Source organism: Canis lupus, chromosome 1 (genome assembly GCF_048164855.1).
Source record: "Canis lupus baileyi chromosome 1, mCanLup2.hap1, whole genome shotgun sequence".
In the NCBI taxonomy this organism is placed as follows: domain Eukaryota; kingdom Metazoa; phylum Chordata; class Mammalia; order Carnivora; family Canidae; genus Canis; species Canis lupus.
In genome coordinates this window covers 1518655-1640550 of record NC_132838.1, presented here as the reverse complement: position 1 = coordinate 1640550, position 121896 = coordinate 1518655, and the positions used below count along the sequence as shown (strand labels likewise).

The 121896-nt window shown below is 55.1% G+C and overlaps 2 protein-coding genes and 1 long non-coding RNA gene across 7 annotated transcripts in view; all 3 read left to right on the top strand.

Moving 5' to 3' along the window:
- Positions 1–296: 296 nt before the first annotated feature.
- Positions 297–5671, top strand: LOC140627794 (uncharacterized). Its single transcript, XR_012026389.1, has 4 exons — positions 297–1179; positions 1298–1420; positions 1876–2129; positions 3353–5671. It is a non-coding gene; the product is annotated as an uncharacterized lncRNA (long non-coding RNA).
- A 16153-nt stretch (positions 5672–21824) lies between these two features.
- CTDP1 (CTD phosphatase subunit 1) lies at positions 21825–80992 on the top strand. 5 transcript variants are annotated; one of them, XM_072816204.1, is made up of 13 exons: positions 21825–21847; positions 32224–32307; positions 32933–33026; positions 34730–34858; positions 37045–37195; positions 39124–39214; positions 41378–41544; positions 42303–43277; positions 45008–45149; positions 45668–45871; positions 55115–55274; positions 66317–66474; positions 74860–75425. In XM_072816204.1, the coding sequence occupies exons 2-13, from the start codon at positions 32267–32269 to the stop codon at positions 74999–75001; spliced, it is 2454 nt and encodes an 817-aa protein (XP_072672305.1). In that variant the 5' UTR covers positions 21825–21847; positions 32224–32266; the 3' UTR covers positions 75002–75425. The 5 variants fall into 5 exon arrangements, 4 of the variants coding, with proteins under 4 accessions (XP_072672305.1, XP_072672223.1, XP_072672158.1 ...); XM_072816122.1 differs by lacking the exons at positions 21825–21847; positions 74860–75425 and adding exons at positions 22069–22388; positions 80517–80992; XM_072816057.1 differs by lacking the exon at positions 21825–21847 and adding an exon at positions 22069–22388.
- A 27534-nt stretch (positions 80993–108526) lies between these two features.
- KCNG2 (potassium voltage-gated channel modifier subfamily G member 2) overlaps positions 108527–121896 on the top strand; it is a 56038-nt gene continuing 42668 nt past the window's right edge. The window contains 2 exon segments of the mRNA XM_072815052.1: positions 108527–109567; positions 121352–121719. The gene's annotated coding sequence lies outside the window, so the exon portion shown is untranslated.

Genomic DNA, 121896 nt, shown 5'->3' with positions numbered 1-121896 from the left:
TGAGAGCGTGTGCAGGCCCTGCACACACCCCCACACACGCATGCCCTCACCTTCATGGCTGTGTCGTGGCCTCCATGGCACCTACTCTCCTTGTGAGCATGGATTTGGGTGGCTGCATGACTCCGCTGGGGGAGGTTAATGCCGTGTGACTCAAACTGCAGAGGACGCTGCATGTTTCTGCCCTGTGAGCCTCCCCTCACCTCCCAGGACAAGTCCCAGCAGCAGGATTTATGACAGCACACAAGTGCATTCAGGGTCATAACCCATGGGGCATGGTGGAGGGGCCCACGGGGGATGGCACACGTCACTGGGTGGGGGCATCACTGTTGCAGTAACAAGCAGCCCCCCGTGGGTCCCCCAGGCTGCATGCTGATGCTCCCCTGAAAGGGCCCGGGCAGGCCACAGGACTCCTGGACAAACATGCACCGTAGGCCAAAGTTCCAGGACTCAGGAAGGGACAGACACCCAAAGCATCTGCCCCTCGAACCGGGGCCACTATAGGGCCTGGGGCCGCCCCTGGGTGTCTGTGTTCTCGATGGAGAAAGCACGCTGCGCTCTGCTGGATGGTGCCTTGCTGTCGTGTTCATCCCTGTGTCCACGTGAACACCTGCCCTACCCTGCAACCTCTCGGGCCCTCAGACATGCCGCAAACACAGCTCCTCCCATGTCCTTCGATACAGTTGCACACCCCATGTACCCAGGCCCCACAAAGCACAGGGCGCGGCACCTCCAAGCCAGATGCAGATGGACGGTGGTCAGGGCTGGGAGCTGGGGACAAAAAGAGGATGAAAGGATACTGGTGGTGGAGATGGCTTGGTAACACCTTCCATCAGGATCCGCTGTATCGTTGGGCCCCCAAGGTAAATCCTCTCAAAACACAGACAGGAGGTGCCTCCTCCTCAAGCTCAGGGGCACATGGTCAAGTCCTCCTTCCTGTTGGGGCTAGGAGCGCCACGCTAAGGCCTCCCACCAACTTCTGTTCTTGTGTAAGTTCATTCTAACCTGATCTGTCCTTCTCCACGTGCATCTTGGTGTTGTTCGCTTTCACCCTGTTCGGTGCCGGTGAGCCATGAACCTTGAAAACAAAACAAACAGTGCATGTGACAGCCAGCCCCCAACCCTGGCAGGTCCTCCCAGAGCCAGGCCTCGCCTTCTGGAACTTGCCGCCATGGCCAGCAGGTGGGGGAGGCCTGCATGAGGCAGGTGGGCAGGTGGGTGGGCAAGCATCTCCTGCACCCCAGGCCCTGGGTGCGAGTGGCCGGCCAGTCTGTGGATACTCCTCTCTTGTGTCCGCCAGGTTCCCAGAGCTGTCTGTGCTGTGCGCATCACTCCCAGAATCACAGTGGACTTTCCTCCGTCTAAAGTACGAGTCGCCCTGCAGCGGGGTGGCCAACTGTGACAGCAGTAGTCTGCGTTGAAGGTAAGTTGCATTCAATGTCGGGTAAATTACACTTGTATTTTCAAATTTTTCTTAAAACCAGCATGACATCAAAATAGTTGTTATAAACTTCTAGGAAACATCAAACAATATCTGAAACAAAAAGGCATAAGTTCAAGAGAAATACATGAGATTTCTGCCACTAAAAAGATGGCACAATCTAAATAAGATGCAGAAGTGGGACAGAGGTGAATGCAGAGTGTTTGCCAAGGGTTTGGGCACATTCTGCCGGGGCCTCCAAGGGCAGCAGATACCGGGATGTGGATTGTTTGAAAACACCAAACAATCCTCCGAGGGCACAAGGCCTGGCCTTCCTGCACAAAACTCCACCACGAGGGACAGAGATGCAGGTGCTCCATTTCAGTGTCTATGAAATGCAAAACAATGTCACCCCAGATGCTGATGGATTTTCACTGTGTCTGCCCATCTGTCACTAGGAAGGGTCAGGTCCCTGGAGCAGTGTTTGCTGCGTGCCCACAGACACCAGGCTTCCAGGAAAACCAAGGGGCACCCACCGCCCACCTGTGTACAGTTCAGGGATGGACAGGGCTCAGCACCGAGCTCACTCCCAAGGACACCAGAGCAGAAGGGCCTGGAACTTGGCAGCGTTTGGCCTGCAGAGACAGTCAGCTGGGAACCTGAGGTCAGAGGAGGTGGCAGGAGAGGACGGCACAGACCATCAGGCAGAGGTGTGAGTGGCCGGGCAGGACCTGGGGCAGACAGGGGGGCGGAGGACTGGGGTGGGGGTCTTAGAGGAGGACTGAGGGTGGGTGGGAGCCACAGAGCAGGGAGCGCCTGCAGTCACGTGGAGACCAGGGCTCCTCCTCCACCATGTCATCCGGGCGCACAGTGTGAGGCAGCTGCTGCTCCAAGTGGGAGACATACCCTAACCCATCCTGGCCATCGGCATTGGGATGTGGGGGATGCAGGTGGGGTGAGCGGGAGCAGACCCTCGAGCTTGGCCCTGCTACCTGCCTGGATCTCAGCCCCAGCTTGACCCCAGTGTCTCCCCAGCCGCATCAGGACCTGATCATCTCACACACTCATATTCACTCCATGTGCACATGCAGCTCAAAACCCCTCCCGTGAAGGGGCGGCAGTGGGGAGAGAACACTCGAGACCATAAGCAAAGGATGAAAACAGGACCGAGGTGGGGATACGGTGACTTGGCTGTGGGTCCTCAGGGGGCTGACTAGCTTTGGGGGTGGGGGGCGCCCTCCAGCCAAAGCACCAGAAATCTTGGGTCAGCCGGCAGATCCCAGCACATGAGGCTGCCCGCGGACTGTGGCACATGGTTCCCAGGACGGCAGCCCCAGGGGCACATCCCGCTGCTCCCCTGCAGGTGCAGAGAGAAGGGACGGTGTCCTGCACGCTGCGGGGCCATGCCTGCTTTCAGGACAGACCAGCGCGCAGCACCCCGAGAGCAACCTCCCCATATTGCAGCTTTGTCATGCTGTTCAATAACAGGCCTGTGTTCAATAACCAAATGGGAGCCCAGACCCTGACGGCTCGGAAGGGCTTCTGCCCGGGTGTGAATTTGCTGACAAAGAGACACACGGCCTCCCCAGTGAGTTCCCCCAGAGGAGGAGGGGCACTGCGCACGGTACCCCCCTGCGCAGGGCGCTCCAGCGGATGCCACTCTGTAACCCAGGCCTGAGGTCACAGTGGGGCAGGGGTCACAGCAGCTCGGGGGCAGTCACGCCACAGTGGGGGGGGGTGTCTCATCACAGTGGAGGTTGCATAGGAGCAGGGGTCACACCACAGCAGGGATCACAGCAGAGCGGGGGTTCATGCTATGGGGGAGGTCACAGCAGAGCTGGGGTCACAGCAGAGCAGAGGTCACACCACAGTGAGGGTCATGCCGGGACCTGGCATCCCGCGGCCTCACGGCGGTGCTTTCCGACTGCCATCCAGGAAGGTTCCAGGCGAGCTGCTGAAGGGACAGCTTCAGACTGGAGACAGCGCTGCAGGTCTGACCTTCTGTGGAATGGTGCCGGTGCACTTAATCCCCTAGGAACCTGGACAGAAGAGCCCCAGAGTCGGCCTTGCTGTGGGCAGAGGAGGGGACCCGAGCCTGGGGTGTCCCCCCATAAGAATGACTGTCTGGAAAAGCCAAGGGAGGGGCTGGGCCTGGCGGCTCCTCAAGCCCCCCTGGTGGGGGGAGCCACCAGCACGAGCTCCGTTTTGGGCCAGGGGCCAGACGCAGGCCCACCAGCTTCTAGAACCTTCTGTCCTCACAAGCCCATGGGATCCAGGGAATGGCCCCTGGCCGGCAGTGGGTGGGCTGGGCCACGTGGCCAAGAGCTGCTCTCATCCTGGCAGGAGCAACGTGGGCTCCAGTGGCTGTGATGTCACCAGACACCAGCAAGGTTGTTCGGGGGGCCCTGAAGGCAGCAGAGGAGCCCAGCTCCCATCCCCCATTGGACCTCATAGTCCAAAGTCTGGGGCAAGACCCCGCCAGCTCCATCCTGACACACCAGTGCCTTTCAAGGCTCTGAAATGTGGCAGCTTCCAGGCTTTTCTGGCAATGTTTCTGGGGCTGTGGTTCCGTGGGGCCTGGCAGCCCTGCTCCTCTCAGGACAGAATCCCAAGTGAGCCTACAGGGGTGCAACTAGAAGTGTCTCCACCAGAGTTGTCACCAAACTTACTGAAAGTGTGAGCCTGTCTCAGAACGAGTAAGTCCAGCCGGGCTGTGCTCTTGTCGACGGGAGTCTGCGCCAAGGCAAACTTCGCCAGCGTTTGAACTCTGTAAACATGTAGCGCCAACCTCAGATCTTTCAGAAGTTAGAGGCTTCAGTGGAAGTTCTTGGGCCGTCACATTTCTTGAGAAGTTTGGGGCAAGAAAAGAGCATCTGTGTCACTTGAACACAAGGCCCCTGGCCCTGCTCTGCGTCTCCAGGCCACTTGCCCCAGGCACCCCAGCCTTGAACCCCTGATGTGGCCACGAGAGATCGCCCCACAAGGTGGAGAGGGTCTGGGCGCCCCCGCCGCCTCCCCGGGGCAGCCGTCTTGTCTGGACCGCCTCGGAGGTCTGCCGGCAGGAGGCTGGGTCAGCCCGACGACAGGTATCCATGCAGGGGCTCCTGGCCACCCAGACGCTTTTCCACTGGGCGTCTGGGTAGGACGGAAAGTGTGTTGAACCATTAGGGCAGGTTTTACTGGACTTGCAAAGAAGAGTGACATCCACTCAAAATACACCATAAATCCCTTTCACGGGATGGAATGTGTCAGCCTCACTGCCTTGGCATAAAGGACAGGAGGGACCGCAGCGTAAGCAGCCCCAGGAAGCACGTCTGAGGACAGGTGCAGGACGCGCGACGCCACTCGGGGGACCCCACAGCATCCCCCGCCCAGGAGGGCCCCCTGCACCACTCCGCCAGGGGCTTCAGCTCCGTGCTTCCTCAAGCACCGGCTCCGCTTGCTGATTCTCACAAGCCGCCTTCCGTCCCCACTGCGACTCTGGATCACTCCTTTCTATTTAAAACAGGTTGTGTCGTGAGTGTGCAGCATCACAGTCCTTCCGGAGAAACGGGGGCCCCAGAGGCCCCCACACGATCTTGCGTCCTGGGCCCTGGCTCCCCTTGCTTCACAAGCTGCCGTGGTGGCAAGACAGCCAGGGCTGCCAGCGAGGCATCTGTGCAGGGCAAGTGTGCCCGCACTCCCGGGCTGCTTCCCCACGTGTGTCAGATTACTAGCAAAACACACGTAGCATATATAAGCTACCGTCACGATGGCATTCAAACAGTTCACCACGTTCAAAACGCCCAACCCCCATACCCAACACCGTCCCCCACACCCGTCCCACCTGTCCCCAATACCTGTCCCTGACACCATCCCCATAGGCTTCACCTGCAACGGAGCCCCCACTCCACCACCCCCCGCGCCCACCATCTGCTTTCTGTCTCCATGATCAATGGCTCTAGGGACATCCTATGAGTGGACTCACAGCACATTGGCCCTTTCGTGTCGGGCTCACCTCGCTCGGCACAGCGTCGTCCAGGATCACCTGTGTCGTCACAGGTGCCACAGTCTCCCTCCCCCTTCCTGCAGAATGATGTTCCACTGTGTGCTTGGACTACTCTATGCCCATCCATCCACCTGGGCCACGGGCACCTTTGCAAAAACCGCTGTTCTGAATGTGGGGCACATGTATGTTTTTGAGGCTCTGCTTTCAATTCTTTGAGGGATGTACTCAGTCTTCACTGTACTTTAATATATGATTTCGTATTTCTGTAAGCCGCTTTTATACAGGTTGGAAAATATAAGTCATTTATTAATTGAAATATATTAACTGTGTGGGGGGGAGGAAAGAGAGGAGGGGGAGGGAAACAGGAGGTTGAGGAGGGATGAGGAGGCGGGAGGGGGAGGCTTTGGAAGGCCTGGCCACCCCCATCCCCCACTGGTTCCAGTGTCCCCAGGGAGACGATCTGCTGTGGGCCCTTCCCGCAGGAGTCACTCCCCGTGACCCACATCCATGTTCCCCAGTGTCTCTGATGCCACCGGGCTCTGATGTCCAGGCATCTCATCAGTAATAAGTGCTCATAACCCCCAGCTGCTATGGAGATGGATGCACGGTAGGCTCCTTGGGGCTGGGCACAGGGCCTCCATCACGGCGCAGCTCCTTTGTCTCCCTGTGCCCCCAGCTCCATGCTCCAGCCCCTACCCTTTGGTTTGGGTGATTTGGTCACTCCTGGTCTCTGTGACTGCAATCAGACCCCAGGGTCCTCACCCACAGGCCTCCCCACCCCGCCCACCCCGAGAAACCAGGATGCTCAGGAGTCACCTCTAAATTGGACATCTCAAGGTGCCAGGGACACAGGTCGTAATCCATGGGTGGTGGGCGTGGAGCCCAATAATAGCAGGAGTGGGCCCACCGAGGTCCACGCAGGTGGCCCCAGCTGCACCCCTGCACCCGGGCTCCTGCTCCCCTGCACCTGGGTTCACAGGTGTTCAGCCTCCTCCCTGCACCCGGGCTCTAGGCAACCAGGCTGCTTCTGGTCCCTTAGACCTCTCAGGTGTAATCTGGCCATTCCTAAACCTCTTCCCCCCTGGCATGGTGACAGCACACCTCTCATTCAAGCCTGATCCCTCTCTTTTCCTGATTAGTAAACTGAGTTTTGCCATTTTTATTCCGAGGATGCTATAAATACAAAGAATTACATTTCATCCTGCACACATAATTTTCAAAGGTCCAATTGTGCCCCCGTGTGGTGACAGAAAAGACTGCCAAGCGGAGAAAGCCACAGGGAGAGTCTAACTTGCTTGCCCAGGGTCTTCAACACTACTTGCAGCAATTGCAAATAATCAAGGACGACGGCAGTGCCACACCAGCCTCTGTGCGAAGCCTCATCATATTGTCTTGTTCATTCTGTAAGGCCAGATACTATGTTTATTATCTGATTTATCTATTTATTTATTTCCTCAACAAATATTTCTTTTTTAAAAAAGATTTATTTATTTATTTATTCACGAGAGAGACAGACTGAGAGAGAGAGGCAGAGACACAGGCAGAGAGAGAAGCAGGCTCCCCGAGGGGAGCCTGATGCAGGACTTGATCTCAGATCCTAGGATCACAACCTGAGCCAAAAGGCAGGCACCCAACCACAGAGCCACCGAGGCGCCCCTCCACAAATATTTCTTAATGCATTTTATATAACCCTGGAGCATTTTAAGCAGTTGCTTCATAGTAGGAAATAAGACCCATTTTATGCAAGAGGAGTCTACAAAACCACAATCTTTCCTCCCTCCCAAAGCCAATTAATTACTTGGTATCTGAATTCCCCAAAATTGCAACACTTCATGATATGGAGAAATCGACAATGTCTTGGGTTTCTTCATTCTAATTGTTTTCCCCATGAAAAAGCTAGCAGTCATCCTGGCAGGTTAAGGGCATGTATGCTACGGGCAAGCCCCTGTGCTTCTGGATGCTGACTACTCTGCAAAAGTATAACAGACCAAGAGAGTTCTGGAGTTAGAGGCCAGAATCCAGACGCCACCACTCCAGTACCCAGTGTAGCTACAGCCGAATGAATGTCAGTCTCCTCACCCAGAAAATGAGAATAGGAACATGCCTTAGCTCACAGGATTGCCTCTAGGGTGGAATCAGGTACTGAGCTGAGGGCCCAGGAAGCACCGGCAGTGGGAGGTGAGGGCTCGCCACGGGGAAGACAGGACGGGACCAGAAAGAGCTTGGACTCACAGACTAATGGTTATTTCCAAACATCTGATTTTCAGGTTTCCAAACTGTTGGCTAAGTTCCACTAATCACTCTCTGCCCCCAGAGCCTCCTCATTCCTCTCCCCACCTCACATTGCACGCAGGGTGACAGGCTAGTAACTCCAAGCACGCACCCCAGGCCTCTAATTGTGTAAAGGGCCAGCTTCCTGATTGCATTAACAGCATGAGGAATTTCCAAATTACCAAGGGCCTTCTCCCCCGGCACAGCTACTCGACAACATGATATAAATCAGAGGCCTTGCTTCAGAGGCCGGGGAGAAGAGTGAAGGACTTGGAAGCCGATCAGCAGGTGGAGGACCCCAAACCAGGTGAGGAGACGTGGAGCTTCCCATTCTCACTGTGGTGAAGGGGCTTGTACCAAAGCCTCCCACGATCGTTTCTTCAGCACCGTCCCCAAACCTCAGATGCCTGAGCACCCCCACATGGCAGCCGGCATGCCCCTGTGTCACTGGTGCTATCAGGTACTTAATATATTTATTTAAAGTCATATTTACTTAATCATCTGGTTCACTTAGCCTTGTCCTAAGTAAGGAGGGTGGGAGGAACGTCCCCCCTGGCGGTGGCCACCTCCTATCACACTGGGAAGTGGCTGCGGTGCTGGCCTCGGGGAGCCTTCCTCGGGATGAACCCTCCTGGACTCTGAATATCCATACCCCACTGTGCTGCACCCCGCAAAGGGGTGAACTACACGCAGAAGCTCTATAGGAGGAGCTTTTGCAGGAGGATTCAGCAGCACGGAGAACCAGCCCCATCTTCTGTGACAGTAAATCACCTGTGGCGCCACCGTAGGGTCCCTGTCTGTGCTTTGTCTTGGTGACGTTACTTTCTATCCCAGCCACCGGCAGTCTTCAAAACAGAAATGGAATTTTTACTTGTGTGTTTGGAAACCACATCTATGGCTCCTATGAAACAAATTTCCCCAGGATTCTTTTATCTGACAGGCTAGAAAGTCATTTCTTTTTAAGGCTGTTTCTCCCTAAAACGTGCTTCCAAGCCGCAATTACACAGATCTGAGATGTGCAGCTATGCCTTTGCTGTGGCCTCACAGTGGAGCCTGTGGGTGTGGTTAAATTATGATTTTTATTCTAAGGGGAGGCTAAGAAACATCTGCTGCCTGATGGAAACCATGTGTTATTACAAGACACTACGTCAGGCGTTTTAACATGACATATTCCTTACAATTGCACTTACTAAACAGAACACCATTACAGAATTCCCACTAATGTTCTCATCACACACCAACTCAACAGCCTTCCCCTGCAACTCACAGGGGATTGATCAGTGCAATTATTTTGTAAAGGTCTTTGTCAGTGGATTCAAAATAACCAGAAATAGTAATTATTATTATTTAGGATTCAAGTGTTAATTTTCCAGCTGAGATGCAGCCTCAGCCTTCCACAGCTACAGGTGTGGATAAAGTGGAAAATAAAGCCGTGTGCACGGCACGTCTTCTGGGGGAGCACACCAGAGTCTCCCTTTGTCCTGTGAGCGGGGTGCTGCTCCTGCGGACGTGCATCAGAAACACGGCCCCGAGATCCGTAGGGAACCTTCCGCCACCAAGGCCCAGGTCTTCAAGGCCCAGTTCACCTTCCTCAGCTGTAAACCTCAGACAGCCAGGTCGCTCATGGGGCAGACAGGAGTGTCAGCACCCACAGCCCCGGGACGGCCCTCAGGCTTCCCCACCCAAGCCGCCGAGCTCCACGTCTGAGGTCCGAGCGGGGCACACAGGAAACCAAGCAGGTCTGGGCCAGCTGTCTGGCCACAGGCCCTCAGGGCCACATGGGGCGGCGAGGCCGGAGAAGCTAGCACCCCAAGCTCGGCCTGTCCGGGGCCCACTCAGACATGCAGGCAGCCCGAAACGGCAGCGGCAGTGCTAGGATCTGGATGTCCTGAGCTGGACCGGCCAGGACAAAACAGAGGAGGACTAGGAAAACCAGGGACGGAAGGGGGGGGGGGCCTCTCCTGCCGCGGGACACTGAGGGCCGTACAGGACTGTTAGGGACAGCACTGTGCCAACGAGGATGGAATGCCCACGTCCCCAGAAAGACAAGTGAGCAGAACAAAATCTACATCTTCTGTGTCTCTGTGGAGCCTCGCAGTCCTCCTGGAAACCCAGAGCCTCAGAGGACCCTGCAGGAATCACCCTGACGCCAAAGCCAAACAGAACATTACAGGAAAACTTCACACCAGTGTCTCATGAACACGGACACAAAACCCTTAACAAAACATCAGCAAACTGTATCTAAAGGCATTTAAAGGATTAAAGGAGTGCCTGGTGGCTCCATCGGTTGGGCATCCAACTCTTGACTTTGGTCATGATCTCAGGGTTGTGGGGTTGAGCCCTGCATCGGGCTCCCCGTTCAGAGGGGGTCTGCTTCTCCCTCTCCCCCTGACACTCTGCACTTTCTCTCTACATAAAGAAATAAATCTTTTTAAAAAATCTTTGAAATGATTATAAACCATGACTGATCAGAATTTATCCCAGGAGTGTAGATTGAATCCGAAAATAGGTCCATCAATAGCTGTGGGAAAATATTATTGACAAAATCAAATGTCTACTCAAAAAAATTTTTTGACATTTTATTTATCTGCCAGAGAGAGGGAGAGGGAGAGAGAAAGAGCACGCACAGGCAGGGGGAGTGGCAATCTCCCCACTAAGAAGGGAGCCCAATGCAAGGATTCGATCCCAGGACCCCAGGATCATGACCAGGGCTGAAGGCAGACACTCCACCCACTGAGCCACCAGGGTGCCCCTAATCATAGCAGTTTTTGAAGAAAGACTTGAGTTCTTTCCCTCCTTAAACTGTGAACAAGGAAAGAGCATCTGTTCTCACCACTTCTACTGAGCTCCTAGTCTGCACAATGACTACCTCCCCTCAAAGAAAAGAGGGGAATGAGAGAAAGGAGAAGAAATGAAAGCCATAAATACTGAAAAGAACAATAAAACATTTATGGATGACCTGATCATGTTTATAGAATATTCTAAGAATTCTACAAAAGAACAAAACACACAAACCAAAAAGAACTACCAGAACTAATAAGCAAGATTATCTCATCAAGATTGTGGATTACAGGATGATCATGCAAAAGAATCAATCCTATTTTCACATAGTATCAACAACCTGAAAATTAAGAAAACAATTCCATTACCATAGCATCAAAAAAAATAAAATACCTTACATTAAATGTTAACAAAAGAAGTGCAAGATTTGTTCACGTAAAACTACAGAACATCGCTGAGGGGAATTATAGAAGATTTAAATAAGAAACATTCCATGTTCGTAGATGGAAAGAGTCAGTATTGTTTAACTTTCAGCTCCATGCAATCACTACCAAAATCCCAGCATGTTTTTGCAGAAATTGACAGAGCAATCCTATTATTTTTATGGACGAAAAGGACCCAGAATAGTGAAAACAATTCTGAAAGAGAACAAAGTCAGAGAATTTACACCATCGGTTTTCAAGCTCACGCTACAGCTGCCGCAATCAAGATCAGCTGGTGTCGGCATAAGGACAGACATAAAAATCGGTGGCGTAGAACTTGAAATTACAGGACATTCATGGTCTACGTGGCAAAATGTAACACAGAACAACATTCTAAAGAGCCGCTGGAGAGAGATTTCTTTCTATTAAGGACCCTCTCAGCCCTATAGTACCTTCCATGTCTATCTCGTGCTAGATTCGAAGCAGGGCATGAACGGACAGCGGCCACCCCCCATCCTCTGTTTCGAATTACACTAAGATGCTCATCCTGGGACCTGTTTTTTTTTTTTTTTTTTTTTTTTTAATAAACTCTCTCCTGTGGCTGTTATGGAAACTTGGTAGTCATGAGGGGAGAAGCAAATTAGAAGGTAATTTGTACATAAATTACATGTGGAATTTATACAGGAAGACTATGTCCTCTAACACAACATTTAACATTTTTTATTATGAAAGTTTTCAAAACATATGCAAAGATCTTGATGTTGCTCTTACTAGTCCCTAAGTATCAGCAGAGAACCTTCTTCACGCCAGCTGCATCTGCCATTCCTTGTGCTGGATTCTGTAGAAATAAATCCCAGGTGCCATATCATTTCATCTCTAGGTATGCCAGCCTATGTCTCTAAGTGATAAGGATTTTTTTTAAACAAATCATCAAGTAAATCAGCATTAAGCTCCCATAGGAATTATTTTAATAGGGACACCTGGGTGGCTCAGAGGTTGAGCGTCCACCTTTGGCTTGGGGCATGATCCCAGGGTCCTGGGATCAAGTCCCACATCGGCCTCCTGCAGGGAGCCTGCTTCTCCCTCTACCTGTATCTCTGCCTCTCTCTCTGTGTCTCTCATGAATAAATAAAATATTTTTTAAATGAATTATTTTAATAAACAGGAAAAAAAATCCACACATGGACTATCCACATTCAGTCTATAAAGTCTAGAGTTCTTTTTGAAAAGCCTTTTTTACACTCATCTCATGATGTAAAGTCAAATGAGTGCTATGCTTATCTTCCCAAAAATATATCCTTTTCCCATATGCGATGGTGACCAACCTGTTGCCATTGCCAGGGCAGAGTAAACCCACTGGGCTGCAGGGGGTACATTGGGGCTGTCGGTGTGCTCACCCTATGCGGCACTCGGGGGCTCTAGGGTAACCACTGCGGAGCTGGGAACACTGAGGCTGCCTGCAGGCTCTTGGCCTAGGAGAAAGGCTTACTACCCAGATCTGAACCTGATAAAGCAGGGTTTCAAATGAAAACTTGGGGCTTGGGGAATCAGATTCATTCTAAAGTATGTTTTATTCACACCTGACTTGAAATAATAATTTTAAAAGTTAAGCCTAAGCCATAGGGGCAGTGCAAGCCCCCAGAGCTACATCTCCCTGCCGTGAGGAACACACCTGGGGGGAATCTGAGACCAACCAGGCTCTCTCATCCCCTGGGCTGTCACCAGATCATAATCCATAGATGCTCCTGCGGAACTAACCCCAGACTTTACAGCATCTCCCTCTGCTGGGAAGTATGAACAACAAGGACAAAGAGCAGGAAGCGTTGGGGCCTATTTGCTGCCGCAGTTACCTGGTCGCTCCCAGAAAGGAGCTGCCTGATGCAGTCTGGACTTCCACAGGCCCCGAGCGTGGGTCCTGATGCAGACGCTCCCTTCCCGTCAGCTTGTGGGGCTATGATTGACAGTCGAAAGGCAGGTGTGCTAGCCCCTGCCCAGACTGGCATGCACACACCAGCCGCTTTCACCAGCAGCACCTGCCTTCTCCCAGGGGCCACCAGGGCCATTTCCCATCTCCCGGCTATCTGTCCCCTTCCACAATTCACACAGTGTGTACTAGTGGTTCCCTTAAAAAAGAAACAACAACAAAAAAACACAAAACATAAAGGTAGCATGTTCCTTTTAGCCAAAATGCATCTCTTTTCATTGTCCCTCTCTTCTGGAAGAGCCATTCTAGTGGCAGTGCTGGGCAGCCAAGCCCAGGGGAGCGTCGGGGTGCAGCCGGAGGCCAGGATGGTCCCAGGGCCCACGCAGTGGATGAGGGGCATGTCTAACTGACTTGTATCTTATGTGGTGAAGCGCGAGTGTCGTCAAGTTAACCCATCACACAGGATCATCCCATACCCAGGTGCCTCATCTGTCTGCAGGCTGCTTACCTCCCAGAGCCCCAGTCTCCAAGTGGCTGAAAACTCTTCTGTGACAGCGTCTCTCCTTCCCACGCGGGCGCATTCCTGTCTCCACCTTTCACTCAGCCCTTCATTCAAATAGAAGGGACTGGGAGCTGACGGCTCCTCCTGGGCCACAAATGGCCACAACAGGCCAAAAAATAGGCGGGGGAGTTCCCTGTTGGTCTCTCTGATCCAGTTAAACACAAAGAAAGAAAAATCAGAAAGGAGACTTCTACTCCAGGCAGGAGGGCCATGGAGACACTATGAAGGGCCGTCACACTACAAAACAATTAGATTCTAAGACTTGATTTTCATGCCAGAACTGGGTTTAAAAGTAGCAGGGGCATCCTGAAGATTCCCAAGCCAGGGAGACCCTCCTGAACTGGATCCAGGGCAGGGAAGGAGAGTGGGAAAATACAAAGAGTGGGGTGCCCTCAGGGAACCTGCCGGAATCAGGATGGCTTGGGGTTGTGGAGGTGGGGAGGGTCAGCAGCACAGGTGACTCCAGACCCCTGCCCACAAGGATGTGGTAGTGCCCACCGCAGGCCCTCTGGCTCTGGCCATAGTGATCACCATGTTCCCACAGATGACTGTCAACTGAACACAAGCTCACAAACAGCACCAACCAGGAGAGGAAACCATGTATATGAACTGAGTCAGTAGGAATAACAAACAAAACAGACAAACCCACAATCATATCAATTGTTCAAAGGATCAGACTCAGAATCTTAAAAATTAGGTGTAAACTATTAAGGGAAAAAGACAGAATTACCAAAATAAATGAGCAAGTAAAAGCAGACAATAAATGAACATACATATTTGAAAAATATCCAAATACAGCTTTCATTAGTGAAGACTATGATTTTTGAAGCCTCAAAAGATGAGTTAGCAGATTACACACGGACGAAGGGAGGCTAATAAACTGGAGGCACATCAGAAAAAAATGCACCTAGTGCTGAACAGAGACATGGGAAGAAGGAAAATGTAACAAAGATTGAACAGGTGTTACAGCACAAGAAGGCTTAACAAATACTGATCCATTCAGACTTCCATACAACTAGAAGGGAAGAAGTATTTAAAGACATAATGCGTGAGAACTTCAAGAACCAATGAAAGTCATGAATCTAAAATACATCCTAAACAGAATAAAGGAAAAGAAACTCACCCCTACACTGATGGCAATGAAATGAGAGAACATCAACGACAAAGAGAAGACAGGTCACCTACAAAGTCACAAGGACCAGACTGACAGGCTTTCAACAAAGCAGGGAAACCAGAATCCAACGGGAAACGTCTTCTAACAAAACAGATCTCTGCTGCCTGATGGCTCTATGCTGGCCAATGCTAGCCTTCCTCAACAAGAGCAAAATAAGACGTTCTCAGATAAACAGTTTCCCTCCACCATAACCTTGGAACCTCCAAGAGAGTGAGCACCAATGCATGAGCAGGCTGCTGATGGGGCGCATGTACATCCACGTGTCATAAGTAAGTGATGTTACACGAACGTTTTAGATATATGATAGCTAGCCCTTATTTCAACAGTAAGTTTCTTCTCATTGGAATGTTTCTCTTCCTAAAAATTAGTTGTTATTTAAAAAAAAGGAAGACATGAAATATAAGAAAAAATGGTGAGCAAATAAACTGATAAATATACATCAAATAAAAGCAAACATTGTCAACAAATAGTAAGAGTACCTAATTTGGGGATGTAAAAATGCAGAACCAAAATACTGGACAATTTCAGCATGTAAGTCTAGAGAAGTGCCAAGGTATGTATAAGTCCTTTAAGATCTATATATTGTTTGCAAAGAAATCGGAATATTAACTTTACATTAAGTTAGGAATTTCAATGGTGATAAGCAAAAGAATAAAAATGGAGTAAGAAAAAATAAAATAAACAGAAAAGCAGATGTCAATATATCAAATATATCACCAAAGGGGGAGAAGAGATAATAAAGGAGAAAATACACCCCTAGAAACATGAGGTTAAGGGACGCTTGGATGGCTCAGCGGTTAAGCTCTGCTTTCAGCTCAGGGCGTGATCCTGGAGTTCAGGGATACAGTCCCACATGAGACTCCCTGAGGGGAGTCTGCTTCTCCCTCTCCCTCTGCCTATGTCTCTGCCTCTCTCTGTGTGTGTCTGTCATGAATAAATAAATAAAATCTTAAAAAAAAGAAACATGAGGTAAATATGAACGTCTTGGACTTGCAGCTGATAGTGTGAGAATAAACCATAGAAGTCTAGCTACATGTTGTTTATAGCATAAATATCTAAATGTAAGGTACACAAACATTAAAAGTAAAAATGAAGAATATACCAGGCAAATATTTATTAAAAGAGAGTTATGATAGTCATGTTACTTCAGACAAAAACATTTTAAAGGATAAGCATTGTTCAGGGTACAGAGAGAGGGTTCCACACAATGAAAAAGGTTCAACTGATGAAGGATATAAAAATTCTAAATTTGTATTCTTTTAATAACAGCCTCTCACACACAGACACACACACACACACAAATGCATGCACACATACACAAACCTGCACACAAACGTGTACACACATACACAAACACACACATGCACACACACACCGTTAATAAAACTACAGGGAGAGATTGGCAAATTCACAACCATAGAAGAGATTTCAACTTCTCTCTCAACCATTGCTTGGTCAAACAAAAAAATATGTAAACTTAGAAGATTTGAATGACACGTTAGCTTTATTGATTGGGTAGATGTAGAATCCTGAATCAAATACGGGAAAAATACACATTCTTTTGAAGCACATATTAACCTGATCCTGGAATTATGCCAATTGCATTAAATTTCAAAAAAATTATAACATTCAGATTATGTTATCTGACTATAATGCTATTAATTTAGAAATCAACCATAAAATGATGGGAGAAAAATCCCCATGCATGTGGACATTTTTAAATACACTTCTCAATAACTGATTTGTCAAAGAAAAAGATCATGGTGGGGACGCCTACAGGGCTCAGCAGTTGAATGTCTGCCTTTGGCTCAGGTCATGATCCCAGGGTCCCAGAATTGAGTCCCACATCAGGCTTCCTGCATGGAGCCTGCTTCTCCCTCTCCCTGTGTCTCTGCCTCTCTCTCTGTGTCTCTCATGAATAAATAAATAAAATCTTTAAAAAAAACCATGGTGAATACAAAAGAATAACTGCATGATTGACAGTAGGAAGATTGCATATCAAAACGTGAAATGAAGCAGAAGTAATGCTTGAAAGGACATTTATGTCATTGAAGTTTTCCTCAAAAAGGAAATTAAATGAATGAATGAATTCATTAAATTAATGAATTCACCTAAATTAATGAATTTAATATAAAAAACTTTTTGAAAGATTAACAAGTTTAACATCAGCTCACAAAAATCTATTGCATTTTTATATGCCAGCAACAATCAACTAGAAAAGGTTGGAGTGTTTTCTTTTAAAGTATCATGTAAAAACAGAAGTGTCAGCAAAAAAATAAACTAGGAATAGATCTAACAAAAAATGTGCAAGTCCTAAATGGAGAAAATCATTAAAATCTTATTAGCAGACATTAAAGAGAACCTAAATAAACAGACTGATATACTGAGTTTATGGACGAGACAAACCAAGTCACAAAAATGTCACTTCTCTCTTAATTGATTTACAGACTCCAAACAGGTCAGATCAAAACTCTAACAAGTTTTATCAATAAAACTGACACACTAATTTTAAAATTCATGAAAAAACAAAGGCCAAAATATCCACAAAACATGTGAAGAAACTTCCCAGATACCATGACTTATTGTGAAGCTATAGAAGTTCAAGGATAGAGCAGAACAGAAAGTCCAAAATAGGCTTGTGCATCTCTAGAGACTTACTGAATTCCAGAGAGGCGTCACAGATCAATGAAAACAGGATAAGCTCTTCCATACACAGGGCTGGAACTGGCTACCCCCGTGGGAAAGACATCTGATCACTGCCTTACACCATATACAAAACATCCATTTCATATTATTTAAAGTCTTAGCTGTGAAAGGCAAAGATTTACAGATTTTAAGAAGTAAAAAAGGGAAGCTATCTTTATAATCCCAGATTAGGCAATGCATTCCTAAAATGAAGAACTGTTCATCAAAAGATTTCATACAGATAATGAAAAGGACAAGGCAAAAATTGATAGATGATGTGGGTAACATATAAACACAGGTAATCAGAAGCCATGAGGAGCTTCTACAAATCAATAAGAAGACAACCCAATAGAAAAATGAGCCATCAACATGAACAGGTAAGTCAGAGAAGATAAAGCATGAAGGGCAAGAAAACAATAGGAACAATGATTTGGGCAGATGGCCATTGGGAGACCACAGATCTTCACCCAGACCTGCAGAGCCACCCAGGGTGCAGTGGAAGTACAAAGTGAGACGGCCATGTGGGAAAGTGGTTTGGTGTTGCCCAGTAAACCCGCACTTGCTGACCCTGGGACAGAGCAGCTCCACCCTCAGACTCTAGCTCAGGGGCACCAGGACACGTGCAGCACTTTTCGTAAGAATCCCAAACCACCCAAAGGTCCATCTGCAAGAGAAGGTTAAATACATCTTGTCAGCTTCCCACATGAGCTATTAAATAGAAGTCATAATGAACAATAAACCCATAAAGTAATATGAATTCTGGATACATAGTGATGAACGAAAAGGCCATTCAGAGACCACAAACTCCCCATATATGTGTGATGCGCTTTTATAAACCTCAAAAGCAAGCATAGCCACACAGTACGTTTGAGCATCCCTCCACATGCATGCAGCAAAGCCCCCATGGAGGCAGCAGAGCACATGCCAAGTTGAGGGGATTAAGGGGGTGGGACGGCAATGGAGAGCGCAGGCAGTCCTAACAGCACTGGTAATGCTGGAGATTGCAGGGTGGCCGATGGGCTCGTTTTAGGGTTAAACACAGATCTCACTGTCTGCTTAATTTAGATAATTTTTAATGGGAGGAGTGAACAGAGAAAGAGAGATCCCACTAAAGGCTGTTAAAGGTTACCCCTGGGTACAAACGAATCCGTGAGGCTCACCTGTGCTTGCCCCCCCGCCCCCCCCCCACGCTGCCCATTAACCCCAACTCCCTCTGCAAACCCTGCTCAGGCCCCATCCCACTCCCCCCATGGCCACACCTGGCCTGGTTTCTTGTGAACTCTCCTCGGCCTGTGCCACCACTGGCTGCCCTGCCGGCGCCCCCTTCTCTGCCTGCACCCCCTTCCTCGGCGCCCGCTAGGCCACCCTGCTGTCCCTAGAGCCCACATGCCAGCCCTGCCCCCCCACCTACTGGCGGCTCGCCCCTGCACCCTGGCAGCTCCCATCTGGCACGCTCTCGGCGGGGGAGGGGGGACACTCCTGGGGGACATGCTCCCAGGGAACCCACCGGATCTGCACGCACCTCTCCGCCTCCCTTCTGGGGGCGGCTGTGACTCCTCATCTCACTAACCTGCCCAGCAAGTGACACACTGCTGGTTGTAGCTCAGACACTTCAACAACCACTGCCATCCATAGGGACGCCCTGGGGCTGGGGCTCTCTCTGCAGGCCCCCCACCCCCACCCCCACCCCCACCCCCACCCCTCAGCTGCCAGCACTGCCTGAGCACAGACCGGAGCACAGGCCAGAGAAGCTGAGACATTTGCCCAAAGGTGCGTGGTAACTACCCACTGCCTGCAAGGGTGGCTCTCCCACCCAGCAAGTAAGCTCGGGCCACTCCAAAACCAACAAAGTCAGGGTTCTTAAGCATCCTAGCCCTGCTCCCTTCTTGCCATACAGGACTCCATCACGGGATCCCCCAGAGCCCCCATCCAGGGTCCTTGTGGGGGATGCCCGTTCCCCTTCTGCCACGATCCTGTTCCCGGTCCTCCCCAGGAAGGGTGAGGCAGGTAGAGAGCAGCCCCTGCTCCTGCCCCAAGAGCTTGGGGGACGTGGACAACTGCAAACACCAGACCGCTCTGGACAATAGGGGGCTGAAAAACAGAAAATCCCAGGGGGTGGAGCTGGTCCTCAGCAAACCGCCCTCTGTGGCCCCTCGGGTCCCTGAGGCAGCTAATGAATCGGGAAGCCTGAGCTTAGGGCAAGGGTGGAGAAACCCCGGTGAAGACACTCGGTGGGGGGGGGGGGGGGGGGAGGATGGAAACAGAGAAGCCAGAATGCAGGCTGGCTCTCTTGGGACGCCTGCCTCACGCCCCCCAGGAGGCCCGCACATCCTAGGGGCGAGGCCAGGCCTGGGAGACAAGCTTCCTGGAGCAACAAGGGCCTACATGGGAAGTCTTCCTTCAACAGGCTTGAAAGCAGACACAGACTGAGCCACACTCCCCACTGCCCTGCACCCGCTTCAGTTCTTGGTGGACTGGAGGCCACCAGCCCCTCCCCCACATGCCTACAGAAGGTAGACTGGGCTGTTGGGGCTGCAGACGTCCACATGTGGCGCTAGGAGCTCCCAGGACAGCCCATACGGGCTGCACGTGGTGCCTCTGAGAAGTCCACGGAGGGCACCAGGCCTGCAGACCACATGGGAGGGAGCGAGGGGGAAGAGTGAATCCTGAGGTCCCCCTGGGACACAAGCTGCAGGAGTGCAGAAGACTCTTTGGAACCTCCTGAGACTTCTGGGGCTGTTTGGGGTGAGACTGGGAGAGGGTGCACCAGCCAGAGCCTGAAAAAGCAGGTTCCCATGACAGCTGGAGTGGCCTGAGGATGGTGAGGGGCTCAAGGGTCACCTCCTCTCATCAGAAGAGGATTCGGGAATCAGAAAACCATGAAGGTGGCACTGCCACCAGGGAGCTAAAGTGGAGCTTGCAAGGGGCTCTTCTCCTGCAGACTAGGGTTGGGAAGAGCCAGCAGCCCCTCCTCACCATGATATGGAAAATGTGTTGCTCTAAGGTCAGGATCAAAATCCTGTGAATAGGAAATACTCTTGGCACGCGGCTACCCGGTGTGAATTCCAGAAAAACGGCACTTGTCTTAGGGCAGCACACCTGCTGCCCAGGCAAGCGGAGGAAAACAGCCACACACTCCCTCCACGGCCTCCCTCAACACCTGGCCGTGCGGGAGGACTCAGGGCTGGAAGGAAGCTTCCAGAGACCACCGGAGGGTCATCGGTGGGGACCAGGGACAAAGAACTTGTGCTCTGGAAGGCCCCTCGGAGTAATATTTGGAGAAAGTGAGGCTCCTTCTATTTGCCTGTTAGAGGCCTACTCGTGTTTTGTTTCTTCCTCAATTTCTGTATTTTTGTTTTTCCAGGAATTTATCCATTTCACTTAAGTCACCTCATCTGTTGGTACGCAGTTGTCCACCTTATTCCGTCATCATCATCTTTATCTCTCTAAGTCATTCCTGACATCACCAAAGTTTCCCTCCCTTTCCCCTGGTCAATCCCCTCAAAGTCTGGCCATTTGTCCGCCTTTCCACCAACTGGCTGCCGGTTTTGCAGGGTCTCTCCGCCGCCTCCGGCGCGCTCCACTTCGGCTGCAGTCGGTGCTTCCCGCCCCTGCCCGTGTGTAGTTTGCTCTTCCGATTCCTGACGGTCCCACTAGGTTCCAAGGGTCGCCTGGACACCGCCCATCCTGCGGGGGGGGGGGGCTGGTGCGTGTTCTCAGCCCGAAGCCGCTGCTTCCTCCAGCTTCCTTCCCTGTTGGCTCAGCGGACGTCCACGCTCCGCGGGCAATGGGGGGGATGGGGGGGAGGATGGCCGGCGGTACAACGGGGACGGCGGGGAGGCGAGCCGGGACAGCGAGGGGAGGGGGAGGGGGCCGGGGGACAATGGGGGGACAGCGGGGGGGCAGACAGCGGGGGGGCCGGGGGACACGGGGGGGGGTGGCCGGGAGGCAGCGGGGGACAGAGGGCGGGGGGGAGCCGGGGGACACAAGGTGAGGCGTCAGCAGGAAGGCAGCCGGGCACGGCCGCGGACCCGAGCGGTCACCGCCGCGGCGGCCGGCAGGACGAGGGCTGGCACCCCGCGGGCACAGGTCACGGCCCCGCAGGCCCGACTTCGCTCGCGGGGGGTCACCACGACACCCAGTCGCTGAGCGAGGCCCGGAGGCTGCGGGGGCCAGGGAAGCCTGACCCTCCGCCCGCGCCCTCCTGCCCCAGCGGCCCAGCGCCCTCTGACCCCGCACTGCGCACGGCACGCCGGGACTGTGGCGCTCCGACGCTCGCGCTGTCTGCCGGGACTCGTAGTCTCTTCGCAATGGGCCTCGGCGCGTGACTACGCTGCGGACGGCGGCCCGCGCGGCATGCCGGGACTCCTGGTTTAACGACCCCCCGGGCTTTGGTGCACCAAGGGACTCGTGGGACAGGGGCGCGCGGCCTGCCGGGAAGTCGCAGTGCATGCCGGGGTTTCTGGGCGGCGGCGCGCGCTGCACGCCGGGACCGCAGCCCCTCGCCGTCGGCGTCCCCGGGGCCCATGGGGCGTGGCCACAGTGTTCCCGTCCGGGCGGCCCCACGCGCTCGTTCCCAGGGCGCTCCGGGCACCCGCGGCCGGCGCCGCGTCTCCCGCGTGGGTGTGTGTTTACACGCGGGCCCAGCGACGCACACGCGCGGCGTCACGCGACGTCAGACGCTGTCCCGGAAGTCGGCGCGGGCCGGGCGGCGGGTGGAAGCCGGTGCCGGAGCGCGAATTGCCGGGCGGTCGTCTTCGCCTCCTGGGCCGGGGCCGCCGTCCCGCCCGCCCGCGATGGGCGCCGGGCCCTGAGCGCCCAGTCCGCCGACCTTCCCGCAGCGACCCCGCCCGGCCGCGATGGAGGCGCCGCCCGCGGGCCGCGTTCCCGCCGAGGGCGCCCCGCCGGCGGCCGTGGCCGAGGTGCGCTGCCCGGGCCCCGGGCCGCTGCGCCTGCTCGAGTGGAGGGTTGCGGCGGGCGCGGCCGTGCGCATCGGCTCGGTGTTGGCGGTGTGTGAGGCCGCCGCCTCCGCGCAGCCCGCGGGGTCCGCCCCTGCCCGCGCCGGCTCCGGGGGCTGCGTGCGCGCCGAGCGCAGGCTGAGGTCGGAGCGTGCCGGTGTGGTGCGGGAGCTGTGCGCGCAGCCGGGCCAGGTGGTGGTCCCCGGGTGAGTGGGGCTCGGGGCTGGGGTCCTGGGCCGGGGCGAGCTGGGGAAGCCCGGCCCGCAGTCGGCACGGGAGACGTCGGCGGCCTTCAGTTGGGTTCCCCGTCGCCGAGATCAGGCGCCGCCCGCGGGGGTCCCGCAGGGGCTTCCCCTGGGGCTTGGCGTCCGACAGTCCTTTGCTCTGGCCTCCGCCCCTCCCGCTTGGCTGGCACTGGCTGCGGCATCTGCTCCGCCTCACGCCCCGCCAGACCTCCCCAGGAGCCTTGTCCTGTGTCCACCTCGCCCCAGCGTTGTTTGCAGAGGGCACCGCGGTCGTGGGCCTGGGGGTCAGGGGCGCAGGCTGCCGGGTGAATGCAGGCACTCTCCGCTGAGCTGTGGCTGGCGTCCTCGGAAGGGAGAGGCTGGTTGGGCCGTGCTGGGGGCGCGCTGGGGCGCGCTGGGGCACGCTGCCGTCACTGCTTGGAGGTCAGAGTCTTCTGACCATCCCGGGCTGGAAAAGCCATGAGCCCACCGTTGTGGAGGGAAGCCCAGTGCTGGTGTCGCTGTGTAGGAGATTCCTGAACTGAAGGGCTCTTTCTCCAGTGACCCAGATGAGGCCAGGAGCGCCCGGACTAGTCAGAGACCAGTTGCAGCTGGTTAGTGAGAAAGTCCCCGTGCGGTGCTTTGATCGCGGCCGCAGAACTAGCAAATCAGAGTAACCCTGTACTTAGCCTCACCCGTCAACCACGTACCTCCTCCAAGAACAAGTTCTCTGTGCTGAGAAGTTTTCTTTTTTTTTCCGTGTTTATGGTGTTTGAGGTTTAGGGGGTCTCTCTGCTGTGGTTCCTCCTGGGCCTGCGATGATCGGGTTCTCCTGGAGTGCGGGTGTGGGTGGATGCAGGGAAAGCACCGAGCAGCCAGGCTTGCCTGGCCGGAGCTGTCCTTGTCCCCACCACCACAGCATCAGCAGGATTGCTCCTGACACATCCACGGTTATCCTCAGGCTGCAAACAGTTAGTTCTGGGAACTGCTTCTGGTTGTGGTTGACTATTCTGATCTGTAACAGGATTGTATGTTTTTGTATCTGTGCTCAGGTAGAGGTAGGAACCGCACCCTTGTCCTGGGACCAGGATAGGGTGGGCAGGGTGGGCAGGCACTAGGGTCCCAGGGGTGTTGACACGTCCAGCACCTTGCCTTGCTGAGCTTCTCAGCAGCATCCTCCTCCATGCTGCTCTGTCCTTGGGCCGAGTCTCATCCAGAGAGTCCTGGGGTGGGGAAGTAGACAGAACGTCTTCATAATTTCCACCCGGAAAAACAGAGTTGAAAATATTCTGGCAAGGCACAATCTGTCAAACTGAACCTGTTAATTATCACTTTATCTAATGATGTCTTTCCTTCTCACCTGTGTGCTTTCCTGTCTGTTGTCATTCAGTGGGAGATGGTGCAGTCCCCAAAGGAAGATCCATGAAATAACCTGGGAACAAGTGTGGTGGTGGGTAAGGACCAACGGGGGTAGGGGCAGGTGTGCGTGGTGTCCACCCAGCTCCCTGGGCCCCCTGGTCTGTCCACAGAAGAATGTCTCCATCAGCCAGGATCTGGGCTGAGTGCTGCCGGGCAGGGTGACGGTACCAGGCTTGCTTCATAGGCTTGAGGATGAAAGATCAGAGAAACTCCTAGGGAACACTGAGAGTCCAGCCAAGATTGTAAAGTAGAGTTAGGTTATATAGGGTTTAAAATTCTGAGTGCAGTCCACTTAGCGCCCCGAAGTGCTCATCTACAGAGGTCTTGCCTTTGGAAGTAAGGAAGTTACTTTTCCATCCTGGTATTGACATCTCTGATGAGCTAGCTAGAACATTCTTTCAGTTAAATGATCTTATCCTTCCCTGTTGACATCTGCACTATTTAAAAGATTACTCAGTTAAAAACTCTTTATGTTTAAAATTGGGAGAATTGTCACTTTATTTAATTGAACCCACTAAACAATCTGTACTTCAGATGAATTTGTGTGGGTTTTTTTTTTTCCAGTTTTCACTTAACTACAAAACTATTGGCCTTTTAACCAACTTTATTTGATATACATGCATGGTTTATTTTTATTGCAGTTCTTTGGATTTTTAGGTATCTTTTAAATAAAGACGTTTGAAGCAAATGGGTTTTGAAGCATGATCGGTCTTAAAACTGATGGGTAGGCTTTAAGAGGTTATAGCATGTGTTACCATATTTATTTCCATTTTCATGTTTAAAGTTAATTTCAAAGCATATAATATGAAATCAAATATCTGGTTACAGAAGAATGGAAATCTCTAATTTCATGTGTTTTTTTTTTTGAACTGCATGAATACTGATAGTAAAGCCAAAAATGATAACAAATAATGTAATAATATATCAGTTATCTCAGAAAAAGTGCTTTTTTTTTTTTTATTTTGAAGAGTGAGAATCTAGACAAATCAGTTTCAAAGTATTTGTGTGGTATCTCAAAAATATATAATTTCTAAAGGTTGTAAGTAGATCTTACAAACTTCTTAGCACTTTATATTTACAAAATTCCTTAGAACTTCAAGAACTTGAGCTAAACGTTGACCTATTTAGTCTTTGTATTTTGAAGAAATTTAGAAGACATTCATGGCTTTATGGTGATGCTGTGGATTATGGGTGCTGGCTTCCTCCTGTCCTCACCGGTCTCTCATGCTGGTGGTGAGTCGGCGGGGGTGATGGAGTTCAGTGTGCTGTGTGCGATGGCTGGTGCGTCCGTGCCCTGCGGTGCTTTCATCGGAGTGTGGTGGGGGGTTGGAGAGCGGCTACTGCTTTTTAAGGCTGGAAGCATTTAAAATTGCAGGGGTGCATCCTGGAGATGATGTTGAAATTCTGAGGCCGTGAGTCCTCCCCTGCCTGTGTAACCCAGCAGTGCAGGGGAGCCTTGGTGCCCCTTGCTTTTGAGACTTGGTAGGAAAATAGAGTTTTGTCAGAGAAGTCTTAGTAGGCCACACTGGCCATACATCGAGTTTTAAGAGAATTCTGTAAAGAATTGCTTTGTGGAATCTCAGTAGCTAAGTCTGGAGATTTTTTTCTGATAATGGGAATGGGTGTTGCCCACTGTTTTTAATTTAGTTTCTTCCGATGATTTGGTTTTGTCTCTTACAAGCACACTCAATCACCAGGCCAGGGGTGGCCGACGTCGTCTCAAGTGCCCTGTCCTGGCTCTGAATGTGCCCAGCTTGAATGGCTGGGATGGTGCTTCAGTCACCACCGCTGCCCTGTGGCCTGTCGCTGGCCCATCACTCAGTCAGAGCAAGTGTACGTTTTCCCTTTTTTGTGAACATAATTCCAGGGCTAGAGAAAAGTTGCAGGAGTAGTACCAAGAGTCCTCATTTTCCTTCCTAGGGTTGAGGAGTAAGCTGCAGATGTGATGTATTTTATCCCTAAAGCTTTCAGTTTCCTAAAAAATATTGTCTTAACCTAACCATCATATGATGATCAGAATCTGAAATAAGGTCCATGCAGGGCTATTTTCTGCTCGTTAGATTTCCCTCTAACGAGCCACTCTTGTCCGAGGAAGCACAGGAAACCCCAGATGTGTGTTAGGGTCATCGTCAGAGCTCCTGGGTCTCTAGTGTCAGGTGGCCCCTCCTCTTCAATCTCATCATCAGCTGGTGGCTCTGCAGACTGGCTGGCCACCCACTCACGTCGTGCTGTGTGCTGAGGCAGGACTTGCTGGGGCCGTGTGTGTCCTGAGTGGGCCACTCAGGCAGCAGGTGTCCCCAGTTTGTCCTGTTCTGCTTTGTCAAGGTGGTGGCTGTCATGAAAAGGTACTAATTTTCCTGTTGTTATTGTGGAGTATCTTGTGAGGGGTACTTTCTTCCTCAGTAAATATCTTTAATTCTCTCATCCAATGGCATCTTGATGATTCTTGTCTGAATCTCCTGTATTTTAATCAGGATCATCCAGTGGTGACTTTCTCCAGTCTGTCACTGCTTTTCCTTTTTTTTTTTTTTTTTTTTTTTAATTTTTATTTATTTATGATAGTCACACAGAGAGAGAGAGAGAGAGAGAGAGAGGCAGAGACAGAAGCAGGCTCCATGCACCAGGAGCCCGACATGGGATTCGATTCCAGGTCTCCAGGATCGCGCCCTGGGCCAAAGGCAAGCGCCAAACTGCTGCACCACCCAGGGATCCCTGTCACTGCTTTTCCATTTCTGGGTTGGTTTTCTGCTGTAAGAACAATGAATTGAACCATGTGGACTCTTGGGGTCCTGTTGTTTGTACTGTTGTTTGTCCTGATGCTCCCGATGTCCCAGGTTTGGCCTGGAACTGACCCCGCAGGCAAGACCCCATCAGTCTGAGATCGTGGCCGTGTTTTCCAACATGAATGGTATTGGGGCTCCTGCTCCTCAGCTCTGGAATCCTCCATTTCTCCAAGAAGTCCTGCTTCCTTCTCATAGAGAAGGCCCTTGAGGAAACAAATCTGGGTGCACGAAATACATTTTCCCCAGTGCCCTCATACTGAGCTGTGTGTGTAGAGTGGGGGGACGTCCTTGAGCTCTCCTAACCCACCAGGAGGAGGGAGGGGTCTGACCCGACATTTAGCAGCGCAGAATGCAGGGCACCCAGCTTCCTGAGGCTCTGCTGTGCCTGGTACACCCATGCCCTCTGGCCTTCCCGTCACAGCAGACACAAGCTGATGCGCACAAAAGATTCGAGAGAGCTTGAGATGTGTGTATTTAGGGGGAAATAACTGTTTCAGAAATTGCATTTCATGATTTTTCTGTCGGTTTTTTTCAAGGACAAACCAGGAAAGTTAACATTTATTGGTGACTGACTTGAAGTTCTGGGGCTGGCTCCTGGGCCGAAGTGTTTTCTCTAGAGTGCCACTCCCCTCACGGGGTCGCAGTAGTGGCTATTTGTGGGGTAGAGGGGTAGAAACACTAGGATCACTCCCTGCCTTTCATCCTTGTCTTGTGTCAGTATCTGCAGAGTTGAAATCATCTTATGCTGAAAAGGGACGTTACTATTATTTTTTTAAAATACTCTTTCCCTGGGATGCCCAGGTGGCTCCGCAGTTGAACACCTGCTTTTGGCTCAGGGCATGATCCCGGGGTCCTGGGATCGAGTCCCGCAATCCAGCTCTCTGAGGAGAGCCTGGCAGGTGTGGCCTTAACCCTGATGGATCCAGTTCTGATATGATGCTGTTTGGCTTGGGGGCCACTTTGCTAGATGTAGCACGTTGCATCTTCTGACTTGGGTACTCTGAGGAAGTTGCCTGCATTTTGTCTTGCATCGGACGACTTGCTTGCCACCTCCTGTCTCCCTACAGCCTTCCTGGTGGGCTCCCCCACCTGGACCCGGCTCACCACCACATCCATGAACTGCGACAAGCACTGCCAGGGTGAATTCAACTGGAGACCTTGTGTTTAAGTTAAGCAAATACAAAGATCCTCTTAATGTTCATAAATACGGGGTTTTGGACTCTTAACACTACAGTTGACTCATATGTCAAGGAGGGTAGACATCAGAATTTTGAAATGAAGGCTTTTTATAAGGGATTACATTCGTTTGTGAGTTATCTGCATCTCTTACACGAGTCACATGGTGATGACACGCATGTGGTGTCACCATGGAGGGGTTCCTAGTAGAAGCTCACTTCATGTGCTAGTCATTGCTCAACATGAAATATTCCTTCAGATCTTTGGGTGATTGGACTTGACCCGAGTATCTCTTGAGAGTGGGGGCCTCCATGCGCCTGTCTCCCGGCCGCCCTCTGACTGTTTTCCTCCTGGGGATAGAGCTCTGCATCGTCCAGGACAGGCTTACAGGATGACACCCCCAATCTGTTTGTCATCTGAACAAGACAGGCAGAATAGAACCCTTTGACCCTGGCATGGAAAGTTACGGGACCTTCAATGTGACCCGTAGGTGAAGGACTTTTAGTGAAAGGTGCATATTCAGGCCACTTGCAGGGGCACGTGGAGTGGTTAGCACATGTGCCCCCACCTCGTATTCCTGCCTGACTACCCGCCTCTCTGGTTGCCTACTGGCGGCAGACTCTGCCTGGGACTCAGAAACCGGGCCACTGCCTCCCCACTCCTGTCAAGGATGCTGTGTCTGCTGGATCTTCAAGGTACAGCAGTGGAGGGTATGCTGTGTGTCACCCAGAGCAGTGGGAGCTGAGGGAACTTTGGGAGGAGGTGCAGCTCTGGGTTTGGGTCCAGACAGAAGGATGAGGCGGAGGTGGTTGAGTAGCAGGCTGGTCTGAGCAGAGGAAGCCCCTGTGTTGAGGGGAGAATCCAGCAGCACTTGGGAGCACTTGGCCAAGCCTGTGGGTCCCAGTGGCCGTGGAGTGGCACAGGGAGGAGCCAGGTCTGCAGGGTGACAAGAAGGCAGGCTGGCATGCCACCAGCTGTCAGACTGTCTTAGCCCAGGTTGCCCTACATGGGTGACCCCACAGCGCTCTGCTGACTGGATGGTGCTGAGGACGCAGCACTGAGCTGCAGCACCGTGCCCAGGGTGCCCCCTGTGCCTCGCTGTGCTGCGCTGCCACGTGGCCCTTGGAACGGTCACCAATAGCTCTTCATCACCAAGTCTGTTGGCGTTGGCCTCGTTGGCTGGTCATCGGCCGGTGTAGATGTGCATTTTAAGTTCATAGTTGAGTGAGTTTTGACATGTGTGCCTGAAAACCACCACCCTGCCTGGGGTTGAATCCACTCGGGATTCTCCTGGGAGCACTTACACTGACATTCCTTTTCTTTCTCAAAATGTTTGTTCCCTGGCATCTGTTGTCCTGACTCCCAGCCTTTGTGAGCAGTGTTTTTATTTCCGTTTTTAGTTGATGTTCTTTTTCCTGCCTATCTCTTCACTGTTGGGGTTCCCCTCAGGCCTGCCTTCTGTTTCTATGAGGTGGTTACATCCTGGCCTGGGACCCACAGTCCATCACACCTGTACTCCCGCCCTGGCCATGTCCAGGCATGCATGGTGGCTGGTGGTGCCTCTACTGCCCTTGCTCTGTCTTCCCGGCCGACTCACTGGTCCTTTTTGTCCCTGGTCCCTGGCAGGTTTCTTCCAGAAACATCCCAGAATGTCCACCACAGCCCCATGTCTCTGGGTTCACACTTCTCCCCGCATTTCCTGCCCGTGCTGCTGAATATAGAGCTTGTCTGGTCAGCCTGCTCTTAGCACCCTTGCAACACCACCTGCGGGTTCTTGGTGCTACATTCAGGGTTCCCAACTGTTAACCTCATAGCTGCTGCTTTCACCTTGCTCTTCACTTGGGACATCTGAAGCCTGCTGCCCCTCACCTGTGCAGCTTGGTCTCACCTGCCCTACCCTTGGCCTGCTTCCTGTCACCTTGTGGGGGGCCGTCCCAGAAGATTCCTTCTGCTAAAGGACATTAATCCTCTAGAATTTGTCACACCCACCCACTTGAGGTTCCCCTTGAATCATGGTGACTTGGGTAAGACAAAGATTTCTCAAGGACCCAGAACATCTGATAAATTGGACTTGATCAAAATTTAAAATCTAATTTTCAAAAAACACTTAAGAAAATGAAAAAGCTGACTACAGAATGGAAACACCTACCTCACAAAGCATTTCAAGGTATTATTGGTTGAGCTAGAGACACCAAACACATCTTCAGGTTAATGTTTCAGGAGAGATTGGTGAAATCCTCCTGGTCAGGTGTTGACATTCCTGAAAACATATTCCCCAGCTCATAAGTTTTACTATAGAAATGAGTAAAGTGGGATGACTGGGTGGCTCAGTGGTTGAGTGCCTCCCTTCAGCCCAGGGCATGATCCCGGGGTCCTAGGATGGAGTCCCGTGTCGGGCCCCTGCATGGAGCCTGCTTCTCCCTCTGCCTATGTCTCTGCCTCTTTCTGTGTTTCTCATGAATAAACAAAGTCTAAAAAAATAAAGACACAAAGTGACACAGAATTTTAAACTGAAGACTGGTAAAAGAAGACTCAGCATTCCAGGGGGCAAACAGCAGACTTTTGCCAGGTTCCAGAAGGCCTGACAAACCCTTCAGTAAACCCATTAGCCAACAATTGATACACACTTTTGACTTTTGGGAAAGTGCAGGTCTGTCCTCTTGCCAGCTCTGCTCGGATCCTGTCAGTTGCCTTCCTGGCATGTTGCTTCTCCTCCTGCTTGCAGGAGAGCAGGACAGGCAAGGGTGGGGCCCCAGCAAGATGCAGTCTAATTGCAGGTTGCTGGCAAGGTGGGCTGCTCTGTGGGCAGCTCCACGGGAGAGTGTGACCCTCATGTGGCAGGAGCACGGCCAGGTATCCGAGCGAGGGCTGATTTGGAGGTACCTGCCATAACAGCCATGATGCAAGAGTCCTGGACCCTGGCTGCCACTTGATGTGGGTGGTGTGGGGTCAGAATAAAGGGTGAAGGGGCTGTCATGCAAGGATGTGTGTGGGGCTGGGGATGGTTGGGTGAGGTGCTGCAGAGCCAGCCAAGTGCAGAAAGCCAACCGGGCCGTTGTGTCAAAGCCAGACCCAAGTGCCAGCTCCAGCAGCAGCAGCAGCAGCACAGAACCTGGTGGTGGAGGATTGACAAGATGCAGGGTGCCCAGACTGGAGGGACAGTAAGCCGGGGTGGCGGGGGAGATGATGGGGACTACCCTTCGGCACACAGATCCTCCGTTTCAGGCGGGCAGCAACCTGGAGCGTGAGGATGTCTTTGACCGGGCTCCACACAGATGGGGAAGCTTTGTGTGGAGCGGTGTGGTCCCCTGCAGGACTTGGTTGAAGATGGGAACATGGGGCAGATTTTAGGTAGAGGTTTAAATGGTGCTGAAGCTGAGCGAGCACAACCAGGAAGGGGCTAGAGTGGCAGAGCACATCCCTAAAGAGCGCCAGCACCTGCCACCTACCAGCACTGTGGTTTGGGGTCAAGCATGGGCTGTGAACACAGGGTAGCAAGTCTGGGCCCAGCCATTGGAGTACTGAATGCCTGGTTGTGAGTGTCCAAGATGGGAAGGGAGTAAAGGGGCCCTTGGTACGGGGTACCCATTTGGTACCTCTGTTAGCCCTTGGAAGTCCTTTGTGGTCCAGAGCTCTGAGGCAGTGTGGCTGAGGAAGGAAAAGTGTGTGGCCATCCATTCTGTGCATGGCACTCAGTGGTCAGCCAACTCTCGGGCCTCAGGGTGTCCGTGTGCTCTGTGGCCTTTGTGAGGATGCACCCAGCAAGGCCCTACTTCGCAGACACTGGCCTGACGGGTGCTCTCGGGCCCAGGTCTAGATGAGGCTCAGTGGGATCCGCAGACCCCCATGGCACTGAGTTACAGGGCCCTGGAACTCTGACCACTCAGCCTTTAGTTTTGTATGCCACTTGCCCTACTTGGGACCAGGGTTTGATACAAGCATGCAAAGGAAATTGCCATTTCTGTGTTGGTAAAAACCAGAAATATAATTATAGTTCTATCAGAAAAATGTCTGTGACTCATAGCTTCTCTGTGGACTGGGGACGCTACATGGGAGACAACATTTATCAGTGTTATCCCAGGTTGCTCCTTGCTGTATTAACAGCAGCTTCTGTGTTTATAATTTATCGGAAGTGTTAGAGTGGGGCTCATGAGCATCCCAAGTCCCCTCTCCTGCCAGGACGTCCCTGGTTCCTCCAGCTGCAGCATATGTGGTTCTGTTGTGTTTGCATGAGAGAGATGCGTGGGTGAGAAGCCCCTCTGCTTCACAGCCAGGGGCAGGGCCCTGCTGGGCAGTGCCACCTGCCGGGAGGGAGCTAGAAGTCACTGGGAGAACCAATGTGGGACCTGGAGGTCTATATGCCCCCTGGGGTTATGTGGAATCCAGGGGTTGTACTTCTCTCCTTCCCTAATATGGGACCATTTTCATCTCTATTCTAGGGCGGTTCTGGTACGGTTGGAAGGATGTAGCCACCCGGTTGTCATGAAAGGCCTGTGTGCTGAGTGCGGCCAGGACCTAACCCAGTAAGTACTGGCCCCTCGGGCTGGAGGGCGGGGCCTCTGGGCATTTGAGATGGGGTGACCTACGGGTTCCAGGAGCCTCCACCTCTGATGGCACCCTCCTTATCTGGCGACTTAGGTCCATCTCCCAGGGAGGTGTTCTTTCTGGTTTTGTTTCCCTAAGTTCCGAAGGCACTGGAGAGGTCTGATACTCACCCCCGTGTGGTCGGTTTGCTCTCCTTTCAGCCAGGCAAACGGCACATCTGTGATCAGCCCACGCCTCACTGCTCCCGGGTCCCCTTCAGGTCCCCCCACCTCGTTCCTGGGCTCCTTTTCCACCTGTGGCAGGCGGTCACCCTCGGTAGACTTGCTGAGCAGCATGGACTGTCCTGTTTTGGGGGCTTTCATGTTTTGGGGCCTCTGTTTCAGTGCGGCCATCACAGTTCATTTCCAGGAGATGTCTGTGAGAACTTTCCCATCTGTTCTCAGACGTCAGCCGTTTCAGCAGCTGTGGGCAGAATGAAACTGCACTGTGCTGGCCGTGAACTTCCCCTGCGTGTCAATTAAAATCGTGCCCTCGACGTCCTGTGTGCGTTCTGGGTATAGTTCTTCAGTGTGTTCATCTCCGTGTGCCTTCTCCTGCCCGCAGGCTGCAGAGTAAGAACGGGCAGCAGCAGGTCCCTCTGTCCACAGCCACTGTGTCCATGGTGCACAGCGTCCCGGAGCTGATGGTGAGCTCTGAGGTAAGTCCTGCCTCTGGCAGAGGCTAAGTGTCAGAACATTTCCTGGGAATAGCAAGGAGCATCCGTGGGCCTCTCACTACACAGAGGCTGACTGAGGAAGGTACCAGGTCTGTCGCTGTGATGGTTTCTGGGATAGCCACTGCTGAGACAGGTGGTCTGTGTGCACTGGGTGGCCCACCTGCAGTTTCTATCTTTGCCAAAGGGTTCTGCCCACTAGGGAGGTGCCGGCCCCAAGGGGTGTTGTGGCCGTGTGGTCTCCCTGGCGCAGAACGGGAGGCTGATGGACGGGAAGGCATTGTGCATGCTGCCGTGTGAAGAAGAGTGTTAGGGTGGGGGGCAGGCAGTAGCAGGTGGTGAGAAGTACTTGCAGCAGGCAGTGCTGGCGGAGTGGACGTGGTGTAGAAGGAAAAGACATGCGCTGTGCGCATCCTCATGGAAAGGCTTGGCAGGGCAGTGCTTCTCTGGGGTGGGGCAGATGTATGTACTTGGAACCCTGTTTACTTCTCCCCCGTGTCCAGGGTCTCGTGGGCAGTGCTGGTCAGAGGCATCCTGACACCTTGTATTCAGGGGCCGGGTGAGGGAGGGGTGTGAGGACGGAGCTTCTCCTGTGATGGGGAGGCAGGGCAAGCACCTGTTATTGTAAGTGGGTGAGACAGTTTCAGCGTTAGTTTTACCAGATTTGTGCTCTTGAATGATACATACCGGCTCTATTTTTTGTGGGAAAGACATGTCAGATACAGGATTCTGGCTTTCCTGAATTTTAAGCCAAATGTAAGTATTTAAGAGTGTATGGGGGATCCCTGGGTGGCTGATCGGTTTAACGCCTGCCTTTGGCCCAGGGTGCAATCCTGGAGTCCCGGGATCGAGTCCCGCATCAGGCTTCCTGCATGGAGCCTGCTTCTCCCTCCTCCTGTGTCTCTGCCTCTCTCTCTCTTTCTCTATGTCTATCATAAATCTTTTTAAAAATTTTTAAAAATTAAAAAACCGTGTGAGTGAGTGAGACAGACAGAACTGAGAAGTCAGATAAAAAGAGAAGAAAGTGTCCCCCATTGTTGCTGCCATGACAGATTATCGCTGGCCTGTGTGCACAGCCCTCCCAGGGCTGGACGTTGCAGTCCTATGGCTGGCTGATCAGGACCAGGGGTTTGTCTATAAAAATAGGAACTGAGCCAAGGAGGCATAAGCAATGCGCAGCCCAAGGCCCCTTCCCGGAGGAGGCTCTGTGCTGGCCCCGCGCTGGCCCCAGACGCCACTGCGTGCCCGCCATCTCCAGGAACCCCCTGGGTCTGTCCCACGGGGGGTGGTGCCTCCAAGCATGGCGAGAGGTGTGCCACACCCCTGCCACCTGCCTGTTGCTCCTCAGTTGGCTGCCCTCCTCCCTCCATTTTACAGCTCGTGGCATCCCATCAAACCTTTATGGACACAGCTTTCTTTTCATCTCCTTTTTCATGAGTTAACATGTTACGTTATAGAATTAGATCACAAATCATGTCTTCAGTAGTTGGGACCAAACAGAAGCAGCTTGGGTGGCCATGGAGCAGGCCGTGTGGCTCCCTGTGCTGTGTGAGCGCGGTGGGGCTGCTGGCGTGGTGCGGAGGGCAGTGGCCAACACCTCAACTGCGTTTGTTTGACGAACAAAATTGGATTTGGTTTTGGGTCCAGATATACTCACGTCAGAATCTTCCTTTTTATTTTAACTTCAGCAAGCTGAGCAGCTGGGAAGGGAAGACCAGCAGCGTCTACATCGAAACAGAAAGCTGGTGCTCATGGTGGACTTGGACCAGACGCTGATCCACACGACCGAGCAGCACTGCCAGCAGATGTCGAACAAAGTGAGCGCTTCCTGGGCTGGGCTGGTGAGGAGGGGCCGGAGCCCAAGGCCCATGTGTCTGGGGTGGTTTCCCCAAGCTGGGTCTCACTGGGAGGCATCAAAGCATGCTCTCGCCTCCTGGCTCCCTTTAGGGTTCAGGACCTGGAAGCCTTGAGGCCCAGCGGCAGGCAGTGGTGTTGGCAGCCAAGGAGACACAGTCTGGGTGGGGACAAGGAGCTGGCATTAGGAACCTCTAGGAATCTCTGAAGCATTGAGGGTAGGGGTACAGGTGGGTCCTGGATCTGGACTCAAGAGAGGGCAAATGAAGGCTGGGGTTCTCCAGGGAAATGAAGTTTTCAGAGAAAAGTAAAGGGTCGAGAATGGACCCTTATCTCAGTTAAAACTGTTGCCACGTCCCACCTCTTTGTATGACATGGACCCTGAGAAGCCAGATTTCTTCAGGCACCTTCAGGAGGCATGTAATAGTGCCCATTGACACATGGCTCTCTGAAGGCTGGACTGGCCGATCCTGTCATGGACTAATGAGGCCTTGCCAACACGGGAGCCCTCGGTTTGTAGAATTCTTAGCTGTTGGGCCATCGATGCGTAGACTGTGTCAGAGGTCAGGTTGTCAGCATCTGCGGTTAGCGGTTCTTAACTATGGCAGAGCCTGTAGGAAGGCCTCTGAGGAGAGTGCCAAGGCCAGGCCCGTGGCTGGGGACATAGGAACAGGAGAGGTTTGGGCCCAGCATCTGGTGGAAGCGGTGTGTCTCAGGGTTGTGTTACTAACATGGCCTGCAGGAAGTTTGGCTTCGTAAAGAGCCTCGGCAGTGCAGCATCCATGTGGACCCTCTCCCTCAGTCCCGCAGGCACTGGGGGTCTCCTCCCTCACCGCACACTGCAGGCGGCAGGGGCTCCTCTCAGAGCTGCAGAGTGCCATGGATTCATTCTCGCTGAGGTTTAGTCCTGTCTCCCTAAAAGCTGTGTGCGCTGTTTGTCATATCGGGAGATCATGTGTGGGAGCGACAGGAGGTCATTTCATTCCTAACAGCTGTTCTGCTTCCTGAGTGTCTGAGAGTCAGGGGGACTCTGTGTAAAGAGATACTTGCCGCACGTATGTGGCCATGTGTCTATTTCACAACTGGCTGGGGTTTTTGTTGTGCCTTTGAAGTTGGCACTTTTAATTAGTTTCATTAACATTTGGACTGGTTGTGACGTGCCTGTTTCCTCAGCTTGTGTGATCTACAAGCTGAAGACCCCCGCCCCCGCCCCCGCCTGTGTGGACAGGCCTCAGCTTCAGCTGGCCATGGTGGGTTCCATTCTCCCCTCTGCTCACGGCTCACCCGCAGGCCTGGCTCCCATTGGGCTCCCACTGGCACTCAGGTGCTCACCCACCTGCCAGTGACATCTAGAAAGATGCATTTAACTCCCAACTTTAGAGATCCAGACTTGTGTTTGTAAGGATGTTTCTGTTGCACCTGTGGAATAGGGGAATGTGATTCTAGAATTCTACACTAACAGATGTTTTAACATATGCTGCCAGGTTTGACTAGAGTAGGGCTATTAAAAAGTTAATTAGGACCAAGGTCACTTACTTTATTTTTTTTTTTTTTGGTTCAGAGTGTTTTTACCAAGGAAATTAATGTTAAACAGGATTAAGAAGATCAAAGTTTAGCTTCCTTAGGAAAGTAAACTAATTCATGTATTAATCGCATCTTAGCAGGTTGGTATTACTAATGTTCCGTGTCTACTTATGGGGCTTTCGAATACTACGTCAGCTTTGGTGCTGTGTTTGTAAGTTAACCTGCATCTTGAAACAGTCAGTGATCTAGACTAAGTTGCGTGGTTTGTCCCTTCAGTGGGTCTCACCTGCTGTGGCTCTGCTACTCCACAGGGGTTAGTGTTTGAGGAACCGGAGACACGCATGTCTTCACTCAGGGACACTTGCTTTATCCCTTATAGAAAAAGGCCACAGACAAAATAGCACAAAGATCTGGTGACATCGCTGCAGCCTGTGATAATGGGGTCCCTTAGTTGTCCCGAACCAACTAAGGTGGTACAGTCCTCGTAGGTGGTTTCTGGGGTGTTGGTTATGTGAAAGTCCCATGGGTGGGAGGCCGCCCTGACGGTAATTACCGTGGGGGGCACTGTCTGGAGGGGTCTTGTGGGGGGCTCCTGCCTTCTCACCAGACATGTGTGTCCTTCCAGGGCATCTTCCACTTCCAGCTGGGCCGGGGCGAGCCAATGCTGCACACCCGCGTGCGTCCCCACTGCAGGGAGTTCCTGGAGAAGATTGCCAGGCTGTACGAGCTTCATGTCTTCACCTTTGGGAGCCGGCTGTATGCCCACACCATTGCAGGTGGGTGGTCCTGTCCTTAGTCACCCGTCCTCAGTCGTGAGTTAACTGCACGTTGTCCATATGGGTTTGGGTTATTTCTTTCTTTTGGTGACACCCTTAAAGATGGAGGGGAAAATCCAGCTCTGCCAAAGTTGACTCCGTCTCAGAGCGAGCTATTGCTTCCCCAGATGGGTGGGCCACTTGGGCTCTGGTGAGGAGCACACTGCAAGCCCGTTTGAAAGTTGCTCAGGACAGCAAGTAGGCAGAAGAATAGAAACTGGCTCTCTGAGCTTAAAGTTTTTTTATTAATTGGTTTGGAAGTGCCCCTGGAGCCACATTGCTAGTGTCCGTCCTTAACCCCTCAAGTGCAGGCAGCACACATCTCGTTTGTGAGTGAATAATGTGATGGCTCTGGGCTGGCCACACTGGTGTGGCGTGTGTGCACAGGCCTTCCTGGGCCACAAGGCATTGCACACTGCGGCGGCTCCACCCAGGGACCGCCGCTGGGCTCTGGTCCACTCTATCTGTGGACGTTGGTGCCTGCATTACAGTGTGGTCCCGGCACCTCCTTCTTTCTTACGGGGTGGCCAGATTAAGTACTTCTAAGTAGAAGTGTTTTTGCAGGTTAGTCCTGACGTTTGTCAATGGAAACGTTCTTTTGAATCCCCATTTAACATGTAACCTTTGTAGGAAATTTTAATCCTGAGCAAGACACCCGTGCGTCAAGGTTCCCTTGTTGTGTAACTGAAGTCACTGTATTTGCCTTTGTCGAGCGGCTGCTGGGAATGTGATTTGAACATGGTGTCACCACTCCATGGAACTCGTGTGCACCCTTTGGGCTTTGCCTCCTGGCCGCCGGGTGACTTGGGCCTTCGCCTCCAGAGCCGTGGCGTCTCTGAATCTCGGTCAACAGGGCCTACAGGGTAGTGAAGATACCACTGATTCTGATAGGAGGGCCAGGGTGGGGTGCCCCTGGAGGTTGAGAGGACATTCCCAGGGGCCCTTGGGCGGTCTGCCTCCTCCCCCTTTCAGGCTGTGCTTTGTACCTTAGGATCCTCATGTCCCTACATTGTCCAGACACATGGCAGGCCAGGGGTCCCACAGCCACCAGGTGGCCGCCTCCAGCGTTGGCCACAGCGTCGCACATAGTAGATTTGGGAGGAAGCCGATGGCCCCCAGGACAAGTGCCCCACGGGGCTGTGAGTTGGGTGGGCCTTCAGAGGGCAGGTCACTGACAGGAGAATTGAGCTTGGTGCCAGGGGTGGATGTGATTGTTGACAGGGCAGCTGGAGGCCCTGCCATGGTTTCTACAGATTCCTCTTTCTGTCCACTTTGTTTTGAAAGTTGTCATTTTCACAGAACGTGTATTTTTAGTATAAGTTTTGATAGTCCTATTTTTGTTAGAACGATGAAGAGCCTGGGGTGCTTTTCGTTTATTTTATTGTAGAGACAATTCTGTGAGTGAGCTTCAGGTTTAGCTGCCCAGTGGCATCAGCGTCAGTATGGGATCCGTGTGTTTATTTAGGGGAACGTATGTTGGGAATATTTCCCCTCAGAGTGCGTGTTCTCTGTTAGCACCTGCTGATGATGGGGGTTGGGGGCCCCACAGATGTGAACACCAGAGGTGGCCCTGGAGGAGGGGGACGGGAGGCTTCCCTGCTCAGCGTGCCACCTGACAGCCGTGCGTTCACAGAGCCAACAGGACGAACCATAAAAAGATCTCCAGGGAACATGGTAAACATGTCTGTGAGGGAGACAGGCTGCCCAGGTGCCTGGTGCAGACAGCCAAAGGCATAGGGAAGCTGCATGCACTGGCAACCAGAGCCCCTCATGGAACATGCTGGGCAGAAATCATGTGCTTATGTGTCCATTGCCCAAGACTGCAAGCTCCCTGGGGGAAAATATCAGCTGGTCATATGTCTCACCATTGTTCTGTTTTCTTTTCAAAGGCTTTTTAGACCCTGAAAAGAAGCTTTTTTCTCATCGAATATTATCAAGGGACGAATGTATTGACCCGTTTTCTAAAACCGGGAACCTCAGGTACGTACTTGGCTGTGTTCATTGAGGCAGAAAGTGCATCAGGCTGGCAATCCAGTAATTCTGTTTACTTTTTTTTTTTTTTAAGATCTTATTCATGAGAGACATAGGGAGAGGGAGAAGCAGGCTCCCTATGGGGGGAGCCTGGTGGGGGACTTGATCCTAGGACCCCGGGGTGACACCCTGAGCCAAAGGCAAACGCTCAACCACTGAGCCCCCCAGGCATCCCCTTCTGTGTTTATTCTTCCTGCTTCTGGCTTTATCTTCACAGCGCTCAGAAACCCTCCTGTCTTGTCGCCCAGCCTCTTCCCCTTCAGATCCCCAAGCATCCAGGCAGCGGTGGGCTCCCCCAGGGTCTGAGGAAGGGGTGCTGAGATCAGGGCTGGGGCAGGGCAGAGTGGGAGGTGACGAGCAAAGGGACCCAGAGCTCCTCCAAGAGCTTGGTGCTGGTGTCTCATGGTTGTTTCCCTAGGAGTGTGCATGCACTAATCCTACTGGCTCACTCCCAGATCTGTCACCATCCCATCTGCCCCTGATTACATTCCTGTCCAGCACCCGCTGCCCCTGCCTGCCCTGCTTTCACAGTAGGGTGCTCCCACCCCCAATCCACAGGCTCTTGTACATGTTTGGAAATTTCTTCACTCTGTGCAAGGAACTTTCCCATTTCTACCCAGAAAGGTAGTCAGTCCATCCATCTCCCCACACACACTCCCTCCCTCCCGTAGGGTACACTTGTTTTCATGCACGTTGGTCCCTGAGGATATTTGGGCAGTTACACTGGGGCCCTGGCTTTGGCTGGTGTTGGTCGTCCTTGTCCAGCGTTTCCTGTTTCAGATTTAGGATGTGGGCACACAAGGCCGTAGGAACCCAGAGGAGAACGTGAAAGTACTTGCTTCAGAAACCAACCTCGTGTGTCCTAGTTACTGTCACGGTGATCAGTGATGAAGACAGATCCATCTAGTGATAGATTCAGGGAGAAGCTACCTACCCCCCAGTGAGAACGCCAGAGGGGAGCGGCCTGTTCCCCGGCAGGCACAGGTGATATGGCTTGTATAGGTACAGGCAATGGGGCTCTTCCTAGTTTTTATCTCCCTCATCTGGAGTCAATATGCCAGAAAGTTTCGACTGTGCAAGTTATTTTAGCTGCCTTTTATTTACCTGTGGGAAACAGACTCAGGAGATACTAATTTTGGACACATGAACATGTTTTCCTGGGTAGTTGGAGCCATTAGCGACTAGGGGACTCAGCAGGGGCCGGCAGTCCTCCCAGGGTTATTTCCAGATCCAAGAAGAAATCGGTTTTGTTTTTTTTGTTTTTTGTTTTTTTTTTAATTTTTATTTATTTATGATAGTCACAGAGAGAGAAAGAGAGAGAGGCAGAGACATAGGCAGAGGGAGAAGCAGGCTCCATGCACCGGGAGCCCGATGTGGGATTCGATCCCGGGTCTCCAGGATCGCGCCCTGGGCCAAAGGCAGGCGCCAAACCGCTGCGCCACCCAGGGATCCCAAGAAATCGGTTTTGAATTTTGAATGCTACCAGCCTGTCTGAATCCCAGAATTGTAGATAGAAATAGAATTTACAAGCCTGTGTGCGGGTAACAGAGCGTGCCTGCGTCTGTCCCATGGCGAACCCTCGCTAATGTTTCTGCTGACTCTGTATATTCTAATAGCATTCTTGGACTTGAGAGCACGTAGGTGCACTGCAGGAAACCATGGTTTATTTCTCACGGTGGAGATATATGGTCATGTCTCTTCCCCCCCATTACCTGAAAACCCTCAGCTGTGAAGCAGAAGTCTGCAGACTGGCTCACAGGCTTGTCACCTGTATTTGTAAATGTCCTGGGACACGACCATTTGTGTGCCAGCTTCCCAGAACGTGGACACAGCCCCCACACTCTAAACTCCACACTGTGGCTCCATAAGGAACATGTGCTGGTTCCTGCCTTAAGGAGTATCAGAGACAGTGGAGAAAGCTGAGTTATTTTAACATTGCTTTGTCTGGAAACTTTGAGAGTTTAAATATGAGCTAAACAAAGTCCCTCGGTGTCATTCCCATCTGTTTCTGTCTAATCCATAATCTGCTTGCTGCCTGGAAAAGATTGTCATGACTTCTAACAGATTATTTTCTTGCAAAATATGCTAGTTCGGGTATGTTTTTACTTCTAGAAATCTCTTTCCCTGTGGAGACTCAATGGTCTGCATCATTGATGATCGAGAAGATGTCTGGAAGTTTGCCCCCAATCTGATCACCGTGAAGAAATACGTCTACTTCCAGGGCATAGGAGACATCAACGCTCCCTCTGGGTCTCGGGAGTCCCAGGCAAGAAGGAAAGGTGGGTGAAGGCCTATTGCCCAGCAGCCCCTGTTGGCAGCTGCCATCAAAGGCTCACTTTGTTTCTGTTCCTTTGTATTTCAGTACTTACAGAGCTGCCTGTCTGTGTTCATGATAAAATAACGAAAAGCACAACGTTTGGTTCTCACTTGGGGTTTTCTTTTTAAATAGTATTGATCTAAGTGTTTTCCCAATTGAATAAAGATGAAAGAATTAGCTTAATTCATTATATTTGAATCCTCCCTGTCATACTGGTTTCTCTTAAAAGATAAGCAGGACATTGGGAATTTGGCCATCGTGATCCTTGGAAAGCGTGAGCTGTGGGGTGGAGCAGCTCCAGCAAGCTGGTGGTTGGCACTGTGCGTTGGCCCAGAGCCTACAGGGAGCCACACAGCTTAACCTATTGGACAAGTGTGAAGCCAGAGTCTGTCTGAAGAAAATGTAAAGTTTTGGTGTGAAGTGTTTCTGATGATCTTTAGTTTGTAGACACGATGTTTGAAGCCTACAGTGACTGCTGTAGTCACGAGGCCTCCCGCAGGGTGTCCACCCACAGCATGGGAGCCTAGAGCGTCCTGTACACATTTTAACCAGTTGTGAAAACCAAAACAGAGTGACCATCTGTGGCCAGAAACCTAAACATTTGCCTTCACAGCTGCAGTTTGCTGAGCCCAGGTCTAGAGACAAACACAGGGGATGGGAGAAGGGGGTTCATGTTGGATGTTATGTAACAGTCACCCTTTGTTTTGTGCACACCTGCAGTAAATCAGTCTTCAAGAGGTGCTGATGGCCCAGAACAAGCTCCGTCCATCAGGGAGATCGAGGAAGGACGGCAGGTTTCTGGGGTTGAGCAAAGTAATGGCCTTGGGAAGCCCATGAGGGAGCTCAATGGGGGCGCCTCTCCACGAGGGGACTGGCCCCTGCCTGGGCAGGAGGAGGAGAGAGGAGCCCGGCCCACCACCCGTGGCCCCTTGGCTGATGGCAAGGGGCCCCCCGCCTGTGCTCAGCAGCATGGTCGGACATTGCCGGAAAAGCGACCTGCTCAGGGCACGGCCAGTGGTGACCTGGACTTTGACCTCTCCAGCGACAGCGAATCAGACGCCCAGTCATCTGATGGTGAAAGCGGGGAGGGGAAAAGCCTGGAAAGGCCTCAAGGAGCACGAGATGCAGGAAAGGCGGCACAGCGGGGCGGCCCCTCTGGCCCAGGAGGGGAGAGGCCCACAGGAGTGAGTCCATGTGCAGAGTCAGCCCCAGATGCGCAGGAGGAGGGCGAGCGGGATGGCCTATGTGGGCTGGCCGGTGGCTCCGCGGACAGGAAGGAAGCCGAGACGGAGTCGCAGAACAGCGAGCAGTCGGGCATCACGGCGGGCGAGTCTCTGGACCAGAGCGTGGAGGAAGAGGAAGATGACGAGGACGACGGGGACGAGGACGACCACCTGGTCTACCTGGAGGAGATCCTTGCCCGAGTGCATTCCGACTACTATGCCAAATATGACCGGTACCTCCGTGGGGACAGCCAGGAAGCCCCCGACATAAGGAAGATCGTCCCAGAGCTCAAGAGCAGAGTGCTGGCAGACGTTGCCATAATATTTAGTGGGCTACACCCAACAAATTTTCCGATCGAGAAGACACGGGAGCATTACCATGCCACGGCCCTTGGAGCCAAGATCCTCACTCAGCTAGTGCTGGACCCCGACAACCCCGACAGGGCCACCCACCTGATCGCGGCACGTGCAGGTAAGTGCACCGGTGCCCCCACTCTCCTTCTTGCCTAGGTGGGGAGGACACAGAGAAGACCTCCCGGCAGGGTGGATCTGCACCACCTGACACGGCGGCTCTGAGAGGGCATGGCTACTTGTTCCACTTTTGCAGTTTTCATAAGCATCATCCTTGTGAGCGTCCCCTCATGATTATATGTTGGTGACGTTGTGACTTCTGTGTCTGTCTGTGTGGGGGTCTGTGTGGGCAAGTGCTGGGCGGGTGCTGTCCATGGGCATCACTCAGCATGGGCGCGGCACCTTTGGGTTTGTTAATGTGCTGCTGCCATGTGCTCTGTGTCGTCAGTCTCCTCTGCCTGGAGTCGGAGGTGCACATGGTTGGGTGCAGAGCAGGGTGGGGAGTTCGTGTTGGAGCCCAGATACCCAGGAGGTTGTCAGCTGAGCCTCTGACTTGGGGGCTGAGCATGAAGGTTCCAGCTGGAACCAGATACGTCCTAAATGGTTGAAGCTATGAAAGTAAGACTGAAGTCATTGCAGGAAAGCCCCTCCCCCCCCCCCGAAATCTTGGAATTTCAGCCAAGAAAACAGCCCCCTAGGAACTGGCAGATCGGGAACAAACACTTAAGACAGTATTGCTAGGAAAACAAAAAACTAAGCAATTACTGTTTTTAAGTGGTCCTCACAAGCAGTGGTGCGGTGTTTCCTAGACACAGCCCGTCCCTGGCTGCTCCCGGCCCTGCTCCTCCCAGGCATGCACCTGCCGAGCCAGGCCTTCCAGGACACTGCCTCCTCACCCTGATCCCACGTGTATCACGTCCCACGTGCCTTTTGCATAAAGGAACAAATAGAAGCTTCATGTTGGTGTGAAATGTGGGCAGACTCTCACTGGAAGACAGATGCAAGCTTGTGGCAACACTCAGGCAATTCCACATGTGCTGAGCCTGGGGCACAGGGAAGGAGTGGCCAGGCTCACCCTTCTACCTGTGGCTTTGGACCCCGGCCTGGGTGCCCAGCCCCTTGTCCTCCCCTCTGCCCAGTCCCACCACTGACAGTGCCAGTAGCTGGCCTGACCTTTGCCCCCCTGCTCACAGCACAGTGCAGTCTACACTTGCAGTAGGTGGGACAGGGGTCCTCACCAGCTGTTAAAGAGTCTTCCCAAGGACATAGACATGTGCACACCAGGGGCACACCCAGGCCTCACTCCCATCCTCTGCTCGGCCTGCTTATAGCCCAGCCTGAGGGTGCCTCCTGCCTGGGCTCCACTGTGGCCACCGTCCTTTCAGGAGTCAGCTGGCTGTAACAGTGTGGTAACCAGGTGACCTTGGCAGATGGGGCTAGGTGGGGCCCTGAGCATCCAGCAGAGAAACCAAGACAGGATGCACCGGGAGAGGCACCTGTGCAGCATTCTGAGCCCACAGCAGTGACGGAGCCTTTGCACATGCTGAGCATGTGGTCATGGGGAAGACGTCCCAAGCAGTTGTTTGCAGGGCACAGGCCATGGGAATTGCCCACAGAAATGGACGGGCGACTGCTGGTTGGTGTGCTGTGGTTGTCAGATCCCTGCCCTCCCTGTGGCCTTCCATCAGATCTCGACCCCGCCGCCCCCCCCCCCCCCCCCCCCCCCCCCCGCCCCATGACACCATGAAGTCTCCAGTTTCAGGCAGGGAGGGTTCAGAGCCCGACTCAACAGTTCACAGCTGCCACATGCCTGTGGCCCAGGCTGGAGTGATGGAGGTCATTTCTCTGCAGGCACAGAGAAGGTGCGCCAGGCCCAGGAGTGTGGGCAGCTGCATGTGGTCAACCCCGACTGGCTATGGAGCTGCCTGGAGCGCTGGGACAGGGTGGAGGAGCAGCTCTTCCCTCTCAGGGACGACTATGGCCGAGCGCAGAGGTGAGCACCTCGCCTGCTACCTGCCTTCCCATTACCATGGCTACTCCCACCCCCAGACTGTCCCAAAACGTCACCCCCATCTCAGTTGCTTTTTTTCCCAGTTATGCCAAATGGGCTTAGCAGCAAGGCTTGGCTTGCCTGCATTTCCTTCCTGGCCTAGAGCAGCATCAGGAACGATGTTGAGGCTTTGTGGGGTGCTGGTGGCCGGGAGACAGTGACCAGAGCGAGGGGTGCTCAGAGCCTAAGAGGTCAAGGTGGAGCTATGGGAAAGGCCCGCTCTGTGTGTTTGCGGGGAGAGCTGCCTGTTTTTTCGGGAACAGCTTCAGAAAACTCTTCCTGTTATCAGAGTTCGGACCTTGTATTCAGGGTTAAGATTCCGAAGCAGAGAGGCAGTGATCGCAGACTCGGGCTGAGGTTCCAGGATGGGCATGCAGCAGTCTGCTCTCTTGATCTGCAGCCCTTCAGCTGGGCCTGAGCCTGTTCCACACTTTCTCACAGCTCTTGTTCTGGTCCCACAGAGAAGACGGCCCAGCAGCCTTTCCTGACAGGCAGGGTGCACTTCCCACTGCCTTGTTCCACCCGACGCCCGTCCACCCCAGGACCCAACCAGGGCCGGAAGTTCGCATCTATGACGCCAATACGGGCAAGCTCATCCGGAAAGGTGCTGTGGGCCCTGGGCCCCCTGGCTCCCTGGCGGTGCACACGGAGCACTCCTCCTTCAGGTACATGCGCCTGCGAGTTGTCATGCAGCAGAGGGGTGCCCACGAGCGCTTCACGCTGCCATGGTCACTGAGAGCAGACCAGAGGCTATGATGGTGGGACATGAAGTTGGGGCTGGCCTTACCCACTTAGGTGTCGGGCCTCTTGCACATTCTGTGCTGTCTTGGTCCCCAACACTGGAACAGGTAGGGCTGGGCTCCAGCCTGAGAGATGTTCTGCATGTGCCAGGCATGCTCACGTGCTCATACTTACCCATTGCTGTCTCTGAGGAGGCACTTGGTGTGTAGATGGGTGCACACACACCCCAGGAAGAGGAGGAGCCAGCTGGGCCACTCCTGGCACCCCGTCCACTTCTGGCCCAGATCAGACTGAGGGAGGGCCTGGCAGTGGCTGCTTGGAAACAGGAACATGAGAGAGAGAGAGCCCTCGCTGGGTCAGTCCTGCCTTCTACCCTCTTACTCTAAAGACGTGTAGACGTTTATTACAGGACACGTTCTCTATGTTATGAATGTTCATTTTTATTGCTGAAATGTTGTGTAAGATGGTGAGCTTACCCCAGTTCTGAGCACACTGTGTTTAAAGGGAGCCCGTGGATGGGCAGGGTGGCAAAGTGCTGCCCCAGGGACCCACAGGGACATGCGCATCTCCAGGCTCTGGGGAGTGAGGTGTTGGACCAGGTCAATGGAGGCAGCAGGCCAAGGGAGCCACTCCCATGAGGTCTGGGTGGGCACTGGGCCCAAGTGGAGGCAAGGTCACAATTAATGGAGGTTGTAGAGGTGATTCTGACAAAGTATGTGTCAGGGGCTGTTACACAGGTATCTGGCACCAATTCGCCGGAGGCTGCCACGGCAGTGTGAGGAACCTATAGCCCTGGAGCTGTTGGGGATGGACAGCTGGCTTCTCTGGGCTCTTGGTGGCCAGGGCAGCATGAGGGGAGCCTCGCCCCAACCCAGCACCTGGGATGCTATCCAGATAGAGGCAGATGTGAACAGATGCTCCGGGGGAGAGAGCTGGGCAGGAACGGGGAGGCCAGAACAGCTGGCAGACCGCTCCTAGGCAGTGACCTCAGTGCTGACCGTCAGGCACAGGACATGGGCACTCAGTCTGCTTGAGTGTAGATGTTTGCCTACCCCCTTGACCTATGCCCCTCAGAGCGCACCCCTGAAGTGTGGCTGTGGCACATGGCACACCTTTTATTGGACTCGTTCTCCTAGGCCCGGCTTGGGTGGAGTGAAGCCAGGCTGGGGCTTGGGACAGAGTCCCAGAGAAGTGGGCAGGGCCTTTCGAGTAACTGCTCAATGATGTGGGACAGGCAAATGGGGGAGAGGTAGAGGGTTTCAGCAGAGGCTTGTAGCCTCAACAGAAGCATGTTCCAGAACTGAAAAATCCCAATCTAAGATTAACTGGAAGACAGTAGAAAATGTGCAGACGGGCAGCCCGGTTGGCTCAGTGGTTTAGTGCAGCCTTCAGCCCGGGGCATGATCCTGGAGACCTGGGATCGAGTCCCACATCGGGCTCCCTGCATGGAGTCTGCTTCTTCTTCCTTTGCCTGTGTCTCTGCCTGTCTCTCTCTCTCTCTCTATCATGAATAAATAAATAAAATCTTTAAAAAAAAAAAACCGTGCAGTCTGGAAACAGAAATGAGGAGGAGCTGGGACCGGTACGCAGTCCCAGGGCGGGGGCAGATCAATGTGGGTACTTCATCTCTGGAATTTCTCCAAAACAGAAACAGATCCTCAGGTCCCATAACCTGTGATACAGGCTGGATAGTAGAAAACTAGGTGAGCGCATGGTAGTTAGGTTTTTAAAAAAACAAGGAGAAGGGGCATCTAACTGGCTCAGTAGAACATGCAACTCGATCTCAGATTATGAATTTGATCTTGATGTTGAGTGCAGAGATGACCTAAAAACAACTAAAGAATTAAAAAAAAGAGAGAGAAAACCTGTTTTGTACATATAGCGTGAGAATATACATTTTATGTTATTAACTGGTAATATTAATGCTGATGTTAACAAAGCACAATTACAATACTTTTAGGTATTAGATGCTACTATGTGATACAAGCCAAGTTTATATCTCAAATGTATTTACACGTAGCAGAAGGATGATAGCAGGTTGTTTTAATTGCTAGAAGTACAGCAGGGTTATGACCTTTGAAGAGGGCACAATCACCTGAGTAAGAAAGAGTAGGCTGTTGAGACCTCTCAGGCCGTGGACAGAGGTGAACATTAAGAGGCAGCAGCAGGTGCCATGTGGACGGCGTGCGTGCACGGGAAGGTGGGCAGTGTCTGGGTCCCCTGGCAGGATGTGAGCCATGGAGGAGGTGGAGGGGGTGATGGCGACAAGAGGGAAGAGGGTCACCGCAGGCCAGGTGAGAGTTGACTTCTCAGGTGCTGGCAGGTGCACGGGGACAGCTGCTTGAGAAAGCCCTTGTAGCTACAGACGGTTCAGGCCAGGGTGCGCAGAGATGAGGTGCTGAGCCAGGCAGAGGCTGGGAGTATGGCTTGCCGTTCCCGTGGTGCTGGTGAAGTGGGCCACGTGTCCCTCCTGCTGGAAGAGCTGGTTTGTGCAGCTTGTCCTATGCTGAGCCTAGGCAAGCTCGGCTCCATTGGTGGTGTCCTGGGCGGAGCCTCTGTGACACTGACGGGGGATGACACTGCCGGGGGATGACACTGCCGGGGGATGGGCTGGTGGGAGCCCTGGTGGCCTGCAGGGATGCTGCCCGGTTCCTCCTGAGTCGTGGCTCCTGCTTGTACAAGACGCTCGTGGGATGCTGGGAAGAGGTGCTGTTGTGGGCGGGAGGTGGACATCTGGACCCCTGGCTTGAGGGGTGCTGTGGTGACCTCCTTCCTCACTTCATGGTTCTTGTGGAGAAGTGTTTATACAGTTGGGGTGAGGGGAGCATCCCAAGGAGGGTCCCCTGGTTTCTTGTTGTCTCACATGGACAGCGCTGTGACCCTCTATGTGGGGGTCCCCAAGGCCAGGCTCAGCCAAGGCAGCCGAGCCATGAAGGGTAGCAAGGGGTGCTATGCTGTCCCTGCACCCTGGGTGGATGGATGGTGGCCCCAGGTCAGGTTTAGGGGGACCATGGACTGTGGGACAGGGGTCGGGGGCTGCAGTGAATCTGGGGCTTCTGACTCAGGTACTGGGTCTGATGGCCCAGCCATCCTCCGTAAGTCATCGTGGGGCAGACAGCCCTCCCTCATGTCTGTGCTCATCGACTAGAGTTGGCAGCCCACCCAAGGCCACCGTGCCATGCTCATGGCCCAGACAGCCTGAGAGGGAAGCGGTGCTGCGGTTTATGACATGGGCTTCCGTCACGGGGACTAGATCCTCCTCTGTGAGGCTCTGTGCTGCTGTCGTGACCATCATGTGGTTCGGATTCTCTCTGTGCGTGAAGCTGTGCGTTAAAACCCCAGCATGCTCAGAGCACTAAAGTCAGCTTACAGTCACCTTATGTCACCGAAAGCCATCACAAAATCAGTGCTGTGCAGACGTTTATGTGAGCGATTCCTGCTTTTGAGAATCTGCTTTTTTTACTACTGAAAGTTAGATCACCAATCTTTGAGTTAATTCTCTTAAGCATAAAGAACAAACATCTGGAATGTTTAGAACTTGGGTTCAAAGATGCTCCAGGCTTGCCTGGAGTAAGTGGCAGTAGGTCAGGAGTTTGTACAGTGCGGAGGGGAGTAGTAGTCTGGAAACACTTGCAGTGGTAGGCTCCCTGGAACACAGCTGAGTGCTGCCCTTACATAGAACACTCACAGCAGATTACCACCTCTTTGCTCAGAAATGTGTATGATTATTGTGAATAGTGGCACGGCGGCTTGAGAAAACAGAATAACAAGCTTTTCAGCTCCGTCTTTTTGGAGGAAATCACACACTTGCATGGTAGTTTATTTGGAGGTGGCTCTGATGCAATTTTTGTTGTTTGTTTGTTTGTTTGTTTGTTTGTTGTGAGTTTAGAAGTATGATTTCCACCAAAATACTCATTGACTTGTTGCCAGGCTGCATAGGCATACAGAGGATGTTAGCACCGTCGATGAACTCAGGCTAGTGGTTATCCCGTCAGGGCCATCTGAGGCTCATTCCAAATAACCCGCCACTGTGATGGTAGGCGTCATCTCCTTCCTGACTTGTGTGTAGGAAACTCTCTGTTCTAAAACTAGCGAAAGAAATGACCCATGTATGCAAAAGGGGCGGCCCCTGTCCCCGCAGCAGTCCAGGACTGAGAGAAAAGAGGACAGGGCCTGGGGCACACTCTTATGGGTGCCTGAATAGGCGGAAAGACCCCCTGCAATTCATCATTGCGGCAGAGTAAGGGCCCCCTTTCTGTTTGGAGCGAGAGCTCCTATTTATTTGATTTCATGTTGTACCCTGCACCCGTGTCCCTAATCCACCTGTCCACATGCCGCCACCCAGGCACCTCCAGGCCACCTCTGTTTGCACCATCAGCCCTCACAGATGTGAGGTGTCCACACTGGTATGTCCTGGGAACCGCAGGCTGCAAGGTCTGTGCCAGCTGCCCCTCGAGGCTCTGGTCCCCCTGCTCCTGCATGCCGAGGGCTGCAGTAAGTAGAGCCTGGCGGTGCTGGCACAGCCCCATTCTGACCCCGGAACCCTGGGTAGGCCCCATTGTGACAGGGTGCCTGGGGCAGAGAGCACTGATGCCCTTCGTGTGCTTGTCTGACTTAAGAGGCCCAGAGAACCGTGAGTGTCTGTCTTTCTGACTTTGGTGTTTCTCGTTCTGGGCGGGGGTGCTGGCTCCCTGGGGGCTGTCCCGGTGCTTGCACGAGGGCACTTCTCTGTGAGAGAAGGAAGAGAGGGGAACCACACACCTCACCCACTTGGGGGGTAAAGCTGGGAGGGACAGGACCAGGCCCAAACCTCGGGCTTCACCATGCAGTGACCTCAGGATGGTCCTGGTCCTGGTCCTGGTCCTGGTCCTGGTCCTGGTCCTGGTCCGGGGGTGGGCAGTGGAGCATCCAGGACCCCGGGGAGGCACAGGAACTCACCACACTGTCAGCCTGAGCTTGCTTCCCCGCAAGGACAGAGTTCAGGATTCTGATTCTTTACCTCATGGTTACTATATGCCATTAGCTGTGAATGTTTGTGCGTTTTTTTAATTACGAGTTCTATTTTGAGGTTGCAGGCAGATGTGAGCAGTCGGAGAGAGATCCCGTGTGCCCTTCCCCCAGGTTGCTGGGCCATAGCAGTGTGCAGACCTGCAGGCCAGCCTCCCCACCAGGGGTTCGGGGACACAGAATCACCCCCTCCTGGCCCCTCCTGGCCTTCGGTCAGTGCCCTGCTCACAGGCTTTTGTAGTCCGTGGCCGCCACTCAGCCCACTGCTGGCCCTCTGTCTGCAGTTCCACCTCCCACGGCCGAGCAGCGTTGTGCCAGGGGAACCCCCAGAGGACACCTGGGTGTGGCCTGCCATGGGCCAACACAGACATAGGCCTGCCGCTGCGTGCACTTGTGCAGTCCAGTGCCCAGTGGTGGGACCACTGTATGCAGGGTGTGGGCCTGATTTTGTAACAGACCCCCTTTCTCTGCACCCCCGCAGCGAAGTGTCTTGCGTATCTCTGCCGTTTCCAAGCTGGATGGTTGGTGGAGTTTGACGTTTTTTATGTAGGTGCTGTTTCTTTGTGGATGGTGTGGCTGGAAGGTACTTTCTTATTCTGTAGCTTTCCATCATCATTACAGAGTTGGGCAAAGCAAAAGTGTTTGATTTTGATGAATTAGGTTCTGCTTAGCAGTTTCGTTGAATACGCATTTGGCGTCAAGTCTGAAGTCTTTGTGTGCTCCTAGATCCTAGCGGTTTCCTCTCATGTCTTGTTCTAAAAGCTTCATAGCTTTTACATTTTATATTTAAGGCCATGATCCATTCTGAGTTTTCACACAAGGTGTGAGAGTTTTGGGTTGGAGGTGGGTTCTGCCCCACCCTGTTTGCTGAAAAGGCATCTCGGTCCATCACTTCGGTGCCCGAGTCAGGTGTCACGGGTACGTACATCTGTGCGGGTCAGTTCTGGGTTCCCGTCTGTTCCCTTGATCTAAAAACATTTTTGTCTTTTCTTGATTTTAAGGTGAAAACATTGCATTTTTCACTTTCAATAGGATGTTGGCTCTAGGTTTTCTCTTGATGCTCTTTACCAAGTTGGAGGAGTTTCCCCCTCTTCCTGATTTTTGGGAAGTTTGTATCCTGACTGGGTATTAAATTTCTCAGATGCTTTATCTGTTAGTGATATCAGTTGGTGTTTCCTCTTTGGCCTGTCACTGGAATTTTACTTCTCTTGTAGGTCAAGGAACCTTTTTCTCACAGTTTTCAAGGCTTTTGTCTTTGTCTTGAAGAATAAACTTGATGACGTGTCCTAGCGTGGGTTTGGGGGTATATCATTTTTGGTTTCACCCAACATTTTGAATCAGAAAGTTGAATGTCTTTCACCACATTTAGGACATTTGTAGCCCTAGTTCTGTGAGGACTTTTCCTGTTTCTCCTCCTGGGATCGGGGACGCAAATATCGAATCCTGTCCTCTCATGTGTTCAGAAAGCACGTGCTTCTTCCCTTTCCAGTCTCCCTTTTCCCCGTTGTTCAGGTGGAGCAATTCTTGTCACGCCCCACGTTCTCTGTCCTCTCCATTATGAAGTTGAGCCCATCCCACCTGTTTTTTTCAAATTGAGGCTATGAAAATGTTTTCCGTTCTGAAGCTTCTGCTTGGCTCTTCGTAGCTTCTGTTTCTTCTTCTTCTCCTTTTTTTTTTTTTTTTTTTTTAAGATTTTATTTATTCGTTCATGAGAGAGACAGAGACATAGGCAGAGGGAGAAGCAGGCTCCAATGCAGGGAGCCCAATGCAGGACTTGATCCTGGGACCCCAGGATCATGCCCCGGGCAGAAGGCAGGTACTAAACTGCCAAGCCACCCAGGGATCCCCAATAGCTTCTGCTTTTTCACTGGGTTTTCTTACCTATGTCACATGTGCTTGCAGTCCTTGTGTAGGCATGCTTCACCATCGCGTTGGATCCCAGAGTGGCCATTCCCCACCGCCCTTCTCATTTAGCCGGGGGCCTTCCTGGTTTTCGGTAGGACGCGTGATTTTCCATTGAAGCCCGACGTCTTCACATCACATGGTGAGAGTCGGGGCCTTATTCCCACCGGGTGCTGGGCTTCTCTGAGGTGGACACACCGTGGCCCATTCGCGCACGGGGAGATGTCCACGTCTACACTCAGCCTCCGTTGGCACCTGTATGGGTGTCACTGCTGCTGCCAGGCCGTGGGGGCTCCGGCTGCCCCCCGGGGTCACCGCCGACGTGGGGGAGGGATGTCCATGTTACCACGGGGTGAAGGTGAACATCTGACTCACACCTCCCAGCCTGTAGCGGGGCCTCATTACTGCAGGTGAGGTGCTTGTCTGGGCCCCACCTGCCATGGTCTCCCAAGGACTCTGCCTGGGGGACATAGCTTGTGGTGGTGGCCTACAGCAGAGCACTGACTGGAGAGAGCAGGCTGCCCTTGGGGCTCCATGTCTGCCTGTTAGTGTTCTGTGTTACCCACTCCTCTTCCTGCCCTCCCTCTTCTGTCAGTCCTCTGTGTTTCTCTGGGTCTCAGAGTGAGCCCCCAAGGCCCCCCTGCCTGCCTGGGATGGTTGTCAACTTTGGGATTCAGAGTAGACAGTGAATCTCTTTGTGGTTTACTTCCTCTTGGAGGGATGGTCCCGTTTGGAGGAGCTGCGCAAGCAGCCTGGTGTCGGGGCAGGGGCTCTTGCCCTGGGGGTTTGCTGCCCCAGAGTCCCCCTGCCGAATGCGGGAACTGGGAGCCGAACCATCTGGGACCTCCGTCATGCCATTCACAGTAACAATAAGCTGTTATGTGTTAACACAGTAACACAGCTTTAATGAAATAGCTTGTTTGCCAAGTGGACAAGCAGTCAAGGAGAAGAGCGGCTTGTTCTGCGATTGTGGCTCTGGCTGCTGCCTCTGCCCCTTGGTGGAAACAAGAAGAAATTCTGTGGCCTCCAGTGTGCTGTGTCATTGGTGAAGGGACATAGGGGCCCTCGATATGGTGGCTGATGCAGCGTTCTGTGAGATGAAGCCGCCCCTAGGGGTTCCCTGTCCACACGTTTCAGGTTGTGGTTAGAACTGAGCCCACTTTTCTGAAGGAAGACTGACATCCTTGTTCTTCAGGAACCTGCTGTTTTCCCACATCGGGGCCGCCGGTCAGCGGGTGTAGTGGTGTCCCTGCGGAGCACAGGGTGCTGGTCCCTCACAGATGTCAGGGAAGGTGTCACTTTGACAGAGGGTACACAGCTGCTAGCACGGCTGCTGCTCTTCACTTTTGGAGTTTGGACATAAAACCCCCATGTTTTCTCAGAATCCTGAGGTTTTCGTGCATCAGCATCCATGTCTCAGGGAGGGTGCTAGTGGCCGGCCACGACCGTGGGGCCAGAGGTGTGGGGCAGACTCCGAGCCCAGCAAGCCACTGCGGGGGACAGCTGCTCGGGGTGGACGCAGAGGCCATGTGCGTGGAGGGCGCCCCGCCTGGGACAGGCCCCAGGGCAGAGCACTATGATAACGCTCGCCGGTTTGTCGTGTTAATGTTTGACCATTTCCCAGAACTGTGCGCATGCCATCCCGAGAGGTACCCCCTGCCTCCGGTGGACAGCTGGCTGGCTTCAGCCCTGGGCACCTTCTCTTGGTTCCGCAGAGCACAGACAGAAAGGTTTGTTGGCCTTGTTTTACAAGTCTTACAGCTTTCGGGATGCCCGGGTAGTTCAGCAGTGAAGTGTCTGCCTTTGGCTCGGGGCGTGATCCCGAAGTTCCAGGATGGAGTCCCACGTCAGGCTCCCTACATGGGGCCTGCTTCTCCCTCTGCCTGTGTCTCTGCATCCCTCTGTCTCTCTTTCTGTCTCTCATGTTATTCAAGAATATTCATAAATAAAATCTTTAAAAAAGTCTTACGGCTTTCTAGGAAATTGTTCGTTAGCGCTTCACTTTTTGCCCTTGGTTATAAAACTAAGGGACCCAGTGCAGCGGTGCTATGCCAGCAGGAGAAGGTAGGTGTTCGCTTCCAGGGGCAAGGTTGCGGCGATGCCAAGCCTCTGCTCTGAGCAGGCGCGTGTGCTGCTGTCGACCACGGTGGCTCCTATAACTAAAATGCTGTGTTTGTGTATGTTTGTGTGCCTGCTCCAAGAGTCAGGAGTCCATCAAAGTGACTTTCCTCATGTGGGACCTATGACGTTCATTTCAGAGTGGTTCAGCCGCCGCGGCAGATGCTTGCGCAAGAGCTGCCAGATAGCCGACCTGGAGAGCAGCCCGGCCCCAGTGGACGGAAGCGACAGCCCAGCATGTCAGAGACAATGCCGCTGTACACGCTGTGTAAGGAGGACTTAGAGAGTATGGACAAAGAGGTGAGGCCCGCGGGCGCCAGCGCGCCGGGGGCAGGGCGGCGACCGTACTCACGCACCGCCCTTGGTGTCCCAGGGACGCTTCCACCAAGACATGCGGCGGCCTTGAGTGATGCGTCGGGGCATCGGCAGCGCTGGAAAGCCCAACCGCGACTCGCCAGTGGGGCCGACGGCCAAGACCTCGTCTCCGTCATTGGCGAGGGTCCGGCCTCGGGCGGGTGGGGCCAGGGCTGCCGGCGGCCTGTGCTGCCCAGTGGGACACCCTCAACGGCCGCCCACCCAAGTCACGGCCGGCAGCCCACTGTAGGATCTTAGCTCCTCCACTAAATAGTTTTAGGGCTCATCAGTGGGGTTTTGTTTCTTCATATGCTTAGTGGTGAGAATAAGGATAATGAGGCCCTGGATTTTCTTTGAGAACCAAATCACACAGAGCTGCAGATATTTTTGTAAGTCAGCCTGTTGTCTGTCTCCGAGTCACCTTCAGAGATGACAGCAGCTCACATGTTAGCCTGTCCCAAGTCCCTCATGCCCTGCCTAGGTCAGCGCCCCTGACAAAGAGGTCCTCCCTGTGGGGCTCTCCGTTGGTTCACCGGGGGTTAGTGCAGAAAACCACCTCATGCATCCAAGCGAATATGGCACCTCCTGGGCACTCCCAGCCAGCCTCTGCCTGGGACAGAAGCTGTGCACTGGCTGGTGCCATGGCGGCCTTGCTTTCTGCTCCAGCACCACGCTCCATGTCCACCGCCACCGCTGGGAGGACGCATACAGAGCAGAACACGTTGCGGTCTATTTTCAGCAGCAGCAGGAAAACGTCAGTGGTTATCCTCAGCACAAACTTAACCAGCAAGATGCGCATTGACCTTATGACAGTCAAACCCTGTTTGCAGATGGGCTTGGGTTCCTTTCTGTGCCATTTTTTTAACATCTCGCAAGTATGTGTGCTGGTTTTTGTTTCATAAAAATGTTTTCTCCAAAAACATTTCCACAGGGCTACTTCTTTCTGTCTGAGGAAGTGGCTGGCCCCACAGGGCCCAGGGAGGAGGGCTGCCTGCACCTGCCTCCCTGCCCTCCTGCCCATCTTGCAGACACACATTCCAGTGTGTCAGGTGGCAACCCTGATTTTGTTACTTGTTCCACGTCAGAGGGTTTTGGAATCTGTGAACTAAAAGCATTAAATGCAACTTTTCATCACTCTGAGGAATAAAAATAAGCCTTCAAGCCTTCCATCTGGCTCCTCGACCACAAGAGGTATGGAAGGCCAGAGCAGCCTTAGACTGTGGATCTGGCGAGCGCTGTGCTGTGCTGTCAGTGGTGCAAGAATAGAGGTCCGGGTCCTGTCAGCCCTACCAGGGAGGCCACTGACACTGGTGTCCTGGCCAGTGGCAGCAGCCGCCAACCCTCCACCCCAGCCCCTCCTCCTAGATTCCTGGTTCTTGGGAAGCATGGTGGGCCACAGACTACAGGGTTTAAAATTGGAAGCTGAGAGGCAGGGACGCAAACACGCATGGCCTCACACATGTATTGTGGTGTCCCTCCCATCTGCAGTTCTGTTTGGAGCAGAAAGGGTCCCCAGGAGCTACGGCAAGTGGCCGAGACTGGACAAACAGTCCATCTTCCTAAGAACTTAGTAACACCTGGCAGTGCTGTGCACTTGGCTGCTAGGTGCGGATCACCTGGAGGCGCAGCAGTGGTGGGTGGTCTCAGAGGAGCTTCGTGTCAGGTTACATGGGGACGACCTGGACAGAGCGTGTCCTGACAGGAGGAACACCCAGGTGTCAGAAGATGCCATGGACCATGCCCACATGCCCAGAGAGGTTGTTAGAGCACCGTGGTCCAGGTGGCAAGAGATGCTTCTCGTCCCTGCGGAGTGCTGGAGAGCAGACACACAGCCTCTATGACACTGGTCTGGGGCCCCTGCCCTGTGAGCTTGAAGAAGTGACGCAGTCTTGCATCCACTTTGCTGTCTCACGAGGTGTGCCACACTCACACAGCTCTGGACCAGGAGCAGAATCCTAAAAGGAGGGAGTAGGACAATCATGCTCCACATGCAACATTCAGAGAGCGCCCCAGTCTGCAGGGCGGTGACCCTGAGGTCGTTCACCAGAGCAGAAGGAAAGGAGGGTGAGGCTCATAGGAAATTTTGGAACCTTGGAAAAGAATCCCAGGAAGTGTCCAAAACCTGGAGCGCGCTGCGATAGAAAGGGGCCATGGTGCACTGGTGACATGTCGGACTGCTCATTTTCTGGTGGCTCATGTCCCTTGGTGGCTATTTGGGTGGATTGCTTTTCCAGAGTCCTGGATTCTGTAGATGTGTACACATTGCAGACTTAAGGGGCCACTTTTCTGCATTCATTTGTTGGATTTATCAAGAACATTTAATTGGATAACAAAATGTTTTCTGTATGAGCTCCTTCAGTGGTGGATCTGCCAAAAACATCTATTTCAAATGCAGTTAAGTTCTAGGAGTTGGAAATCTACCTCAGGACACCCAGCATGATTCGGGACACAGCAGGGGCTCTCTTTCAGCACAGTAATGAGGGGTCCTGGGAATAGGATGGAGCAACATGAGCTCCTGACCTATGTTACTAAGGAGGTCCCCATGCTGCCCCATGCTTCCCTGTGCCATGTGCTCCCCTGTCCCCCCCCCCATGCTCCCCTGTGCTCCCTTGTGCTGTGTCCTGACATCCCCCCGTGCTCCCCTGTGCCATGTCCTCCGTCCCCCCCATACTCCCCCGTGCTCTCCTGTGCTGTTCTGATGTCCCCCTCTGTGCTCCTCTGTGCCGTGTCCTGATGTCCCCCCCCATGCTCCCCTGTGCTGTGTACCCCATCTCCCTCGTGCTCCCCTGTGCTGTGTCCTGATGTCCCCCAGTGCTCCCCTTGCTGTGTTCTGATGTCCCCCTGTGCTCCCCTGTGCCGTGTCCCCCGTCCCCCCTGTGCTCCCCTGTGTCGTGTTCTGACTTATGGTCCCCCATGGCCCCTGGACAATCACTCCATACCTACCGTAGTTGGAATTTTTCAATCTGCCTCCTCCGGCTGCAGTCAGCATTGACAGGTACTCCACAGCTGGGGTGTCCAGAGCATGTCTGTCAGAGGCCCTTTGTCTGGGCCCAGACACCTCTCCTAGCCCCCAGCAGATAGCCCCCACCCCACAGCCCCCACCCTACACCCCCCCTTCATTTCTGTCCCTCCTTTGTTCAGCTGCCAGGGTTCTCTAAACACAGCTCAGCTCGTGTCACTGGAGGCACCGCTCACTGGTGACAGGTACCCTAGGGGCTGTGTGGCCTGCCTTAGCCTATTGTCTTTGTGCCCCAGGCATTGCAGATCCACATCCACCAAACTAGGGTCCAAGACAGAGAGCCCGCCCACCACCACAGTCCCTGTGCATGGCTCCATTCTGCGGGCTTGGCTAACTGCGGCCAGCCATGCCTTGGGGTCAGGTCCCTTGCAGTCAGAAGGTCAGTGGCAGCCTGACAGTGAATCACATGCCCACATCGTTGGCCCCTTCGTGTCCCTGTAGGAGGAGGAGGAGCCAGGCCACGTGGTGAGATGTGGTACGATGCTCTGAGAGCGGCCATGTCCACACATGTTAATGGCACGTCGTTGGGGTCGCTCTGTTTCAGCACCAGTTACTGGTAACCTTTCCCCAGATGCACATGGATAAGGTTCAGGCGTCCCCAGGGCTTTGGCCATGTGCCCCACGGATAAGGGAGGGACTGCTATGTACGCACGTCTGCTGTGATTATTTGTTTAATCACGTCAGTGCCAGATGGTTGTACTTCACGTACCATGGCTCACACGCAGGTGAGCGCCGTGACCTCAGCATCTGCCATGGTTCAGACAGAAGTGATGGGGGCGCCAGCCCATATGTTCACACCGTGGGCAGCAGGTTCCATTTCCACCATCATGTGCGAGATGGGAAGCCTTATTTTGTTGTATGGACGCTTCAGTTCTGTTGAATTGATAGGTTTGTTTCTGATGAGTAAGCGCTATCTGTAAGCATGGTGAGCTCACCCCTGGTTTCCTGCCTCCCTGGGGTGATACCTTTCTTGGGAGGAAGTGGGGCCTCAGGCAGGGGTGCTGCTGTCTGGAGACTCACAGGTGATCCCGTATGAGCTAACCAGAGCACCTCAGGGAGCCACATGGCCCCGAGAGTCTATCCACATGAACAGTCTCATTCAGAGTACTGGCTCTGGAAGGGTCCGCCTGGGGCTGGGAAGCCGCCAGGACTGATTTCAGCCTGGTACCACACCCTACCATGTGCACCCTCCCATGTGCTGCATTCAGTGTAGGACTCCTGCATTGGGAGCATCTTCGCAGAGCTGCTTCTCCTGGCCCTGACGGCAGGTCTACCCCATCTGGCAGCAAACACTGTTTTGCAATTATATTCAGAATAAAACAGGCACATTTTCTATTGGCTTCAAGATGTTGAGACAAAGCAAGTATATTCCAGAAGCTACCATGGACCCAGCTTTGGGGACAGTGGGTAGCACAGGTGTGGCTGCAGCACTGTTTGAGTTCGTGCTTCTGGGTCAGGGTTGTTTGTTACTGTTCAAAACACGTTCATAATGTTTTGCCCAAATTATGGTTCTTAGGGTTAATAGAGTCTTCGACCCTGTGTGATTCTTCACCAGGTGTCACCTCCCAGAGGTGGTGGGTTTTATTGTTAACACCACAGTGTTTTCATGGATCAGGGTTATTCACGTGTGTTTACTTTTTAGGCAAAACACAAGAAAAGCACAGAGTGGAGTACTCACTGTGTTTGTTCCGAGACTGCTGAGCAGTTTTTGTGGTGAGATGTGTGGGCTGTGGTTCTCCCTTTCATGTTAAAGCCGACAACAATCTGTTCTGAAAGTGAAAAGGTTAATATCGTATAAAAACAGAGTGTGTGCCTGGACTCAGTAAGTGGAGTGTTAGCGTAAGTAATCCAGAGACCCAGCAAGCCGTTCGCCTCACATGTGTTGATATGCAGGGAAACATCACAGTTGGGAGAAAAGCAAAGCAGCGCCAACCTGCGTGCCGCCCGGGGGCTCCCCCCACAGCCTCCCCGAGCCTGCAGCTAAAGCCCTCAGGATGGGAAAAGCACGGCCGCAGGGGCACCTGGCTGGCTCAGTCCATAGAGCACATGACTCTTGACCTCAGGGTCATGAGTTCGAACCCCATGTTGGACCTATAGCTTACTTAAAAAAAAAAAAAAAAAAGAGAGAGAATTTCAGAAAGAACCAACGAGCAGACAGGTCCCTGAAATTTCAGTCAGTGTGGGTGTGGCAGGGACGGCAGAATGTGCATGGTGGTGGGTTTCCTGGCCCTTCTCCTGCACCCAGTTCTGGGCCTCACGGAGGTGGGGACGTCTCTTGCCAGCTCTGCTCTGGGCCAGCCCCTGTCGTGAAGCTGTGTAGCCACTGTGGGCAGGCACCCAAGACATGGAGGCTCTGCGGGCAGGAGCCTGCGGCCCAGAGAGGACGGAGGTCCCTTTCTCTGCCTCTCTGCCTCAGTACCGTGCAGCAGCTCAGGGAGCACCCCAATTCTGTGCAGGGGCTGACTCAAGCCTCAGGCTTACTCCATAAACAAACGTGGAACAGATGGCACCATGGCGCTGCACACAGTGAAGCAGAGTGTGGTCTTACCCGCCCGTCCCAAGCCAGGCTGGCCGCCTGCTGAAACAAACACCCGCGTTCTCCAGAGGTTCTGAGAGGGTGTGACATGGGAACTGTCCAGGCCCGATCTGACCACCCTTGACGGCAGGGTTCTGAGACCAGCGCTGCAGGAGCAGCCACAGCCAGTGGCTGTGCTCCCTGGGCAGAGAGAACTGCATGTGATGAGGCACAAGCAGCGGGAATTTCGGAACTGAGACAGACACGCTCACCCAAGTCGCTGACAATCGCCCGACACGCCCCTGCTGAAGTGGAGGCTGCAGAAACCACCCTGAGGACGTGCAGGACGTCCAGCTCAGGATCCAAGCTTCGACGTGTGTGTCGTTGGCATCCCCAGACAGGGGCAGGACATCGCCATGGGGCAGAGACTTGGACGAATGACGACTGGAAACCACTAGAACTTGGTCACAGGCATAAATTTACAGGTTTCTGATGCTACAGACCTGTCTGGCCAGTCGTAGAATTTCAGGAAAGCAGCGTGACCTTGTCTACACTCCATGTGTCCTCCTAGCTCCCTTTTCCCCACGACTACAGCAAGCCTTGGAGAGCGGGCTTGGGTCTGAAGAAGGCCCTGAGCAGCAGGGGCTCTCGTGTGCATGTCCAGAGAGCAGATCTCCGGTCAGGGCCACACGGACAGGGCGCACGGTGTAATTCAGTTTCCATTGCCATGGGGATGCCCAGAAGAAGCGGCTGGAAGATGGCTGAGATGCGGCCATGCCACAGAGTCTCATCCTTGGTGTCGTGAGCGTGTTTGATGAGCAGGAGGTCCTTTCAAAGGCTTTCATGGCTCTCATGGCAGGCTGAATATTTTCCTCTGTGCCCTCAGCCCTCTAGGCTGTGGGGCTGTGCCATCTCCTGTGTGTGCAGCTTAAGCAGCCTCATGGTCCTGCCAAGTGGACTAATCAGGCACCGACATTGGGCAGGGACCCGTGGATCAGCCACAGATACATGACATTCAGGGATTTACGTGGGTCAGCAGGCTTCCCAGGGAACCATCAAGGGAATTCCTATGTGTCTCAATTTGGTGTTGTGTTGGATTCTAGGAAGCATGCAGTTCTGTGGTTAATCATGGATTTTCCAGCTATTTTGAGATAATTCATATGTATTGGCCTGTAGAAAGAAACCCCTTGAGGTTGAAGATAATACATGCAAACAGCATTTTAACAGTAGGAACATGAGATAGGGACACATGTCCTAATTTCTCCTGTTCTAGAGCACCAGTCCTGCGGGCTCAGCCAGGCCAGTGAATGCAGGAGGCCAAAGGAACCGTGGCGATCCAGCCACCTTCCTGCAGCGAGGGCCACCTGCGCAGGTATCCGAGCGTCCTCTCCCAGCCTGCAGGCTTCCAGGCCAATGGCAGCACAGACAGCGGGCAGGCTTTTCCTCAGTCTTATCTCTGTCAAGTTTACAGGTCCGGGTAGACCGGGCAGCACTGCCTCCATCCCTTTGTTCTGTGTCCTCCTTGGAGAAAGGAATCTTTAATGCATCTAAACACAACTCCCATTTTATCAAGAGAGGAGGTTGCCTGCTAAAGACCGTGACTGGGAAGTCTGCTTGTCTAACCGATGAGGGCCTTGCACTCCTGTATCTGGTGTCACCCTCCATGACTTCAAGTGATTTGTGTGCACGTGTGTCTCATGACCATCCCACGTCCCCAAGATGTAGGGTTGTCTACACCTGACCTCAGCCAGGTTCATTTCTGCCAGGCCTGAGGAGACTACCCCAAGTGTAAGGCCCCCTCTCTGTGGGGTCTTCCCCAAGAGCACCTGGCTGGCGGGTGAGGCAGATGGGGATCCTGCACCTGTTCCCAGCAGGGCTGGGCTGCACACCCCAGGCCGGGGGGGGGCGGGGGGGGGAGGATCTGTTTCTTCTCTTTCTGGGCCCCCTCGGCTGCCTTGTGTCTCCGCAGACAGAGGCTGTGAGGAGTCAGGGATTCTCGTGCTCCTGCGTCTTCAAGTGAGTTGATGGGAACGTTTCCCGGTGCTTTCACTGTGATCCACGTTGGCCCTTTGAGAGGTTTCAGGGGTTAGTTTCATATAAAATGAATTTTGTTTTTCTGTTCACGTACTTTTAGATTCTTATTCTAAAATTTTTACCCTAGTATCTTTTAAATAGTATTTACAGAGTAAATAATTCATTTTAGATTACTGTTTTTCAAAAAGCCCAGTTACCTTTTTGTAAAGAAAAGCTCTGGAGAGATGTCTTTTTTTTCCTGAAACAGTTCCTTTTATGTGAGTAAAGCAGAATGAGGAAGACTAAATTTAAGTGTAATTTAGATACAGCCAGATTTTTATGTGCATCCACAATGTTGGTTTGGCTGTGCAAAATGTTTCTCTGAATCTTGCACACAGCTGGCAGAGTGAACATACACGTGAATTAGTGATCTGCCAGCTGGAAGAGCACCTGGGCTGGTCAGGGGCACAGCTGACACAGCGGGTCACTTCGTGGTCTCCAAGAGGCTGTGACTGTGGACTTTGGTGGTCACATTTAAAATAACTGATTTTTTAAATTCTTTTTTTTCCTCTTGAAAAGGTATGGTGCAGAGTTAAAGGCCTGAAGTATTTTCAGAGGAAAGTTTAATAGAATATTCTAATAGGTTTGCTCATCAGTGTAGAGTAAATACAGCTGGTTGAATATAGCAGTGAAGTGTGAACGTGGTAGCTTCATAGAATTAACTGCATGATTTCTACTAAATGCCTTTTAGCTTAGGAGCAAACCCTGTGTGTTACGTTTAAAGACTTTATGGTGATCTGATGATTATTGCTCTGCTGGCTTACCCGTTGCTGCACGGTTCCCATATTCTCACATGCTTGGGAGTGACTGATGGTCTCAGGTCAAAGGTGCTCTGCTTGGGGCCCCCCTTTATCCACCAGAGGCTTTGTAACTAGATGTCCCTGCCCCAGACCGCACCTGGGGGCTGGCAGGGCAGGAGGGCACATGCTCAGCCCTTCCTAGGGACAGGCTGTGGCTGGCCAGCCTCGCTGGGAGGCTCCTTGAGGGGCACCACCTAGTTGTCCCTGGAAAAAAGTCAGTTTTTATGAGTTAAATATATCTGACCACCTTTCTTCCTTTGTGCATTTTGTGGAATACACTGGAAACCTGGTCTTTCTGAATTGATGGATTTTTTTTTTCAACTTAACATTTAAGGAGCCATAACATTCTGTGGTTCCAAGTTCAGAAAGCCTGAAAGCCGCTATGAGCATACCCTCAGGCTCCTCCCCTCACTGCGGCTGAGCCTCAGCTTCCCTGCAGCACGTGGCCTGGCAGTGGGGGGCGGTGCCCTGGTACCTGGGGGCTCTGGTCTTAGGTAGACCTGCTGAGAAGTGGATCAGTTCTGTAGCCTCATCTGTTCTTACCCAGATGTGCAGGTCACACCAAGCAGCTCTGACACTGCCTGGACCCACACACCCACCCTTGCCAGATGCCATTCACAAGTGGGGCATCCCAGGCCATCACCCCGTGTCTGATTAGCCAGCTGGGATCAGGGTTCTCACAACCCCGAGGGGGCTCCATCACTTGCGAGGGCAGCTCCCCGACGTCAGGACTCACTCACATCTGGTGGCTTATTAAGTCCTGAAGAACAGGACACCGAGTAGATGAAAAGCCGCCCAGGGTGAGGTCCGTGGGCTTCCGAGCGCAGAACCTGCTGTCCCCGTGGAGTGGGGGTGGGCCGCCCTGCCAGTCGTAGGTGGATGTGATCAACCCGGAAGCTCCCCGAGCCCCGTACTTTTGGGATTCTGAGCAGATGGGTCATTGCCTCCATCTCCAGCCCCTCCCCTGTGGGGAGGACGGGGACTCCGGGCTTCTCCTGGCTGCTCTGGTGACCAACGCCGTCCAGACGCCCACCTAGAGTTGCCTCATTAGAAAAAAAGATGCCACCTCAGCCAGGAGCTCCTGAGGGCTGCGGGACTCTGCCAGACACTGGGGACAGAGACCAATAAAATAAAAGAAATGCTTTGCATTTCTTTAGCAGTTTTACAGATCAGATAAACTTGTTAAATAATGATTCACTGTGAGATCATAAAAATTATGTTGACTTATGGAATTTTTGACATCAGTTTGGTGTTTCTGGATATATATTTTGGGGGGAAAACACGTTCAGTTCTGAAGCATGGTGCCTAGGACTCACTGATGCACATGTGAGTGTGGTCATCTTTGCATTCCACTGTGCACCTTTTTTAATAAGCTGATGTTATCATCCTGGAACGTTCTGGCACTTCTCAGGCAGTCATATGCTCAGGGATATTATGGGGGTGTTGAAGCAGAGCTTCTGAGCCTGGGAGTTCCCCCTGAACTTCTGCCCTCCAGGCTTGGCCACAGTGACCACACCCACAAAAGGCTGCCCTGTGCTGCCGGACCCCCAGCCACACGCAGCAGGGGATTTTGCCATTTTTTTCATCACATACTAAGAACAGAGAAAAATAGCTGTTTCACTTGTGCCAGGAGAGCATCACTTCTTGAGAAAACAGCATTGTTCCAAAAATGTAATTGGAGGTGCTAGAAATCCAGACCGAGTGGCAAACGTTTCTGTCGCACAGTGGGTGACCTCCCACTTCTTACGTTCTCCTTTTCACCTGATCTGTGTCGTGATCCAGGGTCTTTGTTAGAAGACCAGGATGAGTTTGAGGTCATGTGGAAGGCACGCCCCCCGCCCCCCAAATCAAACATGGCTCCTTCTGACTGAAGGGGTGTCAGGAGGCAGCTTTCATCCCCCTTACCTGGGCAGCTGAGTTGCGCTGCTGGGAGAGCCTGGGAGCCTCCCATGCTCCGTGTCCCATGCTCCGCGTCCCTGGGGCCCTTGCTATAGGGGAGCAGGGAGGGCCGATTCTAGTGCCCATGGCTGTTAGTTCCCATCACCCTCATGTGGCATGTCCATAAGTGGTTCAACCTGAGGCCTCTGGGAGCGAACACACTGCCTGGACACAGCTGGGACTCCACCCTGAGGCTCCAGAGCACCTCCTAGAACGCACACGTTCTGTGCAGCTCGTTGATCATGAGCACTCTAATAGAATGCTCTGATTTTCACCATTAAGTTCACTAGTGCGGTAGCAAGAAAATCCCCATTAGAATTGTGCTGCTGAGAAGTGACTGGCCAGCCCTCCGCGTGACCTGCCCCTGGGATCCAGGAGGACCTGGTGAAGCCACACGGTCTCGTGGTAGCAGGTGGAGGGAGCAGCCCGGAGCCTGGACCTTCTTGGCTCGCCCTCACCCTCCCTGTGCACCTGCTCTGTGCCCCTTGGAGCCAGCTGCCGGGGCCAGGCAGCCGTGGACCCGGGACCCACGCGCCTGTGGTTGAGCCTGGGCAGGAGGTCATGCACGTTGGTGTAGGGGCCAGGTCCTGGGACTTGTCTGGGAGGTAGATGTGTTCACACGCTGACTCTCCTCCTCTGCCAGGTGGATGACATCCTAGGAGAGGGCAGTGACGACAGCGACAATGAGAAGAGGAGACCAGAGGAGGAGCGGAAGGAGCGGCCCCCACCCCGGGAGCCCCAGGCCACACCCGAGGCCACACCAAGCAGCGAGAGGACCAGGGCAGGCAGCCGGGGGCCCAGGTAAGGGGGAGGGGCAGGGGGGGACGTCTGCAGGTGTGTCACAGAGCAGACCCTTCAGACTAGCATTCTCAGAAGGTTTCACTTATGGTGACGTGAACTTTTATCACGTTTGTGATTTCAGTTATTCCTCGTGGAGATTTTTCTGCCCCTGGGCAAGCACTTTGTGTGTAGTGGGGTTAGTACAGACCCCAGGACGGTGCATGGCTGGCACAGCATGGCACAGCCCCTGCCCCAGCTGGTCTTCTCTCAACTTCCCCTTCTGCCATGGAGCATAGTGGGGCTGCCTCAGGGCTCGCTGCAGGTCAGTGGATCAGGGCCGGCATACATGTGTGCCCTGCATGTGCTCTGCCGGAACTGGGCTCTCCCTGTGTGGGGGTGCTTCTCTATATCCACTCGTCAGCTCTCAGCCCGTCTGGTCCAACCCTGGGATGTTCTGACAGGAGGAAACAGTTCAGAAGAGCTTAGCTTGCTTGAGCAGCCCTGTTACAAACAGGATTGGGCCGGGATCAGAGCAACCAGTGGAGAGAGGGCGGAGGTTCCTGGTTCCTGTTAAGTTTTACTCTGAGAGGGGATGCCATGTGCCACCGAGCCGCAGAGCAGGAAGATGTCAGCCAGTCACAGGGCGCTTGTTGACTTGCCAGTCCCGCGGCGGAACTTTCCAGAGCACAGCGGTGCTCTTCACGGTGGTGAAGTGCTGTCCAGTTATTTTAGGAGCTAATTGGCTGAGCTCTGTACCAGGGGAGGGTGAGCTGGCACGATCATTGCACTGGGTTGTCTTCAGCCCTGTGCGGGGGTCCCACCAGGGTCCCTGACGAGCTGGTGGGGCAGCACTGGCCAGCGCCCATGACGCGTGACATCTTCTCACTGATGTATAACACACTCAGCTTCCGGTCTCGTGTTCTCTGCCAAGTAAAAGATTCCGAGCAGTTTTCACTAAGACTCAGAAAGGCCTGGTAGGAGCCCACTGGGAGTGTCCTCTCCTTGTGGAGACATGGCTGTGGGCGTGCAGCCAGCTGAGGCTTGGTGTGCACCGAGCCCAAGAGGGCACGTCGTGTCTCTTCATTTTCACCGGGTCGTGTCCCAGAGAAAACAGGCCCCAGGGTTTTGCTCATGAAGAACATTCGCTCTGATGAGGATCGGTGCCTGCCTTCTAGACTAGAAGCAGCCGCATGCTTGGTCCCGAGGGAACAGGTTTCCTGCGTCTCCATGCTCAGCCATGCGTGGGACAGAAAGCCCAGCCACCCACTTGGGAGTACCCGGTCTTGGGAAGCATCTAAACAAAAGGTACCCACCCAGCAACAAGAAACTTGAAGTCCTCCAACATGTGGCCTGGGGGTCACGTTTGGTGGGGGCCGGGCCCTCGACAGTCGCCTCCTGAGTGTCCCGAGGCCAGAGGCTAAGGCATCAGCTCAGACTCAGCTGGCCGTGTGGGATGCGCTCTTACCTCCTCAGAGCTGGCTTCCGCTTGTCCCCAAAGCAGGGACTCTGTCCGTGCTCCTCCCTGCCTGCTAACCCCTGCTGGCCTGAAACTCCCCCCATGGGGCTGTGTCAGGAGCACCAGGGTTTCTCGGTGTGCCACATGGCTCTGAGCCCTACCACAGCAGAGTCAGGTGCACTGGCTCCCCGGCTGCTATCGCGGATGACAAGTTTGTGGCCCTTGTTTCTTTCTCTACCAGGGAAGTTGGGAGACGTGCTTCTCTGTGTGTATTTCACCCTTGTTTATGGATCGTAGGTGGAAGTGAGTGGTGATGGGAATGCGGGGCTGGCTTCCACAAGAGCGTCTGGGTGGCAGCACCTCTTGCTGAGTCCATTCAGCCAAGCTGCTCTGTGGGATCTTGAGGTCCCTTGAACTAGAGAGTGAGTTGTAATGGAAGGAGGGAGGCAATAATTTATCTGTGGTTCGTTCTTTTTTTTCAAATAACAAACATCAAATGCCTGTTTTACAGCACTTTCATTCCTCGACATAGGGATAAAGAAGTTAAGTATGTGTTTGAAAAGCATTTGCTCAAACCAGTTGTCTTCAAGATGTTAAAACATCACGCAGACACGTCATCATCACCACCGTTTGCAGGTGGCGAGGCGGCTGGCGTGGACAGTGTCCCCAGGGTCTCACATCAGGACCATCTGTAACCAACGTTTGCTCTCTGCTTACATTTGGGTGGGAAGCAGGGCACTGTGGGAGTCAGGGTAAGGCTCTGTTCAAACTGGAGTCTGAACAAGTGAAAATGACAGTGTTTCTACTACAAAACCATTCATTAACTCATTAACTGCCAAAAATACAGCGTCATAGTTGGTAACATTGAAGAAATCTGCCTGTAAAGGTTAATAACTGACATGCATCCAGGGTCCTGCCACCTGGCCACCTGGCCCCCTCCCTCTGTCCGCAGAGCAGCAGGTGGCCAGCCTGTGCTGCAGATGCGCGGACAGCTGGGGGGCTCTCCTTCCAGAAGGCTCCGGCAGTCCCACGGCAGCAGGTACACTGGCTGCACAAACAGTGTACCTGCACAGGCTGCACTAGCAGTGCTTTTTGGTGTTGGGTGATGAACTGCACTAGGGAGATGTGTTGTTCACTGGAAACAGTGGAGGAACAATTGAAATCTGTACTGGTTGAGAATGAGCCTTGCACAATGGTTGCAAGCCCAGAAAACGGCTCAGGTGGCCGGGGTGGACATTGGGACATTGTTGTGACCCCAGTACATCCTTTCCTGTGGAAGCCGGCAGGAGCATCTCTGCTCACGTGGGCAGTAGGACATTCACGTGCTTCATGCCCTGTGGCAGCTGCGTGGTGTGCGTCTGTACCAGGGGTCAGGGCCTTGTCTCCTGTTTCAGACCCCTGTGTGCGGGGGTCATGCTCTTGTGCACATGCATCACTCAGAATTCTGAAAGGTCAGAGGTACTTATGGTGCCAGCCTGACACTGGGTGGTCATGTGGCTCCAGGGAGGGTGGTAGAGGTGTCGCTCCGTGAATGCAAGTGGCAGTGCTTGTTTCTTTTTTTTTTTTAATAATATATATATATTTTTTTTTTTTTAAGATTTTATTTATGTATTCATGAGAGACACAGAGAGAGAGAGAGATGCATAGACACAGGCAGAGGGAAAAGCAGGCTCCACGCAGAGAGCCCGACGTGGGACTCGATCCCGGGTCTCCAGGATCACACTCTGGGCTGCAAGCGGCGCTAAACTGCTGCGCCACCAGGGCTGCCCCAGCAGTGCTTGTTTCTTACAGCACGGTGTCTGGTGATCACTTCTCACCAACACAACATGTAAACAGTAGCGGCACCATGGTTCCATCTTACTGTCCTTTTCTCTTAGGGCTGTGCTCAGGCTGGACCCTCAGAGGCTTCCCCCTAAGGAAAGTGACTTTGCCAGAACAGCCAAGCTGGTCATTAGGCACACAGCAGCTGCCCTGGCCACAGAGAGGCCTGACCCAGCTGCTGCAGCACAGGAACCACAAGGCCTGATTCCACACAATGGAAAAGAGGCGGTGGGAGAAGTCGCTGGTGTGCACGGCCCAACCTTGGAGCCCACAGAGCGACTCCCACATGACCTCCAGAGGTGCACAACCACCGCAGGTGCGCTCCTGGGACCGAAGGACCGTGCAGGGAAATGAGAGCAAGTAGATGGACGATGCTGCGAAATGCAGCAGGGGCCCAAGGGTCAATGGGAACCACAGAAGAAAGAATTAGCAGTGTGGCATGTGTGCTCAGAGACATGGGGCCATGGTAAGCTCTCCCACACGCCCACAGCAGGAGCAGAGGAGCACGAAGGCAGAAGGGCAGGAAACCTCCACCTGGATGGAAGGCATTCCCACACGCCTAGAAAGCTCGACTCCATGCAGGGTCAGCCAGAGATCCACACCCAGACACGTTGTGGTAACAGTGCTGAAAGCTGGAGACCACACACATGGACAGCCGAGAGCACCTGCAGGACTGGCAGCCAGCTTCCCGTCAGAGACACAGCACATTCAGTATTGGAGAGGACCCCACAACCAGACAAAACTCCATCAAAAGTGATGGTGTGATGAGGATGTTCCCAGCTGGGATCGTCTCTGAAGAGAATTGGTTGCAAGCCAGCTTGCCTCACGAGAAAGACCGAAAGGAGCTGTCGTGCCGGGAAGCCAGGGACCTAGACAGAGCAGCATCCACACAAACACCTTGAGCACCGTGCGGGGATCAGGGAATCATCAGGCAGCTTGAATTTATACTTTTCTTCTTTCTTCATGTCATCGACACAAGGAGCAGTTGTGGACGGTGCTGTGTATGGAGTTGTCAGTGGGGCCTGTGGTGGAGAGCCGGAGTGTTCACTAGTGACCACACACAGGCCATAGGATCAAGATGCTTGTAAGAAACAGGAAGTTAGAGGGTTTGCTTGATGTGGTGTAAGTGTGTGTGTGTTTTCTTTCTTTCAGCTTCTGTATAAGCTGTAAAACGACGTACAGGGTACGGGTTCTAACAGTGTGTAGCACACGTAAACACCCCAGGAATGACAGAAAGGGCGGCCCTGAGCTAAGGGCTGTGTCCGTGCCCATATCTGACCTCCTGAGACACGGATCAGCTTGCCATCCATCCTGACGATGTGACGTGGGGTAGCAGCGCAGGGACGGCTGCTGTCCTGCCATGTTATGGGAGACAGGCTTGCTGCCAAAAGAGGGCAGCAAAGATGAACGGGCTCAGAGCTTCACAACCCTGCAGCACAACCAGTGTGAGTGGGCAGTGATAGAGACCAGCTGTCCGGCTCGCCTCTGTGCTCCATGTGGTGAACAGTGCTGATGGAGCGAGTGGCTCAGCAGCACGTGGAAGCCGCATCGATCGTGGCAAGGCCAAGAGGCAGGAGACGGACAAACAGCCTCTGGGTCCTCCCACAAGCCTGTGGGACATGCCGGTGCCAGGAGTCATGTGAAAATGCAGCGTGCCCATAGGGCCCGATACCACCGTTAAGAGGAGTTGCACCATAGGACCCGTCCTCCTGGTCCCGAACAGTGCAACCCCCGCCTCGGGGTGGTGGTCGTGGGGTGCCCGCGCTGTGCCGATAGTGGTGCCTGTGAGGCCAGACCCTCGGGAGGCAGGGTGCGGAGGTGAAGGAGGTGCAGCAGCCTCCTGGTCTCCCCTGCGAGGGCATTAGGAGTTGTCTGGGGACGTCACTGTCAGGCTTTTCAGAAACTTGCAGCCACTGTGGTCCACATGGTTTGGTTTTGGCAAATGTCCTAGCCCAACGCCTACACATTACTGTGAACCGCGTGTCGCTTGGTTCCCACAGATGCCCCTGCAGACCTTACGGCCTGCTCAGGCTTTCCGGCCAGGATGTTCTTCAGACGGTGGGGGTTCCCTCAGTTCTTTGAAGATTTGTGTCCATGGTTTTAGTGGCATAAACTTGCATCTGTGGAGAAGAGCCTCTGACCAACTGTCAGGCCAGGCAGTCAGAAGCCATGAGCACACTCCACGGCGTGACCTGAGGAGGCACGTGGACACCCAACAGCACACGCTGCCATGGCCCCAACCTCACACTCACCTTGTGTGCTGTGCGGGATTGTAGCAAAATCACTGAATCAAGTCAAGTACTTTATTTTTTTAATACTTGCCCATGTCCCAGAGAGAATGGTGTGGATGTTGTTCCGGGTCCTTCTGTGACCTGGGTACACAGGCCAGCAGTCCCCGCCCCAACCAGTGTCACGGGTGCACTCCTGCTGGAGCAGTGCTGTGTGACACGTTCTCCGCGGAGACAGTTGCCTGCACACGGCTTGGGACTCTGCTCTGCTGCGACCCCTTTCTTGGAGGCCCCTGCAGTGTCTACTTGGTGAGCCTGGCTCCGCAGACCAGTTTCCTTTTCAGCCCAAGTGTGAGTGCAACACACCTGCAGGCCAACAGGAGGGTCCTGGTGACAGGGAGCAAGGAGCTGCCTGAGGCCAGGGCCCTTGGTCTGTATGGCCCATGGCCGGCTGCCTTCTCCACGGCCACTGCAATGCCCCGCACAGACCACAGCATGCAGCACGGTTTGGCTGCTGCCCCATAGTTGGTGTCAGGTGACCATATGGCCTGGGCAGGTTCCCTGTGGTCCTGCCTGAGTCGCTGGCTGCTCCTGATGTCCATCCTCCTGGATCCTCGTGGTCAGAAGACGCCCACCGTGCTCACGTGTACCCATGCTTACTTCACACTGGGCACGTGTTGGAGAAGGCAGCTAGCTGCCTCAGTGAGCCTTGTACATAGCTGTTTTGTAGCACACAGGCCTGGCCGTCCCACACACACGCACACGCCTACACGAGACAGGTGTGCTTGTTGCAATAGTGACCTCGTCAAGTGCAGCACTGCAGCTTCTTTCTGCCAAAATAAACCAAACTGCTAACCAGCACATTGAGGAATACCTGCTGCATGGGTACTGCTTGATGGTCATTGGTCAGATGCCAGTGACAGGAACCATCACATGCGTAACGGGCAGCAAGCCTGAGGCTCCAGAGTGTTCCCTTGCATCAGTGGTTCAGGACAGGACCATCAGGGAGGAGACATACATGTGTTGATGCTGTTCATGTTCCTGCTGGAGTCCACGCTGAGCATCGGATGATTTTCCAAGCTTTAGGTTTTCTCCAGGTTCCATCCATTAGCATTTCTGTGCATCTGTGCAGTTGGTTTTAACAAGAAAATACAAATGCTGTGTGTCGCACTCTTTTGTCGTTCACCGGCATTTATTAATAGTCATGACCAGCAGACTTGTTTCCAATTTCTGAAATAATTTTTTTAAAGGGAGACGGAGGGACACCTGGGTGGCTTAGTGGTTGAGCGTCTGCCTTTGGCCCAGAGTCCTGGGATTGAGTCCTGTATCAGATCAGGCTCCCCGCAGGGAGCCTGCTTCTCTCTCTGCCTGTGTCTTTGTCTCTTTCTCTGTATATTTCTCATGAATAAATAAATAAAATCCTTAAAAATAGTAATAATAAAAAAATAATAAGATAAAGCCTGGCCTAAATGCACAGCACTGGACAAAGTGCTCTCAGGGGTCCAGGAAGAGGGCAGGTCTCCCCAGCATTTGGCCCACAGTGGAGGCTGGGGTATGACAGGGCCCCCCAGGGCTGCTGCTCCTAGAGTGCCCCTCTGAGACTCCAAACCGGCCCCTTTAGCCTCATCTGCTGGCAGTATTGTTTTTTTTTTTTTTTTTTTTTTTTTTTATTTATTTATGATAGTCACAGAGAGAGAGAGAGAGGCGCAGAGACACAGGCAGAGGGAGAAGCAGGCTCCATGCACCGGGAGCCCGACGTGGGATTCGATCCTGGGTCTCCAGGATCGCGCCCTGGGCCAAAGGCAGGCGCCAAACCGCTGCGCCACCCAGGGATCCCAGTATTGTTTTTTTTAAGTAAATAGTGTGCTTTCCTAATAGCGTCCAGGGTTTCAGATTTCTGGTACGGCCTAGCTGATGTACACCAGCGTATACCATGCGTGTGCTGCTGTGGTGTGTATATGTGTGTGTGCACATGGTTGTTCAGGGGCTGAGCCTTGAGGGCAGTCCCTGCCTTGTCCCATGAGGCTTGTCGGGGTCGTGTCCAGGTGACCCAGGGCAGGCATGGGACCAGGCCTGTTCCCAAGCTGTGTCCATGTCCTCAGCTCAGTGTTGCTGCTCCCAGCTGGTGGGGTGAGGTGTGGCTGCACTAGCTGACTACCCCCACCCTGCAGAGCTGCGGAAATGCCCACATTCTGGGCCCTGTGCTTATGCTGTCCCCAGGTGGGAGGTGCCCAGTGCGGCGGAGCCTTGGAGTGGAGCGCAGGTGTCAGGTGCTGGCATGCACTTCAGTTTGTTGTCGGGGTGATTGGTTTTGACAGCCGCCTCATGGGGGGTTGGGGGTTGAGGCAGTGGACCATGCGATGGCCCCACCTGACTGCCTGGGGTGTGCCTGTACGTCCGTGTATGGAGGTGGCGGGGCTAGCACTGACACACCTGTCCTCCTGGTGCATTGTGTGCTCATTCGTGTTTGGTCTTGCTGGAGCCCTGGAAGGAAGGCTGGTCACGGCGGCTCCCGGGTGGTGGGATGGGCCCAGACAGCAAGCCTGCCCTCCGTCCTCCTGCCGTCCTCAGTCACACCTGCCACACTCAGGGCCCGGCCCTTGTCGTCTCCCTGCATTCTCCAGGGCTACAGGTGGGCTGTCACTGCTGGGACGCCCTTGAGCACGGGGAGCAGACAGAGCTTGTGCCGCGCTCCAGGTGTCCAAGCGCCACATCCACAGAGGACATGGCGCGCTGCGTGTGTATGTGCGTGTCCCTAGGTCCACGTGGGGTGCCAGCGTGTGGGTGCATGCGTGCCTGTGCGTGCATGTCGGGGCACGTGGATGCTGATGCTGGGGCGCGTGCCCGTGTGCATCAGCATCCTCCAGCACAAGCATCTGACAGCCTGCGTCTGTCTTGCAGAGGCCACAAGCGGAAGCTGCCCGAGGAGGACGCCGGCAGCGCATCCAGCGGGGAGTCCAGCGGGGAGGACGAGGAGGGCAGCAGCTCAGAGGCAGACGAGATGGCCGCAGCGCTTGAGGCAGAGCTCAACGACCTCATGTGACCTGTGGGGCAGGGCGCAGGGCAGACACCGCTCTATCCCTGGGGGGCTCCAGGCCGCATGGGCCCTCGCCTGAGGTTTCCTTTTCTCCGGGAAGACATGTATATTTGCAGAGCTCCACATACAGAAACAATAATTTTGCAGAAATAGGTGTTTTTAGAGGTTTTACTACAGAAGGTCTACTTTTCTAAGGGACAGTGTCCTGGGAGGTGGTGTGCCAAAGATGCCGCAGTGGCCCACACAGCCTGGTATGCAGTGGGCAGGCAGGACATGGGGCGGCAGCCAGAGCTGCCCCTGTGGGCCAGGCAGCGGGCGGGTGCACGGGGCCCTCCTCCTCCAGGACACAGATGTAAAGTTTTGTATATCTATTTCGCATTTGACCCACCAAGCGGATTTCTCTTTCGTTTAATAAAACTCCTTTTTGTAAGCTGGTTCCCTGGCGTGCTGTGCAGCAGGAGCACATCACGGGGAGCAGATAACCTAGCTCACCCGTCTAAAGCGTGCCATGGCTGGCTGCTCATTGTCACACTACCGTGGGGAGGCCTTCAGAAGCGTGTCCCAGAGTGTGAAGAACAACGGAGGATTCTGTTCCCATGGTGATCAGGTTACGGGCACCGGACCCCAGATGACCCAGGACACAAGGCAGCTCCGACCCTGGCGACAAGCTGGAGAACAGGATTTGTCGTCCGCTGTATCCCCCAGACAGCTAGACGGCACATCGTCCCTGTCACTGGGGTCCCGGGTCTGACCCGCAGGCCCACCAGGTTCATGCAGCTCCAGTGAGAGCGGGTCCAGGGCCCCTGTGCTCTGGTTCCCTATTTCAAGCACGTGGTGCTTCAGATGTGGCTCCTGCAGAGCCAGGGTGGTTTTGGTGGGAGAGTGGGCTGTTGCTGCAGGGCAGGGCCACCCCGGGGTAACACTGACTGGGAAAAACAGCCAACTCTGGCTGGGAAAAACAGATGCCAAATCATCTGTGCGACTGTCCCAAACGACGTCTCAGTAGGAAGTTTTAACAGCCTCAAACTCACTTCCCTGAACATCAGGTTTGAGAAGTCTAGTCCATAGGAGGGCCATAAGGAAATCCACGATCAGAGTTTGAAGAGAGAACTGAAAGTCCACACAAAATCTTTGCACAAACAGGTAATAAATTTTAGACCATTTATTTAGAGACATTGGAAAATCTGTAACTGGAAATTTAATGAAATTTTTCTTTCTTCCTTGGGAAATAGGATGTTGGAGTGGATCTCCTGTCCTGTCAGAGTTTTTCGTGTTTTCAAAACATGACCCTACCCGGTCTCAGGCCCTGTGTCCTCGGGGGCGTGGGGTCAGGGCCGGGGGGCTGCGGCCGCGTCCAGGGGGTCTCCACACGCCATGGATGTCACCTAGTTGCACACGTGAAGGGTGGGCTCCGTGCTAGGGGAATCCTATCTCTGCAGAACGGTTGGTTTAAAATGAAATTCGGCCCTGCCATCTGTGCCCGCCATGTGCTGCCCTCTGTGCTCACCTACTCACCTGCAGCCTCGTCTGAAGTGCAGCTTTTCTGTGTTGAAAGGACCACCAGGAGGGAAAGTCCCCAGGCTGCTGACCTCACTGTAGCTTAACATTAGTCTAATTGTGACCTTTTAACACATAGAAATCAAAGATGAAGAGAAATGGCTAGAATCCTGCCACCAAGTTGAATCACGTTGTTTCACTGTGCTGTTTTAGTCTGTGTGTATTATTAAATAGACGGTTTTAGAGCAGGATTGGGAAGGTACAGGCTTCCCATAGTCTACCGCCGACCCATGACCTGTGTCCCCCAGCAGAGGCTTGTGTGTGTCACCATGACGAGCCTACCCTGGCACATCCGTGGTGTGCATCAGGGTGACTCGGTGGTGTGCATCCTGTGGTCCAGACATGAAATGTCACAAATCCACCATTGGGGCAGCATATAGAGTCGAGTCGCTGCCCTAAAAATCCTCGGTGCTGCCTGTTGCAGGCTGCGATGCAGCTGGACCCACAGCCTGCGGCCCCTTCACATAAGGACATGCCCACCAGGTGCCTCTGTCTTCCTCAATATCCAGCACACAAAACCCAGTCTGCAAAATTCCTTAAGACAAACTGCCTGGTTTCTTCAAAATAATCTAAGGAAGAAAACAGAACCGAGGGAAACCTAGTGGTTAACTCCCAGGCCGTGGCTTATTCAGGCGGCAAATCCCATGAGCTGGAAGCAAGACGGGCAGTGCGCCGTGGGTACCCACGGGGTGTACCACGTGTTCTAGATGACCTTCTTTAAGAGTTCCGTTTGTTAGGAAACACACTGAAATACAGTGTGTCTGAGACTGGCATCAAGACGACGATGAGGGAGGCAGATGGAGGGATGGAGCTCCTGGTGACAACAGCACCCCAGGTCAGTGGTGCCAGGCGGGAGCGCCACTTCCTGAGGGACAGACAGCACGGACCAAGGCCTGCTCTGTGCAGTGCCGCTGCGCCCGGCAGGGCCAAGCACACACACGGCTTCAGGCACATCCCTGCTGTCTTTCTAAATCGGATTCGGGTTCATCTGTAGCAAATATAAGAAGGGACCGGTGCCAGTTTTCGGTGCTCACAAGACTTGCCCCCATTTGGCTCTACACTGAGACCCTCTTGCCTTTATTAACAACCTTGTGCCTCTTACACGTCTGAGGAAAACCAGATAGTGTGTTTTCTGAGCCCCCACAAATGAGAGAACTGGCTTCTCGCTGTTGTGTCCCAGGAAGGCCCCTGAGGTTAGATCTTCGCTGGCCTGTGTCCCCATGGGAACCTATGGGCTTGGTCCCACCCCTGAGATGCCGACCCACATTGAAGGTCCCAGCTCTTTCCTCCAGAATGCTTTTAAAATTTTTATCTTTATAATTGTTTTATTTCAGGATTTCTTTGGATAGTATGTCTTTCTGGACATTTTTTGTATAGGAACCAGTCTGCAGGCAGGAATGCTTTTTTAGTTTAAACTGTCTTTGTTGCTTTCTGCCTGCTTACTCTGTGTTTTTTGGAAAAACTTTCTCTTTCCTGTCACTTGTCATTCCTTTGTCCTCTGTCCTGAATTTTGGTGGAACTTCTCCAGTTAGCGTCCATGCGGTCTCCAGTCCAATCCTCAAGAGGCGCAGCGCCTTACTCCTCCTGCCATGTCATCCTGGAGGCGGGAGAGCTTCCCTGCAGCATTGCCTCATTGCACCTGTTTCTTGTCACATCCACCTGGCGACCCGCACCTGACCACCTCCAGAACCTTCCACCCCATGTCCTATGCTGTTGCTTCCTCCTAGAGCACCTGGTTCTTCCGAAGTTTTCTTCAAGTTCTTGTGTTTTATAATTTTGTAAAAGATAGTTTCTCTTACTCTGTTTTTCAAAGACATTAGGGTTTCTAAGAATGCATTCATTCTCAGAGGAAGACAGATCTGTCTGTCCTCAGAGCACAGTGGTTCAAGATGGTATCACTATCCTGTGTTGGCAGCAAAAGCAGCCCAGCCCCCTGACCTGCGGGCTCAGGGCTCGGGCTTCCTCCTCTCTGCTCTCTGAGCAGGCTTCTTCCCTGCTTGGGGCCTGTGCACATGCCCTTTGCTCTGCCTGACATGCCTGCCCATCTCCTGTGGTGCTTGGCACGGCCCTGGCCTTGGAGGGACTGCCCCATGTCCCCACGTTGTCCGTGTCCTCGCTCCACCTGCTGTGTTCTTGGCTGGCTGAGCCCCGTGAGCAGGAGTGCTGTTTGCTGGGCCATTGTAGCTCCTGCACTCCACACACAACCTGGCTCCTAATAGAATCAGTGGAGTAAAGGAAGGAAGGGCTCCTTTCCCAATGTTTGCGGTCACGTCACGTGGTTGGACATCGCGTCCTTCAGTTCACTTCTGTTCGGCGCCCCGGTGCCCTGTCGCCGGTGGGCAGGGAGCGGGGTGTGGCTGACTCCTGTGCCTTGGTCTCCTTAACCCCTGTGGGCTGAGAGCAGGTTGGGGAAAAGAAAACTTCTACCTGAGAAGTTTTAGAAACCTTTTAAAAGATACTTTCTTTAATTTAGTGTGGAACATAGTGATACATACAGAAGAGTGTTTATGAAATGTGTGTGCTCTTTAAAGAGAAAGTAGACAAAATAGGTCAGTTGGGCAAGAACGAGAAAAGGCATCCAGACGGGGAAGACGGTGTCCGCGGGCGACGCTTGGCAGGTAGAACACCCACAGAAACCCTCAGGAAGAGCGCCCTCCAAGGCTGCAGGGGCGGGATCCATGGTAAAGCAACTATTGTATTTCTGTAACTAGCAACGAGTGACCCAAAATGAAATTGAGAAAATAAATCCACCTACAATTACGCCGAAAAGAATAGGAAGGCACGTGCACACCGTGCACTGAAAGCCTCGCTGGGACATAAGAGTGGAGGTGTCTGTTCCTGAGCCAGAGCACAGGCTGTTGTGCTGCTGACACCCCCGGCTGCTATGTGGCTCCCACACCACCCGCCGGGGTCCCAGCACCTTGTGTGCAGACCCGTAAGCTGCTGTGGAAACATGAGCAACCCCCGTTGGTCCAGTTGATCCCAAGGAGCAGGAGTGGACTCGGCAGATTCACGCTCTGGCCTCAGAGCCATGGTGACGACAGTGTGGCTGCGTGCGGGGGCTGCAGTGGGACTCCCCCACACCATGCGCAGCATGAATGGAGAGAACAAAAAGCCTACATGGAAAAGCCAAAGCAGGGACGCCCCTGGAGGAAACATCTTTGTGGATCTCATGCTGTATCACTGATTCCTTGGGCACATCGATCAACGCCCCCACACGGGCAGGTCACAGACTTCATTGCAGCTACAACCTGGGCACTTCAACTGGTGCAGTCAGGAGAGTGAGGACCCACAGGAACCACATCTGGTAAGACCGGTGTCTGGAATGTGGAAGGACTCCATAAGACAACCACAACCCCTGTTGTCAAAGGGACCAGAGATGGGAGCTGATGGCTCTGCAGGGATATACTTGTGTCCAAGCCCAGCGTAGCCTCCCGCATGCAAGCTGGGCCACGTGGTAGTAAAGTAGGTCCATTAGGGTTGTGTTCTCGTTGATTTAAAGTACTTGGATTCTATATTTTTTAATAATCTAATGAGCTCCTGGGTGGCTCAGTCGGTAACGCATCTGCCTTCAGCTCGGGTCCTGGGATCGAGTCCTGCATCCCACTTCCTGCCCTGTCTCTGTTCTTCCCCCAGCTGCTTGTTCACTCTTCCTTTCTCAAGTAAATCAAAAGAGAATCTTTAGTAAAAATACCACTAGTATAACAAAAAGACAACAACGTGTTGGTGCTGTGAACAGACCCCTTACAGCAAATACATGTGTATAGCGTGTCACATGTGTGCGTACAAATACATACTGTTGGTTCTGTGTCTGATTTTGAAGTGTAAGAGGGGAATCGTCTTCCTCGCATAGCATATTACACATTTGGCGTCTGTCTGTGTCAGGGCAGGTAGCTCGCAGGCACGTGTCCTCGGTTCTCCTGTTAGGGGAACATTCCAAACCGTGTGTCTGTTCTCTTCATAGGTGCTGCTTCCAGCTCCTGATGCGGTTGGGCTGCACGGGATGATCTGTGTCCTCAGTCACCTCACCAGGGTTGGTCTTTAGTGAATGTCCTAGACAGAGCTGCCACTTCCCACACCCCTCACAGGCCAGCAGGGCCATGTCTGTGGACAGAACCTTCCAGGAGCCCTGCAGGCCACCAGCCTTCCCTGACCGTCTCCAGGACCTGAGTCCCGCACTCAATGGACTGAACTTTCAAATCCTGCCCTGTCCTCGTGCATGTGGATGACCAGTCATGGTCCCAAGACAGGAAGATACTCTCCTTCCCTGCGGGCCATTCCTAGATAAGGTGTGGACCCCCAGAGTGCGGGCTGGGTGCAGTGCACACACTCTGGCCACCTCCCTGCAAGACTTGGGCACCTGCCTGGTCAGGCGGCGTTTTCTCCACCTCGGGCAACATGTGCATACAGCAGGGGCTCAGTAAAGGCTGGAGAAGATTCGAGCTGAGTTGCTGAGCCACGGCCCTCACCCCACAGGGTTACGTGTGTTGGGCTCTGGCCCCCAATGCGTCCTGGGGCTGCGGGTCTGTCACAGATCGCAGGGCTCTCGGGATGACCAGCAGCCGCAGCCCCACGACCCTGCTGTGAGCTAGCAGGGGAGCCCCCAGCCCCCAGCACCAGCCCTGTTGGCACAGCTGCTGCTGCCCCGTGATGCAACATCAGGCTCACAGGCCAGCTGTCTCCCTGTCTCTCCCGCTCCGTGGCCCGAAAAACAAACACACCTCACCTCCTGTGTGCCTCGTCCAGGCTCACCTCCTACCACAGAGCCCTCCATGTGGACAGGCTGGCCTATGGGTGTCCCAGAGCACTGCACAGCACCAGCCCCCTACACGGGCCGCTCAGCCCAGGGACCCTCCCCCACAAGTGGTTCAGCACCGGGCCCCCCACACACACACGGGCCCCCAGCACTGGGGATCCCCCCACGTGGGCCCCTCAGCACCCAGGACTACCCCCCCACATGGCCCCCAGCACCAAGGACCCCCCTGATGTGGGCCCCTCAACAGCCGGGACCCCCCACGCAGGCCACCAGCACCGAGGACCACCCCCATGCAACCCCTCAGCACCCAGGACTCCCCCACCCCCACCCACGCGGTCCCTCAGCACCCAGGACCCCCCCATGTGGCCCCTCACATGGCTCCCCAGCACTGGGGACCCCCCCATGCAGACCCCTCAGTACCAAGGATCCCCTGCCCCCTCCCCACCCCAAGTCCTATGGAGGGTGGTTTCCAGGCAGCCTTTTCCGTGTCCTTCCCGGGCCCCAGGAGGATTCCCCTCCTAACCGGGCCGCGGACGCCCAGAGTCAACACCTTGTTGCCTTCAGATGCTTTTAGGAAACGTCTTGTGGGGGCTCCACACCACCCAAGAGCAGTTCCCAGCCCGCCCCACACTGGCCCGTGGGATCTTAACCTCAAGGTCTCCCTGTGGGGGAGGGCCATCTCTCTGTCCCCCAGGTCTGTCCCGAGCAAGCAGGAGCTGACCAGCCGGGTCCCTCGTCCCAGTGCCCTTGGGGGGCAGGGGCGGCAACATGCTCCCAGCCCTGCCTGAGGGGACCCCAGCACCCTGGGCTGAGCGCTCATGCAGGGTCGCCCGAGCTTTGGGGCTGTGGGTGCCCTGCCCCAGGGTCAGAGCTGCGCAGTGGAGAAGAGGTCAGCCCCCGGCTCACCTCCCGCAACACGGAGCCCGTTCCCTGCACCATTAGTGCCTTGTGTGTCCTCGTCAGGAAAACGGGAGGACGGAGAACGCACGAGAGCCGGGAGGTGTTCGAGTGCTCATCAGTCTGTGCCCCTGGAGCCCCAAGACGGGAGATGGGGCCACGGCCCATGCCTCTGACAGGCCCAGAAACACCCTGCTCCGCTTCAGGCCATTGGTACTAAAATGGTGGATGGGGGCGCCTGGGGGGTGGGCCTCAGGGGTGTACGTCTGCCTCGTCTGCCTCGGCTCAGGTAGTGACCCCGGGGCCCCAAGACTGATGCCCTGCAGGAGGCTCCCCGCGGGGAGCCTGCTTCTCCCTCTGCCTGTGTCTCTGTCTCTCTCTGTGTCTCACAAGAATAAATAAGTCTTTTAAAAAATAAAATGGTGGAGGGAGGGAGTGCAGGCAGCTGGCTGGGGCCTCCAGCGCTCACCAAGAGGGCCTGGCTAAGGACTAGCTGAGCCCGAGTCGGGCACCTCGCACCCGCAGGCCTGGCGGAGCCGCCACGGGGGCTGTGGCCACAGGCCCACTGTCCTCAGGAGTTGCCCTGGGGCCCCCCGGCCCCCTCTTGCCGTTGCTGGATGGACACACCCGGACTACGGCCCCCCGGCCTTCCGTGGCCCGAGGCATCGGCAGGGAGGCCTGCACATGGGAGAGACCAGGCCGCCCTGCCCCACCTTGCGTCACCCAGCCCCACGCCCCGTGGCCTCCCCGACCATCTCAGGCCCCACACCCAGCGGCCTCCCCCGGGAGTCGGGGCAGCTCCGTCCCAGCGGAGCTGGGCTGACAGGCCTCATAACGGGGAGCACAGCGGGGCAGGAGGGTCCAGGGGCGCAGCAGGAGGGGCAGGCACCACCGTAGGCCCCCTGGGCCCCGCCCACAGAACCGGCCTGCACATCCAGGTGGCAGGACGTGGCAATCAGGGCCACAGACTGCCCCCCTCAGCGGAAGGAAGCTACCCTGCCACCCACCGTCCCTGCCCATTCAGCCCCCGGGTGCTAGGCCCGAGCTGTGTCGGAGCAGAGCCCCGCTCAGCGGGTGCCCCTCGATGCTCCAGGGCAAGAGGCCCTGTGCTCTCCCCATGTCAGCTTGCACGCGTCACATGCACCTGGGGGCAGCCGTTCCCCTGCAGCCCTGCACTGCGCACAATCCCGTGGCCGCAAGCCTCAGGTGCCTGCCACGGCCAGAGGTCCGGCCCCGCTGGGCGGCCCCACAGCACCTCCACCTGGCGTGGCCCGTGAGGAAGGTGTGCAGAGAGTGTCCTGACTGATGCAGGACACACCGTCAACACTCAGCACCTGTACTTAGTGCACGTGACCCTACACACACAGCCCGACATGCACACAACCTGGCCGATGACCTGAGACACGGTTTCCCCTCGTACTCCCCTCGCCGCTGTTCAGCTGTGGCCACAGCCCCGTACCGACCCGAAGGCTCTGTGGCTCCTGCGCTCTGCCCACCGCCTGAGTCGATGAGGCACGTTCCCCACGTCCAGGAAGGTCACAGGAAAGGCAGGGGCACAGCAGAACGTCAGGGCCGCTGTTCCAGGCAATTGCATTCCAGGAAAGTCCATGGATTTCAGACTCGAACCTCAGGAAGGGATGTCCTGGTGGCTGAGCTGCTGCAGTGGAGCCTCAGGCTCAAGGTTGGGACTAACTGGGGGTCGCACCACATGGGAGGAGGGCTGGGGAAGCCCCTGCCCCAGGGCCACCCTGATGGGCCCAATCAGCCCTGGGGACTCGGAGGCCCCGACCCACACCCGCTGCTCGGCCTGCAGGAGACGGACAGGGTGTCTGCTGCCCCCAAGCCCTGGGGACACCCTGGCCTCCAGGGGTCATGTCCAGTCCAGACCAGGCGGCCGGGTCTGTGGGGAGGAGCCAGCACCGTCCTGGCCCACGAGCCCTGGCCGGGCGCTAGGCAGAGGCAGGTGGGGTCTAGGCACATTCTTGGGGTGGGGTGGGCCGAGGGTCTGCCTCCCCACTGCCCAGCCCGCTGCCCGCAGGTGTCCTCTCCACTGAAAAGGGAAGTGAGAATCTCAGCCACACGGTGTCATCCCCAGGGCAGCGGCCTGAGACCCAGCAACCCTGCCCAGCCACCCTGACTGAGCTGGCCCAGCCCTCTGGGCAGCCGTGGGGACACCCAGCAGGCCCCACAGGGATGGCTCTTGGGAGGGGAAGGAGCCCCTGGAAACAGTGAGCGGTGAGCGCCGCTTCAGAAACCATGAGTGCACTGCAGGGTGCCTTCCAGACATTCTTCACGCAGGGCACTGGGCTGACAGCTCCTGCGCTCCGGAGGGTGGGGGCGTGGAGCTCGGCTGCCCTGCGGGGAAGTCCACTGGGCAAGACCCTGGTGGTCAGCATGGGTTCCCTGCCCCACGTGTCCGCCCACAGGGGATGCTGCACATGAGGACTGCTTCCCGCAAGTCCTTCCTTCTGCCCCAAATGGTCCTGGACACTACCCCCAAGCCCTGATGTCCTCGCTGTGGTGGGGCGGACGGCAGCCCAGGACCCCAAAATATGCAGCTTTGCCCCCGTGGCACCCACAGAGCTCTAGGGACACAGAGGCGGGGCCGTGCCCAGCTGCTCGGCCCCGAGCAAACCGAGAAGGTTTGTTTCTTCCACAGGGAGACTGAGGATGTGGCCGGGGCACCCGGGGGACTCGTCTGCCTTGAGCTCAGGTCATGACCCGGGGCCTGGGGTCGAGTCCTGCGTCAGGTTCCCTGCTCTGTGAGGCATCTGCCCCCCCACCCCCACCCAGCCTGCTCGCTTGCTCGCTCACTCGCTCTGTCTCTCAAAGAAAGAATCTTGAGCACTAGCATCTTCCCCGGGCGTGTGTGTGGCTGGCTGAGCAGAGGGGGGTGCCTTCACCAGTGCCGCGGCTGTGACACCGAGTCCCATGGTGCGAGCCCGTCAGAGGCTCAGAAACCAGGGGAAGGGGACCCAGAAGCTCCTTCACAACACAGAACCATTCCCGGGGGTGACATGCACTGTCCCCCACATGGCTGCTCACACAGGCCCAGAAAGTCTCCACAGTAACAGCCATTTACAGGCAGAGGCGCAGGTCCCTGTGACCCCCATGTGCAGCTCTCACACCTAGGTACCTCTTGTTTGTACAGCGTGACCCTGGTCATTGGGAGGGGTCAGCTCTGATTCGCAGCTCTAACTCTTTCGGGAAGAACGTGGCTCTTGGTGCACACGTGTCAGTGCTGTCGGGGAAGTGACCCATTTCCCACCTGGCCCTGGTGACAGGGCCGCAGTGACAGGGTCCCGGTGACACGCCCCAGTGTCAGGTCCGTGACAGGGCTGCGAACTAAAGCACAGATGTCTGCAAAAGAGAAGAGAAACAACTACAACATGAAAGTCACGTCTGAGGCCCCACAGGCCAACCGCCCCACCCCCCCGGGGGGACTTGTGCAGATGAAACCACACCTGTGATGTCACCTTTCCCTTCAATGAAAGTCATTCTGAAAACGCAGGCACAGACCAGAGCCCAGGACAGGTGCTCATCATGACAGGAGGACACGTCGGTAGGACAGGAGGACGCCCCGACCAGAGAGGAGGATGCCTCGGCCAGACGGGAGGACACCACAGTTGGGGCATCCCTGGGGAGCATGGAGCTGCGAGGTGACCTCACTCGGGATGTCACCGCACGTCCTTAACAAACAGAGAGCAGCCAGGGGCTCCCTCAACCCCCACATCCAGTGGAAGGAAGTGGAAGCTGCCCCCCTGGGCCAACAGGGCACCCATGTCACTGAGACTGCCCCGGAAGTGACAGCAGGGAGGGTGGGGGTGCCCACAACGCTGGTGTCCAGGTGGGGCTCTGGGGCCGCGTGGCTTAGAGACGTGGTTGACGTCTGTGTAGCTGACCCGGGGACGACGTCTTCCGCTCCAGAGTCCACCCCAGGACCTCCTGCTGCTCCTCCAGCCTCATCCTGTTGGGTCTCTGACAGAGCCTCAGGCCGTGTCGTGACCGGGACTGGGCGAGGAGGCCTGGTCACCGTCCCCCAGCCTGGGCCCCTCCATGTCCTCTTGGTCAGTCCCCGCTGTGCCATGACGGAGCTCCGCCGTGGCACCGAGCCCTCCCTTGTCCCCGCAGGTGGTGCCAGGTGTCCACGGAGCCATATCACCCGTGGACCTCGGTGGCCGGGCGAGCGTCATCTGCCGGCTTTCCACTCCACCTCGTAAGCATAGGTATGGGGAGGGTTCCGGCAGTGCGCACGCCGGCTGCCCACGAGTGACCTGCAGCCACTACCGCGGAGGCTTCTGCTGAGGTTCTCCCCCACCGCCAGGGGGAGCCTTGCCTGGACACGCACACTTCCCGCGGGGCCTCGTGGCGCACAGCCCTGGGAGAGCCTCAGAGGCAGCGTCCAAAGGACAGACGCCGTGGCAGCTCTCGTTGGCTCTGAACACAGACAGCAACGCTGCCCCTCGTCCACCTGACCCTCATGGGTGCCTCAGCACTGCATGAAGAGCCGCATCGGTCTTGCAAGGTTTCCAGAACATCAGGCCAGGATGCCCACGGCCAAAAGCAGGGCCTCACGACCACCCAGCCCGCTCCTGGCACATGGCTCCTCAGTGAGGAAGCTAAAGATGCACAGAGTGCAGACAGACGGACAGATGGATGCCCCCCCCCCCCAAAGCAAGCTTTCCTAGGGGAAGAGCGTCTGACCTCAGGTCAGAAGCCAGAAAAGAGCCATCGTCATGATGGAGGGTCCTGAGGGGGCAACCAGAAGGGACAGTTAGGAGATGGGGGACAGCAGGCTCCAGCCTTCCTGTAGGAGGGGGAGGTGGGGGGCGTCCTGGGGGAGGGAGGATCCTTGCAGACCCTCAAGGAGGAGGGAGACTGGGCCACTCAGAGGGCGACAGACAAGGATCTTCTTCTGTGTGTTCAGAAATATCAAGGTCACGTGCCATGTGTCAGAGAAATGATGGAGAGAAACATGCTGAGGATGACACACGTCTGGCGTACACAGCTTCCACGTGGATGGACATGTGTATGTTGGCAGCGCAACAGGAAAAGTATATACTTAGCAACAGAAAAAGGTATAAACATGAAACCCACAAACATATGAACCTAAATCCTGTTTGCATATATTTCACTATAAACACATACGTTCCCGCGGAGGGAGAAGGCAGCCCTGCAACCTGGCAGCCCCGCAGCCCCACACATGGCTCTCACCCCCCACCCCACCCCCACCCCTGGTTTGCGGGAGATCCTCCCAGACTCTGTCGCTGCTGCAGCTACTCTGGGGCCGCAGGAGTGAGGGCTGGGGACCCCAGGGTCCATCATGGCCATAGGCTTCCTTCTGTGTCCTATCCTGAGACCCCCAACACCTGTTGCCTGCTCTCGCCGCAGAGGGCCCCCCAGAACGGCACAGCAGCTCTCACCAACAACAGGGCCTTTTAAGGGTGGCAGAAGCCGGTGGGGACCCAGGGTCACCGGCCCAACAGGGTGCCTCCCCCACCCAAGGGCCTTCGCTCTTACAGCACTGACCTGGTGGCCTGAGGACCAGTGGTGCCGACTGGGTACCAGAAGTGGGGGCTGCAGGCCTCCGTCAGGCCCCACGTGTCATCGTGTCATCCCCCTGCTCCATGCCCTGACCTTGGCTCCCTCTGTCCATGGGCACAGCCCTGGGAAGCAGGGACAGGCTGGCAGGGACAAGCCAGAGCCCCCGAGGCCACGCCCCATAGGCCAGGGTATCCTGGACGTGGAAAGCACATGGGCACACGCCCGGTGCACCCCAAGGTTGTAAGCACCAGCTGCCTGCTGTCTGCTAGCCTAGTCCTTCTGCACCCCACCCACTCCAAGGACGTGGCTTCCTGGGGCTCCCGCACCCCATACCCCACGTCTCCATGTCTCCAGAGAAGGCCCTGGCACTGCGCATAGCCAGACAGGGGAGCCCGAGAGACCACGGAGAGCGCCAGAGGGGGAGGCGCCTATCAACACTGTGGCCCACATGAGGGCGACCCCGAGGGGGCTGCTCTGTGGGGAACGGGCCCCAGACCTGAGGCAGGGGTTGAAGCCAAGACTGTGAATATGGGGAGTTGGTGACAGTGGGACGGGTGGCCTGGCCTTTCTGTGATTTCAGGGGGGGCAGAAACCAGGAGCCCAACTGCTGCTCCCGGCTGGGAGGCAGTGCTGTCCTCAGTTCAGGGGGGACACGGTTCAGGGGGGACGTGTGCATGGGAAGTGCCCAGGACTCCGGATGTTCGGTCAGCTCGTCGAGTCTGCATGGAGTCAGGCTGCGAGCAAGGAGCTGCAGAAACAGGTGGGTCCCTGCGGAGGAAGGACGGCCTCCATGCACAGAGTGCGTCTGAGAGCCCTGAGCCGGCACTCGGGATGCACGGGCCCGGGGAGGACACCCAGCTGGCGACGTTTAGCACAGGGGATGCCTGGCTCACACCATCGGGGACACGCGGAAACAGCGAGGCACAGACACCAGAGGCAGGTGAGCGTCCCCCACAGTGGAGTCCCCTCGCTCCCCATGCCGCCTCCTGCACCGCCTGGCCCTCTCTGCCAACGCCCCATGCTGCGCTCCGCCCCACCCCCACCTGCCTCCTGGGCCAGGGGTCAGCGCCCACCATCTAGCTGTCACTCAAGGCCTGTCCTCCTAGGACCCGTCCAGTCCCTGTGCAGCTGAGATGTGGCAGCTGCTCCCACCAGAGGAACGTGGCCTGCAAGGTCTGCTGGAGGAGTTGTGGGGCGCATGCTGCCCTACAAGGAAGGGGGTCCTCTCTGTGGGTGTGCGGCCCAGGCTCAGGGGCTCAGGGGCCCAGGGAGGAGGCACCCGAGATGGGTGTTCGCCCCGCAGGGCAGTCAGCCGAGTGCGCGGTCATCACCCACACTGGTTCCAAACCCCGGGGGATCAGGCACCTGCTGAGGCCACCCGTGCCGTCCTGAGTCAGCTCCCTCCTTGGCGATGAGGGGGCCTGCATCCCCGGGACCGTGGCCTCACGTCCCACACATTCAGAATTAAAGGAGGAGGCTTTCTTATTCTTGCTACACTGAACAAAATACTCACTCAGTGCCGGGCACATGGCTCACACAGGACACACGGGGCACACGGAGACACGGAACACACGGGGCACATGGGGCACACTGCTCCGCATGAGGAAGGCCCCTGTGTCAGAAGCTGTTCTGTGGGAGGAGAAGCCCCCGAGCACCGAGCACCCTACCGCCGTGCCTTGACCACGGGCTTCCGTCTGCTCTGTGCCCCAGTGACACCCTCCAGCAGCTGCCCCACGGCAGGTGTCTGACTGCGTCCAGGTCAAGAAAGCCACAGGCAGAGGTGACTCGGACAAATAACCCTGTGGCCGTGACCCTCGCCTGGCTGTGGAGGACGCCGGGGAGGGCGTTCAGGGGACGACAAGGACTTCAAGATGGAGAGGATTTGCATCTGGTTTTTTTGTTTTAGCGTTTTGGGTTTTTTTTTTTTTTTTTTTTAAGGTTTTATTTCTTTACCCATGAGAGACACAGAGAGAGGCAGAGACACAGGCAGAGGGAGAAGCAGGCTCCATGCAGGGAGCCTGACGTGGAACTCGATCCCAGGACCCCGGTGTCACCCCCGGAGCCCCAGGCAGATGCCCAATCACTGAGCTACCCGGGTGCCCCCGAGTCTGGTTTTAAATGCTCAAACTGAGTGCCCGGCCGGGGGGGCAGGGGGCGCTCAGCAGAAGCTGGAGAGGGGTGCATCCCTGTCGGAATCCAGCCCCCCGGGGAACACGCCCTGTGTGGCACATCCCTGGAGCCGCTGGGGTTTGGGGTGCAGCACCCCAGGACTGCACCCTCTCCCTGGGGGAGGAGTCCTGCCCCTCATGGCACCACGGGTTCTGCAGTCAGGGAGCTGCCCCACTGCCCTGCCCCGTGACCTGTGAGCTCCTAACATTCTTCCAGAATGTTCCCTTTCGTTCTGCAGGACCAGCTCGGTAGTGAAGGCCTCGCCTACACAGTGGGTGGAGCCGGGTGGAGTGTGGCGCTGCTTACGGGGGCAGGCTGCCCGCCGCCCTCCCGGAGGTGCCGTGCTCACCCAGGCCCTGTGGGAACCGTCGGACTGTCCCCAGCCTGCTCGGGGCAGGACCAGGTGTGCAGGTGGGGTCTGTGCGGCAGGACACGCGGGGTCGGCGGGGGGCGGGCGGCATCCCCAGGCCTCCGCGGGTGAGGCTGGGGAAGCTCTAGAGCCCGGAGGGCACGATGCGGGGCGTGGGTGAGGGCGGCTGGCCTCAGCTTTCCTGTCGTGACGGAAGCTAATTTCTACTAACAGCCGTTTAATGACCGCCCTGCTTCCAGGCTGGCCCAGCGCCCCCCCTTCCCCCGCTGGGAGCTTAGGGCCACGGACCTCCTCCGTGCACACGGCCTGCTGCCCCCACAGCCTCCGAGGACCCCGCCTTTGTCACAGAAGCATCTGTGCGTGGAGAGGCCCGGCTTCAGGGGCTGGGTGCACGGCCTGAGGCCCAGATCAGGTCGGCACCAAAGGCCCCGGGGGCTCGTCCCACTGCCTCGCTGCCCCCTCCCTGCCTTCTTACCCAGTACCTGTTTCCAGCTGGCCTGGGTCACCCTGTCCCCCCTATGACCCCCACACCCCTTAGCCCCCTTCTGTGCCATGTGGGGGGCCGTCCCCCCTGTGACCCCCAGCCTCCTGCGCCCCCCTCAGGCCCCCCTGCACCCCCCACCCCTCTGTGACCCCCCTGTACCCTTCCAGCAGTAAGCAGATCACAGAAGGACGTGATCTCCCCATGAAAACAATGTGTTGGGTGGCAGGTCACACAGACCACCCAGAGCGCCAGCCCCCAAGCACTGCAGTGGCCTCAGGGTGCTGACCCAGTGACCTGGTGACCTGAGGCCACTGTGAAGGGTCTGAGTCCTGCTGGCCTCCTAGATTCAGTGTCACAAAAGGACTGCCAGACTCCTGCCTGGCCCGGGGTCGATGGAATTAGCCAGCGTCCCTGGCTGGAGAACAGAGCCAGCGGACCCGCTCAGCCCACTCAAGCCCCCAACACCAAGGGTTAGCCCTGGGTCTCAAGGCCCCATCACCTCCCCTGGGAGGCTCCCCCAGCGTGGGTCCCAGGGCTCACAAGCTCTCCGTCCCGTGCACACCTACCTTCTCTGGGCAGCACCAGACGGGCTGCCTCCCGGCACAGGTGAGCTGTGCTCCATCCACACGGGATGGGACCCTCCCCTCCCGTACCCTCCCGGCGCAGACCCGGCCGATCTGGCCACCTGCAGTCCTGGGATCAGATATTTTTGTTACAGATAACTGGACATTCCATCCCTGAGAGGTCTCGGGGTGCATGCAGGACACAGCCCCTGCACCCTACCACTCAGTTCTGTGTCTGGTGTGGGCAAGGACATCAGGCACACCTGCTGCTGTAATGAAGGCCATGACTCAGAAACCATGTGGCTCTACCTGGCAGGACCCCAAACACTGAATCTCCTCTCCTGCTCGCAGTCCCTGTGACAGTCACCTTCCCCATTGGGGGGGGAGGGCTGCACTTCCTTCTAGAAGCCAAATGTTCAGCTTTATAACTTGGCCAGAGTCCAAATTGAAAAAAGTGGAAACAATAGTTTTTTTGAGAAAGCAGGAAAATGTAAAGCTCGCAGCATCTGGCATCTTTCCACAGCTGCCGTTTCTGTGATCGCTGTGTTTGTTGTGGCAAAAGCTCCTACGTGGCATCTGGGGAGGCCCAAACGCCACGCTTTCCCTGCTTGAAAACTGTAGGACACCCTTCCATTTTGGGTCGTGTAACCTCAGGCTCATTGGGCTGGGGTGGGACTTGCGTGTGACTCCAGAGCAAAGCCAGGAACCAAGCGGGCAAGGAAGACGTTCTAGCCCCGGGCCTGTGCCTTCCCAGCCTCTGCGATGCCATGACTGCTCCCTCGATGTTTCCAGAACTTCGTATTGACCACGGGGCGGATTAGTGAGGGCCCGGTTCCTGGACGCGGCAGGAACTGCGGGCACTGCACACCCTCCACACCCTCCTTTGGCTGCTGAACCTGCCCCAGCAAATGCTGGGCTCAGGACAGGTCCTTGAGGACTCCCTGAGGCCCAGGCACTCATGGCCACCCTGTGCCAAGCAGTGCTTTCCCACAAGCCTCCCTTCCAACACCTGGCCACAAACATGTGGCTCCAGAGTCAGCTAGGGGTGTGGCTGCCAGGGGTGGGGGGCCACCTACTCCCCTCCCCTCTGCTCAGGCCTGGGCCCCCACCTGTCATGCTGACCTGTGAGGTGCCCGGCACAGCACCCAGGACACTGGGCAACCTGCACACGGGTCTTGGGGCCCATCTGCCACCTCCTGGGAGCTGCAGGCCGAGCTCAGATGAGGGGGGTTCCGACAGAGCAAGGGGTCCTCTGGCCCCTCCCGCAGGTCAGGTCCTCCTGCAGTGATGCCTGTGCGCACAGCAGGGCTACTGCCCAGCGCCCACAACATGAGGATGAGTCTGCTCCCCACTCAGAACATTCCAGCAACTCTGCACTCTGGAGCCGCCATGATGAAGACAACAGTTTTGCTTTGTTTTCTGTGGGCTCCCTGTGGGTCTGAACACAGTGTCCAACAGGGATGGAACGACAGGAAAGCATCTGTCCCAAATCCCAGGGACAAATCCTTTGAGCTGCAGGGACACCAGAGGGACAGCGGAAAGGGCTCCCCGCTCGACCTGCTCACCCCACGGCCAGCGGTCACCTGACCACGGGCACAGAGTGGGAGTAAGGGCACCACATGTGCTCAGTGACACAGTATCTTCTAAGGGCCTGACGGAAAGTCACAGGTCGTTAGGAATCATCAGAAAGGCGTGTGGGTGGAGAGCCCGGTACAGCTGGAAAACGGCTTAGCGCGGATGCAGCAGACCAGGTGCGCGTGAGGGTGGGAGAGGGGAGCATGGCCAGACAGCATGTCGCCAGCAAACCCACCTCCCGCCCTCCCTTTGCTTGGCCCAAATAAACGAATTCAGAATGTAGCCATCGCCACCTCACCTCCCCCAGATCTCGACGCCATTCTTGCGTTCCTCCAGAGAACCTGTGCTCCTGCCAGTGCCAGTCTCCATGGCACTGGGGGTGACAGACACAGGCCAACCTGGGGGAGAGGCACTGAGCCAAGGCAGGTACACAGCGAACGGGAGTCCACCACACTTGCCTCCTGCCCATCATACCTGCCTCCTGCCACATCACACCTGCTCACCTTCCCATCTCACCTGCTCACCTGCCCCATCACCCCTGCCTCCTCCCCATCACCCCTGCCTCCTCCCCATCACCCCTGCTCACCTGCCCATCTCCCCTACTCACCTATCCCATCACACTTGCCTCCTGCTCCTCACACCTGACACTTGTCTTTGGGTCTGTTTCCCATGACAGGAATTTTTGCATTACACGTGATTGGTCCATACCACACAGTCAGTGGGTGATTATGGAAAGTTCTGGAATGAGTGAGAAGAAATTATTTTACAATAGGAAATTCAATCAACAACACTGTTGATGCACACCACAGGTGTTTCCATCATGGATGTAACCAGTCGCTTGGGATTGGCATGCGCCCGTGCAGGTGAGCTGGCTGGCCACACCCCAGCGGAAGGGCACCAGCAAAGGGCACATCCACATGGGTTGTCCCAGGAAGGCAGAAACTAGCAGGCGAGGCCGCATTACCCCTCGTCTACCTGCTGGTGAATGAGCCTTGTCTGGGCCACCTTGGGTGCAATCTATGCTGCGTGCTTGTCCTCTGACAGGAGCCTCAGCCAGTACTATGCTAATTTTAAACATGGGCTCAGCTCTGGACCCCATGCGAGAGGGAGGACTTGGGATGACTCAATGCACAGCCACGCAGATGAGTAAAGTGCTGGCACATCTTATGAAAAATGCTAACAGAACTGGAATTATTTAGCTTGGAGAAGAGAGGAGACCAACAAAGTCACCACCTGGAGCATCTCCCTGTTTGGCTCCTGTGGTTCCTACTGTGGGGGTTTGGGGCTTCCGGGGCGACAGGGGCAGACGGGGCCAGGAGGGGCTGCCCATCACAGGCCCACGGGCAGGGAGGGCATTGCCCTCCTGAGCACTGCCAGGAACACGGTTTCTGTCGTTGCAGCGAAGAGCCAGGCGTGGCGGGTTATCCCTCCGGAGCGTATCTGAGATGTTATTCAGCTTCCCCCACCGTGATGACCATGAGGTGAAGTCTAAGGGGGGAACCTTGTTTCAGCCCAAAATATGGTGATTTTCTTTCACAGAGAATTCAGAATTTGGACATCATGTAACACCAGGACGCTCACATGGGGGGTCTCCACCCCAACCCCGGGACTCCCTCCCCCATGTCCTCCACAGCCAGGCTGGGTCACGGCCACAGGGGTATTTGTCCAAGTCACCTCTGCCTGGAGGGTCTTGGGTACATGTGAGGGGCTGGGCAGCCTGTTGAACTTCCCGTGAGGCACAGGGCCCCCCAAAGTGACCCCCAACTGTGAGGGAGCCGGGCTGAGAGGCCGTGTGCAGGCGTCCTGGGGATTGTGTGCTCCGCACACACCCCCCCCATCCCAGCCTGAGCTGCCATGGTGCTTGTGCCTCTGGATACAGTGACATTATTCTGGGATAGAAATGAGACATGCTGGGCCTGTCGGATCCTTCCTGGGACTGTTGCCAGAACTTCCCTGCCCGGGAGGCTCCAGGATAAACCTCTGCCTGTGTGCAGTACCTGCAGAGAACAGACCAGGAGGATGGCAGGGTCCCCAGGACCTCATCTGAACCCCAACGTCAGGCCCCTAGGGCTGGGCCGGGAGCAAGTGGGTTCGGAGCCACATCCTCCATAAGCCCCGCCAGTTCGAGGAGGTTTCTCACCCAGAGCCCTGGCAGACGCACCTGTTGGGGCCACAGCATTTTCAGTACAGGGGGGAGATCTAAGTGAGTAAAGATGAGGCCAGTCCGCTTCGCAGCGCGCAGAGGAGGGAGGAGAGAGGAGCGTGTTTATAAAGCCTACAAGCCGGAAGTGCAGCCCCCCCTGCGCCCCCTTCCCCCCCCCACCCCCCCACCCCGTCCTTTTGCACCATGGAGCATGGAGTTGGAGCTGGGAGGTTAGGGTTCCCCGCTGTACTTCTCTGTGCTCACCTGTCCTATGTCAACAGCTAGGATCCCTTTGCCTGAGAGGGGGATGGTGCAGGTGCTCCAGGGCACAGACAGTCCCTGAGTTTTCAGTGGAAAACAATGGCGATGACCCCCCCCCAACCGCAAGAAGGTGGGCCCTCGCAGCTGGGTGCCAGGATGCTGGTGCCCCCGTGGATCCAACCGACAAGACAGATGAGATGCTTGCGGCCTGGACACTTGTGATGGGGATGCGCCAGCGCCCTGTGGCTGCCCCCCACAAGGAGTGCTGTCCTGCGGCTGGAGTCCCCCAGGGTCCGTGCCCACCTGTGCAGTCCTGTGGCCAGAACCCCAGGTTGTGTTTGCACCCGGGCCCCCTGGACGGCTCCAGCTTGGTGAACGCAGACTGTCTTCATCCGCTGCCCCCATCACACAGAGTACAGTGGTCCCTCCCACCAGGCGTGAGGCCCACAGCACCAGCCTCTTGTTCAGAGTGGCCCACAGGCCTCAGCTGGCCGCCTTGCCCGGGACCACAGGGCCCCACCGGGAGGAGGGCTCATCATCCATCGGTCTGGCCCTTTCCCGTACGAGCTCTACCTGGGGCGATCCTTCTGGAGCGTTCCTTGCCTCTTCAAATAGGAGGACCCTCCCCATTCCCCGGGCACAGTGTCTGAATTACCAGACGGGCCAGGCCGGGAAGGGCGGGGATGGGGAACAGGAGAAGCCCCCGACCCTGAGCCAGAGGACCCTATGCTTTCCCGCAGATGTGTCATCTTTGCGCTTTGAACAAACACAAGTATAACCCAGTGGCTGCCACATGCAAGACGCTGTCCCAGACTCTGCAAGGGACACCGGGCCCGGTGGGAGGCCAGGAACCACACGCATGCAGATAGACGCACATACGTGTATGTGCATCCATGCATACCTCACCCTCGCTTACACACGCTCATGTGCACACACACACACACACACCCTGGCCACGTGCACGCACACCGCTCAAACACACATAAATGACACCAGGGTAAAGCAAGGAGGTGGCAGCGCGAAGGGCCCAGGAGTCCAGAAGTGAGCGTCACAGGACAGCCATGCCCTGGGGTGGGCTGTGGAGACACCTCCGCCCTGCGGTTGTTGGCCAGCGTCCGAGGCAGGTGGCTCCCATCTACATCTATGGCCTCCCTGGACCCAGGTCAGAGCCGAGGTTACTGTCCCTACCACACAAGCAAAGCACGATGGTGTCATGGGCAAAGGCCCTCAGGATTTCCAACGACCACCACCAAGCTGACGCTTCAGGGCCGTGAAGGGTCTCGGGCTGTGGGCTCTGCACACACGCCCATCAATGCGGAGGGAAACATCATGGCCCTCACACACTTCCTGCTGCCAGGGCTCCCACCCCACCCCAGGCCTGCGTGCGCAGCAGCCCAGAACCCGGGACAGGTGACCCCACCCCACCCTGGCTCACAGTGCTGCCTCCCTAGTGGCCCCGGAGGGAGGGGCACCCCGAGATCACCACACGGGCAGGCCATGGACGAGCGCGGTGCAAGGGTAGCCTCGGTGCTTTGTCCCTGACGTTCCTTCCAAAGGGACCTAACGGACGCCTCTGGTCCCCGGAAGCCCGAGACCGTGTAAACCCCGTGCGTGGACTTTATTTCCACCTGGCTCTTGCTGCATCTCCCCCGACTCACAGGTTCGCCCCACCCCCGGGCCCCAGACTGAAGAGTCATCAGCATCAAGGGGACGCCTATGACCCCAGGCTTCTTCCTGGTCCCCGTTAACAAACCCCAGAAGCCAGCGTGGGGGCCCAGCTGCCCTGGCACACCGCCCCAGATGCTGGGACCATGACTTTGTGCAAGGGGAGTGTTAGCAAGGGTGCAAGGCTGAAAATGAGACCAGGGAAAAGGTCTAAGGAAAGGGCAACTGTACCTTGGAATTTTAGGAACCCCGCACATTCTTAGAAGCTGGTCTGGCTACATATTTGAAGGAGTTGGAGCTCAGTGGGTGGCATGCAGGGGGAGTGGGTGCGTGGGTTCTGCGGCCAGAACGGGCTTTGACCTGAGCTGAGGGGGAGTCTGGGCGTCTGGGCCGGCTCTCGGGCGCCAGCCTCAGCAGGTGACAATGGCAGCGTTCACGCGGCCAAGCATCCAGACGCTGAGAATGTCTGGGGCTTGGGGGTTTGTGTTCAGTTAGGAAGGTGCTAAGGATGCAGCACGAAGATGCAGAGGAGGGGCAGGTGCACCTGGGCTCCGAGCACCGAGCACTGAGTTCCAAGCATTGAGCACTGAGCACCGCAGACCACGTCTGCCCCTTCCTGCCCCAAGGGACTCAAGAAAGCCGCAGCCATGCCGACTGCTGTGCTCACCTTCGCCCGATGGACCCTGCCACGCTCGCCTGCGTGTTTCCTGCACCGTTAGCCTCACATACAGGAGAACACTGGTCTCTCCATGCTATCGTCTGCTTCCTTACCTATATTTTGAGGACAGTGGCGACGAACGCCTGCTGTGTGTTTCCAAGAATGGCTCTTTGCTCTGTTCGGGTTGGCCGTGTCAGGGGAGAAGGGGCAGAGTTCTCTCTGGGCCTCGTTTGCTCACTACTGTCTCCTGCCTCTAGGACCTGAGCCTTTGGTGGAGGCTGGAGATGGGGAAGCAAGCGCACAGGAGGAAGAGTGTGAGGCTGAAACAGAAGTAGCCATCCTGCGCATGTGCACGCAGCGTCTCCCTCAGGGCTCCGTGGGGTAGCTTGGGGCCTGCGTGGACACAGCTGCCAGGCTCCTGGGGGCAGCACTGGGTCTGGCACATCCCTCGCGCTGTGGAGCCTGGCACTCCTGGTAGCAAGAGGCTGCTGAACTGCCTGGGAGCAAGTCGACAGAGTCAGGAGGCAGGGAAGGGCTGAGGGCTCTGCTCTACGCACAAGACACAGGCCATTTCTAACGATGCCAAGTAATTCAGGAAAAACAGCAAGTCCCCATCACGCCAACCCCATTCAGCACCCTGCACAGGACTGAGCAGCTCAGGCAACGTGAAGTTATTATATCAAATATGAGAGAGTTCTGAGAAGCCAGGTGGGCGAATCGGATGTTCCCTGTGCAGCCCAGAGTCAGGAGGGCAGACGTGTCCAGGGAAGCAGAGAGTAAACGAGAGGAGCCCATCCTAAAGGAGTACGGTGTGCGTCCCAGAAGGGAACACCCATACTCACAAGGGCAACCCCGGGAGGGGTCCAGGAATTGCCCCTCAGGGCACGGTCCTCGGGCATCCACAGACACAGTGCCACAGACACATCCCCCCCACTGGCTCAGCAGAGGCCCTGCAGTCCACAAACATCCCGTGCCTGGAACGGGTCCCCGCCCAGTGCAGGGCAGGAGCTGACCGCGAGCATGACCCGAGTACCCACAGTGCACTGCCTTCGATCCGAGTTCACAGCGAGTCCCCACCTTGAGCCAAACTGTAAAGTGCGCACATGTCCCACGTGGAGCGCGGTTCTCCTTCTGGGCCACTCGGTCCGAGGCACTCGCGCCATCCACTTGTCAGAAACACGACAACGCAAATGCAGCCACATGTCAGGAGACCAAAGCCAGGTGAGCGACGGAAATGTGGGGCTGGGAACTGAGAATGAAAAGTGAACAAAGGAGAAAATCTGAGAAAGCTCAAAGGGAGATGGGACTGCTTGATCCATCAAAAGCAGGACAGAGCAGATAAGAAAGAAGTGTGACATGGCTAAGAGCTGCCCTCCAGGGTTGGGGGCAACTGCAAAGTGACAGGAGAAATCAATGCTGCCAGCTGTCAAGAGGAAGAAAAATCTGAGAACAGAAATGTTTTCAAGTCAAGACTGGGTAAGGCCGGGAAGGTCCCGCGGTGCCGGAGGCAGTGGCTGGGGCGCAAGAGCCCATGTCACCGAGACAGAGGGTGGCAGGTGTCAGAAATGACCCCATCACAAAGGCCAAGGACGGAAAGCTGAGAGCCGGCCAGGCCCACGGGGGACGCTGGTGTTCGACAGCCAAGGGCAGACCAGACATCTGTGGGGACGCACCCAGGGGAAGAGGGGCAGGGGACAGGGGCAGGGTGCTGCACCCTGGGCCTTCTGCAGCAAAGCAGGGAAAGTGTTCCAACCGACTGTGGCAGTGGCTGCATGCCCCTGTGGATGCCCTAAAAACCGCTGAACCACATGCTTTAAGTGTGTGAACTGTCTGGTATCTGAATTCTATCTCGATAAAGCTGTGGCCATAAAAAAAAAGGAAGAAAAAAAAAAGGGAGGGAATGTGATGTGCCGTATCTGGGTTTGAAAAGCAGCCAAGAAATGAAAATTAAGGAAAACTATAAATATCTAGAAAAACTGCTCTGGAGAATATTAGTGAAGAAAGGAACCAACGTCTGTGTCTGGAGAAGCACCCACTGGCTTCCTCACATGCACGTGTACAAAATCTGTGTATGAAACACACCCTGAGGTGCCAGCGACCAGGAGGCAGAAATAAACCGTGCCCTGCACAGGCGGCTTCCCAGCCGCGAACACACTGGAGCCTGGAACACATTAAAAGTGTTCGTTTCTAGTTAAGTAGTGAAAATCCAGCATACATTATGGTGCCATTTTTGGATATAAACAAAGAAAATATTTTTAAATTAAACGAGAGCAAAATGTTTTGGTACAAATATTAAATACCCAAACGCAGCAGTGATAAACTCTGGGTGATGGAGATTTGTACTTTTCCCAGAAAGTTTTTTGATTTTCTACAATGAGCGTGTAATATATATATTTCTTGTAAATGTTTGCTCCTTTTCCAAAATAGAAGCTACGCAAAATGCAAATGCATCAACCAGCACGTGAATTGAATGTTATTCGGAAAAAGCAGCAGAGAGCCTACCAGAACGAGGAGTGTCCCCTTCTGCAGCCCTGCCCCTGGTTCCTGCCCCCATGGACCCTGGCCATGTTGGGAAACAAGGACATGGGCTGCCCAGAGGCTCAAGGACCCCCGACGGGAGCCCCTCAGTGACGCTGCCTCGCTATGATTTCAACGTCCAAACGCAGATTAAACAGCAGGAGGTTTGGGAGCAGCTCATGTGATAGAAGAGGAGAGACGCATAGGAGGGGGATTACAGACTGGCCTGCAGGAAGCACACACCGAGCCCCAGTCAACAGAGGTGCACACAGCCTGCCCCGTGCTCTGAGATGCCTGGGGCAATTTCCCAAAGGCTTTCCAGAAAGTCTCTGCAGACACCTCCCAAACGAGTCGGGTGACGCAAGTTACTGGACAGTCCAGGTGGGAAGTAGATTGCCCCGGCCCAGCGATCAGGCCCAGGTCAGCAGCAAGCCCTGGGCAGAACCCAGAGGCACCTCAGGGCCATGAGGCTCAGCCCTGCTCTGTAGGCAAGGACTGCACCCTCGCCTCAGACGAGCAATGTTCCTCCGGCTCAAGGTAAGGAAGGAGCTAATATGTCACATGATAGGATTAAGTTTTCTGAGACATCTGATTTTAAAGAACCAAATAAGTGAAAGTTATGGATCAGGAGATAATTTTTAAAAACTTGTAGGTCTAGAGATTTTTGTTGAGTAAGAAGCCAGGGCTGCTGAGAATGAGATGTCATGCAAAAGAAATGGAGACCCAGGGCTCGAGGTCTGGGACAAGGAGGGGTGGGCTAGTGCTAGTGCACTCTGCACGGAGAGGAGGGTAGGGTCTGTGAGGAGCAGCCGGGGTGCTGTAGGGGTGCCGATGTCCTCCCGAGAGGACAGCAGGGGACCCAGAGAGATTGTAGACCTGCACCACACGCCTACCTATGTAAATAAAACCACCAGCTGCTGGGCATCCCCCGAGCGGAGCCTGGCACATGCCAAGAACTTCCCTGAGTCATCCTGTTTGCTTACTTATGTGTTCAGACGTTCCTAGGGTTGGAGGGTTTCTGGGCTAAGGGTCTGGCCTACCTCTGCCTGGGCAGCGACCACGTCCATTGCGTCGGGCTTGGGCCCCGAGAGCGGACTCTGCACTCTATGGCACACGCCACCAACGGCAGCCGCCCCAGGAGCCGTCACGGAGGTGGGACAGGTGGACTTCCACCTCCCCAAGGCGAGGCCTCTGCTGGTCGATTATCAGCCAGTGTTTCTGTGGAGAAGAAGCCTTTCCGAGGTCTCCGTGTTCAGGCTCAGGCTAGAAGCAACACTTCCTTCCTGGGAACGCAGCAACCAGCGTCTCCTCCCCAGGGCTGGCTGGGTCGTCCAGGATTCGGATACCCCAGCGCCTGGTGTGTTGGCGGGAGACCATGACTGCGCGGGATCCCCGGCGTCTCCTGACTCGGGCGGCCTTCCCGGGGGCTCTCGGGTCCGCGCCCCTTCCCCCGGGGCTGCTGGGGAGCGGTTCTGAGGGATGCGGGGCGGGGTCTCCGCCTCCGGAGCCGCCGCGGTGTGTGTGCGCGAGCGCGAGCGCGGCCAGGCGCGGGCGAGGAGCGGCTCCGAGGCTCGTGCGCGCCTCCCCAGCGCCCGCTGCGAGGAGACCCAGCCCTGCGCCCCGACTCCGGCCGCCGAGGGGGTCCGCCCGCCCCCGGGGACCTGCCCCGCCCCGGGGACCTCCGGCCGGGCGCGTCGCAGGGGCCGGGCGGGGCCGGGGGCGGGGCCGGACTCCGCGGGCTGCAGGCTCCCGGGACGCCGCGCTCGGCCCCGAGGAGGCCGCGGCCGGGCGAGCGGAGCGCTCCGAGTCCCGGCCCCGAGGTAAAGTTACGCGCGCGGCGGAGCCGGGGTCTGCTCCGGAGGGTCTCGGGGCCGAAGCGTGGGCTGGGGAAGAGGCAGGAGGCCGACCCCCGGGATCGTGGGGACGGGGAGACGGGAGGGTCTACCAGGGAGGGCTCCCGGCGGGCGCAGGGTCCACGCTGGAGTCCCCCCGGCCGGGACCGAGCCGGGGGCGGCGGCGTCTTCCGGAGGGGCCCGGGCCGCAGCTGGCGGCGGGGCGGGGAGGGGGCACCGTCCCCACGCGGCGCTGGCCCCGCGCGCACACTTGCTACCCGGTTGCGCCGCGGAGGGGGGGCGACGGAGATGCGAGAGGGGCACCCCCAGCCCCACGCCGAGATCCGAGGCCCCGGGCAGGCCGGAGGGCGCCCGGAGGGAGGCGCGCTTCCATGGAGGGCTGCGCGGCCCCATCCCGACCGGGCTCCTACCTCCGACCCGTCTGTCCGCGTCGGATCCGCCGGAGCCCAGGTGACGGGAAGGGCGGGAGGGCAGAGCGGCCTCCGCCACCGGGGGTGACCAGGGCTCCCCCTGCGCCCGCCCCCGCCTGCTGGGTGGGCGCACCTGCCTCGCGCGGGGAGCAGGAGGGACGTGGGCGAGGGCGCACCCTGTGGCTGACCCGTCGTGGGGCGGTGAACGCCACCCCTCATGCCCACCCCTGCGCGCACTGCCGGGCCTCCTGCGGTCACCCAGGGCGAGACCTGAATGGTGAGCCCCACCCCAGCCCCAGCGCAGTTAGCGGAGAATTTTGCGAACTCGGGAGCCTGGGGAGCCTGGGAGCCGGCCCTAAGGGGCCGCCTGCACTGGTGCGGGCAGCAGATCCCAGGCGGGGGCGGGGGCGACAGGGGGGTACGAGCGGGTACGCGGGGGAGGGCGTGCGGGCAGCAGGGGGGGGCGGACAGGGGCGGGGAGGGGGGTAATGGGAGCCGGGGCTGGGGAGGAGGGAACGGGAGCCGTTCGTCTGCGCGGGTCTGCACTCTGGAGGTTCAGGGGTGACCGTGGGGCCCCCTCCCCTCCCACCGTGGTCCAGAGGGTTGGTTTCTGGCCGTCGGAACAGGGCCACGGTCAGGGACCACTACTTCCCTTTGTCACCTTTCGTCACCTCCACAGAAACCCCAGCCCAGCGCTTGTGTCTGGGCTCCCATGAATTTACTTGGTCTCTAGAATTCCTTGGGCTGCGCAGACCTGGGGTTCCTCCAGCGCCTGCTCAAGGCCAGTGTTTGGACCAAGTGGCATTTGTGAGATGGATTCTGACTCTGCTGGTGCGTCTCGGAAGGGCTGACCTCCTTGGACTGGTTGGTGGCCAGCCCTGCTCAGACAATGGCTGGGGAGGAGGGTGGGCAGGTGAGCCCTCCATGGTGGTCCTGTGCGAGGGAACCCAGGCCCAGCAGAAGAGTGTCATGAGATGGTTGTGCTTCTGCTGAGAAATCCTGGAGGGGTCCCACAGACCCCAGCCAGGCTTGAGCAGAGGAGAGGCTATCCTACCCTCGCCCCAGCCTGTGGGGCTCTGCAGGTGACCGCTGTCCTCCCGAGGCTTTGCTTCCTTAATAATTCCCGGTTAGTCAGTGAGATGGGACTGCTCTGGATGCTCCTAAAGGTGAACTGGGGAGGGGGGTGCATTGCTGGCAGGCTTTTGGAGTGGGTCCCTGGGGCTTTCCAGCCACACACATGCTGAGTTATACACTGTGGCTAAGAAAAGACATATTTGTTTCTTAATTGGAGACAGGTTAGGAAAACATCTTTAAGATTCTTTCCAAGGCCCGTGCCAAATAGTGTTCTGATCCTTTTCCATTTACAATGTATATATTACACTTTGCAAAAGTTTTTTTTAAACCTTGAGATTTCCATAATTCAAGAAAAAATTGAGTGTTTTTGTAGGCATGGGAAGAAAAGTAGGGAATCGCATTGTTAGCTGGCACAGAACGGGAGGCTGTGCAGTTTTTCTGTTCTATGCCTGGCACAGAGTCCTGGGCATGCCAGATGCTCACAAAATATGAGCTGGTTGATGAATTGTTGGAGTTATAATTAAGAGTTTCTACCCAGTGTATGGCCAGGCACTGAATTATCATAATTACAGCTGTATGTGCCACAGTTAATAGGTTGTCCAGAGCTTATCGGCTGGTAGGAAATGATAACGTGTTGGGGTTTGCCTCGCAGAGACAGGTGGGGTCTGGGTGTCTGGGGAGGATTTGGCAACCAAGGGCTCAGCAGCGCGTCTTCCTCCTCCGGTCCCACAGTTCCGGCTGCTCTTCCGCTCAGGTGCTGGAGGGCAGGACGAGCTGAGGAGTGTTAGGAGTAGGAGGGAGTTTCAGCTTCTGCAGCGGGTGCAGATGTGTGGGGGCGGGAGTGAAGGGGAGCAGGTGGGGTGGCACCAGGGCGTGTGTGAGCTAGAGGGTCGGGGGGCCACCGCGGGAGAGTTGCTGGAGGCAGAACCTGGGAGACGGGGGAAGGTGGGCTTTTCTGGACGACATGGGTGTCGGAGGAGTGTGGCCGTGTAGGTCTGTGTACCTGCGCGTCTGTGTATGAATGAGAATTTCACAAGGAATAGGGACATTTTAGGGCTGATGCCAGAGAGCCCCAGTGCCTGATGGCTCACTCGCTCATGGTGGCCGGAGTAAGGGCAGCATCGGGGACCCCCTGGCTGGCAGCGAGGGGCCAGCTCCTGACACCTGGCTGTCCCTCTCTATGGAGGACGGCCCTGGACCTGGCCAGGGATACAGCGGCTCCTGGGCCCCCCACAGCCTCTTAGCAGTGATTGATGTGCCCTTCAAAGCCAGAGAGGGGGCAGCCCCAGTGGCGCAGCGGTTTGGCGCCGCCTGCAGCCCAGGGTGTGATCCTGGAGACCCAGAATCAAGTCCCATGTCGGGCTCCCTGCATGGAGCCTGCCTGCTTCTCCCTCTGCCTGTGTCTCTGCTTCTCTGTGTGTGTGTGTGTCTCTATGAATAAATAAATTTTAAAAACCTAAAAAAAAAAAAAAGCCAGAGAGGTGCTCAGGGCTACTGAGAGGGTTCAAGACCTAGGTGTCCAGCGCCTCCTGTCCCTGGGCTCTGGGGCCAGCTCCTCATTTGGCAGCTTACCTGTGGGCACCTTCAGTCTTCCCGAGGCTCCATTCAACAAACAGATCTATTTGTAAGAGCAAACCTGCATCACAAACCACCTTGAGAAGCAAACAAACCAAATGTCAAGTGGGCGCACCCCAGAAGGCTGCCAAGGCTCTGCTCCCAAAGGAGCCCTGTGAACAGCCTGTGTCCACCTCCTCGTGTGACAGGTGAAGTCAGACTCACAACCTGGTTACCTGCGGCTTCTGTTATTAATACCGCTTGAGCCCTAGGGGTGCATGTGCCTGTGAGAGCCAATGCAAATGTCCTGGGCCTGTGGGCCACAAGCTGGTGGCAGACGTGTGACTGCTCGTGTTCTCTGATTTCTCCACAGCAACAAAAAGCCAGGCTGAGCTGTGCCGTAGCTTTCTGACTTTCAGAGGGAAACTTGTACCATAATATGTTCACTCAAAATGGAAATATCCAATATTTTAATGTGATTGTATGTTTAGGAAAAGATTCGTCAAAGTATAAGGTACAAACAGTGCAGGAGACCTCACGTGGCTCTTTTCAATTAGCGAAGCTAAGATAATGAGAGCGTTCACAGGAGTGCATGCACCCCAGCTCTGTCCTGCCCAGGGCGTCGAGCCCTCTCCTGCATCCGCCATCGATCCGTCCGTCCCAATGGCTGCTGGTGCACCTGCTGGGTGCCAGCCCTCCCTCTGCCTCCCTCGGACCCTAAGGCATGGTGAGGAAGGCAGAGAAGGGTAGGCAGTGGCCAGAGCTCACCATGGCAGTTCCCAGAATTTAATGAAATTCCCGGGTATTTTTAACCTTCTCAGGTATTTGAACAATGAAGTTTAAATCTTAGGTTAGACTTGAGTAGTTGTGGGCACATGAAGTGGAAGGCAAGGGTTCCAGGCCGCAGAATCTCAGGAACTGTCCAGTAGTCTGATCGCCGCAGGACAGCAGGCTTGTGTCTATACAGGAGCAGCACCAGCTGGACACTGTGTGATGGTCCCGGCAGGACTTGGGAGGGACTGGGGGGGACTCGGGGCGTGGAGACTGGGAGGGACTCAGGAGCAGGACTGGGGGGTGGGACTCGGGGGCTGGACTTGGGGGGGACTTGAGGGGGACTCTGGACAGGACTCAGGGGCACAGGGGGTCCACCCCCAGCTACTGCGGCATCCATGGGCTTCTGTGCCCGGCAGCTGCCCACACGGCCCTCGGGTGGTGTGAAGTCGTTGGCTGATGCCTTCCCCCAGCCACACCCCTCAGCTCCAGGTTGGGGGGTTGGGGAGGCCCAGGGAGTCAGATTCTCAACACTAATTCTGAGTGATTTTCATCATTTTGAAGGTTAGAAGTTCTGGTTTGTGGCTGGAACTGGCATCGTGGTAGCAAGACAGACAAGAGAAAGTAGCCCAGTTTCCTCTCTCCGGGGTGTGGTTTCCTCTCACTGGGAGTTCACAATCCTGGACCGCCCCGTCCACACCATGTGTCTCAAGGTTCCCCGGTCTCTCAGCGAACTTAAGTGTAGAAGTTTCCGAAAGCTCTTTGCTAGGAAGTCCAGGCCAGGGCAGGGCGCTGAGGTCAGGCCTGGCTGTGCTTAGGCCCCTGCTGACCAGTGCCTTGCAGTGCCCCCTTCCTCCCTCTGCTCGGGTTTGCACTCAGGGGGCAGAGTCACATGTGCGGCCAGCGGGTGTCTGATCATCCTCCAAGCAGACATGTAAACCCGTTTGGTAAAAGCCAGGAAGAGGATTCCCCTTTCTTTTGTGTTTTTGGGGTGTGGCCGTGCCTTCATGGGTACGCTCACAGGAAAATGAAGTGCGTGACAAGGGTATTTTATTTAATGTCAGAGCAGTTAATGCAAGGGAGTGAGATGTTTTGATGAAATAAAATGCATTAAAAGTTAATGTTCATTATGTGGATTAGTCACTGGGAAACCAAAACCGTCCTCTTGGTATCTGTGAGGTTCGAGCGTGGTGTTGGGAGCAGGCGGTGCCTGGTCGTCTGGCCGCTTTTCTGGGGTTTTGAGCACAGCTCACATGCGGCTGGTTCACTTTTCCTTCAAGAAACGCATAGTTTCTGACTGTGAACAAATTTCCTTGATTATTTTCCACCAGAAGGAAAGGACATCTTTTAGATGAGGAAGGATAGTGAATATATAGGGTGGCGGCTTCAATGCTCAACAGATTAGAGAGAATTCCAGAGTCTGGAGAAGATGGGGTATAGGAGCCGGTGGTGGCGCTTGGGGTAAACAAGTCGGCTGTCCTCTGGAAGCTGCGATACATTGTGTTCCTGGGAAGCCCGCCACTGGGGCCTGCGGGGTGCGGCGCTTCTGCTTCGAGGCCCTCGCCGGCCCAGCTGGGTGCCGCACCCTGAGACCCAGCCTTGGGCAGACCTGCTGGCAGGAGAGCTGCGTCTAGGCCTAGCGGGAGTGTCTGGATGGGGCCACCCTTCCCAGTGAGGTTGGCATCTGGGCCCATCGGTCATGTCTGGGCTCACGCCCTTTCCCAGGAACTGCGACATTATTTTGCAGCAAAGGACATGTGACCCGGGAAGGCAGGCAGCTCTGAGCCCAGGGGCGCGACAGAGGTGGTTTCTCCTGTTTCCAGACGCAACACATGCAGGTGTAAGTTGCCTATCACCGCCTCCACCACGGGAGACTTGGAGACAGAGGTTAAAGGGAAGCATGCACTGTCCACCTCCTGTGAGACCTGCCCTCCAAGGTGATGGCCCCCGACTACGAGGACCGTCCTCCACTGGCGGTGTTTGCATGTGTCGGCTTCACTTATGTCTCATGTTTCTGCTGGTGCTGCATGTATTCTGTGTGGATTTGTCAGTGTGTGTCCACGTGTCCTTCTGTGGTTGGCCACGTGGACTGTTTCTAACTTCCCAACTTTCTAAATGCCCCAAAGTACCCCTAATACATGTTTTCATACATAAATGCTTGAAACTTTGCACTGGGTCAAAAGGTAAGGACGCTGGGGGCTCTTGATACATATCAAGTGGTTTCTCAGGAGCCACCTGTGCAGTGCAGCCCGTGGAACGTCTGGCTTGGGAGGTGGGTTTGAGCCCCGCATCTGGTGCGGCACTCAGTGGGAAATCTGCCAGAGACTCTCTCCCTGTGCCCCTCCCCCCCCCACACTGTCTTTCTCTCTCTCTCTCTCTCTCTCTCTCCTCCCCCCTCTCAAATAAATAAATAGATCTTTAAGAAAAACACTGCTTCAAGGGAAGTTGTGCAGCTGCATCCTCTTCACGCACCACCCTCCACGGCACGCTGGCATCAACTCTATCCTCTGCCTCAGATCCCCACAGCCAGCGTCCTTTTGCTGTAGGAGTGATGCCCAGTCTCATGAGATAGCCTCGCAGGAAGCAGTAGTGAGCAAGCCTATGCGCTGCTGTCGGCCACTGTCCCTGGGCCTTCAGTTGTGCATGCAGGTGCGTGCACACACGTGTCCGTGTACAGGAGGTACCGGTTACCTGTGTGTGTTCCCAGAGACCGGTGCTGCCCCTGGGAAGGCTGGCCCCCAGCGCTGCCTTCTCATTCTGGGGTGGGCCTGTCTGTGGCCCGTTGTGTGCCCCATCTTGGTGTGGGCTTCTTCACAGGCCACCACATACGTCGTGACCCTGGACTTGCCTCCAGCCCCGGGACCACCCAGCCACATAAGCACCGCCGTGCAGGGTCCATCGTCCTCAGGGCTGTCTGTGGTGGGGCCGCACATGTGTTATGTTAGGAGACAGCATGCGGAGTGAGCTGGGTCCACAGAAAGTGAGAAAATGTGTCTCTACCCTCTAAAGTCTCAAGTGTGGTCATGGGGAGGAGCTGTGGGCACATACAATAGATCCGCACACTCATACATGCATACATGTGAGCCTGGTGGGTGGTGGAGAGCTTAGGCAAGTTGCCAGCCATGTCCTGACGAGCAGATGCTCCTCCAGGGCTGGCTCAGCACTGAGGAGACACCCAGAGGACGTCCCCACAGGGTCTGACCTGCGAGGTCTGAGCTGGGCTGTCTGTGCGTCACCGTCTTGTTTGAGTCAATCTTCCTGATGTCTGTGTGAGGGGGGACATGCATGACCTGAAAACTCACCCAGGGCGCCTCTGAGCCTTGTCTCCACCGAGCATGGGAGCCTGTGACCTCTGAGAGCTTGGTCACCTCCCAAGACAACAGGCAGCCTGAGAAGCCTTCCATCCGTGCTTGGCCCCCTGTTGCCCCACAGAGCGGTCCTGCCCCATAGGCCACCCATCAGTAGGCCTTGCAAGATCTCATGGGTGTCTGTCTCCTGAGTGCATCCAGTGCACGACCCTGGGCTTGGGGATTATTCTGGACCCTTCAGGCCTGGAGAGGGAGAAGCCATCTGTCCCCCCAGGAGCTGGCACGGTTAGTACCTATAGGAGGAGGCTTCTCTGCTGCCCTTGCAGCATTTCCACCAGCAAAGTGACCTCTTGCTCCCCTTTCTGGTGCCGGCAGTTTCCTGAGACCGTGTGGTGACATCTTTCAGGCTGTGGCCAGAAGTAAGGGCTCATGAGCCTCCTCAGGTGAGTGAAGGTGAAAGCAGCGCTGCTTTGGGGCCAGAATTAGAAATTACTAACAAATAGGAGTTTGCATCGTTTTCCTTTCCCTTGTGGGTCCCAGCGGCTGACACGTTCCTGGATGCTCATGTAGGGCATCAGGCTGCCACCAGAGCGGCTGTCACTCATCTGTTCCTAAGTATAGTGTTGGAATCACCCTACCCTGGGGCCACCTGGACAGGACTTTGGGGAGACTCCCCAGCCTTCATGCTAGAGCCAAGGAAGAGCCCAGAGCGTGGCAGGCTCAGGCCCATGGGCCTCCCCTGGCTGTCCCGGCCCTGCGCCCCAGGCCTGAACATGCAGATGTGGCTTTGTGGCGAGGGCTGCACCCGGGACACACTCCAAGCCGTCTCCAGCATCTCTGCTGCCCCTGGTGTGTGGCCTGAGTCACTCTCGCAGGCGTTCGATCTCCCTAGGGGAGCATGACGGGCATCTGAGCTTTACGACCTCTCACACACACGACACACTTAACCTTCACAAACATCCTGAAGCAGTTGTGTTTAGTTTTATAGATAAGAAACTGCGTAATGAGTTCAGGGTCACCTGTATCTTAAGCTGATGACAAAGACGAATTTTCTGACTCAAAATCTACTCTCCCAGTTTGTCCCTGGCTGGTGGCCCCTCCCTGACTGTTCTCTCACTTTGGGCACATGGCCATGGCCCCTGTGGGGCTGGCCCTCCTCACACCACGGCCAGAAAAGCTGGTCCTTCTTCGCCGCCCCAGATCCGACCTTGCAATTGTACAAGAGAGCCCGGTGCACTGCCCCCAGGTCCATAGACGCCCGGGCACTGCAGTGCCTTGGGGGCCTCCGTCCTACCCTCCCTCCAGTGAGGAGGGCCTTATGTCCATGGGGCCTTATCTCATATGGTGCCCACGGCGTTCTGCCCTAGATGGGAAGCCTGTTCACTTCTTTTAGAAAACACAAGGGCTTTTCCCACGACGCTGACTGCCCTGGCCCCCCAGGCCCTGGAACTGCTTGGGTTGCAGTTCCTCCTCCACCCTGTGGGGACTGTACCTGCCGGGCTGGTGGGGCTGGCAGCTAGCTCATGGTTGGTGTCTGCTCCACCGGCGGCACCTGCATTCAGGCCAGCCTGGTGCCATGTTCAATCAGCCCTGCATGGCTGTCCTGTTCCTGAGCAGAAACGAGCCCCACCAGTCTCAAATCAATATAACTTACAAAATGGTATTAATTCTTTCAAAACTCCTAAGAAAAGACATTTCCAGGCTTGGGTGGTCTCACTAGGAAGTTCTACCTTTTTTTTTAAAGATTTTATTTATTTATTTATTTATGAGAGACACAGAGAGAGACAGAGAGAGAGAGAGGCAAAGACACAGGCAGAAGGAGAGAAGCAGGCCCCATGCAGGGGGCCCGACATAGGACTCAATCCCGGGACTTCAGGATCACATCCTGAGCCGAAGGCAAGTGCCCAACTGCTGAGCTACCCAGGCGTTCTTCTACCAAACATTCAAAAAGGAGTGAATTCTATCAACCATTCAACAAACAGGAGAGAACTCCTGATCCACTTTACGAAGTCACATTCCCTGAAGACGAAAGGAGAACACCCAGAAAGGAACCACAGGTCAATATCATCCATGACCTTAGACACAAAATCCTAAACACAATATTAGCAGATTGAATCCAGTGATGTATGGGGGTGCTGGACCGCATGAGATTTACTCCAGGCATGCACGGCTGGTTCAACATTCAGAGTCCACCGTGTCCACAGAAGAGACACACCATCTCCTCAGTTGGTGCAGAAAAGCCTTTGATAAGATCCAACACCCACCTGTCATGAAAACTCCCAGAAAACTAGGCGTAGACATTCACCTGGATAAAGAGCATCTACAGAAGCCCTGAAGCTAAGAGCGTGCGAGGTGAAAGGGTGAGTGATTCCCCCCTCCCCCGAGAGCAGGAACAGGGCAGAGCTGTGCCCTCTCGCTATTGCTCAACCTGGTCCTGGACATTAGAGAAAACAGGAAAAGGATGGGCAGCCCGGGTGGCTCAGCGGTTTAGCGCCGCCTTCAGCCCAGGGCCTGATCCTGGAGACCCTGGATCGAGTCCCAGGTCGGCTCCCTGCATGGAGCCTGCTTCTCCCTCTGCCTGTGTCTCTGCTCTCTGTGTGTGTGTCTCTCTCATGAATAAATAAATAAAATCTTTAAAAAAAAGAAAAGGACATAACAGGGGTGCGGTCAGGCAGGAAGAAGGATAACATCCCTGTTTGCAGATAGCAGGACTGTCTACGTGGGAAATACCAGGGGAAGTTCCCCAAATCTCCTAAGCAGAAGGAAAGATGGGCCGTGTTCATGGATTGGAAGACTCTACAGTCTAGCTGTTTGCTCTCCCCAGCTGGTCTGTGAAGTCAATAAAACCTCTCTCAAGATCCCAACAAGAATTTCCGTAGATGCAGACAGCTGATCCTGAAATCCATGTGGACAGGCACGAGTGCTGACATCGTAGCTACAACAATCTCAAAACCCAGAAACAAAGTGTGAGTCCTCGCTGCCTGATATTCATGTTCATTATGTAGGTCAAGGAGCCAGGGCCGATGACGCTGGCCGAGAGGCAGACAAATGCACACGACGGTGAAACCATTCGGACCCAGCCCAGAGTGTCCACCGATTCTTGACAGAGTTGAAGAGCCAGGTGAGCAGAGCAGCACAGCCTTTACAACAAGGATGGTGGAACAGCTGGTCATCTAGACGTGGGGGAAACCTCATCCTTCACCTCACACCTCATAGGAAAATCAGCTCAAAATGGATCACAGATTTAAGTGTAAAATGTTCAGCTACAAGATGTTTAGGAAAAAAATAGGCCACTCATACCTAGGGTTAAGCAGTTTTTAGACCTGAGGCAAAAAGCATGATCCATAAAAAGTAGACTTGATAAACTTGACCTCATCAGAATAAAAAAACTGCTTGTCAAAGGACCATTTAAGACCAGAAAAGGAAAAGCTAAGTGAGAGAAAGTATTGGTGAACTACACATCCAATAAAGGAACAAAATCTGTGATACATAAAGAATTCTCAAAACTCAATAGCTACACCCCAAAGAAACCCACAGATAAATAAAATATACAATAAATGAGCAAAATATGTGGAAAGACACTTCACTACAGAGGATATACAAAGGATGGAAGAAAAGTCGTCCCACAGCATTAGCCATTAGGGAAGTGCAAGTCAACACTGAAGGAGGTATCACCACACACTTGTCAAAGTGACTAAAATGAGAAAATACACACAACAAATACCAACGAGGACGTACAGACATGAGCACTTGTCAAGTCAGTCGTGGAGCTGCCCTGCGGCCTAGCCGCTCCTCTCTGGGCATCCATCCCACAGAATGACACCTGACGTGCACAGCCTGCACACCTGCTTGCTGTGGTCATGTGTGTACTAGTCCAGAGCTAGACATGACCCACATGTCCTGTGGTGAACAGCCATCCTGTGAGACGTCCTTGCCACGAACACTGCTCAGGCTCAGAAAGAGAGAGGTATTGATGCACCAGAGGTTTGGACCGATCTTCAGGGAGTGATGCTGAGTCAAGTAAGCCCATCATTCTGATGATTCCAATTTACATTATATTCTTGAACCGACAAAATTACAGAGATTGTGAACAGATTAGCCATCGCCAGGAGTTGAGGAGGCAGGGAAGGGAGGGACCTGCTGGTGCTAGATGTCCTAGTGGTGGAAATGTGGGGGAGCCAGGAGAGGACACAGAAGCCCTTTATATATTTCCTCAACCACTTGTGAACCTACTGATGTTTCAAAATAAATTTAATCTTTAGGACGCATGTGCAACTATTTCATATAAAACTTCGTAAAAGTGCTAAATGTCACCTTGAAAGTCACCTGTGAGGCTAGGATTGGATTTGAAGGGGCTGTGAGGGGGATGGTAAGGATGGACTGTCCCCTCCAGGTGCTGTTGGGGGGAGGGTATAGCGGGACGTGGACTGTCCCTTCCGGGTACTGTGGTCAATGTTGTCTACTACTGTGAAGGACCTTAGTTGGGGAGGAGGAAGGCTTTTCAGAGCTGGGCTTTGAACGTCAGGATGCTCCGTGTGTGGTGGAGGTGAGCATAAAATACGGTCAGTGATGCGCACAGCTGAGATGAGGACAGCTTCCCTTCTGGAAGGAGAAGCTGCCAGAACAGTGTGGACGAGAGTGAGGTGGATGAAGGAGATCCCTCATCATCTGTGCCTGGACTCCTGGGACAAGGAAGGAGGCGTGGGGTTCGACACAGTCCACCCAGTGCTCTGTAAGCAGACAGCACAGCCCAACCTGTCCCCCAACCGGGTCCTCCGCCGTCCTGTTCCCGTCCACGTCTTCAGAGCAGAGGGCAGCCGTGGTCAAGGAATCTGAGGATGCATGACCCTGGCCGGGGAGGTCTCATACCTCGCTGTGGGTGGCCCCCTGGAGCCCCGCCCCCAGAGCCCAGCAGCTTCTGTGTGGGGACAGCGGGCCTCAAGCAGGGGCTCCCGGGGCTGCCCGCCGCTGGTGATGGGGTGACAGGCATTCTCCTCCCTCCACTGTGTTGCACACCTGAGGTTCACCCTCCCGGGGTTTGGGTTCTAACTGAACATGAGTTTTCACAAGGATGAACCTCACCTCATTCAGGTGAGTCACAGACGGGAACAGGAAAGACCAGCACGGGTTCTTGCATGTGCTTAAGGCACAGAGCTGCGGCCTGGCTGGGCCACCTTCTTCCGTGGTGATCCGCTGACCTGTGAGGGGGCTGCGCGGCGGGGGGTGACCCAGAGGACAGGGGTGGGGTGCGGGGGCGGGGATGGGGGGTGCTCCTTGCCACTGGGCCTACAGGCGGCCTCGGGTGGCAGCGAGTGTCCTTCTGCTCAGCCGTCAGCTCCGGGGCCCTGGACACGTAGGGGCTGCACACCTGATGTGCCATCTGCAGTTCTGAGGTCTCCCTCCCTGCCCGCCCCCCCCCCGGGGGGTCAGTGGCCATGCGGGCCATTAACACCATGTGGATGGTGTGGGAATGAGACATTTGAGTTATTTCAACCCATTGGTTATTTTCCGAATGTGGATAAAGGGCCTGTTTCAAATTGAACGCAAGGCTGTTACTACACGTGGTTGTGGTTGAAGATTGTGTCTTCAGCTCTTTGTCATGGGTGCTAAACTGATCCCCCTGCAGAGGTCCTCACAGCCCCACAGGGGAAGCTGGGGAGCCCTTGCTGACCTCCCCACAGGGGAGGGATGGGCGGGGCAGCCCAGCCTGGGGACAGGAAGGAGCACAGACTGATGGCTGCACTCCTACAGGATTTGCAGCAAATGCCCAGGCATGGGCAGGTGGTGCTGCGGCCCCTTGGCCCCTTCACACCACATTGTCCCCTGCAGCTGTCACACAGCTATCACATGGCTGTCACAGGCTTGCGTGGTCAGCAGGTGCTGGGTGGTCATGTCAGGGGGCACATGAGCTTCCCAGGATGTCCTGCCCTGTGTCCTTGCCCATCGTCTGCCCACACCCTCTGCCAGTCCCTCTGCCCTACCGTTGTTCCCGCACTCCCTCAGTTCTCATCCTGGACCCCACCCCAGGGCTGTGGGGGTCCCCAGGTGGTGGGTGGCAGCCACCCTGCAAGAGGGACCTGAGGCCACAAACAGGATGGTGCACTTCCCAGAGTGAGAGCTCCCTGTCACTGGTGGAGGTGGGGGGGGGGGGAGGTGGATGTGCAGGGCTAGGGCCCAGCACAGAGGTGGCAAACTCGGGTATCCAGAGCCTCAGAGGAGCCAGAGGGACTGTGGTGAGCCCCCCTCCTCCACTGGCAGCCACAGGAAACCCCTGAGCGGCGGGGAACTGCAAGAATCCTGAGGCATCCGAACAGTGCAGTTGCTGTGAGCTTGTCACCCATGAGCTGTGTGGGCCGTGAGCATTGGGAGCCATGGGCGGGGGGTTGTGGTGTCGGAGCAGGACTGCTGCAGGCTGAGCTCGGCCACCATGCGGAGGTTCTGGAGCCTTGGGGACCCTGAGGTGACCTCTGCACGAGGACCCGGGAGGCACAGAAGAGAGGGACGGGGACTGGCCCCCCAGGCCTGTCCTGCAGTGCCCATATGAGCATGGGCCGTGCCGTGTGTCCTGGGAACTGTGAGCGGGCAGCCTGAGACCCGGGCCTCCCAGCCAAGCACCGAGCCCTGTGAGGGCCACCATGCGCACTGCCACCGGGAGGGGAAGCAAGCCGCACCGGGCCAGGCCCTGTGAGGAATCCAGCATGCTCCGTTGGACATGATCCCCGTTGTCCGTACGGTAGTCAGCGATGAGATCAGAAGCGGCGACATGGCTCTGGAGAGGGTTTTACTGTAAAACACGCAGACTATGAGGTCAGTAAGCATCCAATGCAGGAACAGGACCACACTCAGGCCCCCCGTGGCCCCCTCTGGGCCGCTCTCTGCCTCCCCACTGGGCCCCTGCTCCCAATCCAGTCCATGCACACCTGCCACCCCAGCCCCAGCCCCGGCAGCTGCTTCCTGGCCATTGCCTCCTCTTGGAGGCACCATGTCCGCTGCTGTGAATGATGCTTCTATGAACATGGGTGGCCAAATATCTGGGTTCTTGTGGGTAAGAACCCGGATGTGGGGTAGCTGTGGGCTCCGATGGCAGTTCGGGTCTTAATGTTTTGAGACACCCCCGTGTCGTGTCCATGGTACCCGTATCACATCATATTCCCAGCACCCCAGGCTCCCAGTTTCCCCCACCAACACCTGAGGGGCTTCCTGCGGCTGTTTGCTTATTTGTTTTATTTCAAAACCATCCTAAAGCATATGAAGCGGTGTCTTTGATTCCGATGTCTGTCTCTCCAGGGCTCGGGGCCATCACAGCGTCCCGTCGCGCGTGCTGGCTATCCCTGTGTCTTCCTTGGGGAAATGCCCGTTTACACACTTTGCCCGTTCTAAGACTTCTGTGTCACTGCGGATTCCCCGGGCTTGTGCAGCATTCTAGGTGTTGAACATTCCCTGCCTCCAGTCTGATCTGCGAGTTCTTCACTCTGCGGAGGCTGGTGTTTGATCAAGTACACGTAACCTCTCTTCTCCTCTGTTCCTTACTTGTCTGGTGTCATATCCAAGAGCTCATTACCAGTCCAGCGCCGTGACAATGTACCCTGGGTTCTACAGTGTTGGCTCTCACATTCACGTCTTTGATGCATTTCGAGGTGATTCCCTCACCTGCAGTAAGACGACGGTCTAAGCTGTTCGTTCTGCGCATGGGTGTCTGGCTCCCCAGCTCCATAGAGTCGCCTTGGTGCCCTGCAGACAATTGTGTGACCACATGTGGTGTACAGGTCTCGGCCCCTGCTCCATCCCTAGGGCCTGTACATCTGCCTTGATGCCAAGACCACCCCCCGTTTGCAGTGTGAAATCAGGAAGTGCGAGATCTCCAACTTTGTTCCTTCTCAAGATTGTTTTGGCTGCTTGGAGACCTCATGTGAACTCGGAGGTGGATTTTCTGTGTTGGCAAGCACATGTTGTTGGGACTTGGACAGGGGGCGTTGAGTCCAGGTCGTTCTATGGGTGTAGATGACCTGGTACCATAAGTCTCCACTCCACGAATGCAGGGTATGCTTCCTAGTTCCTGCAGCCTTTGTAGGGAAGAAGACTTACCTCCTTGCTCAGGTGTAATCCTATGTATTTCACTCTTTATTGTGCTATGTACATGGAATACTTTTCTGTTTACAGTGGCCGGGGCCTTGTGGGGTCTGGGGTTCCGGGGCCCCTCCCCACATGCTCCTAGCCTCCCTCATGATGCTTCTGCCATGAGGTCCTCAGGGCTTTACAAGCACAGACAGAGATCCCTCCAACCCTCCCCCAGTCCAGTGACATCTCCCCAGGTCCAGTGACATGAGGACCCCCATTGGGACACTGTCCACTGGGCTCCTTGTCCCTAGTGCCCCTGGGCCACCCAAGGACAAGCTCCTGGATAAGAACATGTACCTGGCACAAACACTCTCCAGGAGGGTCTTGGCTGTCATGGGTAAAGGGGTGGCACTCACTGACCCCGTGGGCCTCGCACCTGACCTGCTGAAAGGGGGGGCGGGGAGTGACTTTGCAGGAGCAGGAAGTTGTCCCTATGTAACTCATTCTTATCCGTAGCACCTATAGATGGAAGAGAAGGGAGAAACAAACTTCCTGCTGCTGATGGGAAACAGCATTTCTTTCAAAACTTTTGTTTTCTGCTGAAAATCACAGCAACTGACACACAAATGATCTAGAGCCATAGGAAGGTGTCTCATCCAGGGCCCTGATGGTGCCATGGAGGGTGCCCTGTGCTTTCAGGAGCAGGTAGATGGCCTGACGCCAGGAGACATGGACGCCAGCACCAGCCCCGTCACTTGGAACAGCTCCGACCTCCAGAAGCCTTCTGGGCCCAAGGCAGAGACGCTTCTCCTGGCGGAAGTGTCTGGAAGGCACCTCCTTGCAGGCAGAGCTCAGGGCACATGGGGCGTTCAGGGCAAGCCACTCCGCAGTTGGCCAGAGATGAGTCTCTGGCAGCCCTGCCACTGAGAGGAGCCCCTTGGTGGCCATGAGGCCATGGCCCCCAGGTCTGGCCAGGCTGCTGGGTCACTGAGGACACACGGTCCACCCCCTTGCAGCACAGGGCCCACCTGGCCAGGGTAGATGCTCCCAAACATCGGTGTGTCTGGTCAGAAACGGACACCATTGGCTGCCGTGAACTACATGCTATGAATGACGTGCCGTGAATGATGCTCCGTGAACACCTGGTGGAGGCCATGCGTGTTCGCCTAGGAGTAGAGTTGCTTGGTTGCACATTACTTCTGTTTAATTTTTTGAGGATCCGCTAGACTATCTTCATGGTGGCTGCAACCACTTACACCTCACAAGGCACCCAGGGCGCAGGTTCCTCCAGCGCCTCACCTATGCCTCTGGTTGTCTATCTTTCTGACTCAGCCATCCCAGCTGTTGAGAAGTGGGGTCTCTGGCGGTTGTGATTTGCATTTCCCCAGTAGCTGATGCCGTTGAGCATCTTTCCGGGTATTTATTGGCCATATGTGTGTCTTCTCTGGAGAAATGTCTTTTCCAGTCGTTTGCCCATTTTTGAACTGGTGGTCTTCTTGTTGAGCTGTAGGAGCTTTTACATTCTCCCAATATCAAGTCCTTACTAAATCCATGACGTGAAAGCGTTTCCTCCACTCCATGGGCTCGCTGTCGACATGCCTTTAATTGCGCAAAGGTCTTTGATCTGATTTTCCTTTTGTTGCCTGTGCGTCCGTGTCATGGGTAAGAAACCATTGCCAAACTCAACGCTGGGAAAGTCTGACACTATGTTGTTTCTAAAAGTTTTAGGGGATCCCTGGGTGGCTCAGCGGTTTAGCGCCTGCCTTTGGCCCAGGGCGTGATCCTGGAGTCCCGGGATCAAGGCCCGCATTGAGCTCCCGGCATGGAGCCTGCTTCTCCCTCCTCCTGCGTCTCTGCCTCTCTCTATATAGGTCTATCATAAATAAATAAAAATAAATAAATCTTTAAAAAAATAAATAAAAGCTTTATAGTTTTAGTTCTTGAAGTTAAATTATTGATCTACTTTGAGTTAAGTTTTATATGTGGTGTGAGGAAGGGGTTCATGTTCACGCATTTGCACATGGATGTCAGTTTCCCCAAAGTGTTTGTTGACAAGGCTGGTTTTTTCCACATTGAGTGGTCTTGGCACCTTGCCTAAAATCAACTGACCATGGGGACCCGGGGGCTCAGGTGGAGGAGCGTTTGCCTTCGGCTAAGGTCATGACCCCAGGGTCCCCAGATCGAGTCCTGTGTCAGGCTCCCTGATCAGTGAGGGGTCTGTATCTCCCTACTCCCTTTCCCCCCACTTGTGTGCATGTTCTCCCCTCAAATAAATAAATAAAATATCTGATAAATAAGTAACTCCCACTGGCCATAGATGTGAGGGTTTATTTCCAGACTTCTGTTAAATCGATAGGATAGGTGGGGATGCGCTGGTCTGTGAGCCAGGATCACACTTTGACAGTGGTTACAGTGGTTACTGTAGTAATAACCAGTACAGTACAGTGGTTACAGTAGTACAGTGGTTACTGTACTTTTTCATATGTTTTTAAATTGGGGAGCATAAGACCTCAACTGTGTCATTCTTTTCAAGATTGTTTTTGCAATTCAGAGTCCCTGGTGTTCCACGTGAATTTTAGAATAGGTTTTTTTTTCTATTTCTGGAAAAAACGCTGTTACGATTTTGATGAGCCATCCTAGAGGCGGGCTGAACATCCTGGTAGGCTTTGTCTTCAAGGAAATCGCGGCACTGATATTTGAGGGAGAGTGTGACACTTTCAGTAAAACTTGTTAAATCCAGGGCAGCCTGGGTGGCTCAGTGGTTTAGCGCCACCTTCAGCCCAGGGCATGATCCTGGAGACCCAGGATCGAGTCCCACGTCGGGCTCCCTGCATGGAGCCTGCTTCTCCTTCTGCCTGTGTCTCTGCCTCTCTCTCCATGTGTCTCTCATGAATAAATAAATAAAATCTTTAAAAAAAAAAAAAAAACTTGTCAAATCCAGATGCAAGGCATGTCTCATCCCGGTGCCCAGGGTTGAAGCAGGAAAAGATTTAAAAAACTTCTCTGTTTGAACTATTTTAGATTTAGAGAAATAGGGATCCCTGGTGGCTCAGCAGTTTAGTGCCTGCCTTCGCCCTGGGGTGTGATCCTGGAGTCCTGGAATGGAATCCTGCATTGGGCTCCCTATATGGAGCCTTCTTCTCCCTCTGCCTACGTCTCTGCCTCTCTGTGTGTCTCTCATGAATAAATAAACAAAATCTATTTAAAAAAAAAAAACGATATAGAGAAATGCAGCAGGATTAGCTCAGAGCTTCCTCACCCAGCTGCCATTGGGTCACATCCTAGGTGACGATGACTCGTGACCCAGGCAAGGAGCATCATTGCCCACGAGCATCTGGGCCCCGGGCCCCCTCAGGTTCCCACGGCCCCCCGCAGGCCTGCAGCCCTCCCTACATATCCAGATGTCCGTGGGGTGGGGGCTGCTCGGCCGCAGGAGCATGACCACCCAGGCCCTCGGCCTCCCTCGGACCATGCGAGGCGGAGTTACACTGATTCTGCAGGATGTGAGGGCAACATGGAGACCGCCAGGCTCCCAGGAGTTCTGGCAGGACAGGAAGGTGCTCAGAGGGGCCCGTGTCCTCCACCCCATGGTGGCCCATCCTCCCTCCTCCTCCTCAGGCTCACTCATCCTCAGTTCCCCCTGCATCAGCAGACAGATGCATGTGTGCTTCTTACACACCAAGTGTGTCATGCTGGATCTGCCTTTACTGCTGGCACGGTCCCCACGGTCCACCCAGGAGGTCGACCCTGCGCACCAGGCCAAGCTGACCTTCCTCATCCCCCACAGCTGAGTGGACCTGCCTCAGTCGTCCAGCGTTTGGTCGCCCCGTCGTGAGGCTGGTCCCCGTGTTCTGCGGCGAGCGGCCCGGGCACTTCTCGTGGGTCCCCCTCCCCACTGGCACCCACCCGCACTCCAGCCCCGGGGCGAGCCACAGTCCCCACAGCTGGCCAGTGCTGCGGCCGCATGTCCCCAGGCTCCCAAGTGTCATGGCTAAGAAACAACGTCCGGGTGTTGGTGGCCCCAGTTCCCCTGCTTCTGGCTGAGCTAAAAGGTCCTTGAGTCTGAGAGCCGTTGCTGTCCCCGTGGAGTGGCCTCTTCACGGGTTCAGCCCACTTCTCGGTGTGGTTTGTCCCTTGTCCCTCAGGCCTGAGAGTTCTTCCCCTGCCAGCTTTCCTTTCCAGGGGCTCCTGGCTATTCTCGCGCCTTTGGCGTCTCGCGTCGCGGGACTAACTCTGTAAAACGGCTTGCTCTGTTTTTTACTGGGATCGAATTGAACGTATGGATCAACCTCGGGAGGAAAACCTTCGGGCTAAATGCTGTGCCGTCCTTGGCGAGAGGGGAGCGTGCACCCCGTGCGCCCCGTTCTACCCTCGTGATTCTGGAGGGCTCCCCCGTGGAACACGTTCCTGCACATGCAGTCCTCGCTCGTTGCTGTTGCGAAAGCCCCTCTCAACCCCGCGGCCGCTGGCCCTCGTCATGCGGAGGAAGCTTTCCACCCTGCCGGCTGCCACTCTGCTCAGCTCTTTCCTCCAACATGTAAGTGTTTTACCGTAGGTTCCTGAGATTTTCCAAGTGCACGGTCATCTGCTCAGCAAGCAGAGACAGTTTTACCGCATGGGTGGGTCCCCAGGGATGGTGCTGGGTGCCAGCAGGTTGTGTGTCCCCCGCTCCCTGTCCTGGTGGGTGCCCTCCACGTGTCTCCACTGGACAAGA

What these genes read in the sequence shown, in the direction of transcription:
- CTDP1 (XM_072816057.1), top strand. Translation starts at nt 22,084, where the DNA reads ATGGAGGCGCCGCCCGCGGGCCGCGTTCCCGCCGAGGGCGCCCCGCCG. An exon ending in GACTATGGCCGAGCGCAGAG is followed by an intron (nt 45,150 to 45,667) that starts GTGAGCACCTCG and finishes CTGGTCCCACAG; the next exon opens with AGAAGACGGCCCAGCAGCCT. An exon ending in ACGGAGCACTCCTCCTTCAG is followed by an intron (nt 45,872 to 55,114) that starts GTACATGCGCCT and finishes CGTTCATTTCAG; the next exon opens with AGTGGTTCAGCCGCCGCGGC.